Source organism: Sycon ciliatum, chromosome 1 (assembly GCF_964019385.1).
Source record: "Sycon ciliatum chromosome 1, ocSycCili1.1, whole genome shotgun sequence".
NCBI classification, from domain to species: Eukaryota; Metazoa; Porifera; class Calcarea; order Leucosolenida; family Sycettidae; genus Sycon; species Sycon ciliatum.
The window spans coordinates 24,446,466-24,587,063 of record NC_088643.1 but is presented as its reverse complement, the minus strand read 5'-3'; the positions used below and the strand labels follow the sequence as shown (position 1 = coordinate 24,587,063).

Sequence of the window (140,598 nt, the reverse complement as noted above, 5' to 3'; positions counted from 1 at the left end):
CATGTACATGTACAGTGTAGGCTGTAGTGTAGGCTGTAGTGTAGCCTGTAGTGTAGGCTGTAGTGTAGTGTAGGCCATACCATGTACCAATGCATTGTTACATGTAGGTACTCTTGTTATTATTCAGTCTCTATCAATATCACTTTATTAGCTACGAGCACTGTCTTTACCTGCTGAATTAACTCTTGTTGCAGGGCCTGGTGAAAGATTCCAGTGCATGACTCATTGAGAGATTTCGATCACTATGGAATATGGATCAGGCACTGCGACTCATACTCTATTTTTGTCAGCCATGATTCATGGTGAGTGAGTGACTTCAGTCTTCACGTTCAGTCATGCACAATGATTAAATTTAAATGCGTAGTCATTGTACATATTAAAGTCAGGTTACACTGAAAGGAGTATTAATGGTACACGTACACCTGCATCACGTCACACATGACCTGTCGCCATGCACCATGCTACCATGGGTACATGCAGTGTAGGCCATAACATAATGCATTGTTAGTACTGTATGTTACATGTACATGTAGGTACATGTACGTATAAATTGCATGTAGGGAATTGCATGTACAAGTAGGTGCGTGTACTTTACTCTTGATTCAGCCTCTACTCAGGCTCTAGGCACTCTATCAGATCAGCTGCTGCCAGAATGACATACAACAAAAGTTTTAAAAGTACAGTGCTGGCAACTGAAATCCGACCCCTGAGCGGTGGGTTCACATTCTTTGCGATGTGAGCGCACAGCTCAGGGGGTCGGATTTCAGTTGCCAGCACTGTAATACACGTACAGGCACGTCGTTGCAACAATTTTAAATAAATAATATTTACATTACGGGACCGCAAGCTCACATTCATAATCACATCATACTTCTAGTACATGTCATCACGCAACCTTTTCTGGCATCACGGTAATAATCATTATGAGGAACGGTGGTTCAGCTTGTGAGCGACAGATCTCCCCTCTGATCCCCATGCGATGGTCTCTGGCTCGCCTTTGCAAAACGATGAGAAACAGTGCAGTGATGTCAGTGTGTAAGGACTCTAAAGAGGAATACATGTGCTAAGGAGTATTGGCGACACTGACCATGATGATTGCTACAATAACAAGCCTTTCAAGGAACAGTATGAACATGTACATTGTAGATGGGCACGAAGGTATCAAGAGTCAAATATCTCCATTTTTATTCATTACATGTACCAGGAAGCGAAAACATTCGAATACTAGCATAATTTATACAAAAGTTGCAACCATACTCAATCTTCTATTCACAACCAATCCCTTCGCCTTTTGTGGACGTGCTTTTATTTTTTATTTTCATTTTCTTTTTCTCTTCATGTGCCGTTCATCCACCGTCCGTAGAGGGCTCAATTTTCTCTTCTTCTGTGTTTGGTCTCACCCTCTCCTCAATTCAATTGCCTGTCTTGACATGCCACGAGGTGTAGAAGTAAACAAATAAATACAATGTAAAAAATCTACCAGGGTGCCAAAACACTGTGGATTGGCCCAAAAAAGAGTGGGGCTTGGTTTTACATGTAGCTCACTGCATGTTTGCCCGGTGAAAGGTGGGATCAACGTACTCCTGGTACATGTACTGGTACAAAGTCATGTTCAGTTGATTTAGTCCTAGTCCTACGAGGCTAAACCCGACGAAAGTGAAAAGTTTACCGTTAAACCCGACCGTTGTTGTGTTACAGAAATACACGACAACAGTACAGACACAAACAGACAACGCGCGAGTTTTTGGAAGATGACTTCGGGAATTTCTCCGTTCGCAAAGCAAAGCAGTGGAGGGGAGAGACAAACGCCAACAACAACGTCAACAATAGAGGCCCGCCTAGGCCAAATAGTAATGGCGCAAAGAGATCCATAGCCTGGACCACTGGCAGAGTCCAGTTAAAATTAATAATACGTGTAACTAACTGGCTACTGCTGCTGCGTGGTCCGACTCCTTTCGGCACGACGTAGTCCACACGTAAATATACATGTACTGCTGTCTGATGATCGGTTAAAACCGTGAAACTCAGAGTTACAGTAGAAACGCTTTTCATCCCTCTCAAGTGTGTCATGTACATGTACGTAGATAAGTAAAGACCTGACCAAGTACATGTACATGCACATCCACTGAGGCCAACCAAATAGGAACATCAAGTATTAGTTCATCAACACTGCAGAACGTCCATACAAAATATTTAACGACGTTACTAGTGCCGTACTCTGTATGGCCCGGCACACATCCTGAAACAGTGAAATTAAGTGAAAAGGAAGCAGCATGTGGATTCTGAAGTGACATCACAGGTCTTGAAACAAGACTCTACGATCACCACACAACATTATGATTCTTGTGTTGTACCATACTTCAAGTACAAGCAGTCCCGGGATTGTCAAAGTGCGCTGAGTTCTCTAGTAGTGTATTGTATTGTAATGTATTGTATTTATTTATCTAAGGATTCCCCTATATATAGTCTATTGAACATACTGTAACACATTCTTACTTACAGACTTACAAGTACTCGCTATCGTGTACATTCACACACGGCACAATCATGTACATGTACATGTAGCTACTTCAAAAGAATTATAATTATTGAAAGGGGAGTAGTACTCTTGCCAGTGCGAATTTTGCAGTTTACTCTTGCCAGAACTTCGACTTCCTGATCCCCTCGATGGCCTCTACATTATAGGGTACGACGAGCATACTCAACGTTACATGTTTGTCTGTGGCATCACACATTTAATATTGTATTGTATTGTAGAATATTAATATTGTGCCCCCACTTGGCACGTGCACACATGTACAATGCATGTGATTAGAAAGTTGTTGCGACCACGCTCTTTGGCCACTCACTCAGGACTGCTTACTAGTACCAGCACACTATTAAAGTAACTAAAGTATACTGTGTGTCCGTCCCGGTGTCAGCTACATGCCCCCATGACGTACTACTACGAGTACTTGTACATGGTTCTAAAGTAATTATTATTAGTTGCTGCTTGCTGCTTCCTCGTGTGCCCTGTCGCCCCTTGCCCTTGGCAATGCCAATGCCAATGGTGCTCTTGGCAGTCTTGCACCTGTCGTGATCGGAAGTCATGATGCAGATATACATGTACATGTACCTCACAGTCACAGTCACACTTACTATGATTACTGATTGTATGTACTGTATTGCAACACTCCGAAGAAGAAACAAAATGAAGTCCGCATCTAATGGTGCATCCGACATGAACATATTTAATGTACTTCACTCGAAGTACATGTACATGTATGTGCCAGTTCTTGGTGCCGAATGATGAGATCTGTTATCATGGTTATGGCGCAGCCGTGATGGTTACCCCTTTGGACCGCGGGTATACCGGGTAGGGGTTGGCTCTCTGGGAGACATGCACAGCTGATGCAGTGATGGTGGGTGTGGGTGGGGTGCATGCATGCTGGAGTACCAGCATCAACATCCGCCATCATACTATCCATGTACATGTACATGTACATGTATGTACATGTACATGTCTGCTGCTGCTGTTGCACCCTAGGCCTAGTCTCCAAGGTCTCAGGGAGTCAGGAGCCTTGGTACCCATTGCACAGTCTTATCTCAAGCTGTGCTACTGCCCTACTGCCCTACTGCCCTACTGCCGTACTGCCCTACTGCCGTACTGGCATCGAGGAAGACTGCATCCAACATTCAATCATGTAGCAGGTGTGGAGTTCCAATCATGGAGTCACGTAGCCTATAAGTAGTAACAACAGCCAATAACCAAAATCATGTGCAGTCTTCAACGTAATTGTTCAGATGTCGCTCACTTCGGATTCATAATAAATTTCAGCCACGCAAACAATACAAAGAAGATTATCGCTTTTAATTCCTTGGGATCGAGTGGAAGCAAGTTAATGTCGACATCGAGGCGTGTCCGCGCCGAATATGGTCTATGAACCCAGTGCATGCCTGGAAACTAATGCAAGGAAGCGCGATCGGAATGCACGGACTGGTGTTTCGCTTCATGACGTCCAGAAGAGATGCTTCCACTGCGGGATGTTTATGATCAGCTGGGGTAAGGTAAGAGTCAGACTTCGCCACACACCAGTCTAATAGCTGAGCGGATCTCTACATGACTGCATTGTTCTTCAATCAGTATGACAAACAATTTCTGGCAGTCAGTTGGCATACAGAAGACATGATGGTACTAAGGCACCCAGCGGCAGACAACAGATCTTCAATCAATACACTGACACTGAGCAGTGGCACTGCACATGCACTATCGACCATCTATAATTATATCGTCAATCATAATCAGAGACGCACACGGCACAGGGTGCATGCATAAATCATAGACTGCTATTGTGCACTTGTACTGCTAGTGAGTGAGTTGATTGTGTCCCAGGAAGAGTGGCACGTCACACGGGGCCGTTTGTCCCTCCATTGAGGCGAAGGTGTGTGCGGTCTCCACTATCCTCCGTGGCTCGTGTCCACCTTGCATGGTCAACACTAGCTAGAGTTCAGTCAGCTGCAGGGCTAGGGGGAGTTCCGAGGGCGTCGACCGACCACCTGTTTTCCGGATGACGTGCTAGTTGCTGCTACAGTGCTATCCCCAGCTCCTGCGACACATACACACATACACACAGCGTACGCGATGCTGTTTGGATAGTCACGCACCAGTGCCAGTGCTGATTGCTGGCACATCTCAGGGTTTGTTTTTCCCACTTCAAGTTTTCCCTGAGTCTGACTTCCACGGATTCCTCAGGTGCCAAAGAGAGAGAAACGCGACACCTACTATACTAGCGTACCGGAGACGCCTAATGGGGTCAAACCAAGAACACATGAAATGAAGAGGAACTTCCTATTGTCGTATTGAACTCGGTTCCCAATCTTGCATTGTCGTTTCACATTCTAAAGGCGAACCGTTTGTGTTTTTCTTCAATTCCAATTGTCAATTGTACCTGTAGCTGTCGATCGACGCCATACGAAATTGCAAAGAGCTCTGTCTGCCAATGGCCTGGAGGGTTGTTTGCAGTTGTTTGTGCCTAAGATCGTGTTTCATCCCGCACCATTGTGCAGGCACAGTGAATGAATGCCATCTTCAGGTTTGCGTTCCAGGATCCCCTACAGTCCGGCTGAGGTATTGCCTCGGCGGATCACAGTACAGTAAAACCTGGTGTAAGCGACCTCTGGGTTTAGCGACCACCTGCTCTTAACGACCGTTTTTCCATGCACAGACAGTTCTATACAGACACTGTGGGACCTTGTTCTAAAGACCATCTGGCTTTAACGACCGATTTTGCTTGCACCGTGGGGTGGTCGCTTAAACCAGGTGTTTACTGTATTACAGTATACCCCACACCACGGTCAGGTAGTCTGTTGATGTCCTGTTCCACACTCTTGCTGTGTCGAAAGCTAACATCCTGTAGAGCCTAATCATCAAGCCCTCCCCCCCCCCCCCCCCCCCTGCTGAGCGTGTGTTGAATTATAGAATGTAGTGTTGTTGTTGTTGTTGTTGTTGTTGTTTCTTTATTTTACTTCACCATCATTGTTTGTTTTGTGTTTGTACATGTATGTCGAGCTAGTTCATTGTATTTGCATTGTATTTCCTTTTGTACTGGAGAACACAGCCCCATGCTACGAAGTACGAACATTCGTGTTGAATCTGTGTGTTGATGGTGACACCGGACCAAACGCATAACCCGAATACCAGTTACATTGTACATGTATGTGTTGTAGTTATAAGTAGGATTCATCATGTGTCTGCACTGGGAACTGATTGGAAGTATTCAAAAAGGCTGGTGAAGACGTTCAGGAAATTGACATAATGTCTGCACGACGTCACTGGTACAATTATCAGTTATTTAGAGTCATCTATCCGAGTTTGTTTGCCTCTGTACTCTCCAGCTGTTACCAGCTACCAAGCCCACGTATCAAGTACAAAGCTCAGCTCACTCCTTATGTTCACGTGCCACGTCTTGCCCTCACAGGATACAAAACCGTGATACAGTATGCGGATTGACTTGTCGCAATCATCATCCACTTCAGTTTAGGTCCACTTATAAGTTCTAACAGGGCCACCCCTACCCCTCATCAGTCACCAGTCTTGAAGTTGAACTACAGCTAGCTGATATACATGTACAATGTCATGTACTTCTATACTACTTCTAGTATTATGGTACAAGTAGAAGTAGCAAAATCAGTACATCAGTAGATCAGGTGCATGCCTCAGAGTACATGACCAATTGCTCAAATAGTGAAATACAACAAAGGTCGGTCTTCCGTTATTTATTAGACGTGTAATAAATCTCGTGTGTTCCTCGCAAACGTAGCCTCTTTCTCTCTCTCTGATCTCTCTCTGATCTCTCTCTCTCTCTCCCTCTTCAACGTTATCTATCTCTATCTCTCTATATCTCTGAGTCTCTCTATCTATATCTCTCTCTCTCCCTCTTCAACGTTATCTATCTCTATCTCTCTATATCTCTGAGTCTCTCTATCTATATCTCTCTCTCTATCTATCTATCTCTATCTCTCTCACACTCTCTCTCTCCATCTATCTATCTATCTCTCTCACTCTCTCTCACTCTCTCTCTCTCACTCTCACTCTCTCTCTCTCTCTCATTCTCTCTCTCTCTCACTCTCTCTCACTCTCTCTCTCTCTCTCTCTCTATCTATCTATCTATCTATCTATCTCTCTCACGCACTCTCTCTCTCTCTCTCTCTCCATCTATCTATCTATCTATCTATCTCTCTCTCACTCTCTCTCTCTCTCACTCTCTCTCTCTCTTACTCTCTCTCTCTCATTCTCTCTCACTCACTCTCTCTCTCTCTCGATCTCTCTCTCTCTCTCTCTCTCTCTCTCTCTCTCTCTCTCTCTCTCTCTCTCTCTCTCTCTCTCTCTCTCTCTCTCTCTCTCTCTCTCTCTCTCTCTCTCTCTCTCTCTCTCTCTCTCTACGCATAGGCAGATGGCCACATGCTGGTACATGTTATTCAAGTTAGCTATCCTTAGACAAAAATAATTATGAAAAGTGGACGAGGAGACAAAAGTTTTAAAATTGCAAAGAATAAGACAAAGTGTGCGGTCATTCTATGTGATCATGCATCTACTTGCACACACATCGTCAAGGAACGATTGGTTGTCTCTAAGAATGTTTTCTTGTGATGGTCATCAGTTCGAGTACATCACTGAGTGGTAAACAAAGTATAAGTGCTGTACTGTATCAAGGTATTACACAAGGAGTTGATGTGTCAAGTGAATGTACAAAGTAAGAACAATGGTGGTGAGCAAAGTGACTAACATGTTACGAGTCAGTGTGATAAAGTGCGTGTGTAATAAAATAGAGAGAAAGAGTCAGGGTGAATAACACAAACGCTCATGACCGCCACAAGAAAAACAAGAAAACACTGATGACCATCGCATGTTCTTAGATACAACCAATCGTTCCTTGATGATATCTGTGCGAGTGGATGCTTGATAACATAGAATGGCTGCGCACTTCATCTTATTCATTGCAATAACAATAAGTACTGAAGTACTCAGAAGGTGAGGAAGAGGTTGGTGCGACTTCGGCGATACTTGGTGGTGAGCCAAGGAAAATAAAATTAAATGAAAACAAGGAAAACGGTGGGGCACAAGTTATGCGTTAGAGTTCACCAACTAAACCAGGTTTTGAACAGTCAGACCTTCCCCTCTTTGGAATTATCACCAATATCCATGAACCTTCTAAGTTGGAAGGTCGTTTGGTTAGCGCTATCGAGCAGTGCTCACGCTCACTTCTTTGCCATGGAATGTCTCAGTACTCCTTGCCAGTCGGGTGCTACCTTGTGCACGTCTGACTGTTCAAAACCTGGTTTAGTTGGTGGACTCTTACCGCGGCATAACTTGTGCCCGACCGTTCTCCTTGTTTTTATTTTAAAAGAATACTTATCACAGTATGTTCACTGAGACGTGTGTATTTGCCTCCCGAGAGACTGCGGCCGGCTACCAGTCCACAAGTACAGTACTTATTTGCTATATCGTGGGTGTTTGAAGAACGAGTTTTTAATTCTTGTTTCCGATAGTAAATTTTCTTGCCCATCTTTCTAGGCTATGAAAATGGACCAATGGCGTACAACATTTGTAGTTGTTTATTGTGCTGTAATAATAGGACGCGTTGATATACATGTACATGTATCATACTTTGTGATCAGAGAAAGGCGCCATGCTAGCTGAGGATACACAAGGTAAAATTAATGGTGTAATTATTGTAACTCATGCTCCTCTAAATATTTGAGTTGGATGTTGGCTTGGACTGCTTGTCCGGTGTATACAATGGACATACACATGACATGCCAGATAGCCAGAATTGACAGAAGTAGTGGATGCAGCGAATCCTCAGTACCTTGAACAATAGTCATTTAGAAGTAGTCAAGTGTCATAAACCCGTTTTGACCACCAGTCAAGCGACAATATGTTTTTATTACTTGTTCAAGGTTTTAAAACTATGCGCTGTGGAAGTGATAGACGTAAGACTGGACCAGGTTACTAATAATACTACAAGTAGTAGTAGCTCATGGACACGAAACGACATGATTGTATTCAGCACCTGCGTGCACAATGTTCGCAAACGCACACACACACACACACACAGCACACGTGTGATGCTAGGTCAGTGTGACTGTTCAGCACAAAGCGTGATCCACCGCTCAAGTACCACTCTTAGGCTCTTAGCTGGCGACTATTTTCGGTGTGGTCGTTCACACACCAAGCCCTACTGGAGACCTGGATGGTTTGGAGGTTCATGCTAAGTGTTATGAGTGTTCCGCTTGGTGTTAAGTGGTTCTGCTCTTGGTTAGAAAGGTGCGGGAGATATGTTGGGCAAAGATTCCCAAGTGCCCTGCTTGAGGTCGGATGTAAACAAACCTCTGCCTGTGGTGTTGTGAGTCTCTGCTACAATGTCCCGTATTCACTCGCTCCATTCATCACGACTATCAACATTCCAAAAATTACCGGTGTTTTAATTGGGACACTTAGCTTGCAAGCAAATGTTCCTCTGACTAACTTGTGAAAAGCAGCCGAAAACATATTGGAATGTGGAGCCAAAGCCTTCACTGCGGAAGAAGAGGTCGATAGTGGATACTCAGGCACCAAGTTAGTTCGTTTATCAGCTAAATTTACCCTGGAAGATTGTGGCCGCTAAGTGTGTTTTCCAGTCACCTCTGCCCCGTGTCGTCCAGGAATACACCAGAGTGTCTGCCACAAGGTAATACGCCAAGTCATTCATGGTTACTCATGCGCACAATCGTGCACGGCAACCAACTATACAGTGCATTGTATGTACCAATAGTTACTGGAGAAAACACAGGGCCACGTCGAAGCTACATGTACGTATGGAAACTGATGACATGTCATGCAAGTCCACGAAAAAGGGCACATATCATTGGTTAGCCTTCACAGCAGGAGGAAGATGCGTTTCTATTAGTATTACAACACGTCCTGTTAGGCAGTCGACATGTCCAGCAGAACCGCTAATGAATGTATACACTACTGTACCACACGGATTTACAGACAGACAGACAGACAGATAGACAGACAGACAGACAGATAGACAGATAGAAACACACAGGTGCACACGTGCATAGCGTCACGTCGTTGTGTGCGAACTAGCTCAAGCCAAATCCAACATGCATGTACAACATCGGTAATATTGAAATACAATCATGTTACTTGCACAGTCATGTACGTGTGCCTGTTGCTAGGGTCAGCGTAGAAAACATAACATTGTCCTCAGTCAAAACACCAATTCTCTCTGCATTCTCTCAATGTAGCCAGTGACAGGGCTAGGGCAGCATCAACACCATGACACTGTTTAGTGTCTACCCATCCTAGTTTGTTATGATCGTGTTCAGCCGGTTTTCATACTTGTACTTGCACATTGAGATACATGTACATTGTACATTGTAGATGTGCTTGCTGAGATGTAGTACATGTACAGTCATGTACTACATGTAGTAACTATTAACTACATTGTAATTACTTTCAGTTCATGAACACTTGACATGTACAGTATTATACAAGTACACATGTACAATCATGTACATGATCATGATGACATAAGTCCTCAATACGATGAAGACTAGGCATGGGCGGGTAATGTTAGCATTATGGCTCGCATTATAGTCCCTTTTTTCCAGGCACGGTGGCATAATGCTGGCATTATAACACCATTTCGCATGCAAAATTGGCATTACAAGCATAATTGCCGGTCGACAATGGTGTCATGCATGAAGCTGGCTAGGTCCAGTTCCAAAAATCGTGCATCTGAACCCGTCCGGCTTCGTCCGGAGACTTGACGTTGCAAATCAACCTTCTCAGAGGATTGTTTCAGACAACATGCGCTGCAGCCAAATATGCAGGATGCATGATTGATCACGTGCTGCCTACGTGCTGCACTTTTCCAACTTTCAAACTGGCATTATGGAGTAGTGTGCGCATTATACACTATTAAAAGTGGCATTGTATCCTCATATTATGAGCATTGCCTTTAGCATTATCGCAGCAAATAACTAGCATTACCCGCCCATGCCTAATGAAGACCGGAGTCATACGTTTACTGGCCTCTGATAATCTACAATTATGACGTGATGTGCTTCGCTTCGTTAAGCGTTGACGATACGACATTCTAGGGATGACATCATCTCGTGTGGTACTTCAAATCAAAAGTATGAGTCATACATGTACATGTACATTACTAGTATGTACAGTGTACACATGGAACTACTGCATATGTTACTGCGTTCAAGTGTGGTCACTTTGCATGTGGTGTTCCCCACAGGCAGTTACATGATGTCATAAAATGTTGAAGTATGGTAGTAGCAACTTTACGCCGCTACTTCAAGTCTTGACAATGGCAAACACGATCATTGCACTTCTTTGAAGAAGATTGCTACAAGTAGGTGTTTATCACTCTTCTGTTCCGACGCCCGGGAAACCTCCCCGGGTTCAGGTGTTGTGCTGCATTGAAGGCAAGATACACAATTACACATCACATCCATGGTACAGTGTACTCGGGTAGGATCAATCGCGAATCATAGTAGTAGTAACGCTACATAATTGACTTGTTGTACAGTACGACTCGGGGCGGTGGTCCTGACAGCAACGACAAGAATAGAAGTCGTCGTCAATACAAACACATCGCACTAGCAAGTGCGATACATGCTCTGTGATTTATCTCCAAGAGGTACAGAGATTAGGCCATAAAAAGCTGCTATTATTGTTACACCTTTCTGTACGGTCCACAAATACCTCAGTCCTGACTAGCATCGGATCATTTTGATTTCCTGGGCATCAATGCCTGCGAGAGAAACATGGATGCAGTAATGGGATTTTCGGTCTTTGACCACTTTGTGGTGGGTCTGATCAACTCACCTGCATCTGCACCTTGATCCAATAGGGCGGTGGCGTTCCTGCGGATGCGGAAAAAGAACTGTGATTTTTTTTAATTAATGCCGGCTGACTGGGACTGGGGAGGCCAGTGTGATCATGAAGACCATCATGCAAGGAATGCGTTTCGTCGTGGTACGGCAAGATGCACTCCCGCCTCCATGCACGCAGACTGCAAGTGCACGCCCGACGCAAGAGGCTAGGCGTGACTGTTGAGTGTGGTGGCAGTCACAATGTGTCCGTCTAGGCTCGCCCGATGGATTCAAAGACAAAGGTCTGGCAAACTGGCTTTCACACACGTACTTGAAAACTCCACAACGCACTGTATGGATAGCATCTATTCCCCACTCGCCTAGCAGGGTGTGGGCATCAGGAATGCACTCAGGAGAATGCAGTTATTGTGGGGCACTTGACTGATCAAGTTGAAGTAATTTCCTGGTCGAAAGGAAACAGCGCAGCCCAGTTGCCAAAAACTTTCAGCACATTCCTGAGGAGAGGAGACAATGCACAGTTGCCCTTCGAGTACACAGATGTACTCACACACCACAGCACAGTCCGAAATGGCCAACAGCACGGAAAAGAAAAGCAGCTTAGCTACAATGTAGCTTGCCTCCTTTACATTCTTGAGCGTTCTTGTGGCAGTGCTCTCGGCGATAAGCATGGTAAGAAAGAAAGTTGGTTGCTCTCAAGTCGCAACGCTGGAGCTAGCTCGCTATTTTCTCGCAAGATCGATTTGCCAACTGCCGTCGACTGTTACATGTACATGTATGTAATATCCAGAGTACTAGTCCACGAGAAGCCTATCGAACGGTTCAACCTTCGCCACTTTTGGAAGTCACTCCGTCTCCTCACAAGTTTGTAAGTAAGTTGCCCGGGCCTACATTGTATATAGAGAGACTTCCTGACTCTCAGAATCTCACTCTCAGTCCCTCTACCCGCATCCTGCCACTGATACTGCCCTACTAGTAGTAGGCTCAAATAACAGTAGCTAATGCTAATGATTGACAATGAATCCGTACTATTGATCACCAGCTGACTATCATTTCCAGCGCATACACACTTGTTGTCTCCCTTTTCTTTTCTTCCCTCTTCGCTACCTTGTTATTTGGAAGAAATTCCCGTTTGGAAAAGCGAAATAAAACAAAGTAAAAAACCTCCTTTTTTTCTTTTCTATAAGGGGCCATCCGTAATTATCGATCTTTTTCACGAAACGAAAAAGTTTCGTTTATGGGTGGGTGGGTAGCGACCGGTTTCGTTTTGAAAAAACATCGAAAGCGGAAAAATCAACGCTCACTGCATGCATTGATGCATGCATACACATTGTGTACATCGAAGTAGATCGACAGTAGAGTCTAGTCTACGTCGCGCGGCCAAGCAAGTGCTGCATGGAAGCAGTGATACCACTCTGTACTCAGTGCAGTGAGTTCCTTTCGTCCTCGGATGACTTCTCCGACGAGGATCTAGGCTAGCAGTCATCATGGCCATTCAATCTGGGACCGACGACAGATAGATAAATACTTCGTTCCAGCCGCCGATGCAAGAGAATTTCAAATTACGGAGCGGGGCGCACGCCAAGTAAATTCTCACGCAAATATGGGGAGCGCCAGCCGCTGAAGACGATGTCGTCGTAATGTACCTGGAAGAATCTGATCGTGCTTGTGGTGGGGAAGCCATGGAGAGTGATCCCCGTGTCGACAGTCTTCCAGAGACGGAAAATTAGGCCATCGACTTTCTACGTACCTGATTGACGGCAGCGCAGCGCGGCGTGCGTGCGACCTTAGGGAGCTTTCCGACAGCGATTCTGGGGCGATGCTGCTCTCATTTGCGAGCGAGGCACGACCACTGAAGTCTGTGATAGCTATGGCTTTTGTTTCCGCTCCGAAGTCGACTTGTTTTGGCAGTATCATGTCAATGTCGGAACTCTGACGATTTGCAAGTGTACAATTCCCGTGTTTAGACGTAGAGGTGCCAGCAGCGTATGTGTGTGGTAGGTGAAAATAAATGTTTCCATGGTCAAGAAGTAGTACCAGACTTCCAAGAAAACATAACTAACGTTGTTACTTACTTGCACAATCACACAACATGTGGCCTCGCTGTGTTGTAACAGCCAATCAAGATCATTTTCTGCACAAAGTCTCAAGTCAATTAATTTTTTCGTTTCAGGGGGGTGGGTGGGTGGGGGTGGGTCATAACTAAACTTTTTCGTTTCGTGAAAAAGATCGATAATTACGGATGGCCCCTAAAAAATCATCAATTTTTATTGTTCTCATGCTCAGTATTCGAGGAACTTCTTATCCCAACATACTTCAGTATGGGTCAAGGCACCCGTGCTCCGGACAATGTCCGTACTAGGCGAGAGTGTGTCTTATCAGAGTACATATTACACATGTACTACATGTACATGTACCGCGGGTCCCACTGCAGTAGAAATACCAAGAGTATCCTGGGGGGGGGGGGGGGGGGGGGGTTATACATGTATACAGTGTACTTTTGGAACTTGATACGTGTAGCAGTCTAGCAGATTGACAGGAAGTCTTACACGTGACGAGTGTCGATGACCAAAGAAGTAATAGTTGTTCCCCTGTCCCCAGATAGCACCCACGAATTTTACTAGTACTTGTTCGTCATGGGCAAAATCCAGTGATCTTACAGCAGTGGCGACTACAATGTACATTGTACAATACATTGTACATGTACATGTAGGTGTCCCTCTCACTGGGACACGGCTTTGTTTGTTTGTTTGTTTGTTTGTATACTTTATTTGAATTCGCTAATCCAAACGAGCACAAAATTAATGCTCAGTGACAAAGCAGCGAATATGTTATTATGTTACAGGGAAGGAGGGTTGGGGAGAAAAAAATGAGAAAAAAGAGGAAAACCTTCACTCGGGTATAACATTCCATCTTCAAAAGCAATATGAATGATGCAGTATTAAAAATGCCACTTCAAGTATACATGTAGCTACATGTACATGTATAGTGAATAAGTGCACTCCTGTCTCCTGCACCAGTTCACCATGCGCAAACCTAGCATATACTAGGGACAATGTAGGGACAATGACATTGTCATTAAGGATAGGAATGGTATGCGCTCCTGCTGTCTTTCGATTACCGACACAATAGCAAAGCAGGGAGTCGAAGGGTTTTATCAACTGCCATAACTCGCTTTGAACGCCTCTCTCGCCGTGTATTACCAGCGGCAGCAGCAGCAAGCTGTACTTGGGAGGCAAGGGAAGGATGGGAACAGCAGGGTTACAATACAGCCATTACATGTACCATGATTACAGGTGCTCTGAGAGCCTCAGACAGGTACATGTACATGTACCGGTACATTCCATTTTCATGATGGACTACAGTGGAATAGTATTTGCTCAAGTTGCTGGTGTTTTCGATCACATTCCTGATATGGTCCATGCATCCTAGACTAGTAGTACTAGTAGTAGTCAACGCCCAAGAGCCTCTTCTCTCAAAGCAAAATAGGTGTCAATCCATCGATCAAGCAAAGTCTCAAGGATGGGATGCTGCAATCCTCGGACTTAGTATAGGAGTCTGGACTATCCCTAAAATTTAAAATCGTCATTGGCGAGGAATGTCGTACGAAGCGTCTCTTGTCACCAACCAATGATGGCGTGCATTCTTTTCTCACTCACACGTCAGTACTGCACACATACTCACACACACACTCTCTCTCTCTCTCACATACACACACACACACACTCACACACACTCATCACAGAATAACAACTGCGGGGGGACAGCCACAGCAAGACCTTCATGTCCTCGAGCTTGAACTTAAAGTTTTGCAAATGCTTGTTTACATACCTCAAGTCCACAATGAGTCGTAGCTTCTTGCCGTTGTTCACAACGCCTAACGGACTGGTGACTACAACATCCTCCCTTTTTACTTCTTGAATGCAACCCTGGTTCAGCAGACTTTCCACCGAGTCACAAACAAACTCGGCATTCTCGCATGCACTGCGGTGGTTTGCAAATTCTCTTGCACGCGGGACCTCTATGAAGGGCAGTGCGTATCCATGCAGTACTATGGTTTGAATAAACCTAGATGCCCCCATCATGCGCCAAAATTGCATACATTTAGCTAGGCTACCTACTTGAACATCTTGAACACCAACTTCACGCACATCCCACCCACCATCAGCCTCCATCAAATAAGAATCAACATCTCTTTCTTCATCGGAATGAATTGGTGCAACAACAGCAGGCTTATTTTCTAGCAGCGGGGGCAGAGATGGTCTGGGTGCAGAATCTGACGAAGTGGTCAGCGCTGCCGCAGCGGTGGCACACAGGCCTGGGGGGTCTGGGGGGAACTGGTGGGGCAGGGGTTGCTGTGACGCCCGGCGTGAAGGGGATTGGGGAATTGCCCCAGCTCCTGGACGAGGTGGCTGGGGCACTGCCACGAAAGGGCTGCCTAACGTTAACAGTGGGGGCTCTTTGCTTCGTGCTTTGAATCGCAGCGATTAGCTTTTTTGACTTTTCGGAGGACGACAGGATGTCGACCAGCTCACCCCCCTCTTGAAACCTGCTGGCCGCCTCGTGGCCATGCACATCCGCCACCACCAACCATTCTTGTCTAGCAGACAGCAACGACTCACCTCTTCTGAGCCTCTTAGAGAGACTTCGGCCACCCTTCAGCTCCCGAAGGCCCCGCCTGGTCTTCTTGAGTTGGCGTTGCAGCTGCTCATTCAGGCCGTGCTGCACTTCATAAGACCTTGTCTTCCACTTTCGCGCTGACATCGAGGTGGAGGATCTTCGCGACTTCTTCGATTTTTTGAATTTTTTGGTTTTTCTTTTCCGGCGGGAGTCATCCGACGAGTCAGACGAATCTGATGACGAGGACGATGAAGAAGATGATGACGAAGAAGATGAAGACGACGACGACACAGAAACATTACGGCGTTTACGCTTGGACGAGGACGACTCATTTCCCCGTTCCAGCTGTCCCTCGAGGAGCCTGATTCTCAGGGCGCTCTCTTCCTTTTCCGCCTCAAACTTCTCCCTCATTGCATTGAGCTCCACGGTCAGCTGCGCTGCCGAGGGGGCCTTGGATTTTTTCCTTGGAGGTACCAGCTGCGCTGCCGAGGGGGCCTTGGATTTCCTTGGAGGCATAACGGAAAGGCAGGTAGATCTACGACTGACGAAATCAAGGGAGTCCAGAAAAAGGCAACCAGCTTGCAAAGCAAGAAAACAAAAGATGAGGGACTGCGGCGTACCAGTACGCCCAAAACTGTTGGACCTCGGTCCCAGACCTGTTCGTTCGAAAAGAACAACATTTCTTGTTTATTTCGTAAAACTCAGCCAACAAGAAATGAAAACGTCTCCTTGGCCATTCCACCACTAACACGGTGGTGGAATGCACTGACCTGTCTGTATTGTTCCGTGAATGAATGTTTTTTTCTCGCAAACTCTCTAAAGTACCTCCGGTAGTCTCTATGTACATGTATGTATCTGCTTTCGACGATTCATGCACATCTACAAACGTCCTTCCACTTTAGTTGACTGTTGAACGTCCTTCCACGAATACCATCTCCACTGTGGAGTAGACTGATTGCCAGATCGCCCAGTGAGGCAGTGAGGCAGTGAGGCCCAATGGCAATGCTGCTGCTAATCAAGTCATAGCCTGGGCTAGGCCAGGGTACTACATGTACATGTAGCTACTGTACAGTGTTGTTGTTGTTGTTGTTGTTGTTGTTGTTGTTGTTGTTGTTGTTGTTGTTGTTGTTGTTGTTGTTGTTGTTGTTGTTGTTGTTGTTGTTGTTGTTGTTGTTGTTGTTGTTGTTGTTGTTGTTGTTGTTTCTTTTATTTGAATTCGTTTAGAGCACAGGCAATTCTACCTTCTCACCAGAGGAAAACCGCCGGTTCCTGCTAAGAACGAATATAATATTATGAGAGAAGGAAATATTAAAAAGAATCATAATTCCAAAGCATAAAGTATGTATATAATTCAAATGGGTGTGTGTATGTGTAAGCATGCAGTGAAGAACACACAGAGAAAACATGCAGTAATGTGTAGGGATACCGAGCAAGGAAGGAGCGCGATTAATTAACACTGGTTACAAATTACAATAATTCTGTTCAGAGCCAGTTTAAAGGCAAAAGCCGCACTGTGGAGGCGAATATCACTGGGAAGGGAATTCCAAAGAGTGAGTGTAGGTGTCGATGGTCACCATGGTTACGCCACTGGACTGTGCATCTGCCATACACCAGCTGGCATAATTATCGCAATGACATGATCGCATAGGGTGGGGGGCCTGGGGGCAGGTACTTTTTTGTTTTTTTGCCTGCCTGTGTCAAGCATAAGAGTCTACACACCGAAAAGAGGGACACTGGACCGGCTGGTACTGTAGCTACATTGTCATGCTCCAGTAGGTGCAGACACTGTCACTTGTCTTAGGGTCATATTTCACCATCATCTATGATCCGCCCATCCGCCCTTCTCACCATGTGTTCTAGATGCTTTTACCTACCGCCAGCTGATACGTGTGTGTCTATGAGTATGAGGCCGTGATCACTGGTGATAAAGTGCCACTCGCTCGTGTCTCACCTACAATTCCACTAACATTGCATTCCAAGAGAGCGCTATCAGTTTATCTTCATTATTAGACACCGCCAGTCTCGATACCCCGCTATTCTAGCTGCAGCCTTCAATTCATAATCTAGACGTCCTGGACGTTGATTGCGTGTACATGTCCATGTCCATGTCTTTGAAGTAGTTAGTTGGTCCGATACTGAGGAGCTGGAACGGGAGAGAAGGTCCATGCGACAGGTGAAGCAGTGAAACTGATCTGCGGCAATGGGTGGGTTGAAATCTGAAACTGGATTCAGCCTTTCACCAGACACCAGTCCCTGTTGTTGTGTTGAGAGTTGTTACTACTGAGTACTGTCGTAGACGTGCCAAAACAAGACAGGGCATCAATGCCGGTGACCCTGTCATACAAAGGACCCACTTCACACCCTCTCGAAAAGTTCATCTGCCATGACAGGTACAGTACACTCATCCTTAGGATCCAGCAAGCCTTTTCTGAAAGTTATTTTTACCTACAATAGTAGGCTACATTGTAGATGTACATCTGGGTACTGAGTACATGTACATGATTGTACTGGCATATCCATCATCCATGGCAGGCCATCTTGCGACCATCATCCTTGGCAGGCCATCTTGCGACCATCATCCTTGGCCTTGAGAAGACTATTCTGCGGAGATGCTTATTAGGCTAAGTTAGGCCTATTCTAATATAGGCCTTAGTTAGGGCCAGGCGAGCTACAAAGGACTGTGCATTTGTCCAGGGCAAGAGCTGTGCATGCTCTGAACTTTACAGCCACGCACATTAGCATGACAGCATTTCATTGTCACACTTGAACTTGAAGTCACTAGTCGCAATTTTCACATTGAAGTCATTCATTAATTGCTATGGACAAGTCAGTTGAAGTGAGAATATCCTTCATACATGTACATGTAGATTGCTAGCGCTATACCCCTACAATTCGAAAGAAGAAGGAACAGCAACCCTTGTCTTGTGCTGTGACAGATTAGTGATATGAAGAGTCCATAACCCATAACCCGTGCACTCTTGTTAACATCGGGTGTAGAGCTGGAATGTCTCAAAAATAGCTTCAACGACCAAGTATCACGCTGGATTCCCTTCATCTCTTTCCTCACTTCCTCCTCACCCAAACACACGCGCGCACACACACACACACACACACACACACACACACACACACACACACACGCACACACACACACACACACACACACTTCAACGCTGCACCCCGGACGCGCCGGCACCGCCAGTCCCTCGGTGGCCACTCTTTTCAACTCACAACTCCTCTGCCAGCCTCCAGTCCAGAGTTCATCCGCCGCTCCTTCCCATACTTTGTCCTGGAGAGCTGGAACACACTGCCTGCCCCAATCCTCGCCGATCGTCCAACTCTCAAGAAATTACCGACATTCAAGACCAAGGCCTACCATCACCTCCGCCAGACGAATTGGCTATGGGCCACTGACGTCCACCAGCACTGAGAATAACCGGTTGTCTCTATTATTATCATTTTCCGTTTCTCTCTCTCTCTCTCTCTCTCTCTCTCTCTCTCTCTCTCTCTCTCTCTCTCTCTCTCTCTCTCTCTCTCTCTCTCTCTCTCTCTCTCTCTCACTCTCTCTCTCTCTCTCTCTCTCTCTCTCACTCTCTCTCTCTCTCTCTCTCTCTCTCTCTCTCACTCTCACTCTTCCTCTCCTGGGAAGCTCCTCATGCTCATTCTCCAGTTCTCTGTCCATTTCCCCTTCCTGATGCGTAGACCAACTGATGAACCCGAGACCACTAGGTCGGGGGAGGTTGACCTACCTCATCGGCACGCATGCCAGGCTCCTCTGTGTTGTCAATGTTCGCTTGTCCAATTTTGTCTACCTCCCCTTTTTATGTTGCTGGCCAGTGCTTTGTAGTAAAAACACACACACGCACGCACGCACGCACACACACACACACACACACACACACACATCTACTTTGTATTGTACAATACTGAGTACAAAATGTGCTTCTTCTAGAAACCGTCACGTCATCAATGACTTTTATGTACAAATCACCCTTTTCTGTTGATATGCACCATTCTGTTCTGAAAACTACTTCGCGGCTTCAAGATCGAGTTGTCAAGACAAGAGGCTCTACGCTGACTACTACTAGCATAGTCAGTGATAGTCAGTGATAACTGCCAGAACTCAGATAACTGCCAGAACTCCTTCCTCATTAGTCGTTGCACTCAGTAACACAGTGTAGGACGAGTGCGTTGTTAGAAACATAAGCATTGATTATTTTGATATACATGTACATGACTGATGTACTCAGACTCTTGCACTACCCACTGAACTAGCTAGCTGGAAGTGAATGGCTGTGTCAGACAGCATACAGTACTACACTGTACACTGTACTAGACTACTTGAGACAAACTCATCCTGAGCAACTAAACTAACTAATTGAGACAAATGCCACCGTGCAGAATGGTCCGCCCGCTGCTCTCAGCTGCCCTGAACCTGACCAAAACAGAGACCACCAAGTGTTGCATCCCACAGCTTTCTGAGGCCGGGTGTCCAAGTGAGGCCGTCTTCAGACTTCATTAGGCTAATTTATTTTGCCCGGTAAACAGTCTAATATGACTGCGATGCATGCCCGAGGCCATACAAAAGCCCATAAGTATCTTAGTTATCAGAAACAGGAAGGTAATGTGGAATCCAGAATACAAGTCGTATGATTGTGTAAGCCTGTGACTACCAAGAGGAGTACTCTCCCAGCGAGCTCGAGCACTCCTGATGTCTGATGATCGTACCACACACAGACCCACATTCAGTATACATGTAGGTGCACCAGTCGCAAGCAATGAACACAAACATGAAGAACGTGTTGATGATAGGAAGTGATCATGGCGGCAAGTAAGGATACGGAGCCAAAAATAGACGAGCGAAAGGGGACGTCATACGCTAATCCGGCAATCCACGTGTGGTTATCCAAGAATATCCTCTCCAACAATGATAATTACCGACTTACATGGCCTCAGCTAATAATGCCCCCCCCCCCCCCCCCCCTTATCTTTCATTGCCACATTGGCCAAAGCACACAAATCTGTACGGCAGCAATTAGACGGTTGAGCATACCACCGCACTGGTCCGTACAATCGTCCCTCAGCACTTTATCAATATCAACCGGCACCCGCTATAATTATAAAGTATAAACCAGCATAATGTTCACCAACGAAAATGTCCTCTTCATGCACATTGCAGCAGTGAGTCAGATGTTCTAATCCAGCACCGGCCTCCCTAATCCAGCAGAATTTCCTTAGCACAAATGCCTGGCGCCGGATTAAAAAGGGACCACTGCACAATGCTTGTCTCGCTCTTCAAACTGTGACGAAATGCAGCAAAGATGATGTTGATTACAGTTTTCAGCACCACGTACCATCAAATTATAGGACCGGGCATTGTGTGCACTCAACAAGGATTCTCAAATAGGCTCTACACACAACTTCATCGCATCAAAGGGACGCTGGAAAGACAGCAAAGACGAGTGTGACCTCCACCAAACCCTGCAATCCTACCAGTGTCTAATCTTCGACAGCCCAACAGAGGTGGGTAAGCCACACATGCCTCCTCGGGATTGTCAGAGTACCCGGTACATGTAGTACTTCTACCCGGTTTAGATTGTTTTTAAAGCAGAGAGATAGAAAGATGAAGAACACCATCACTGGACAGATCCCGATTTGCTTGGTCAGACCCGCGTACCGGTAATCACGACAGCACTTTACATTTACAACATGCCAACACTAGAAGGACATATCACACACACACACACACACACACACACACACACGCACACGCGCACATACACACACACACACACACACACACACACACACACACACACACACACACACACATGTTCTCTCGACAACCTGCCAATAGACGCACCACAGAACACCCAGTACATCTCCAGTGATGCAAGACTGTACCAGACAGCCCGCTCCACAATGCATGTTCCTAAGAAAGTAAGTAATAGGGTATGTATTAATAAAAGAGCTGGTAAAATCCACTTAAACTCAACAATCGACAGTGGTACAGGAATTGGGAAATACAGAAACTTTAAAAAATCGAAGTTCAAGCCGTTGGTCGGACAAACTCGGTGAGAACACGTCACAGTGAAGTGGCACACTTGCACATCGTACATGCCAGGGTGACGCCTAGCGATAGCGGCAAAACGGGTGAAGTTCCAATGTACACATTATGCAGCAAACAAATTGCATGGCTTACCCAGCAGCAGGGGCGGAAAGCAAAATCAGGCTCACACACGTAAGGGACTGGGTACTTTCGACAGCAAGGTACGCTAGGAGCGTTCAAATCGGATCAGACTCAAGTCGGTAAGGTCCCCACATCTACGTGCAACAGGTCAGGAGCGAGTGCATCAATTGAAAAACAAAATCTATGAATATACCCTCTCTTCTTCTTCTTCTTCTTCTTCTTCTTCTTCTTCTTCTTCTTCTTCTTCTACGTAAATGTATCCTCGGTATGTTGTGTGCTCGGGGCTGTTGTGTGCTCGGGGCTGTATAGCAAAATACACTACTGTGACACACATATGCCAGAGCAAGTTCTCCAGGTCTATCAACGAAGATTTCGAGACTATCAGTAGAGTCAGTTGAGGTAGGGTGTACCATACTTGAAGTAAATACAATTATTGTATGTTGTCAACATACACAACATGGTACCATTGTCTCCAGGCACCTCACGCTCTGACGCCGTGTTAAATTTACATCTTCCATTGGTCTTGGCGCAGTCTGAAAATACACGTCTGTGTCCATCACACCTTCAGCAGCAGTTCCTCGATTTCCACCTGGCTCGTCCGATCCTGTCAGCAACGGGCAGAAGCGAAGAGGCAAGAGACACGTGTCCAAGATCAGCCTAATCGAGGTAAGCAGGGTGAAGTGATCAGGCTGGACATGAAATGTGGTGGCTCCCCGTCACGAAAAACATGAAAAACTCTCTCGCAATTCCACAAGCACAACATCATGTTTAAACAGGCCATTTAGTCAACAAGCCTTCCTCCAAGCGGCGTGTTGTTTATGACTTAGCAGGCCCAAGCTCCCCAGGTTTAGGCACTCTCCTCACCTGTGTGCATGTGTAGGAGTAGGAAAACTGTGAACGGCAGCCGTGCAAGCCATGCAAGCCGTAATACCAACCCACAACTCACACCACCCACACAAGAACACTAATCGAGCAACACCCCGATGTATAGGGGGAGTGTTCTGCTGATGTCAAAGGGAAAGAGTCCGATGGGAAAGCAGGTGACACAACAAACACCCACTGCCATTCTTTAGTTCCACCAACACAACACCACTGCTCCACATTCCGAACAAGAGCGTAATACTGACAGCTCTGGGGTCTGGCCAACTGAATATGGATCGACCAGTACAGTGCAAAGGCATGCCTTTCGAATAATTGATACATGTCCACACCCTACTACGGCTTCCTTGCTACCACGACAGTCACACTGGCTGGTTGAGAGTGAAAAGCAGTCCTGGTACGGCATGATCAGCCAGCCTGGCATCTATGCCCCTGCTTCAGCATTCGGGAGTGAACACGAGATGGTCAAACCATACTAGGACCACTGGCATCATCATGAAAACCACTCACATAAACCAACTGTGGGCCCCAGAAGAGTATTTACGTGTATACTTATATCCGGGACGTTGGTTGCTCTCTGCTTTCTGCAATCCCTCTTCTCAGCAAAAGCCTCTGCGCCATGCGTATCTGTTCTTGGGTTTGTGGCTTCGAGTAAACAAAAAACAGTGAGCCATATGGCCAAGAAAGACGGATGATGAAAATTGTCCGCCATGAGTGGTCGTTGAGGTGCACACTCTTTGCTATGTGCCCCTGATACGCTGTATCATAATTGAATCATAACAATGTGCCCACTACCAAGTACAGAAGACCCACTTGCCTAACTGTAACATATCTTGGGGAAGTGTTTATCCATTATTGATTTCTCACCACATAGTAGAGCTCCCATGTTTCTTGCTGACTTCCCAATTGACAGAGCTCTCCCGCAGAAAGCAATCAACAGCTCTTCAAACATTGCCAAAGGCGCACCACTAGTTTGTAATGTTTACCAAAAGCACAAATCGATGGGCTAGCCTCAGCCGCACATCAACCAGTGCTTGAATACACAATGAGGGACGGGGAGACGGAGCCATTGATCTGCGAGTATGCTCTTGCTGTGTCTGTGTACGTTTTTAAACTGCAATATACACTGTCTACATTTATATGGTCTCAATCAGCCTGTCCAAGTAGTGACACGGCAATTTTGCACATGAAACAGATACAAAATGTTAAACGTCATGGAGATTTATGACCACTCGCCTTCATTGAGCACTCTTTCCGGTAATAGGCGATTTGCACAACGTGTAAAAGGCACAATAACACGTTTGTGTACAAGTGGATAAGCAGCCCATCGGATTCACACGAACACCAGAACCGTGCATGCGTCTGTGTACTCGAGCATACTCAAGTAACTCGAGTACCATACTCGAGTACTTTCACTGGTTTTTACACACGCGCAAAGCAGAAACGTGGGCACATGGCTCACACGCAAGAGAAAAAAGATTTTACTCGCGTTTTGGTCACACGAGTATATCTCTACGGATACAGCGCAGTACACGTGAGTTTGCGCGTCGTGTGAATCGCCTATTAGCATCAAAGGTAACTGCCCAAGTGCAAAGCTCGTTGTGTTTCTTGCAGTTAGAGGATTCTGACTTTTGGCGCTTTGAGCAGATTTAAAAATGCTTTGCTTTTTCACCAGACCTGATTGCGATCGGTTGGGCCAGTCATGAGGCCTAACAAGGTCATACCAGTGAGCTGTGCGGAGATGGAGAAAATCATCGTGATAATTATTATTTAACCCTTTACCATCTGTGCGTACTTGAATCGATCTCTAGAGATCGATGGACATGCATACACTAAAACATTTGCAACTCGATCCATTCGCGACGGAATTAAAACAACTAAGTATCTAGGAAGAAGCCGAAGGACTCAGCGTTCCATTGCATCAATCGGTGAAGGGCTGAGGTGTCGCATTCCAAAGATATTACGCTCGACATTTCAGCCACGGCAAAAGTCGAATTTCTTTCCGAGTGACTGACCTTGAGCGGGGAATTTCCCCTCTCCTGACATGCTGAGTCACTTTGGCATGCTTTGAGTGCATGGGCAGCATGAAAAGAAACTCAAGCAAACAATTTGGAATGTTTACGATGAAGGAGCGAGAAATGGCTTGCGAGGAAAGAATTTCCTCGTATATCCAGCGATGGGGTGTATTTGAAGCTCCCTTGCGCTGGATATGTGATCTCGGTAGTGTCCTGTTTGAGCTCAATGTACGCAGCTCTTGGAGAGCTTTCCAGAATGCCCAAGATTGTGAAAATTGGTTGATTAGAACCGAAGATATTCTCAGAATAAGGTGAGAATTATTGCATTTGGGACTGCTGGGGAATTTTGGTCGGATGGGAAAGGGTTAACTCGGATAATGAGCCAGTAAAACATGTAAAAAAGAAGAAGAAAACACAAGGATACGAGTTATGAAGCAACTATCCACGACTGTAACAAGATAATAAGCAGTCAGAAAGTGCGATAACAGGGCACAAAACTGACGGGCTACTGAGACATTCAACGATCTGAGACCTAGTAGCCTGTCAGTGTTGTGCCCTGCTATCGCACTTTCTGACTGCTTATTATCGTGTTACAGTCGTGGACAGTTGCTTCATAACTCGCTTCCTTGTGTTTTCTTCTTTGATAATTATTGTGTGACCTATAAGATCAACAGCCATAGTGAGGAACAGAACTGACCTCTTCAGTGACAATGGGTGTCTCCTTGGCTTCCTCTAGCCATTGGCGTGTCTCAGCATAATTACTCATGCCATAGAAACACTGGGAAAAAAAAGAGCACAACAGGAGCAGCAACAACACCATTATTACAAGAACAACAACAACATTACAAGAACAAGAACAAGAACAAGAACAAGAACAAGAACAAGAACAAGAACAAGAAGAACAACAACAACAACAACAACAACAACAACAACAACAACAACAACAACAACAACAACAAACAAGCAAACAAACAAACAGCAGATAGTGATACATATGGACCAAGCAGCTAGCCATTAGTGGGCAACTTCCTCTGCCAATTAAAAAAAGAAGAAAAAGAAAATACTCCTACAAGACAGCAAATTCTTTTGACTTTGTTACTACATTGACTACACTGTACTTGAAGTAGCACAACAAAACTATGAGAATGAGAAATGTGGACACACTAGTGGAATGTCGGCAACGTGGTAGCTATATGTTGGTAGAACTGTTCTGCATCTGAACACATGTACCAAACACCATGCTCATTTGTGGTTGCTTTCTGAGTCTGTCAAAGCCCAGAGTCCTAGGGATGGCAGACCCCAACGCAACCACGTCCTACTTATGCTACCTCGAGCTCAAATACAATGAAGCAGGCTGCTGCTGTCCTTTGACATTAATTTGGAGGCTCACGTACGTCTACACCTATCTACAAAACAGTGCACCTGTTCACACACAGTGCACCTGTTCACACACAGTGCACCTGTTCACACACAGTGCACCTGTTCACACACAGTGCACCTGTTCACACACAGTGCACCTGTTCACACACAGTGCACCTGTTCACACACAGTGCACCTGTTCACACACAGTGCACCTGTTCACACACAGTGCACCTGTTCACACACAGTGCACCTGTTCACACACAGTGCACCTGTTCACACACAGTGCACCTGTTCACACACAGTGCACCTGTTCACACACAGTGCACCTGTTCACACACAGTGCACCTGTTCACACACAGTGCACCTGTTCACACACAGTGCACCTGTTCACACACAGTGCACCTGTTCACACACAGTGCACCTGTTCACACACAGTGCACCTGTTCACACACAGTGCACCTGTTCGTGTAATAGCAAAGCAAGAAGAAAAGTAGGCAAAAGTATATATTCAGAGAGAAAATAGGAAAGGCAAAAGTAGTCTTACCTTTGCAATCATCAGTTTGTTGTTTTTCCATTTGCCTGTGTAAAGTCGCTCAGCCTAATTAGAGAAAGAGAGAGAGAGAGAGAGAGAGAGAGAGAGAGAGAGAGAGAGAGAGAGAGAGAGAGAGAGAGAGAGAGAGAGAGAGAGAGAGAGAGGGAGAGAGAGAGAGGGAGAGGGAGAGAGAGAGAGAGAGAGAGAGAGAGAAATTCAGATAACTGCAGTGACATCCATTCTTGGATTCCTAACGTACGTACACACACGCACGCACACACAGGTGATGACCAGGTATGGCGAGATCAACACCAGAAGACAAGCACAACAACTTTACTGCCTTGCCACAGCATACGAACGTAACTTATCACTTACTTCACGAAAGTTGGACAACGCTTCATCATAGCTTGACTTCGGCGGCTCGCCATACAACATCTTGGCTGCGTTGCGTTCGATCCACGTCAAGCCAGCCACCTGCAAGCCAAGAAAATGATGATAGCCACGCCGTCTTAAGACTAGGCCAAAAAGATGGGTGAAAAAGATGGCACTTGATGCTGTGATGCGGCAATATGCGGAACTCAGCTGTCAGCTCGAATTCATTTCGGAATGTTCCAAGACATTATCTGCATTTTCTGGCGAGGAGAAACGTATCTCCCTTTCCCAAATACATTCCAATAATGTGAACAAAAGCCAGTCATCAATAAAGACGAACTTTCTTTGCATAATGTGCAGTCTCTGGCCACAATGTTGAGTACAAATCATACATTTACAGAGAACTCAAGTACAGTGCTGCTAAATAAAATCCGAATAGCGGGAGTCAAGTTTGCGCCTTGCGCCATGCCGCAGGCCAGTGTTTTCAGGTCTAGGGCTGCGCAACGCCCGGCGTGTACTTGAGTGACTCGATCGGATTTCATTGAGCGGGAGTGTATAATCTACCCTGGACATAACAGACATAATTCATGAGTTGATATAACATACTGTATCAGGGATATAATGCAATGATGACCCTGCATTCTACTATATATGTAGCAATCACTAGGGAGGTTTAGTCCCACATAATCCGTCGGTACTTTACGTGTGTGTACCACGTGATAATCAGTGACCCGCGTACAGACGTTTTCTGATTCACGACATACCGTGTATGGAGGCTCACCCACGTTACGCCAGAACGTGGGTGAAAATCAGAATGGAGCGCATTGTGCGAGCTGTAAGGGTGCTCAGCTGAAGAAGTTTCCGAAGCACGAAATCAAAATATTCGATGAGCTTCTAAGCTTCGTCTTTGACCAGGTTTGGGCCTTTCGCTTCATGCTCTTGTTTGTTCCGTGTGACTAAACACAACATTGCAAACGTGGGTCCATTGCATGAACTTTACGTGTATCACCCACATTCCCGTTGTGCGAGATTGCGGTCTCTGTATTGATGTCACCATTGAACGCATGTGTTGCGCATAGGCCGAACCAAAGTCCTATGAATGTAGTACACCTCTCTGTCTAGCATAGCTCATATTTCATTGCCTTTGTTTTACGTATGCCATGCATGGTGGTGTTTTAGCAGTAGACTCCAGCACAGCACAGCGCTGAGCGTGCGTAGTGATCTGTAACATTTGCATTTGAGTCTTTTCGCTTCCTCTCTCTAGCTCTTGTTATCAGTCAAGCTAGTCCTAAGTTAGTGTTAGATTGCTTTGTAGAAGAAGTAACAGCTGTGATCATGGTGAGCAAAGAACGTAGTTCAAGTAATATTCTAACGATATGAACCGAACCTCTTGCTGATTATTGAAGTAAGAACATGGTCCTTCGAGCCGGATAGGTGAATCAGCCTATGTAACGAATTGAACCTTGAACTCTTGAAGAGCAAAATTCTGTCCGGCCGGCAGAGCGCTCTATTCTAGTTGACATCCCATTATGGATGATAGTACGAACGGTGGCCGGGACACCGGCGCTGTAGCCAACGATCTCCGAAAGGAGAAAAGAATACGTGGTGGGCAGAGAGGAGCCACCACGCGTCTGCTCAAACGAGGTGCAGAACTCCTCGCTGGTGACACCTTGGACTTTGTGGAGACACAGCACGTCAGGATGTCTTTGGAGGAGAAGGTAACCCGTTTGAGGGAGCTTGATGATGTGATTTTGAACGGAATGGGTGAGGAGGATGAGATTGAGAAGGAGATTGAAGATGCTGATAGCCTCCAGTCTGAGATTTTGTTGTGCATTGCGAAGTTGAGAGCTGTGGAGGTAGAAGAAGCGCATAATTCTAGTGGTAGTCGTAGTAGAGCAGCACCTGCTTCCGTTGTGATGAGTCCTGTGTTGGCGTCCACACCCAGCGCTAGCAGTACCACCACCAGGTCACGCACATTTGCACAAGCTGTAACTGCTAGTCCTGACTACGTTGCTGCACGTCAGCAAGAATCAGATAGCAGTCACAGATCAATGACAACGCCAGAGGGTTATGCCACTCCACAGCTAGAGGTACAGTTGCAGTTGCCAGCTGACAGGCATGAATCAAGACCAGGTCTTGATGCTAGTATTGTACTGCAACAACGTAGTGCCAGCCCTGCACAGGCACCTGAACCTGAACCGAATGTGGCTGCACTAAGTCCTGCACCAGCCACAGTGACTGATGAAGCCAGCACCAGCAGTAGTGAGCCAGTTGCCTTCAATCTGCAGCTGCCAAAGTTGCAACTGAAGACCTTCAGTGGGGACATAGCAGAGTGGACCACATTCTGGGACACATAATCAACATCGGTCCACAACAACCTGAAGATATCAGCCATCGACAAGTTTACCAACTTGAGATCGCTGGTGGAAGGTCCTGCAGCCAGAGCCATCGATATGCTGGCGACCTCTTCGGCGAACTACACCACCGCCATTGAGAAGCTTCAGCATCGCTTCGGCAATAAACAGCTGCTGATTAATCGCCACATGGATATTCTATCGAATCTGCGGTCAGTTAGAGACTGTGATGACCTGTGCAGTCTCCGCAGCTTGTACGACAACGTGGAGGGCCAGATAGGCAGCTTGAGGGACTTGGGTGTCTCACCTGACTCGTATGGCAGCCTCTTGTCGTCCGGCCTCATGGCCAAACTGCCGCAGGAGATGGCTCTGGCCATTAGCCGGGATGTCAAAGGTGAAGAGTGGAAGCTGGACAAGTTGCTAGATGTCTTCAGTGACGAGCTGGAAGCTCGGGAGAGAGCGGCTCATGCAACTGGCACAGGCAATGGCAACACGCCGAAGCGTGCGGTGATGAAACGAGAGATGCCAACGGAAACGGCATTGATGGCCAACACACAGCCGTCGTGCTCATATTGCGGTCAAGGCCATCCATCAACAGGGTGCACAGTCGTCACCGATGCGTCCGCGTGGCGTGCCATCCTAAGGAAGTCTGGACGGTGCTACGTCTGCCTACGAAAAGGGCACATGGTGCGGGATTGGCACTCAAGCGCCAAATGCTACCGATGCAACGGAAAGCACCACGCCAGCATCTGCAACGAGAGCAAGCCGGCGACGCCAGTGAAGAAGGCGGCCAATGTTTGCGTCACGGTTGCGGATGAACCGATCCTATTGCAAACTGCTACAGCGACAGCCGTGAATCCTGACAACCACACGACCACTAGTGTCCGCCTGATGTTCGACACGGGCAGTCAGCAGTCGTTCATCACCGAGAAGACGAGGAGCAGAATGAAACTGCAGACTGTCGGCACAACGGCTGCAACAATCTGTTCCTTTGGGGGCAAGGAAGTTATTGACCATGACATCAACATCGTGAAGGTCAATCTGAAGACGGATGATGGCGATGCGGTACCAGTCAATCTGATGGTGAGGCCAGTCGTCACCACACCATTGCAGCAGCAAGACACGAAGTCGCAAGTCACCGCACCGCACATCCGGGACTTGGAGCTTGCTGACCCCATGGCCGATGGTCGTGAACTAGAGGTGGACATACTGATTGGTCTCGACCTCTACTGGACATTCGTCACCAGCGAAGTGCGTCAGGGAGAAGTTGGCCCAACGGCGGTCAAGACCCGATTTGGCTGGATGCTGTCTGGTCCAATCGACAAGGACACCCGTCCGTATCCGTTACGTGGGACTAAACCTCCCTATTGAACCTCGGACACACAGTACGTCCTCGGCGACAAAGCACAGATAGGTATGTCCCCTGGAGGTCTGCTAGACCGTAGTTCCACCGTAATTGCATTCCTCTGCATGCCTATGTCTTCGTGCAGGGTAGCACAAAGACAAGCGTCTATCGAACACGCAGCCCATGACTTACAGCATAACACCACTGGGCCAACAGGTGGTACAGCGAGTAGTCACTAGAATTCAGCTCGATTGCTCTGTCCACGTGCTCCTGCACAACACAACCGTGATAACATACAACACAATGTGCAAAGGAGAACAATAACAACAGCTCACGCATTAGTCAGAGAGCAAACATGGCAAGTTCAGGTTCACATGATTCAAATCAGAACAGTGCTTACGATCACTCTGGAAGACGTACTTAGTATGTAAACTACACACAGGTAGACCCAGGTTTCAGTGCCCACCCCCAGGATCAGACGCATGTGGTCTATGACCGCAGCTGGTTTCTGAAACCATGGTGACTGATCCCTGCACATTCCACACCTTCGGCGGCAAAGAAATAGGGTCGCACACAGACCAGGCAGTCTGGGTCACTGAGAGCATTGGATATCTTTGCCTGGTTCTACATGTATGAGTACTTCTCAGGTTCAAGCAGCATGAGCACATCTCCTGGATATACAGGGACCGTACGTCCCCGATTGCAAGTCGCACTCGATTGTAAGTCACGTCCCCATTTTCAGGTCTGTCAAATCAGTTCAATATGATCCACTTCCGTAGTGAGTGATGCTCGGTTGTAAGTCGCACCCCCTTTGTTGGCCCTGCAGTTTAGTACAAAGAGGTTTGACATGTTCGGGGAAATACGGTATACTAGGTGAACAAGTGAACAAGAACACATACCTTGAAGATCTTGCCATTGGCTATTTTCGCCTGCGTGCTTTCAAAGGCGCTGGTGAGCCCCACCAGAATGGCATACCTGCACCGCAAACAGGCAACACAAGGGCATCACGCATGGCTGAGATGCTCCTCACACATGAAGGAGCATACATACGAAGTTACAAACCCTTCCCCACAATGAATAGTACAGTCATGCTTAGTCGGAACATAGGGCCACGCAGTAATGACGTGTACAGAGCATAGGGCCACGCAGTAATGACGTGTACAGAGCATAGGGCCACGCAGTAATGACGTGTACAGAGCATAGGGCTACGCAGTAATGACGTGTACAGAGCATAGGGCCACGCAGTAATGATGTGTACAGAGCATAGGGCCACGCAGTAATGACGTGTACAGAGCATAGGGCCGCGCAGTAATGACGTGTACAGAGCATAGGGCCACGCAGTAATGACGTGTACAGAGCATAGGGCCACGCAGTAATGACGTGTACAGAGCATAGGGCCACGCAGTAATGACATGTACAGAGCATAGGGCCACGCAGTAATGACGTGTACAGAGCATAGGGCCGCGCAGTAATGACGTGTACAGAGCATAGGGCCACGCAGTAATGACGTGTACAGAACATAGGGCCAAGCAGTAATGACGTGTACAGAGCATAGGGCCACGCAGTAATGACGTGTACAGAGCATAGGGCCACGCAGTAATGACGTGTACAGAACATAGGGCCACGCAGTAATGACGTGTACAGAGCATAGGGCCACGCAGTAATGACGTGTACAGAGCATAGGGCCACGCAGTAATGACGTGTACAGAGCATAGGGCCACGCAGTAAGGACGTGTACAGAGCATAGGGCTACGCAGTAATGACGTGTACAGAGCATAGGGCCACGCAGTAATGACGTGTACAGAGCATAGGGCCACGCAGTAATGACGTGTACAGAGCATAGGGCCACGCAGTAATGACGTCTACAGAGCATAGGGCTACGCAGTAATGACGTGTACAGAGCATAGGGCCACGCAGTAATGACGTGTACAGAGCATAGGGCCACGCAGTAATGACGTGTACAGAGCATAGGGCCACGCAGTAATGATGTGTACAGAGCATAGGGCCACGCAGTAATGATGTGTACAGAGCATAGGGCCACGCAGTAATGACGTGTACAGAGCATAGGGCCACGCAGTAATGACGTGTACAGAGCATAGGGCCACGCAGTAATGACGTGTACAGAGCATAGGGCCACGCAGTAATGACGTGTACACTAAAGCACTTGCAACACGCCTGAAGATGTGGTTCTGGTGACATGCAATCCTCTCTTCATTTCTTTGTTTACCGTATGCTCCAATCAGCTCCGTGATGTTTTGTGTGGCGAAAGGACAGCAGCTACAGCCGTTTCGGTTACCTTGCTATTGTTGCCTGCTTTTTTTTTTAACCCTTTAGGGCCCACAATTATTTCAAGAAATGCACTGCATACGCGAGCCCGGGTACTTATCTGGTCGTAACTTTGGTGTCCTTTGGCCGATTTTGGTGATCTTGGGCTTTCTGGAAAGCTCTTGGCCAGAGGAACACAGCGATAGCCAGCAATACATCACTCGATCCACAGAACCAGCGCCACAGCGAGATACGGCGCTCCAAAGCCAGCATTGCGAGCGCCCAACTCAAATTCTCTCAATTTTTTTTACTGGAGAGCTGAGAAACATGCCTTTTGGGATGATGTGAACTATCTGTAGCTGCGTGGGCCGCGAGTCAGGGAAAACCCATAAAAACGAGTTCAAAATGCACGCGCTCGAGTTGACTCTGCTGAGCGAATTTAGTTCGAGTCTCATATCCCCGCTCTCCGAACTCGGATCGCTTTCGGGTTTTTTCGAGCCGATAGCTGAGACAATTCTAATGTCGATAGCCCTTTCGATTGTCCGATTTGGTCAAGGGACGGCCGAGTTACGCCAGGTTGCGCTTTGAAAAGTATGCACTGTACACTGGTACGGATATATCCGTACTATGGGCCTCAAAGGATTAAAGGGGGTTCGTAATAAATGTGTTGTGCACCACATGCACCACATGCGCACACACACACACACACACACATACACACACAAACACACACACGGCTGCAAGGCCAGCGCCTTAGGCCATGTATTAGTAGTACACATTTCTTCCTAGATTTCAATGACTACAGCTGTACATTGGCGTGGTCAGGAGTATACGCACTACAAAGTAGTTCACATTCAGGATTATTACGGCAATATGACTTTTCTCATATAATACCGTGAGCAAAGGCAACAACAAAAAGAGGTTTGAAATAGCACCCACCATTGATGTGCCTGCCATCGCTTGTCGTCTACCGCCAGTGCACGCTTTCCAAGATCAACACCTGCATGAGATAATTCGAGAGTTTGCAAAATTAGACCAACATCAAACGAATACATCTGGGTTGCTATGCAGAGTTACCGACACCAAGTAATGAAGATTATGAGCATAACAACTCCTAAACCAATGGCACATTCGTCACAACACATCCCCGTAATGGAGACCGTAACAGTCACTCTCTCTCCCTGTCTGTCTGTCTGTCTCTCTCGCTCGCATGCACGCTCTCACCTGCATAGATTAGTCGCTTCTGCTCCTCTGTATCGCCTGCTGCCTTCGCAAGATCGCTGAGCGTCTTGTGGGCGCGTGCATAGCGCCACAATAGATGGCAATCCTCGGGAGACTGAGCAAGAAAAGCGAGCAGGAAGAAAGGCACAACACAATGTTCAATACAAACGCTAAAAAGGTAATATAAGAAACTATCTCAATCAACTAGAACAGGCCACATGTGTAGTGCACATAGCATAATTATGTACTTACTTGAAGTAAAAAATCTAGAACCGTTTTTTAAAGTATTGAAACGTGTGTATGCAAAGCTGTGAGATAGTGGCATTTGGGTAGTGTGACGTGCCATGGCAGGACAGAGCTTCAGGGAAGGTATTTGCACACAAGTCTACCTGGAGTGTTTATTCCAGCCTCAGCTTTACACCAGAGTCTTTGGAGAACCGGAAAAAAAACAATCCCAGAACAAGCACTGCAGCAAGATCACATCTTGTTCAGTTTCAATTGCCCACTCTTTCCCTCTAGTAACATTCCCTTCTGAGGCTTGAGAAAATGGACACCGGGTCCTCCAGCACAATGGGCAAAAAGGTCAACAAAGCAAATTGTGAAAACTACCAGTACTACTAGCAGTTTCCTCGCGACACATCTCTGGTAGGGGTGAAAAAGACCAAGAAGAGTGTGAAATAATTAGGGCCCATGGTGTGCAGTCACTAGAGAGGTTTTGCATTCCGAATTTCGGAATTATTTTCGGAATGTGGCGGCTGCAGTCGAAAAAGTAGTCGAACTTTCGGAAGTGTGGTGGCGAAAGTGCATGGCTTTCCGAAAATGGATTTTCGGCTCTTTCATGTTTGGGAGTGCATATTTGAATACAAAAAAGTGTATTTTTCATGTTTGTATTTTTGCTTTCTGCTGCTCTCGATTATTTGAAAATTTTCCACGTATGTAGTTTTGATTTTTGCTGGTTTTGCTGCTCTCGCTGATCTCGCCATGTTGACTAATCTTCTCACACTCCATCACACTCTATCTTTCTTTGCCATGGAGCCTACTGACAGTACAAGACAGTAGTTCGACAACCTCGTCTTCAGCTGCTGGATCACTTGGTCCACCATCAATCCGTCCTCGTCTTCGAACCGCACCCAAATTCAGTTTGACCTGCATGGATTTGATCCTGCTCAACCCCTTCGACGCTCTCCATTTTGTTTTGCATGGCAACCCTTCGAAACGAAGTCGAATCAGATTTTCGGAATGCAAAACACTGAAAATACCGTTTTTCGGAACGCCCTTTTTTCGGAAAAGCACAGTCGAAAATTATTCCGAAATTCGGAATGCAAAACCTCTCTACTTTGAAAACGGTTCTGAATGCCAATGGTTGCGCCCACAAATGTACAGAACAATCCTACACGGACAGCTATTAGTAGTACACGTAATACTAATATGTTGGCATAGCTATCCTCGTCACTTCACTTGTTTCTGCACCTTTGCACAGCAAACCTACCATGTACACGTGCAACTCAACGCTACGCAGGTCTAGCACCTGTGGTGGTATCGTGCACCATCATCTCTACTTGTAAGTTGTTTCAAATTGACACTCTGATGTCACCGTGTACAGGATGCTCTGCCTGCACCTGCTGCTTCAAAGCCTGGACATGCTGATGCAGTGGGCACACTGTGCACACTGTGCCTTACTTGCACTCTACAGGCGCGTAGCAGCGCCGTTGGAGCTGGTCCGCTGGGAGTGGGGTGCGGGGTCTCCCCGAGAAAATTTTGAAATCAGAGTGCAAAATCCTGCATTCTGGGCACTTTTGGCATTGTGTTAAAAAAAAAGCGGTCCGGCCAAAGCCGGACCGGCTGCTACGCCCCTGCCTTACCCTCACTGTTCATAGTCCTCAAGAGTCACAACTAGAATGATATCAACTCTTCACATCACTGTGTCAAGGATCATTTGGATAAAATACTCCGAAGCAAAAAGGACATAAAGTTGCTCATGAAATTTCTTTTGACTTTCAAGCAATCAGAAAGATTGCTCTACTCCTAGTATGTACAGGTCTTGATCATTTAGCCAGTGTACTGTACTGTACTGCCGGTATATGAACTTTGTGACGGAATGACCTCGACTATAACCATCTAGTGAAAGCTAAGAAGTACCACACCCGGACACACCAATACCAACACCAACACCGACACACACGCACACACACACGCACACGCACACCCACACCCACACACACACACACACACACACACACACACAGAGCCTACGTTTTCCACTCTGTCCGTAAGGAGCTGAAAGATCTCTTTCTGCGTCACCGACATGTTGTCCTTCTTGGCATGCAATGCATCGATACGATCCAAGAACGACTCGAGAGAATCAGGATCCTCTTCATCTGAACTGTGAATAAGCAAACAGGATCAAATTGAACAGTACCGCTATTAGGTATGAGTACACTATTCTAGGTGGGGTGAGCACAAGCTTCAATTTCCCTGTTGAACATCAGGTTCAATTTCCCTGTTGAACATCAGGGGACATACACATGAGTATTAGCAAGAGTACATAACCCCAAGAGTGTGCAACTCCAGCTATGGGGTCTGCGACGGCAGAACTTCACATCACGTGATGAACCCGTACACATTATTTGCACTCTGTGCATGATAGATACTGGGTTGTACGCAGCCCAGCTTGGGGTACAACTCTCTTCTGATCACTTTGCACTGTTTGCCAGCATTAGTCATGGCCCAAATTTGCTCTGCCCACATCGATATTTTGCCGCACAATTTTGCTGCAAGATTTTCGATATTCTGCTCGGCATTTCCTTTCTCTGTCGATATTTTGCTTTCATTTTGCTCGAGATAAAATGAGTTTCAAGGAAAAATCTACAATCACTGTCGCTGATGACTACGGAATTTTTGATTGGGCTCCTGCTGCTGCTCAACTTTCAACAAAAATGTAGCCACGAGTCTGTTTTGTCCTACTTTTATGCTCGTTTTCAACCTTGGTGACTGATTGTGTTGGGAAAGTCCCTAAGAAGCCTTGGATTTTCCGAAAAGCCCACCAAAACTCGATATTTTGCTCGAAACTTGCCGGCAACTTGCGCATCCGATATTTTGCTCAAAGAATTGCTAGCAAATTTGGGCTATGACTAGCCAGCATAACCTTTTGAACCATGTCACGTGATGTGAAGTTCTGCCGTCGCAGCACAGCATAGAGGTTGTGCAGGCAGTTGCACACTCTTGGGGTTATGTACTCTTGGTATTAGTACAGTTCCGCTCACTGAAATCCGACCTAAAGTGGAAAACTGGCGCCCTGGACCAGTTCCGATTACATTACTGTACTTGTACATGATTGTGTACATGTACGTCCAGCCGCATTCGTACCACTTCCAGGGTATCAAAGGGCCGTGCAAGTTGAGGGTGCCACGCATGCACTTTGAGTCGGATTTCACCGAGCACACCTGTACTTGGACACGGCTGTCTTGTAAGTGACAAGTGTGAGCAAACCATGTCGGGTTGGATCACGTGACACAGATTTCACTTATTACAATACTCTGTTTAGGATACTAGTAAACAGGGTTATAAGGAAGTAAATTATCGTGTCCGTTCCCGAAAGGAACTCACGACGGCCGCTAACACCCGGTAAACCCTAGCGCCAGATGCAGCGCCTAACGGTGGGGGTGAGTGGATAAGTCTCACAACCACTGGCTTAAGTGCCGGGAAACCCCATTGCTGCATCCACGTACCCCTTGTGCTTGGCCACAAGTTCCCAGTTGACTGTCGGTAGCAGCATGGCTGGAAAAACCGCTCCCAGGCAGGACTTGAACCAGGTACCTCTCGTATCTCAATCATGGTCTTCTCATCAGTGTTATAGCCAGAACAAAAGAGAAGAGGGGGGGGGGGGGGGATCATCGGATCTAAAATTTTGTGACTTTACTGCCATTGTGTGCTGCCATTTTGGCCGCTACTTTCACCGACACCAGTAAGCAATCAACCAACTATTGTACTTGCATTCCATGTATGTATTCACAGCGCAGCGCCCTGCTATGTTGCTTTGGCGAGAACCCTGGTAATGGCCACCAGTCCTGCTCAGGCCATGTAATGGGGTGCATACTGGTACCAGTAATTCACTGATCACTACCAACACGAGCACCATACTACCGGTAGTCCGCACTGTACTCAAACCAGTACTACCGTCAGTACAGAAACACCAAGAGAGCGCAGCTCCCGTGGCAAACATTGGATGCGGTCCACGAAGGCAAAACTCATAAACGCCCCGAGCATGACAATACCCCAGGAATGTTTGAAGATGACTATGACCCTTTGTGGCGTAAAGGCTGCTTTACACAATGGGACTGGCTGCCGGTGGGAAGCGAGGCACGTGATGCCAAGAGCATGCCAGTGGACAGGAAAAAATTATTCGTACAGTGAGCCCAGAATGACAGCACATCTCGTCGGAACGAAAACATTTCCGAATATCTTTCTTCTTTTTTCTTCTTTTCCTTTTTCCGCTTTCATGACCAGTTGTGTGTCTATTACTGACAAGTCTCCCACGCTCCATCATGGAAAAGCCAGTGCACAGTATTCTTCTTCGGTACCTCTCGGTAACGGTGTGCCATTCCTCCACCGCCTACCCGACATGTCACAGTCACAGGACAGTTCCAGTATAGCTCGTGGCGTACACTCTCGCCAGAACTTGATCTCACAGGACGGGATCGCTATGGCGGCATCACGCACAGGATGACTTTCGCGTCGTGTAAATCGCCTCTAAGCCACGATTATCAAAGTGATTTCAGAGTGTTTTCTCTCATCAACTGAAAATGCTCTGCCGCAGATTCCATTCCATCTCGGTCTTATAGTCAAGTCACTAGTACTCCATACACACACGTAATACGTGTAGAGTGGCACATATACAGGTATGTACTGCAGCCTGTTCGGGTATTTACCTGATAGTGTGGTCTTCCTCAGCTGTATCGAATGCATCACTCTGCATTGCACTGGCCAGAGAGTATTCACTACCCTTCCTCTGGGAATGGGACAAAGGCATTGACAAATGTGGGCCATCCGCACTGTCCTCCGACTCTTCAGCTCTGGCTGCAGCGCTACGCTCTTTCAGAGCCTGTTCGATGCTGCCAAGGCTTTCCTGAATGTTACTCAGCTGGCGAGAGAGGCCATCCACTGCAGTTGCAAGTCGAATCAAGTTGGACTCCTCCGGGACAGATGGACCAGCTTTACATGCTGATGCCTTGACGTAAACTAAGGCACCACCCAGTCCTACCGCCACTCCAGCAAACCCAGCAACGTACACAGATCTTGACCAATCCATGCCAATAAGTTGGTTTGCAAGCTCCTCAGGGCAAGTCTGTAAAGAAATTAACTATAGGAAAACTCAGTAAACAATTATCTCAGCAACTATAGAAGACCTTTGACACAAATCTGATCCTCTAGATCTCCTGGCCAGGATGAGCACCTGAGCTAGGGGAGGAAAGAGTGACACAAATTCAAACTGAAACACAATAAAAGTAACTGCAGATCATTTTGACTGCTTGACTTTTGAAATGAAAGTACGAAATACTTTCTTTTTTTTCATCTCGTGGTGTAGGACGTATGCACGTGATGTTGTGCATGTGCGCATAGTCTGCCATAGGGACGCCTAGCGCGCCTGTTGCCGTGTAGATCTACGTCAACCATTTGCTACAATCATGTCATCATACCGTTCGCTCGTTCGTTCGCTATTCAGTGGTAGCTTTGCTTTTGCCCATTTCAAGCATTTGCTGATTTGGTCTATTTTGGGTGGAAGTTTTGGTATGATTATGACATGTAGTGTGAGGTGAATGTTACTACTAGTAGTACTATTGTGCAGGGCGTGAAGTCGAGTACCAGAATTCTTGATCTCACCATCTCTAGCTCTGTCGTGACCCTGACTCTGCTCCAAGCTACATTATTTACACGTGCAACGCCTGTACCTTTTTTGATTTTTTTTCTTTTACAAGTTTCAGTCATTTCAAGAAGGGACAAAAAATATTAATTACTTTAGTGTCTCCTCTACTAGTATACTGCTGGTTCTATCCATCCAGTGTAGCGATTTCAGTCACTGGCTTGCAAGATGGCCGGTGCTCTACTACGATGGACTAGTCGCACGTTCGCTATCAGGACACCGAGGTATTTTCCCACCACTAGGCAATAGTGTTCTTCCTAATCATCAAAATATTGTTTTAATAGAAGAATTGATAGCTGTGGAAAGGAATCGTGTTACTGTACATGGACCAGCATTCTACTTTGACTTCAGTGTTACTGCATCTTGGATAACAGTCCATTCATTCGAAACTGGCACCCTAAATTGATTTTCATCTTAGTAAATGCGCTAAAAATCATGAGTTGTTTTCATTACAAGGCCCCATTGGAGGACTCATGCGATTCATCCTATTGACTTCCCCGGTGGAATATCCCATTAGCTTATTGCAAACCGGGACACGTTTGCGCTGGTTTTACTTCGCGATTTGCGAGCGCAGACCACTTTGCTCCTGGAATGTTCGTGATTCAGAAGTTAAATTACTGTTTTTTTTCTTTTGCTACAGTTCTACGGTTGCTTTTGGGATTTCACTCCCATCGCGAAAATCACGAACTTTTCCAGGTCGCATTTAAAGTCCTCTACTGACTCACGTAAAATTTAACGTGTGGTACATGAGTTGACTGTACCGCACGTAGTTTCGTGATGTGGGTGTTTTGGAAGTTTCGTTTCGTCATCCCGTTTGGTTTTGTGCGACTATCCATGGTTTTATCGAGTTTGTTGGAAGATTTGATATTTTGTGTGTTGAGAAAATTCTGCTGTTCGAACTAAACCCGAATCGTCGCGCTTTGAAAAAAGTCAAAAACGTGTATGGGATATTAGTATCCGTCTGATTTGCAATTTAAAATGAAAACAACAACAACAACAACAACAGACATCAGATCTCTCGGTGACGGACCACGAGCAGAGAATCTGCCACTGCCAGAGAGGTTGCAGTTGGGAGAACGGTATGAAACCGGAATGGCGAATTGTTTGAACAAGCGCATAGCACCGCCGTTGGAGGTGGTCCGGCTGGGGGGGGGGGGGGGGGGGTCCGTGGGGCCTCTCCCGGGAAAGTTTTGAAATTAGGGTGCAAAATCCTGCATTCTGGGCACTTTGGCATTGTGTTAAAAAAAAGTGGTCCGGGCGGACCGGCTGCTACGCCCCTGTTGAAGCATTGGTGACGCTATAACCTGGTGCTGGGCTATGGCTTCAGGGTCGCCACCAAGTATTGTTAATGTTTCAGCCAGGGCTGCAACGGGTAGGGGGTTTGGTCGGGTAAATGCCGGTGTTTCAGCTGAGATTGGAGGCGATCAGTGTGTCCGTATCTCACAAACCTCTATACAGTAATAGGCTGATGATATAGCGTACGCCGGTAGAATTTAGCTACTGCTAAGATAACACAATCCCCAACTACCGTATTTCCCCCAATAAACGTACACGTCTCCAATACTAGTACGTCTCCAATTGTAGTACATGTTGAGCGTGGATCAAAATATAAAAGGATACGTCTCTAATAATAGTACATGCCGGAATGATGTGATAGGCATTACTGCGGTACAGGTACCAGGGTCCATCTGACTCCGTTTTTCTTACCAGTGTTACATCTTTGTGTGATTCTACACTGTTTAGTGTGCATTGTACTCGTAGTGTATATGTATTTACGGCCTTGCACTGTAACAGTATCATTATCATGAGTTGTTTGCCACTGAACCCAGGCAATCAATCTTTCCAGAAACAAAAAAGTACACGTATCCAATACTAGTAGTAGTAGTACAGTCTCCTATTGAAGTACAGTTCTGACAACATTTGAAAAAATAAAAGTACTGTACATGTATTGAGGATGATGCGGTATGTGTAAGTTCAGCCTCTGCTCAGCTAAGCCGCGCTGGTCCTGTTTGTCATCACTTGAATGTGTACGTGTACATGACGTATTGAAGTGCCTGATGCTCAATGGGATAGTGTGTTTGCATGCGTACGTGTGTGCGTGCGTGTGTGTGTGCACGCGTGTGTGTGTGTGTGCACGCGCGCGTGTGTGTGTGTGTGTGTGTGGGTGTACATGCCTGTGCTGCTGTTCAGGCATACACGCACGATCGCCACGCCGAGCAACCCGTTCCTGGAGGGTAGCTCACGCACGGTGATCGAGACAGCGTCGTACGATGGAACCCACCCGCTGGTGCATGCGTACAGTCCAGTCGGCTTCACGATCAGCTCGCGGCGAGTATTCGGCCCGGTGTGCCTTCTACCGAACTGCTTCATGCAGTGGAAGGTAATCAGCACCACAGTGGAACCTCGCTTAGTAAACACCTCACAGTAAAGAACACATACACAGTCTGGACACACTGTCACACATCACATTCTTACTAGATCTCGGACCAAACAATCGACAACGCGCACTCGATGGCGAGCTTTGACTTAGAAGAGCCTCTTCACAAATGTACCGATGGGCAAAATAATGCAGATATTAGAGGAGAAACTAATCAATCAGGATCTGAGGAACAGAGAGAAACTGCTTTCAGTTGATAGCATTCACCAGTTTTGCGTCAAGAATGCCTGCCTCCAATATGGAAATGCATTTCACGGGCAGACAAGGGGAGCAGTGATGGGATTGCCACTTTCCCCGGTTCTGGCCGACCTCTTCATGGAATGGTTAGAGGACCAGCTCCTAACAACATGCGACAACGAAATCCAGACCTGGCTGCGGTACGTGGACAACACCTTCACCATCATCAAGAAAGGAGAACTAGGCCACGTACTCACAGCTGCCAACGCAATCTCACCAGACATCCAATTCACTGTGGAAGAAGAAAACAATAGAGGAATTGCATTCCTGGACGTCTGGGTGCAGAGATCTGATTCAAGTTTGACAACGCATGTTTACAGAAAACCGACACACACCGGCAAGTACATAAATTCCCAATCCCACCACCCTCAATCCACCAAACGTGCCACACTATCGTGTCTTGCACAGAGGATCGAATCCCATTGCAGCACAAACCTATGGTAAGACCAGGAGCGAGAGACACTGCGTACTGAGTTTGGCTCAAATGGGCACCCCCTGGAAATCATCGGAGGGGTAATCAGACAAGTTCACCGCCGACACCGCCAAAACCAGCAGCAGCAAGACCGACAACAACAACAACAACAACAACAACAACAACAACAACAACAACAACAACAACAGCAGCAGCCACAACAACAACAACAACTATCTCTTATTGGCGATGGTGCCATCGTGAGAATAAAGAATTCAAAAACAACAACAACAACAACAACAGCACAGACAGCAAAACCCCCATGGGCAGCATCAACCTGAACGAAGACCAAGACCACCGTCAAGCTACACCTACCAAACAGTATCCCTACCGTACGTCCGTGGGTTGTCCGAGGTGATAAACAGAAAACCAGGAACGCGCCATTTCGCATGGTCCACCGCCAATCTACTGGGCTCAAGAACCTGCTAATTAGGAAGAACCCCACAGCCCAACCTATCAGAGAACTAACTGTTACACTGGATAGTTGATTCCCTCTGCTGCTCCACTTGTGGGGCAGAGTACGCTGGCGAAACGGGGGAGAAGAATGAAAAAACACTGGAGGAGCACCAGAGAGATGTACACAACAAGAAAGTTGATAACGGTGTGGCAAAACATGTGTTGCACGCTGGACATACAATCGATTGGTCTAACCCCATCATTCAACACCGCATACTGTACCACAGCTAGTCTTACGTAAATACACGGAGTCGTTCTTAATCAGAGAGCGGCAGCCATCTATGAATCTGGACGACGGAGTGTCTTACATGATTATGTGAATGGGTATGACACTTGACGGATCCTTCAATTCTCAGATAACGACCAGACACACACTCTCACTGACACGTGCACTAACATTCCAGGCAACAATATTCTCTCCCTTCCAACGACAAGGACAGCACACAGACCTGCGCGCTCCGCATGCGAACAACACCGCACGGCACGCACGCACGACCTACGATAACGTACGGGATCGGCACCTGCACGACGCAAATCACGGTGAAAGCAAGGAGTTCCCGTCGTTCCCACCACACTCCACACTATCCCTCCCAGTACCTTTCTTCGGCGATGGCCGTTTAACTAGCTCCTCGGACAACCTGGAGAGATCGGACGGTAGGTCCCGAACCAGACGAGTCTCTCCGAGATCTGCCAATGAGACCTCTATCCTCCAAAGAACCACCAATAACCACCGTCCTCTCTCTGTGTTCTATACTCCGACCACCTGCCAGAATACACAGCCCGCGACCTAATGGGCCACGATAATCGATACCTACCACGATATTAATCTAGTAACGGCAGCAAAACTTAGATACTAATCCTGATCTTTTAACGGCATTGACTAATAAATACCGGAGTGCAACTCTGGGACGCACATTTGACTGCCAGTGAGCCCAACGCAACATCGGAGGTAAGCAATGTTGACAATACTCCGTCATTCTAAACCCCAACCCCAAAGGAGTTCCCCCAAATAATATTCCATGCACTGAAATCAACTCATGCTATCAAAATGTAGGAACAAAAAAACATGTAATGATGTTCCTAATAAAATGATGAAGGCACTGTGTTATTCGGACAACTTACGGTATATGGGACAAATATACCTGATCCCGTGGCTGCCCGTAGTACCAAGAATCCATAATCCACCGGGGGGTTATAGACTCTTGGTAGTACGCGTAGAAAAGGTCCCCGCTGTTGTTGTTTTCATCGGTGTGTTTCTTGCTACACAGGGCCAGGCATACAACCGTCATCTGTTTGGAACAGCAATCGTTTGGCTACTGTGATGCATGCAGGTAGTGTATTAACCGGCTGCATCATGAAGTTTTAGCACGGCCACCTTCTGTATTCTTGTGTGATTTCATGATCAGGTAATGAGAAAGGAGGACATCACACCCGAGTCTCTGGTCATCTATCCACTGCTATATCCAAAGATAGGTACGGCTTACGAAGGAAGCATAGACACTAAAATTCACTATGCCGGCGTGAGGGCTTCTGATTTGCTTTGGGGGTTTCCTCGTCAAGCCGGATGAGCTCTAAAAAGATGCACACATGCTCTCTGCCGCCAGTCCTTCAAGTCAAAAGGCTGTGCCTGTTAGACCTTATGTAGCACTCGTTGTGTTGTGAATTGAGTAGATAGTGGAAAGACAAGGAACTTATTGGCGGAGAACAGAGCAGCATGTGTTTGGTATTCCTGATAGCAACACCTGAATGGCCCGCTCATAGGTGTGCTTTACGCTCTACCCTCTTTCGGTCCATGCATACCCAGAAGTCTTGATCATCGGACTTGGTGACCGCGTCAGCCGTTTGGATCCAAGCATCAAGGAACGACTGCTTGCCGAGGGAATTGCTGTGGACGCTATGGACACGGTAAGTACATGTACTTCCTCCACGTCATCGAAATTGTCGCAGTTTGACTTTTGATATAAAACGGGGTATTTACTCACCAGCACTCGTACCAGAGGCAAGGAATCGGACATAGGCGATAGTCATCAGTATAGGGTGACGGCAAAGTTCTATTTTTTGTTATTGGAAGCTGACATTTTTGAACTAGACGCGATTTCTTCGTTGATGTCGCTGCGATGGTAATTTCGACTCGCTGAGATCAGTCAGGCGTTGCAGCCTGCACATTTCTCGTGCTTATGGCCATTCACTCAAGCCTCATCACTGTTTTACCTTAGCTGGGGTGAGAATGACTTCGTGGAACAAGTAGCAGCGCTTGGAGAAACATCGAGGGGTCAAACTAAATGCATGCAACAGCGATAAAAATTGTCGCTCTGGCTGAGACACTCAGTACATGATTGTACCTGCAAGAGCCGTGTAGACTCTACACATAGTGCTAGTGATGCACGCGCAGGTGCCGTACCAGTGATGCTGAAAAAGAGGGCGCGCTGGACGTGATAGTACACTTACCTGCATGAGCTGTGACCACACAACTAAAATAAATAGGCATGCCACGGCTAAAAAAAGTTCATTTCAAGATCGAGGTGATTCCGCCGACGGTAATCAACCGACCTCGCAACGATCGTGTATTCTTACTAGACTTCGTTGGTGGTGAAGTAGAAATCATCCAGAGCTAGCAGACGACAAGCATAGCAGCTCTTGTCCTGTGGAGAAAGTCAAAGCGTTTGAGATGAGGCGCGACCAACTTTCAACCTTCCTTGAAATGTTTCGGAACGATATTTTTGCGTCCATTGACATCAGCGACGACGAGGACTTCATCTCTGGATGAAAACTCTCAGTCCAACTGTCCTGGAACGTTACTCTAGTCTTCAGACTATCATACTGTGTAATAAGTTTTGAATGGTTTAGCTTATGGAGTTGTCAGTAACAAGTCACTAGTCAAACTGCGACAATTTCGATGACGCGGAGGAAGTATATGTATATAGCGGAGTCTAGTGACGTGAATAAAACTTAAAAGGCTCGCTCTACAAGTCGTGTCCCTTGCCACCTTCCCTGTGACTGTGCATATTCCTGTGCAGTGTACTTGCGTGCGCGCGCGCGTGTGTGCATGTGTGCATGTATGTGTGATTTTACGCATGCATGCCATTAGGGAATGTACAGTCGTTGCCAAAAACTTCCGGTCAATCCTGTACATGGTAGTCTAACACATGCACTGCCACTGCACATACCTATCACATACCTATCATGTACATACTTCGAAGTAGTATGTAGCTGCAGTCAGTGCAGTGCTGGTGGATCTACAGTAAACAGTTGTAGAAGCATGCATGCTACCATGTGGCACCGCCATGTCCGCATACCATACCACTGTGTCGGCATTGACCGGATTTTTGGTGACGACTGTACATATGGCTCACAAAGTCACAATTGCTCGTTGATGTAATGTTATTGCAAGTCACAGGCGTACAGTTGAATCTCTGTTGTCCTGCTGTGTGTGTATCTTTTTTCTCTCTTTTTCTTCTTTCTTTTCAATCTCACTAGCCTAACGCTTGCTCCACGTATAACTACATTGCCACGGAGGGACGCAAAGTCGGTGCTGCTCTCATCCCGGTGACCAAAGTCCTGTAGAAACGCGGTGAGAAAAGGAGTCATTCATGGCTACATCAAGCCGCGTGTTCTCAGTCAAGTGGATGGTCAAGTAACAACATGGCCTCCCCTGCTTGCCTTGCTCCCTGTGCAAACAATGACCTGGCACGACCAACATACTGGAGCCTGTATGAGCTGGCATGGTCACTTATTGGCACTTGCCCAGACTGGAACTTGAAGCGGGCCCAACAACTGAACGGAGCACGCACACCGTGACTGCAGTGATTTGCACCGGGCAGCTGCACACAGGGACCCCATCACGCCACATTGGAGATGCAGTACTTAGTACTATCCCACGACTGCGGTGCTCATCTATCTGATCTCATTCTCAAATAAACTTTGAGGAAAAAAGAAGAATCAGTAGGCTGTAGCACGAAGTCTGCCTCTACATTATAACCACCAGAGCAACTCAAGACTGAATTTCAATAGCATTGTGTATCTTCTATGAAGCACATTGTGAAATCCGTGTGACTTTGTCAAGAAGCAGATTTTGTTTGCATTTTTGATTTTGCATCTGGAGCAACAAACTTTAGTGTTGGAATTGAATATTGACAAGTTCATTTTTACCTTTAATACCACGTCTCATTCTGCATGCATAGGTCACTGGTCATGAGGGGTGATGCACACAGTCAGTCACAGTGACTCATTGCTTGTAGCAGTATCCATAATTGCTTTCACAGTTTGAAACTTTGATGGAGCAAACCAGATTATTCAGCTAAGCAAGCTTCTCACTCACCATGCTCACCAGATTTTTTAGTACTACAGACAGTACAGTTATAACGTTACAGTACTCCCTGATGCTCACTGTCTGTGGACAACAAGAAAGATCTGACTGACACCACCTGGACACACACGGTGGGTGCACTGGCTGTACTGAGTTTGTCGCTCTGCTCATGGCAGCTGACAATGGTTGATAGTCTTCACTGACACTGACAGACAGCATGCCACCAAGACTGCAAGCCAAGACTGCAAGAGAAGAGACCTTACTGTCCAGTGTCCAGTATCAGGTTAAATTTTATGGACTCGAGTCTTGTCTTGACTTGATGCCACTCGTCACCATGGTCACTCGAGTACTCATGTGGCAGGGAGTCGTAAAAACAGCACTCATTTTCGTGTTTACCCTGCCAACATATTCCCGCCAAATTTGAGCGTCCACATGTGTGTCACGGTACGGCCTACCTGCATGAAGCCTTGAAGGTTGAGAACGAACAAGTCAAGACAAGATTGAACTGAAATATCATTATGGAATGAATGGCCAACTCAGACACAGCGGTGGCGAAGATCCACGTTTTCGGCACATCCAGAAACAATAGTCAAGAGATAGAATTCACTGTTTGAAGTAAGACCTGGTACAAATATCGTATTCTCCCAGAGTGGAATACAGACAGACACAGCACACTGTAGTCTTAGTTTCTTGCCTCATCTCGTTGAGGATTTCCCTGTTCAGCCAAGGAATTTAGTTAAGTCAACAGGATGCCCGTGATACGAGTTTCCAAAGTCCTCAGGTGTTCATCTGAGGTGAGGCCGCGATTTACTTGTACTATCCTGTCTTGTCTTGTTGCTAGTTTTCGAAACCATGCACAGTATATAATTCTGATGCAAAATATGTGCTTACACAGAATATCTGATTGGCGAAGGATGCAGCCAAATACATGCAGCTGCAGTGCGCTTTATGTCCACAGCGAGGCAGAAGCCAAGTAGTACATACATGTAACATCTGTCGTAGCCTGAAGATGTTTGCATTCTCACGTCTCGCACTCCCGTACTGTGTCGCGGCCAGTCTTCTGGGGCTACACACCTTCCAGATTTCTGCGTTACAAGCTGAGTTTTAAATTCAGTACAATGGCCCTGGCTCTGGCATCCCATTCACCTTCCTTGTTATGCCCGGTGATGTATTATAATCACAAAATGCATCACTAGCCGAGAACATAATACCATGTCCATTGCCATATTCCTTCATTCTCCGTTTTCTTGTTTGTAGGACCCAGTGTTTTCTTCCAAGAACCTTCTCCTGACTGAGCGATATCGCAAGTTTGTTTGCCACCAATCGAATCAAGCTGACCGCATCGAGGTCGATCTGCAGCTTGCTAGTCCTTCTCAAATCACCAACATTGACTTAGGTTGGTACTTTCTCTCACACACACAGACACACACACATGCACACGCACACACACACACACACACACACACACACACACACACACACACACACACACACCTGCACATGCACATGCACACACACACACACACACACACATCACCTGGTCCTGGTATACTCTGCCATTACGGTCACGTGTCCCCTTGCGAGGCTGACAATATGGAACGACGAGCAACGGCAGTCCGCTGAGAGAGAGGTCGGGGACTCAGGGACCATGTTTGAGAGTGCCATCTCTGGCAGCTATGGATCTGGCTTATCATCGGAAACGATTCCTCTCACGGCTGCCGCTTGAACTGGTCCATCACTCTCCACAACAGAGCGAACATTCCATGAGCCAATGCTCAGTCGTTCCAAGTCGTCGTCTTCGTGCGGTAGTTTGCTCCACTCGCGGGCTTGCAAGGCCTCGCGAAGGGCTCCGAGGTGGGGGCGGCGAGGAGAGTGTCGGCATCGTAACTATCCGACCAAGTCTCCTGTCGATAAAGACCCCACCTCAGGCACTGTTGGCCTGGGCGGCTGCACGCCGAAAGCATTCCCAACTTTCAAAAACTGCACGTTTCAAGACAAGAGCACCATACACACATACATATACACACACACACGTACACACTCACACACATTCTCTCTTTCTCTCTCACACACTCACATACACACACCTTGGACCTTGGACGCCCATCACTAGTGCGATGATAGCATGCGAGCTGAGCAATATGGGGAGTGACTCTTCAAGTCACCCGCCTGCTCTGGCGGAGGAAGACGAGGATGGCGAGACAACTTCCTCCACTCTGCCCTGTCTGCACGTGCGTGCATGCACACACACACACACACACATACACACACACACACACACACTCAGACACACACACACACACACACACACCACACACACACCACACACACACACACACACACACACACACACACACACACACACACACCACACACCACACACACACTCAGACTCAGACATGCCCATCGCGGAAGCGATGATAGCGAAAAGCTATGTTAGACATAGCGACTTCACACACATGTGTACACACACACACACACACACAAACACACATTGCCTGTGACATCAATTTCTTTATCACTACCTCTGTGGTCTTTGGACAAGCACAATGAATTATTTACAGTAGAGATGTGATAGAAACAGCACAAAGAAAGGTGGCCAGAAATAACACGCTCAAAGGCATAACACCATACACGCAGAAGGGATGGCGAAAGGTGCAAGTGTGAAGTGACCACACAGACTTGCGATGTATTGCCACAATAATAAACAACCAATGGACAAGATAATGAGCTGCTGACAACCTACCAAACAGAAACTGTTTGATAGGTCGTCAGCAACTTATTATTTTTGTCCAGAGGCTATTGTTGTCGCAAAACACCGCATGCCTGTGTGGTCTCTTCACACTTGCGCCTTTTTGCCATCCCTTCTGTGTGTATGGTGTTGTGCCTTTGACCACGTCGTTTCTGGCTACTTTTCTTTGCGCAGTTTCTGTCACATATGTAGTCTTCCTCAGTTTTATAAATGAGCTGCGAGCATTTTATTCATATTTCCTCTCTTGATTGTTCCATCCAACTCCAGGTAACAATGGCTCTGCATTTATTAGTATGCTTGTTGGTCGCTCCGGCAGTGCCAATGAGAAGGAGTTTGTAGGACTGCTACCAGAGACAATGCTGCAAACACCGATAGATGCCAGGGCGGGCCGGCACAAAGCATCCGTCAGGCTCTTTCGCTGTGAGTTCGGTGACAGTGTGTGAGCATCTCGCTTCTCTCTCTCTCTCTCCCTCTCCCTCCCTCCCTCTCTCCCTCTTTCCTATGTCATTCTTTCTCTTCGCTTGGCTGCGTTTCGATTTTAAGCAAACTATTCTGGTGAACTTGTTGTCTACAACCTTTGTGCCGCGTACCTTGGCTGCTTTATCATGAGACCTGTTTTTTCCTTCAATTGTGACGTTTGTAGGCGACTCGCTATCACCATCATCCAGAGATCAATACTGGGATTTGGTGCGGATCATCCTGCGCCAGCCGTACAAGACCCGCGACCCGTTCGGGCTTTCATTTCTTAAATTCCAAGGAGTCGAGCAGGAGAGCACAGAAGAGACACGCATCACCAATCGGGGATCCGAAGTCACCAGTCGCAGCCATGAGGTTGGTAGCAGTAGATCGCCCGTGACGGCGGCATCAAGCACCCGCTCATCGACGGTTTCTATAAAAAAGGATGACCCTGACGCCGCTCCAGGTCACTTGCGATCAAGAAATGCCCCCGTGCTCAAACCCTCACTACCCGGGTCGGCAGCTTTGCAGCTGGCAACTTCGGCAGGAAGTACGTATGCCAAGGCACCACAGCGCCTTCTCATGAGCCGTGTTAGGCGCATGGACACGAGTGAAATGTCCGCCATCGAGTGCAAGAAACCGTTCTGCGATAGTGACGGTGTCACTCTCCGATCGGACCTCGTTAAAGCTGAGATGATGCTGAAGGGCCAGGCATTGTCTTCAGCGTCAACAGCCAAGACTCTTGGTGATAGTATCGATGTAGGCGCACAGAAACGAAAGCATTCACCTGGCATGCCCGACCCATCATCTAGTCCCCCTAGGAAGCTGGCAACTCCAAGCTGTTCGTCTGCAGTATCCCCTAGAATCGGCTCTTTGCGAGGTGAGCAGTGTGCACTGTGCTCTGTGCCATCACGGCTTGTTATCTTCTTCTTTCTGGCTTGAACTGAATAGTGAATACCGTACTACCGGCTTGCACGCTTTCGAATATCATGCACTTTTGGTTGTACAGTCACGTACCTAGCATTCAATTGCTCCATCTTCATTATAATTATTAACAGGTTTTTTTTTAACTTAAAAAGGATGTAGTTAGGTATTATCAGCACGGTTCAGAGTACCATCTCTCGAATCGATTACAATGAGGTCTCTCAATCGGCTCAGTGCATCAAGTCAAAAGGCTCTTAACTGCCAGAAATGACGCGTGCTTGTGCACCGCATTAGTATAAGAAGTTCCTCAGTGTCGTGTAGTGCATCTCTATTGATGGGTGAAGAAACGAGTAGCTTCTGTATGGCGATCTAGAGTCCATTTCCTTTTATCTCGAATATGTCACCCACCCTCAATCGGCGACAGTGTTTTGCTTCGTCTTTTTTACTCTTTATTTCCATCTCTTCCCCCCCCCCCCCCCCCCTCTCTCTCTCTCTCTCTCTCTCAGGTCCATCTGACTCAGGCAAGGATGACTTCATTGAGTTTGGTAAGTGATGTTTTGCTGGTGGACTGGTCTGCATCTGTGGAGCTCATTTGTATTTATAGCCAGGGATTTGTGTGCTTGTCTACTTAAATTGCGGTAGTTATTTAATTTTCCTAAGGCGAAAGGATGCGTATCATGGGAGTCTCTCACTATCTCTCTCTCTCTCTCTCTCTCTCTCTCTCTCTCTCTCTCTCTCTCTCTCTCTCTCTCTCTCTCTCTCTCTCTCTCTTCATTGCAAAAATTTTGCGCATTTTTCTCCATGGACTCAGATGGAGAGCCAAGGATAAATTTATAGAAGAGGAAAGGACCAAGGAACTACAAGCTACGCTATAATGTCCACTAACACCACCAGTTACTAAACAATCAGCTCATGCGATAACATGCATCTGTCAGTACCGTTGGTCAGTGTCGTGCGATGTTATCGCATGAGCTGATTGTTTAGTAGCTGGTGGTGTTAGTGGACATTATAGCGTAGCTCGTAGTTCCTTGGTCTTTTTCTTTTTTATAAATTTTTCTCCATCTGCATAAAATCTAGACTGACAACCTGCTTGTTTAATCATGCATCTGGCTGTAGAGGTCTCAGTCCTCATTTGTTAGACTTGCCTGTCTTTATAAATGTAAATTCCTTTCTCTCTCTCTCTCTCTCTCTCTCTCTCTCTCTCTCTCTCTCTCTCTCTCTCTCTCTCTATGTTATGTTATGGCCGATTCTGCGTGTACCCCTGCCAAGCAATGTCTGTGGGCTTGGTGGACTTTCTTAGCACAACCACTGCTCCTTGGTTTGGGTATTTACATACTGGTCAATGTTTGTTTGACAAGTAGCTCCTCTTTCCCGCTCTATACAAGGTGAACATGAGTGATGAACAACGTACTTGATGCAGACCACGGCACAAACCAAACAGTGTACAAAGTATGCAAACGCACACATAACAGCCAAATCAAAGTGAATCTTCCAAAGTGGAGGTGCCCGTAGTCAATCTGTGACCGTAGGAACGATACTGTTTGGTAAGCATTAATTTTGTTTCATTGTGTTCTACATAGTGAGTGTCGCACTCAGCTGCTCTCTCAGGTCACATTGCCTGCCTCGCTGCCAGCGCTAGTACCCAGTTACTGGAGCATCTGTAAGATGTGTAGATGACATGTGATGCCCAATCATGCACAGTCTCTCTTGTGTTGGTTTGGCAGAACCCGCACCCACCACCCCTCGCCGCACGCCCGCCTCTGCTGCACCCAAGCCGCGCCAATCGTCAGTACTGGATCGTATCGATGCTCAGCTACAGCAATTGGATAGCTCACGAACGCCGTCGGTTCCTGCTGACGAATCTGGTCAGTTCATGCTTCTTATCCATTGTGTGTTCAACTTCTATGTGTCTTGTTTAGCTCCTTTACTGTCGCTCTTTGGCAGGATTTAGCTGCTGGGGGAAAACTACACCGCCCCTTGATTTGAATTATCATCTGTAAAAATTAATTACCCCGCGCTCAAACTTTCATGCTAACATTTGTTTGAATTTTTTGTTGTGTGGAGGGGTGCACAAATGTACATGTATGTGTGGAGGGAGGTGGTGCACATATGTATGTGTGGAGGGGGGGGGGGGGGGGTATTTTTCTGGTGTGCGCAATTTAACTGGTTGCATACTTCCCCCCCCCCCCCCCCCCCCCCCCCCGCCATGTGTGTGTTCACAATTATGGTACGTTATAGTTTTGTCTGCACTCTTGTTACCTACAGATGGTATGACACCACGGCGGAGTTTCCTGGACGCACGCAACAAGGAGAGGACGCCCCGCAGCCAGTCGGGTGTGAACTTCATGAGTTCGTACACCAAGGACAAACCGAAACTGCCCAGTGATGTTGCACCTACTGTTCTGGGCTTAGGTAAAGCTACCAGTGCTACCGAGTTACTGCACTACATGTACTCTGAAGTGCATGTAGTGTTTGAATACTTAAAGATCAGTGCATGCACATTCTTCTTTGTTGGAAGTGGGCCACTGTTCTTCAGAGGTTATGTGATTACTAGTATGTCATCACTGGATTAGTTTTATACCGTATGTCCGCACCTTTAAAACCGTGGAGTTATATTCCATTATAAAGCCAGTCTCAGTTATAAAGCCATGGGCTTCATTAATGAATTGGCATTTGACGTATGTTTTGAAGTAAAAATGAAGGAGTAAGTACTATGCTAACAAACTTACAGCCCAGGAGGAAGGATACACAGGTGGATTTAGATTGAAATTTCTGTGTGGACTTTGACTTTTATGGCATGGCGTAGTGGGTGAGTCGTTTTGCAACTAAAATAGCTAGGAAAGCTGCGGTGTTTCGAATATAAGGTCGAGGCTTTAATGGCGCTGACATACGGTAGATATATAAAGAATGACATCATTGCATCTGCTTTGTATGAGGTGGCAAACCAGTGTTAGTTTATACTTTATAGTGAGTGGCAGTTCGGTGTTTGTTGTGTCACATAGCTTTGCCACTTCACACAAAGCATCTACAGTGCTGCTCAATGAAATCCAGTCACGTCACTCAAGCACGAGCCGGGCGTTGCCCAGCCCTAGACCTGCAAACACGGGGCTAACTTGAGTGACGCGTCTGGATTTCATTGAGCATCACTGCACTTCGCAAGAAGTACAGTGATGCTGTAACCGTATAACCTCCACATGCACATGGAGTGGCAGCAGAAGCGAAATTGAGGTTCTCAAAGAAAAAATTGAAAAGCACCGTACAACTTGCGTAGCTGTACTCCAGCCCGGGACCTCATGTCACTTTTTCACGAGCTTAAACAGCCGTGATCTTTGCTTCTTTTGCATAGTGCGGTACATGTGTTTGCAAGTATCTTGGCTGAGTGATTGAGTTTGAAGGTCACATGGTCTCTGTACTACCTTTGCTGTCTTAGGTGGAGCCGATGAAGAGGTGGACGATAAGGGGGTTCGGATCGAGCAGCGAGTCGACGATGACGGGCGTGTGACATTCAAGAAGATAGAACGACGACCAATGCCAAAGCCGGTCGTCACTCTAAAGACGCGCTTCAAGCCCAACAAGCAAATGAAGATAGGGTATGTCCTGAGCTGATCCTCTAGTTTCGAAATGCTTCACATAATGTTTTAATCTTTTGTTCCTGCACTGATTCCAGTGGTGAAAACTCCCAGGTTGATCAGGGCAGGCATTCTGGAGACTTTCACTAAACTCGCTGACATCACAACGCTGTGTGCCCAGAATAGGGTAGATCTGTGTTGTCACAGAGATAAACTTTGTATAGGAGTAGATGGGGAATAGTTGAATTGTTTATTGTTACTGTATTCGGATTAAAAATTCCCGACTGAGAACTGTGGAAAACCCTGAGTATCATGACTGTTATCAGAATGGCTTTGCAACACAACATGATAACAGCAGTGTCACTAAATCACAGGCATTCTTTCTCCTCCCTCCCTCTCCCCCCCCCCCCCCCCCCGTCTCCAATTTGAACCTCAACTGCAGCACATTGCTGAATCGCATGAAGGCATCAGCAGATGGCAGTGGGACGGGTACGGGCGCAAGCAATGGTAGTGGTAACCAAGGCAACACGTGTGGATGGATGCAGGCACACGATAGCAGTCGACCTCTGCCGAACACGGACATCATGATCATCGATGACGACGACATGGCCAACGCGGCACTCACGATGCCCGCGTACAGCATATCCGATCATGTAAGTGATGTAATGGCGGTGCTGGTGTAGTCACGCTCAATGAAATCCAGCCGCGTGGCTTAACTAGCATTGCACACTGCACGACCCTTCCATTGCTGTACGAGTATAGTCACACTCAATGAAATCCAGCCGCATGGTGTAACTAGCATTGCACACTGTCCAGCCCTGGCTCTGCCAACATTGGGATGTGCATTGCATCATGGCACTAGCTAGCAGGATGCAGGAGGCCTGATTTCACTCAGTATCACAAAATTCTAGAGATGTAACGAACCATGAATTTTATGAACGAATAATCTAGCGAATACCACTCAAGCGAACGAACAATCATTCTACTATTCCACAAAAAGTGTACATGTAGTAAACACACAACACAAGCGCTCAGACTCGGGTCAGAGTAGAGTCAACCGCGTGTAGTCTAGTCGTTGTTTGCAACACAGTACAAAGTTTATGCATTCAAGTCAAGAGATTGTAGAGTCGCGTGCGCGGTATGCAGCGGACGGACTTCGCCCGTCTGCGAATATTCGAATTTTCGAACCTTCGACCTAGATTTTATCCAATCGATTATTCATTGAGGTCCAAGAGATTGAGGAATTCGAATAGTCGATTATTCGTTACATCACTACAAAATTCACTTGAAGTAATATCTGTACAAATTTTCCGGCGGGTTTAGCATTGACAAAGGGGCAGATATTTAGCAACTTTAGGCTTGCGCCGCGAATCAAACCTTTTGCTGGTTACAACAGACACTACGCCAGTGAGCAGCAATGATTACGCTACTTCTTACTACGGGTTTGACCTCGACACGTTGCTTGTAGATGATTAATGAACTCTGCAACATTTGCCACTTGACGTTGTTCGCATAGGGTCAGGCGATCGGATGCAGTGCGGAGAGCGAACGTCGTGGCTTGTGATCTGTACACACGATGAACTCTTGACCCTGGAGGCAGTGGTGAAAGTGACGAATGGAGAGGTAGATCGCCAAGAGTTCTCGGCTGAATGTACTGCATGTATATCGGGTTTCTGACACTGGCTGCAAACTGGCTCCAGAGTTTTGCCAGCGATGCTCGATGGTAGACGTGTGAAATCCTAGGCATGGTTCATTTGATGCAGCTGGTGTGCTTTTTAAATTGCTTCAAAATGTTTACCCACTCCAACTGCTTCCTGTAAAGTGAGAAGCTTTCGCTAGAGATTAAATTTCGCTGTTTTCGCGACCATCAAACATTCGCGAATATAAATCGCCGCAAACTGCTCTGTAACTTACATTGATTGTAGGCAGTGCAAGATCTAACTGAAGAGATAAAATCGCGAAAGTTTCTCATCGTGAACCAGCCCAATGCATGAAATGCAAAATTTGCGTGCCTCGAACGTTTATCACTTTACAGTACTTCCTGTCAACTTTGTTTCCTTCTCGTGTTGCCCTTGCAGTCAGTGCCAGCAATCGAAAGTGACCAACTCGAAGCAGAAATCCACAAGTTTCTTGACGGAATCGACTTCGACACGATTGACTTGGAGACCGTCACGTTTCGAGGTACAGCCAACCTGCATATAGACTGTGTGTGCGTGTATGTGTGTGTGTGTGGGGGGAGGGGGGGGGGGGGGGGGGTGCAAATTAGTGGCGGTCAATTCATCAGCATTGCAAGCTGCCTTGCAAGCTGTTGAATCGTGTAATCCCAGCACAAGTTTGTTTGCTGTCATCGCTCCAGCGATGGGCATGTGGAAGTGTGTGGGTGTGCGTGTCCGTGGGTGTGGGTGCAGAGTCTGCAGGCTGTCGTTTTGATGTCATTCGTACACTCTTTGCTGGATGAAATGCATCTAACGTTATAGAGGGTATGAGAATGGTTTCACTGTGCCTGCTTTGTACTGAGTGGCAAACCAGTTGCTTGTGATGCTACTCCACACAGATAAGAACACCCCAGGTGATGATGTAATCACATTATACTCTATTTTCGATTTCGATAACCAGTATGAGAACCTGCCCGCATTCGAACGGTTTGCTCTCCGAAAGCCCTTCACACATATACATGTAGCATGGCTTGTGTTGCTTTCCGCATGTGGGATTCTATCATAGTGCAGCCGGTGTTTCAAGAAGAGACCGCCAGTCTTTTCTAGATCAGTGTCCTTGGACGCCACAACTTGTTTTTTACATACTACAGTCAACTTCGCTTATAACGACATTCGGCGGGGCATCAACAAAGGGTCCTTATTCGCGAAGTGTCGTTATACCCGAAGTCTCATTACAGGTGAAACCTGGTTTCAGCGACCACGCATGGTTCCAGCCCAAAGTGGTCTTATAAACAGGTGGTCTTTCAAAGCAGGTGATCTCCCTAGATGGTGATATTGGTATCAAATGAATCCTCGCACTGCATGCTGTGCATTGGTGAAGTGCATAACTTAAAGGGGGAGTGATATACTGAAGTACTGATACATGTACATCACTACACAGCACTGTACTACTTGAAGTGTACAGGTACATGTAAAACGATTTTCAGATCGAGTACTGAAGTCGTGAAGAGATCGTTGAACTGGCGATCGGTACCAGTTGTAAGCCGATCGCTGGTCGCGTCGAGCGAGTGATCGCTGAATGCGAGTCAGAATGTACGTGAAACGGACGGTGCCAGACAAATACGGTCGTCCACAGCAGGTGGTCGCTGAGTCCAGGTGGTCTTTGGAGCAGGTTTTACCTGTACAGCTCGTCCCCAGTTAATACGAGTCCGGTTAGTACATAAACCCCGTTAGTACATAAGAAATCTCAAGTCCCGGACGAAACGTGATCACTTCCATACAAAGTTTGTCGGTTAGTACATAATTCGTTAGTACATAAACCCCGTTAGTACATAACATTTCTCCGTACCTGCATGCCACCTACCTCAATAGTACATAACTTTGTTGGTCCTTTGGCCTTCCAATGGAGGCGCATCGTGTTCTAGTTTCTAGTTGTGGACGCAATTAACTCAGAAATCAGAGCGCACATCACAAACAGACAAAGCTCTGTTTTTTTCGAGTGACTGTACAGGCATGGCTGGGCATGTATCATGTAAACTGTAGAATCTTCGCTGACTGTGACCGTGATAACATAAATTTTTTGTTATATCGAGGGAATCAAGAATGTCTCGCTCCCTAGTCATGGTAGCAAGAAACACTCAGACAAGTAGAAAAAGTGAAAAATTCTGGTACACAAGCAAGTCATGTACACTTTCGTTTAGTACATAAACCCCGTTAATACATAACATTTGTCAAGTCCCAGAGGTTATGGGACGACCTGTATATGTATTACAGTTGGAAGGGGCTTTGCTCTGGGCATGGAAATTCTGTCGTTATTCGCTAATTGTCGTTATATCCGCAGTCATTATTAGCGAAGTTGACTGTACATGTATTAGGCCACACCGTTTTTTATCTGTGTTTCGCGTCCCCCGCGCGCATGTATTTTACAGCCGGAGTTTAAAAAAATTAAAAAAACGGAACAAATTCTTCTTCTTTTTTTGAAAATGCAATACAAATTTAATGCAAACCCGGAAAACCGGAAAATGTAACCCAAAAGGAAAAAAATGGAACATGATTGTTACACATAACTATTATGTTGGCATCAATTAAATATTTGTTCTATTTACTAGTATCGCATGATTGTACTCAGCTCACACACATGTACATCATTACATGTGTGTGTGGGCCGCAAGTCACACAATCATCATGCCGCCTGTGTTTGGACCAGGGAGTAGTACAATACCGGGAGGTGACACGGCCACACATTCAGGCGGGCGAGCTTTGCCTCAGGTCACTTTTCTGTGGAGCGCTGTGTCCCGGGAAACGTCACGAACTGTCGTACTACGCGTACCATTTATCGTAGCATTTCGTAGCATTTTTCAAAAAATTCATAGAACGACTTGAAGAGAGTGGCAGAATGCTCTCAAGAAGTTTTCGAGCAGTACTTTTTGAAGTTTGTTTTGACGATGTAGGGAACGAATCCATCAGTCTTTGCTGAGTGATGAGGATGAATCCTACGAAGGATATCAAGTAGCAGCTGGCCTTCGCACGGGTACCTTCAGTGTGTCCAGTATTTACGTGGGCGGCTTGTAAGAGTGAAATTTTCTTCCTAATTTAATTTGTATTACATTTAGTTATTCACGTCGTTTCTAGGGGAATAGATAATGTTGAGTCAAGTTTTAGTCACAATGAACAACATGTTTCAGGTATGGCTGACCCGTCTCAAGATAGTAAGGCTATTCCGAATCCAGATGCTATAGTCGTCAGAGAGAAACACAAAATAAAAATTAATAAATTTTATACTGCAGGGGCAGCTATTCGCAAATGTCACTATGACGCAAGTCTGTGTCAAGCAGGGAGTAGCACAATGGTACAATGGCACTGTGCTACTCCCTGCTACAAAGCCTGAGATGTTACGCGTTAACAGGAACTGGTGTTGATGATAAAGGCAGTGTGGAATTATGTACAATGTTACTGGTGCAAGTGACCATGCCGTGTAAGTCATGTATGCAGGTAATCAGACCAAGTGCAAAAGGATAAAGATAGCCTGCTTACGTACTATTCCTAGTACGTGTGCTTATTATAGATACTTTGTGTGACTACTAGTTGTATGTGTCTGCATATTACTATACGTATTAGTACGTAATTGCTTTTACTACAATTTGTACTTTGTGGGGAGCTGCGTGACGATGAACTAGATATCAGGGAGTAGTACAATACCGGTATTGTACTACTCCCTGCTATATTTGGCCACCAAGAGCATACGCAATCAGAATCGTACAATACCATTACTCCTTGATTATAACCAACTAGCAGCACCCCCGGCCAGCGTTGCCTGGCCGAATGTGGCATGCGGGTGAAGCAAGTACATGAACAGCACACGTGCTCAGCACGTGGTGGTGGCCAGACCGCTGAAGTCCTGGTGAGGGAGGTTCTTCATCGTTGGAAGGAGAAGGAGGGACGTCTGTTACGCCTTCGGGAGGCTGGTCAGGGTTGTCCATCACCTGGTGGCGGATGAAGCGGCTCAAAAAATTCATAAACTTACGAACAAAAGTGCGATGCGCTCTTCACTGCAGATCAGATGCAGAGTGCAGTCAGTGCAGATCTTTTGTATCCTTTTGTTGCAGATGTTTCTATTTGCAGAGAACGGTTCACGTGGTCTGCAGCACTTGTGCGGCTGCTAGTGCTACCTATGGCCTAGGCTAGGTGGCTACATGATTCGCACGCTTCGCGTGCTCAGTGCTTCTGCGCGCGGCTGCTACTGCTACTCGTACTGATCGTGTCTGCTACCTACACTGTTCGCACGCTTCGCGTGCTCAGCACGTGGTGGTGGCTACACGATTCGCACGCTTCGCGTGCTCAGTGCTTCTGTGGCTGCTTCCGCTAGCTACACGATTCGCACGCTTCGCGTGCTCAGTGCTTCTGCGGCCGCTAGCTACACTGTTTGCACGCTTCGCGTGCTCAGGGCAGCGCTGCTCCGCAGGATGGCCTGAGCGTAACACACACACACACACACACGTCACAGGTGCCTCTTCTTTATAAGTAAAGATGTTACTTTTATGGCACCAATGTTACTTTCATGGCACCGTGGAATCATGTCAAACACAAAAGGATAAAGATGAATAGTTGTATGTATGCGCACGTGCGCGCGCGTGTGTGGTGTACAAGTACACGAGGGTGTGTGTAGGTGTGTGGGTGTATATTTGTGTATACTTGTTGGTGAAGAGATTCTCATACACGATGCGCTGTTATTCGCAGCAGGCAGTGGCTTCTGATGACGTGTTCTGTGCAGTAGATGGCATACCAAAAAGAGATAAGCCATGTTATATCCGACGTCCACCTTACAAATATGGTAGAACTGTGCAACTAACCTTGTCAGATGAGAGTATTTATCATCGTCTATACAAGGATGATCTTCGTCAATGGGGTGCGCTGTAGAACACGCATGAAAACAAATACAACCCCAAAACGTAGTTTCAGTATTGCTTCAGTGTCATATTTATAATCAACAATGTTGTATTGCAGAATTATACCCTTCTCACGATTGGTATTGCTCAACACGCTAGGACTGCATAAGTACACACCAACATCCCAAAAACACAATGCATTGAAACCACTTGAAACCACTCCTGCTATATAATTTGTTTACTTTTTGGGTGAGGAGCAATTGGCGTTGGGCAGGCAGACTTCGCTGCCGCACCCAAGTCGTCGCTCTTCCTCTTCTGTCCACGGGTTCTGGGGGTTAAAAAGCAACAAAGCAAGCAGGCCTGGCCTCATTCAGTGCTGAAAACAAGTGATCTTGAACATTATGTTCAAGTCTATACAAATAAATAAGTTTCAAAATTTTTGGAATGAGTTTTCCAAAGAGTTACATTAGCTAACACGTTGAGATGAAGTAGAATGGTAGACAAATAGGTATAGTTTCGAAATATCCCAACTTGGTGAGGTGTCCGAGTGGGTCCAAATGAGAAATTCAGGTTCGTGTTACACCATGTCAAGATGAGAAAATTCCATCACGTTACTTACCTAGGATAGCGTCCTCCATATTCGTCACTTCCATCCATTTTGGGAAGTCGAGACTTGGCAGCAGTGTGGACGATGTACCAGAGTAGCTCCCAAAAAAGGCTCGAGCTGAAAAGAACAAGTAGCAGCTTGTCACGAAGGGATACGTCTGGTCTTCTCGTCACTATTCGAAGGTTTCTCAGCGCTGTCAAAAGAGCAAAAATTTGAATTTTCGCGCGGTTTGTATTTTTTTGTGAGGCAAAGCTCGTAATCCCGGATGTGTGCCCGTGTCACCTCCCGGTATTGTACTACTCCCTGGTTTGGACCACAAGCATGGCAGAGGGGATACACTCATGTATTCATGTACATTGTACATGTCAATGTACATGAACAGTGCTGCGTCCGTTCACTGTACACAAATGCAATGCACGTACACTGTTTTTTTGGATGGCTTTTTTATTTTTTTTCGCCCTCCCTCATTGATTTCATCGTATAAGGTGAAGCGAAACATAGAAAAAACGGTGTGGCCTTATGGGCCAAAGAAATGTGACACCCGGCATAGAAGAGGGGATATGTTTTGCACCTGTGCACATTTAACCTGCATTGAAAAACTTTTTTCTGTGCATCGTCTGCGTTGGTCCCTGAGGCCAGGTGCATTGTGACACTGGGCAGAGAATATTGGAATTCGCCATAGCTTCTTACAATGGCTGTGGGCACGGTTTAGTCTTGACCAGCACCGGTCGTCCCTCAGTGTGCCTGTGAATGTCTTTGCCTGACTCTACATTTGATTCTGCCTTCGTCCCTCATTGTGCCTGTGAATGTCTTTGCCTGACTCTACATTTGATTCTGCGGCAGATATGCGCCATCAGTTTGAGTACAGTCGAGGGCAGGAGCTGGACCGGGCTCAACATCGCACCTTTCTCACTCTGGCGCGGTCGGTTGTGGAGCGTGTCACCGACACTGCCGATGCTGAGGATGATGTACAGGTTGTAGATGTAAGTGAACATGCTGTGTGTGTGTGTGTGTGTGTGTGTGTGTGTGTGTGTGTCCATATGGTGCAGTGGTATGTGCAGTCGATTTCCAATCGAGAGGTTGCTGGTTCAATTCCCGACGATTATGGTCGCACACGTCTTTCTTCTCTTTCTCGGACTCTTCCTGACTTTTCTTTCATTCTCCTGGGTGGTTACCAACAGCCAGTGTATGCCGGAGTATGTGGTGTGGTGTGTGTGTGTGTGTGTAGAAAAGAAAAAAAGGAAAAAGGAAAAGTAAGGATTCACTGGCCAGAAAAAGTCACTTCAATCAGCTGTGTGGTAAAAGTAGTGGCGGTCAATTCATCAGCCTTGCAAGCTGTTGAATGGTGTAATCCCAGCACAGGTTGCTATGTCTAACATAGCTGTTGGCTATCATCGCTTCCGCGATGGGCAGGTGTGTGTGTGTGTGTGTGTGTGTGTGTGTGTGTGTGTGTGTGTGTGTGTGTGTGTGTGCAAGCAAGTACACGTGTGTTTCTGTTTGCGTCTGTCCCAGCACAAGTTCTATGGCTTCTGCTGTGACATGGCTATAGGGCTTGAAAGTGATGACGTCAAAAACGGCCTGGGAGTAGTAAATTGACATCAGATTTCTATTTTGGATCCACTAAGGTGTGACTTTGCTATTGCCTCAGTATGTGGGTGCATAGCAACCCACTCATGTCGTATGCAGGTGCAACTTTTACTTCGCCACCAGTTGTCACCCCGCCCCCACTAGCCAAATCAGTCAGTTGCACTGGCAACATCACCTTGCTGTGAGTGAGACCGCTTGAAATGTGCTTGGATCCATACAAAAACTGGATCCAGGTGGATCCAGTTTTCGAATTTTTCAAATTGTTGCTATGCCATTGCTATGGAGTGACGTAGCACTTTCAAGCCCTATTGCTGCCTCCAGCGATGGGCGGCATCTGAAGTCTATGGTGTGAATTTATGTACTAAGCTACTGTTGAATTGTGTGGCGATGACTCGATGTTTTTGTTTGTTTGTTTTTTTGTGCTTCCCTCGTGTGTGTGTTCAGCTGAGTCGTCAAATGCCGTCTGCGTATCAATCGACCAAGGCATGTGCATCTTTATCTTTGGCAGAATCTGTTCAATGTCCTCTGTGTCAGTCAAGGTATGATTGCCTGTGCTGGAACGTTAGTTTCTCTGTCGATTGGTTAGAGGGGCAATCCACGCAGAAAATCCGATAGGGACTCATCGGTGGCTAGCGTCAGTCACGCCTAGCCCAAACCCGAAAGGATCTTGGTTTCCGTTCCTACGGAACCTGCATTTCAAGGGTGTGTTTTCTTGTTATAGCGGCCTCGCTGATGACCCCGCCCCCTGCCCTCCTTTGGATAGAACCCTGGTGTCTGCTCAATGATGCCACCACCACGTCCATGACAATCATTCAACCAGAAAAATTAAAATGTATCGTGTTGCCGAGGATCTGGATTCTTTGTTCATACTCCTCACAACCTTTGTATAGGCACTGCACTAGTGACTTGTGAGTAGTGACATCATCATTTTCCATTTTAGTAAGAAAATAGTGCAAAATACAACACCAAGAATGCATTCTCTCCCAATACTGTCCAATATCCTGGATATGTAAGAAATACGAACTTAGAAGTTGCGACTTCGGCGGTATTAGTCATGAAGTTGATTGCTCCAACGAGGAGCACACGCTTCTTGCCGAACTTGACACTTGACTGACTCACGACTGCCATCCGGAGCACATGAGGAGCACGTCGCACCTTCCACTCGGCAAACCTGAAAGAGAGCACCACTCCCTGCTCAATACACAGTATTTCGGGGAATTCACCCCTCATCAGTTGAGCTTGAATAGGCTGAGGAAGATTGTGCCTGAAAAGCACCACTTATATACTGCTCTCCAGGCCAAACCATCACCAGGGATACAAACTTACAGAGACGCTTCGTTTCCAGCGCAACAAACACCTCGTGAAGCCCGACTCACACTGCTACCTGGGGCTTCACGAGGTGTTTGTCGCTCTGGAAACAAAGTGTCTCTGTAAGTTTGTATCCCTGGTGATGGTTTGGCCTGGAGAGCAGTATATAAGTGACGCTTTTCAGGCACAATTTTCCTCAGCCTACTAAAGCTCAACTGATGAGGGGTGAATTCCCCGAAACACTGTGTATAGGGCTTGAAAGTGCTACGTCACAGCATAGCAACAATTTCAAAAATTCAAAAACTGGATCCACTTGGATCCAGTTTTTGTATGGATCCAAGCACATTTCAAGCCGTCTTACTCGCAGCAAGGTGATGTAGCCAGTGAAACTGACTGATTTGGCTACTGGGGGCGGGGTTACAACTGGTGGCGAAGTAAAAGTCACCCCTGCATACGACATGAGTGGGTTGCTATGCACCCACATACTGAGGCAATAGCATAAGTCACACCTTAGTGGATCCAAAATAGAAATCTGATGTCAACTTACTACTCCCTGGCCGTTTTTGACGTCATCACTTTCAAGCCCTATTGAGCAGGGAGTGGTGCTGTCTTTCAGGTTTGCAGAGCGGAAGGTGCGGCGTGCTCCTCGTGTGTTCCGGATGGCAGTCGTGAGTCAGTCAAGTGTCAAGTTCGGCAAGAAGCGTGTGCTCCTCGTCGGAGCAATCAACTTCATATGTAAGAAATGTCAGTAAAAATCTTGACTCTGTGTTTTTGTGTTGTCCGTTGCTCTGTAGGTTTCCACAGTATGCAATTGAAGCCCATGCCGCCAGTTGTTGCTGAGTTTCATTGGTGTCGATAGCTTTTTTTCTTTACCAGTATCCTCATCTGGACACTTTATTCCGTCGACTTCTCAAGAAAATGTTATCCTCTTACGAAAGGTGTTTGCTCCCCCAATTCTCTTATGCTTAGTATAGTAGGCGACCACTAGTCACTTCACTTCAGTTTTCAGCAAATTATGGGTTTTTTAACACTGATATCGTGATATTCTTTTCATTCAAATAAGTTGTAAATTTCTGTTAGCAAGATTGTACAGGCAGTGTGCATGTGTACATACAGACAGCATGTAACTCACTGATCTAGTCCTTTCATATAAATTATTTTTTATTTTTTATTTGTGCCACTTGCAGTCGTGGTGCGTGCAAGCAAATAAACTCTTGAAGTACTGTAGAGGCAGAAAATTTCGTCCAACTCCAAACAAAGGGAGTTCGTCCGGTTGAAAATTTCGTCCATGGATCATACCTCTTGATCATACGAGTGTATAGAAAAGCTGGACAAATCTACATTAGACTTTTTTTCTTTTTAATAGTCCGGCATTTAATTTAGGGTGCGTTTGGTTGGTACGATCTAGAACAGGATCGAACAGCTGGTGCACATGGAGCAGCCTCATGCCAACCAAACGGTACTCCAGAAACAGAGCACATTTTTGTGGAAAAATGTGCCGAACTTGGTGCATTCTTCAAAATGTGTATGGGTCACCATGGTCACTTTGTACGGTACGAGTCCAACCCAAAAGCGTATGCACGTGATCATTTGGGACCAAAATCGATGTTTCCGCCAGGTTTCACTGTGAAAAAGTGAAACTGCTCGGTCTGCTCCGGCCTGGAGCAAGCAGAACATGTTCTGGCCAACCCAGAACAGGTGCAGTCCCAACCAAACGCGCTGTTCTGGTGAATCCTGTTCTAGTTCGTACCAACCAAACACGCCCCTAGTCCAAATAAATGAAAGAGACGAAATTAAATTCCAGACGAATATTTCTGCTATAATATACAGTATGTTGATGTTTTAAAAAAATATCTGCGCTTACTTGAATATCCTTTTGGTAAATAACATTCTGTACTTAATATTATATTCCTCATGCCTAGGCTCATGGTGGAATCGAGGTAGTTTTTCCCTGCAATAACAGAATGAAGAAGGTGTGTATGTCATGTGTTTCTCGTTTTCTCTAACTCTTTTGCCGACAGATGCGTTAGCCCCATGGGTGATCTCACCCATGGAGTACATGCGAGCTGTTATTATTATTATGTTGATGTTGCAAGACTTCGGGCATGAAATATCTGGCTTTCCAGTTTTCAAACAGAGTTTTAGGGTGCATGTGTGGCAGGATCCGTGAACATTATGATGCTGGGGAAACAAAGCACCCACACCAAAAAAATCTTCCGGTCTGCATGTCCGTTACAAGCAGTGGTTGTACCACAACTGCACAAGGCGGTTGCATCCACCACCAAAGTAGGTTTTGGTCTAACTGGAGAGCACCAGACACAAAACAACCATCAACTGGTATCATCATCACCAAGAATCTCTTCCGAGTCTGGCATAGAAAATTGTTTGTTGGCAACAGCTGTGTGTTCAAGTGGAGAGTGGATATATAGCTAATGTGCAGTGACATAGCAATATTAGAATAAAAAGCGGATATAAAATGCAAGATGCTGTTTTTGTAATCTTAAAAAAAGTCTCGCGGAGAAAACAAATCTCCACACGTAGTGTGCGATCCTATGGGGATCGAGTGGGTACTAGGAGTGGCCAAATGTTTTTTTGGTATTCAACTGATCAAAATATTTTATAGATCTGCATATATTGTTTTTGGAGGGTTTTTTGACAATGAAAGCACAGGTCTCTATGCTACACAAAATACACATACAGTAGATTAAAAATCAACGGGCTGGGTTTAGAACGATCGGTAAGACAAATATGGGAGGGGAAAATCCGATGAGTGGAAGGAATAGTTGGGGACGGTGCTCTGGTACGATACGATGAGAATAAAAAGTGATAATGTGAAGATGAGAGGGTGTTTAGGTGCACTATACAATATTGTAATTCACAGACAGATAAAAGGATGCAAGAGACTACACTGGAGGGTGATCACAGAGAGAAAAAAAGTCATATTTAGGCTACTTTGACTGGTGAGGACAACACGTGTGGCCGTTCTAGAGGCGCACAGCCAGTACTGAGAGCGCATGGGCTAGCGGCACTGGCGCATGAAGACAACAGGACACAAGCAGCTGCAGATAGAGACAGGTCAGATGGGATGGATGCAGCAAGCGGCTGCTGCTTTGGAGGTGCTACACGAGATACATCTTCATCTGAGCTTGATGAGTCCGCATCAGAGATTTCGTCGTCACTGCTGATGGCGCGACTAGAGGGTAGTGAATTGACAGGTGTTGCCGCTGGAACAGTCATAGCTGCAGAACCACCAGATAACGGGTGAACTGACTTACTCACAGACGGTGAAGATGAAAACAAAGCTCGGGGGACGAAGGCAGGACGGCTAAATGCCGGTTTCGGAGCAGCCTTGCGAGGGAGCTTGAACTGACTGGCCTGAACAGCCTCGTAGTAGACGCCCAATGTGCGCCCACTAACCTGCAGATGGCAAGACAAAAACGAAACCAGGAAAACAAGCGAAAAAAAATCTCAAACAAAACAATGACTCCTAAAAGCAGTGTCCGGAAACAAGCAACATTCAGTTCAAAAAAGTGGAAAAGTCTGGGCAGTCAGCACAACGGTAAAGAAACTCACCGAAGCTGAGGATTGAAGTTCCATGGTTGCATCTAGCCAATCACAATCTGACAGCTGGCGCAGCTCATTACTTAGAACGGCCAGGGCAAGAGCAGACGGCTGTGAAGACAAATAGCAAAGCAATGCAAGGTTATATAAGGCACTCAGAACCCACAAACACAACTACTAGGACAATACAAACACGACATATAGTCATTCCACCAGCCACATCAATAACAATCATTACCTTGAAGCAGGCAAACTTCGAATCCAGCATGCAAGTCTCCAGGGAGTTGGTCACCTTGCCGAGATGAACCAAAGGTGGTAACCCACAAGAGGACAAGTATCCCCAGGAGCTGGCTAAGGCATGAAGCTGAGCAAAACAGGAGAAACAGGAACACACAGGAAATGATTTTGGTAAAAGAAGACAGAGCTGCATACAGATGACAGTGCTCTTCCAAACACAGGAATTAGACCACAGCTGATGCAGTCTTGCAGATCATTGGTCAGGTGAGCACCGGTCAGCCCAATCGCAATCAGGTTACACGGGTAACTGTGGCTCTACTGAGTGTGTAGATCTATGAGGGACACACAGCACACCTGCAAGAGCATAAGTCCGTCTTGTGACTGTCACCCATCAGCTGAGATTGACGTGAAAAGGACACGGTTCAACGATCAATCGCACCACAGTTCAACAACCAGGCGATCAGCGACAACACCAGGCACTACCGCATAGTTCAAAGCCGGTCGAGCCAAAGCAGGATAGCTGCGAGCAGGTCCATCGCTCTGAGTAAGACTACAAGAGCAAAAGTACTGCGACACCTCACTGTGAACGGGAGTTTTTGCACTCCCACATTGTGACAACACGACCAACGGAGCACTTCACATCGCACAAGGAGGGAAGGATGCCCCCACCCGCACAGCAAGGTGATCCTGAGGAGCCATTTTGAGCAAGTCACACCCGAAACAATAGTATTCGATGAACACTGGCAATGGCTCCGGCGTAGTACAGAGCAACCACTTCAAATATTTGAAGTGGATGATGAGAGCATTCCACGGATACAGGAGCGAACGCTATGTAGATCTACAATATGTACGAAATCATTCTCACCTGCAGCACGTTACTTTCATACCCACCCAGAACATACCCAAGCTGAGCATCGCAGATCAAAAAGACAACAGGCACACTACGAGCGCCATAATCACTGCAAGTGCCCTCATTCATAGTCATACTCACTATGTTGAGGATGGTGAGAGGAGTTGACGCGTCCACATCCCAGTGCAGTTTGTCCAAGATGATGCGCTCCATGCGGGTGATATCGCCCTCCTTGAAGCCGCACTGGCCCAAGCTTACTATTTCCTTTGCTGACGGCTCGTTCTGCAAATGGGAGACACACCAGAACATACAGCTCGACCGAGAACAAAAATTGAAATAGCCACGAAGCCACAAATCGAAGTACCTCAGGCTCTTGGCAGATCTTGGCTGCGATGAGCAGGGATGCTGCGGCAATACATCGTAAATGCTTGCTTTGCACCTGAACATCAACAGGAAGTACAAAAGGCATCGAACATTGATTTTGAGCCATCATATTGGAAATTCAAAATACGCCACACAAGATCGAGGAATCTCATAAAATTAATGCTTCACCAAGAAGTCAAGAAGGAAAGTGACATCAGAAATCGAACATCCCACGGATCCTTCTCAGCATGTCAAAATTTCCAACATGTCCTGGACACCTGTACTCTGTAGCAAGGCCATGCAGAGGACATGAAAACAGCACACCCCGTTCAACAGTGCTTGAAATACGGAAAGCTGTGACGGCAAGCATACCGCCAGACGGCACAAAGATCCAGTTGGGCATGAACTGTCAAGAATTCCACGCGAGCAACAGCGCTCGGGACCACCAGTAAACTCCCCAAAAGCTGTCAACATCATAGCACAAACATACAAGTACCGAACAAGTAAACTGTCCACGCAGAAGGCATCCCAGTAAAGGACAGAAGGAACTGCAGAAACGCCGAGAGGTAGCAGGGAGCAACGCAACTGTCTAGCCATCTAAATCACTATCCCAAGACAAGAGCAACTGGACTCTGGCTCACTCACCTTCACGATGGATAGAAATCGGTCGAATACATTCACTGCCAGCGAGAATGTGTCTGGGCTAAACCCAAAGCCTGCGTAGGTCAGACGGCGGAGCCATTGTAGAGTCTCTGCGCGAGATTCCACTGGGTAGAAAGACGGGAACCCCTACGCAAAAAGAGTACAATGGAATGACAGCTGCTGACCAAACTCACACCGAGAACAGATTCAGCACACACCTACAACAGACAGCACATTCCCCTAATCGCCTACATTCACAAACAAGACGGCAGGCCAGAAACCTAAAGCACAGGCCACTTGGTGCTCATATAACAAGCATACCTGTTTTGGTGAGCTACTCGTATTCTGTTCCAATGTTCCAGGTATAAATCTCTCCTCCCTCTCCACTGCTCTTTTCAGCGAGCGTTCCAGGCGAGCGGAATCTAGTAGTTGCCGCAGCTTCATCTGCATGGACGACAACAAGAAGGCTATCTCCAGTTAGATTCCACAATCAACACACTACTGCATCTTTAGAGGTGTGTAAGGAACTTGCCTCCAATGCTGCAGCTTCTCTCGCCCAACACGAACGCCGAAAAGAGAGGGTAGACGGTTCTTCGCACACTGTCAGCCATAGCTTACAGCCGACCCTCCATGGTGAACTCGTTTGATATTATTATTTTATGTACTAGGGTTGTCTGGTCTACTGTATACCAGTTGAACAGTTAGCTCTCAAGTGGAAAGAACAAAACTGTCTCAATCAGGTGAAAGAAGAAGAAAGACACACAGGGTTGGAAAAAGGAAACCTTGACCCAAAGTTGAAGAAGTGACTTCTGACACTGAACGTTGGCTGACAGCACCCTTTTGGCGCAAACTCACACTTCGATGTGCAGCAGGCTTGATTGTTCAACGCAGCCAGTAACTGAAAGCCTTGCGCCATGTGCCAGGTTGCCCTGACGTAATGATCGCGCCAAATGGAGCTGAACTAGCCAATCAGCAGTCGCTTTCAAAAATGCAAACTGATTTCAATGCGAAAATGGGCGCTAGAGTACGAGAAATGTGCAAACCGTCTCGGATTAGCGGCGCCACCATCCGGCCATCGCGGCCCCAGTCCGCACCTGATCAGAATTTTCGTACGTAGATCTACGTATCGATAGCTAACAAAATGTTACATCATCCGTACCATGCACGACCGGTCATTATGATGTCACATCGATTTCAGTATCATAATGACGTTGTCACGTTGGTGATTTTGTACATGTCCAGCACATGTTTAGTTGTGATTATGAGTACCGTACTTACTTGTGTCATGACGTCTATACGATGTGCATTATTATTTTCATTCAAAAATGCTGTTTGTTCTGACATGATTATTATGATATGTCTCATTTTACCTACACATTTTGTACTTGGAAGTTGGAAAGAGGAGCTAGCTAGTTCAGAGTTAGAAGACCGCAGAAACAGCGGCAGTTGAACTGACAGGGGTCTTGATGGGCCTGGCCCGTGCCGCGTTATGATCAACCTGTATAGATTTGTGGCCAGGGTTGGGTCACTGTGCTCGAACATCCATGCGTACGCCGTCAACTTCTCCTTTTCGGCTCGAAACCTCAGGTTTGGCAGGAGTTTCTTGACTGCTTCGTTGGTGCAAGGCCGACCACGCAGTGGACAATACTGTGCACGGTATACAGCTGTCCTATCGGCTGCTGCATTGATTCCCTCCACAGTTGCCTTCGGTGACAATAGTAAAGGTCAGCAGAGAAAGAAGTAATCTCTGACTACATGTTGGGTGCCACAATAACACACACACACACACACACACACACACACACACACACACACACACACACACACACACACACCACACACACACACACACACACACACACACACACACACACACAACACACACACACACACACACACCATGCACATGCACACACATACACACACACACACACACACACTTAGTCTGAAGCCAATGGCGGCATCGATTCTCCAGTGACCACATACATGTAGGTAGAGATGCCGCTTAGAAGTGATTTTAATAAGTGCTAGTCTATTAAAGTACATGATTGTAGTATGTTCTTGATGTTCCAAATCAGACTTTAGTCCTGGCCTGTGGAAATATGAACGTTGTTCTAGTGCTACCGGTAATACTGTGTAGCAGGAAAATTTCGGACGGAATTTAATTTCGTACAATTTCGTACATGGCCTCTTTTGTACTAAAATAAATTCTGTACTGAAATTTGTTCGTGTGAAATTATGTACACTGTACAATAGTATACATGCGTACTGCTTGCGAACATGTGCATTTAGCATGCAGCACTGTGCGAAAATAAAATCCGTACGAAAGATCGAAATTCGGCTTTGTCCGAAAATATTTCCGTCCGAAAATTTCCTGCTATACAGTAATCTGCGTCCGCTTGCTACTTACAGTCCATTTCAAAACTATAGACGCGTACCTAGGCAAAAACCGTTATGCCAGCATCTATACCACATAAAATCTGTGATCACTTTGTGCATAATTTTTTCCAAATTGGGCGTCTGTTATCCAATCGTTTAGAAACTATATGAGAGTAATTGTGGAGCGATCCTGAGCAATATTCCGAAAACTATTCTCAAAAAGGTCCAGCCAAATTTGAAATATTTCAAAAACCCTACGTGTCTATAGTTTTGTAATGGGCTGTAGAACGTTTTTTTCAGCTGGAATCCAGATAATCGGCCAGATAATGTTTCACAGACCTCTTGCCCCGTTGCGACCCAACAGGCGTATTTGCGACACGATACACAGTCCCATGCCCTTTGGGCCCATAGGCCATACCGCCTCCAGGGGCATCAGAAGGTATTCGACATGGGTGCGGCCATGAAGAGGCGGGGATCTGGGAGCCCTCCCGTGGGAAAGAATTGGAAAATTGGGCCCAAATAGCCCATATTTTATTGCTTCAAAACTCTCAAGATGAAATTACACTCGAACGTCTCTTATTCGGGCACCTTGGGACCAGGCACTGCCCGTATATCAGATTTGTCTAGCTCAGGATAATCACATGTGCCATGTATCATATCACTTTTTGATGAATTTGGTTTGGCACGTATTGCACATGTACAAGACAAAAACAATCCACCTTTGAAAATGTGTAGATTACAGAGGTTGGCAGTGAAAAGAGTTTAAAAAATGAGGATGTGCGCGCACGCCATTGAAAAAACCCCTGAAAACGATGCACCTTTGCAATAGCAACTCAAGCTGAAGGTGCCCGGTAGAGAGATGTGCCCGTATCTGAGGCGTCCGGATAAGAGACGTTTGAGTGTATTGGTGCGTCTTTGGCGGCACCTGCCGGACCGGTTCCGACGCCCCTGCCCTAGCCCCACTGGCATGTGTTTTAGAAGGTCTGCCGTGATAATCTTTTTTTTTCTTTTTTTTGTGACCATGTGTCCATGTGATGTGCAGCCGAGCGACTATGGCTGTCCGCATGTCAGGCAATCCGGGACGACAACCCGCGCCTATTGCGCCGGTAAGTGGTGCGGTGCAGTGAATACGGGCAGAATTTATTTGGTGGATGAACCCCCAGTCCATGCAACCTGGGCAAAACTGGCTCATGTAGCTAAGAAGAGCCCCTGTTGTGCAGTAAAAACCTGTACTAAACGACTATTTTTTCACTATAAGACCACCTGTTTGTTTGGTTGGTTGTTTCTGGCATGTCATCAATCTGGCTCTCAAGCTCTCAAGATTGTAAACCTTAGCGCACAACCAACCAACATGTGTGCAGTTTCTGCCTTGCTCAACAGGACGTGTCCCGCGTGGGACTTTGGTTCAGGGTTGTTTTGAAAGACAGGTTTAGGTTGCTGTTGAACAAAAATAAACCATCCACTATGGAGTTGCAAACATCGGCTGCCCTCGTCCGTTTGTAGCAAACATTGTTCGGCCACTAAAAGTCTGATGCATTTTTGATGTTCTGCATGCCCGGTGTTCAGGATTCTCTCAGAGATGAAGCAAGACGGTCTTGGTGTCGATGAGCAACACCCGCTGGGATGGACACTGCTGCACGTTGCTGCAGCAGAGCAATCTACAAGGTACCTACTGTATAAGCAGAAATATACGTGGGGAATTTTATTTGGTCATTTCTCATTTTCGTCCAAAGAATTTTCGGACGAAATGTGGATTTGCGTAGCCTTTCACCACGTTTCAACATCTACGGCCGAAAATTTCCGCCAAACACCTTTTAAAAAGTAGCGAATATAATTCTCTTCAACGCCCATTTGGAGCGAACCTAGTCGAACGTTCTAAAATTCGTTTACCCCTACAAATTCCCTTAGCAGACACCTCTCATCAACGGACACCTCCTCGATCAGGACACGTTTTGTTCTGTTCAACTTGTTCCCAATCATCTGTCCCTTTGGAAAAACGCGGCGAAGAATTCAAAATTCCGCGGCAAATTCTGCGGGGAAAAGGGGGGGTTTTCTGCGGCATTTTCTGCGGTAAAATCAAAAATCTGCGGCATTTTCTGCACGTTTTTCACCCTCCTCGTAGAGGATATGACAACTAGTCGCATGAAGGAGTACTTTTCATACTATCCTTTGCGGTCACAAACTGAATAAGAGTGAAGAATCATGGAGAGACCTGCACTGGCAAGAGAAATGTGCTCAAACAGATTAATTTTAGTAATTTTCCCTAAAAAATTCAGATTCCGCGGGCAAAAGTGTGGATTCCGTGATTTCCGCGGATGATGGCAACTTCTGCGAAATTTGCCGCGGCCGCGGAATCGCGTTTTTCCAGGGGGACAGAATCATAAATAATTCATAATGCATTCAGTTTCTGTACTTAGAACACCTCTACGCACAGGCTGGATATGTCCGGTACAAGGGCGCCGCGCAATAGAGAGGTTCTTCTTTAGATTTTATTTATATAATGTTTATACTGGTACACTAGAATTCTGATAAGACGTACAGTGTACCTTCTTGGGTAGTGGAAGAAAGTCCTTTCTGTCCGGGGTACTTCTGATCCAAAGTTGAGTCCCGTGGACCGACCAATGTCCAATACATGAGTAGTATGTCGAAATGCTCCAAATCACTTATTGCGCTCAGAAATATACGTGACTAATATCCTCAAACCAGATTGCCTGCGCTGCGTACCGTCTCCTCCGCACTGTCAACATACTAATGTGCCTGCCAAGCGAAGCTGTCATTTTTGTAGGTGTACACAACCACCAAACTGTACCTAGTACGCATGGCCAGCTCTGTTGGGACACGCTCAAAAGTCTGTCATACACGAGTTGTACGTCCTATCTGAGTATGTCGTACCCATACACATTTGTATGTGCGTTTATGGTAGGGAAATCCGTGCAAGTACAAGTGCACAGCGAAAAAGGACCGTACTAACTGTGTGTACATCTTACCCGGGTACGTACTATACGTACTACGTGAGTTCCACTGCAGCTGGTGTCAAGACTCAAGAGTCCATCACCCTATAGAGCAGATGACTGTACAACTGGCGGTACTTTCTCTATCCCGTCGGAGTTGTGTACTCCTGTTGGTACCGTAAAGTACCGTTGACCCCCCCCCCCCCCCCCCCACACACACACACACGCGCCATGTTGCATGCTTCCCTGCTGGGTTTAGGGCAGGGGGCGAGAATTAGATCGAGGCTGTCCAGAGCAGTACTATGTACAACAACGTGGAAGTTCAAACAGGTTTGACTGTAGAATCGGTGATGCTAGTTTTGGCTGTAGAATCGGTGATGCTGAGGTTGCGTTTGGTTGGGCATTTTCATCAATGTGCTGGATTGTGCACATTTTCGTCCTGCACTGGCACGTATTGTGTACAGCAGTGCATGCGTCGGTTCAACATCGTATTTTTTGTATACGCTTAAGTCGCAGGCTGCTTGGCAAAACCACCCTATGCTTGTCATTAGACACCCTTAGCAAAAAACGTTATGTTGTAACGGTATTATCGTAAGGGGGAAAATACCGTGATTTGGGTTCGACCTTTAGCAAGATGCACGCTATTTTTAGTACGCTGTTGCCACGAGAATAGCTTTGATTTCGCGCGGTACAACCATTTTTGTCACCATATACACGATACCAAGAGTACATAACCCCCCAGAGTGTGCAACGCCTGATCCAGCTCTGCATAGGGTCTTGGTCGAGCGGAATCGGATCTTTGCGTCATAAGGGGTCGTCCGTATTTTTCGAAAAATTAAAAAATCCGTCCTCAGGCAGAAAGGGGGTGGGTGGTCAAGAGCGCTGGCGGAATTTAATTTTTTGATTTTTCGTATTTTTTTTTTTTTTTTTTTTTTCTTCAGTCACTTTCATACACTTGTTGCACTGTAGACGTAGTGTAGGATCGCAAACACCAGTATGATATACCGGTACATGACTCTTCATTTAGTTGTAGGACGTGCATGGCCGTCGGTAGACCTCCTACTCACTTTACTTAGCTACTAGTACTTGACATAATATATACATGTACGTCATGTACATGTAGGTGCAATCAGTGAACATGGGGTCAGGAGTTCTTATTTTCGAGCTGGTAAAAATCAAAAATGAATGGGAAAAGATGGGGGGTGGGTGGGTGGGTCAGAGACAATTTTGCACGAGGACGGATTTTTTATATTTTTCGATAATTACGGACGACCCCTAATACCGTACACATCTGAGGGGAACCCGGGGAGTCGCGGGTACTCTTGGATCAAAAACAATGGTGCCCTGCCTCGAGACCGGCCTTGCGCTGGTGTGAAGTGTACGCATGACATCAGTAGATCCGATTCCGCTCGACCAAGACCCTACACAGAGCTGGATCGGCGTTGCACACTCTGGGGGGTTATGTACTCTTGACGATACAAGGTAAAATGCGTACGGACTATGCGATATTTGGCCAAAATACGTGCCGTTGGTCACAACGATAAATCAGCCCCCATAACGTTTATACGCTGCAGCTTCAACGCTATTTGGGTGATCAAGGTACGAGTACCGTAAAAAAAAATAGCGTTATCGTTGTTTTGCTAAGGGTGTCTATTGTCGCCAGCGACCACTACATGTAGTACTTGCCAAAGTTGAATTGTAGATGACTATGTTTCCAGTGTGAACTCACACATTTGTGTACTGTTCTTCTACATTGTCTGTTGACATGTTGTTGCCGCACAGTTGTGTTCAAGTGCTAATCGATGCTGGAGCTGATGTGGACGCAGTGGACGAGTACTCCGGTTCCATCGACATGTCGGCGTACGCCAAGTATGGTGTCCTGCGTGAAGACCAGCACGGTATGGCGTGTGCCTATAGTCCATCTGCTGCTGTGCTGCTATCCTACCACTGCGCAGTGGACACCATCGCATGTGATAGCGAGTGGAGAAGAATTGTTGTATCATCCAGTAGTTTGTGTTGTCACCATTTGTCAGGAATTTTTTCCGGGCTCCACCTGGACATGTCCTATCCATATTCACTTGCCTCTTTTTGTACTACGTGTATACTCCTGTGGACTCTGTGGTTTGAGGTGGAGAATAGTGTACCTTTTGGTTTGAGGTGTTGAAGTCAGCTATTTAAACGATGCTTTTCCTCTTCGTGCAGCGGCCAAGGAGCGTGCAGAGCACTTCTGTCGGCGTATCGCGCCGCGGGTGGATGCACGCGGACTGACTGCGCTGCACTATGCCGTGATCATGGACAGCGAGCGAGTGGTCAGACTACTGCTGGATGCTGGTGCTGACCCGAACTCCGCCTCGCGACAAGGTCATCAGCCAATACACTTGGCCGAGAGCAAAGGCGTGCAGTCAGCTATTATAGAAGCACAAGGCATGGTTAGTTCTCCAGTGCTACGGCACTGGATAGTACTGAAGTACATGTACTTTAAGTCGACAAATTTTCGGTCCATTCAAATTTCGGCCTCTCCGGGCTAAAACCCATTTCGGCCGCATCAAACTTTCGGCCTGTAACTGCTGCCGCCTGTGTACACTGTCAACATGAACCTTGCAAAACAAAATTTCGGCCGCAACAAATTTTCGGCCAAACATGGCAGGGCTGAAATAGTCAAAAATAAATACACGCCAAATATTTGTTGACTTTACAATATCATGATTATCTCTTTGCTCTATCCTGGATCCTTCCAAGGTCGATCCATTGCTGTAAATATTCCTTCATAGGTGTATCTAACGAACCAGAACTTTTAGCAACAGCAGGTTTTTGGCGATGCAATTTACAGTTCTACTGACAAATACATGTAACTTTTCACGTCACGTCACAATAAGCAGTTCGTGGACTGTGCTATAGTTCCTTTGCTGGAATATGCGCTCACACTGTTGGCTTTGTACCTGTCTCTTTCCCCGCATGTGTTCTATTAGTATGGAAAGCGCCGACAAGCCAGGGAGAAAGAGCGCCGGCGGCTTCATCCGCTGGAGGAATTTCTTCATGAGCGTCTTGTCGGCCAAGATAATGCCATCAATGTCGTTAGTGCCGGTAAGAGTGCTGTTATAACTTATCTGTTGGATATGTGGGAATTGGACACACTTGGTGTGGCATAGACTGACGTTCACTGGATTCTTTGAACTTCTGTGCTAACTTCAAAGTACCAATTTTGAACCTCGGATATGGTGTTTTTGTTTATTTAAAAATGAACATGTCAACCTGCAATGACCTCTCAATCTCTCAGCCCACACATGTACAATGTCAGACGTATCACGGTAAAAGTGAGTTGTGGGCGTTGAAATCCGATGTGTATGCAGCCGGAGGCGCTGGTCTTGCAGCTGAGCGTACTCGCATGCATGTGGCACCATATACAAACGTTACAACTTACAAGTTCTAGTCAGGGTCTAGGAAATGTACTCCCATTTCCCCAGTGTGTAGTACCAAGAGTATAACCCCCCCCCCCCCCCCAAGAGTGTGCAACTCCTGATACCCTTTCTATGGGGTTCGCCGAGACGCCGACGGCGAAAACTCACATCACGTGGTGTTGTGTCGCAGTTGTACGTTTCCAGCCCTTTTTTAGCGAGCAGCGAAGTAATCAGAGAAGCACTCCCTGGCAGAAACTCACTGCGCGTATGCAACTCGCCAACATAATCGTGGCAGATTTTTGGGATTGCGTGCACGCTATCCTTAGTTGTACGTAGTACAAAGCGTACCTGAGACACGTGGTGTGAGTTTTCGCCTTCCGAGATCCCATATTCAGAGTTGCACACTCTTGGGTGGTCATTATATACTCTTGGTAGTACCAAGAGTACATAACCCCCCCCCCCCCCCAGAGTGTGCAACGCCTGATCCAGCTCTGCATAGGGTCTTGGTCGAGCGGAATTGGATCTTTGCGTCATAATACCGTACACATCTAAGGGGAACCCGGTGAGTCGCGGGTACTCTCGGATCAAAAACAATGGTGCCCTGCCTCGAGACCGGCCGGCCTTGCGCTGGTGTGGAGTGTACGCATGACATCAGAAGATCCGATTCCGCTCGACCAAGACCCTATGCAGAGCTGGATCGGCGTTGCACTCTCTGGGGGGTTATGTACTCTTGGTAGTACTTATCTCTTCAGCCAAAGCTTGAATATCTCGGCACAGCGTGTGTGTATATCTAGTACACATTCACCAGCTGAGTGTGTGTTTGTATGAACTTGTAGGGTCCTACACTGCTAGCCCTAGCACAACTCTAAAACGCACACAGATGGCGTAAATCAGTAGAGTTGTAATTTTTTATTGTAATATTGACACAGCAATGAAAGAGGGATAGAAAGGCAAACTACCTTAGATGAAAACCAAACTAGGACTAGCCTAAAGCTAAGGTGGAGAAGGAGTATGTGTTGGCCAGTAAGGAAAAGGGTGTACATGTGTAGTAATGACATAGTACAGTGACAGTGTGTAAATGCCATATACAGATACGCTACGGCGAAATACGAGGATGCATGGTGGGATATATGTGTACCATCTGGAATCGGAACCATAATGATAAGTAGCGTAGATCTACGCAGGAGCGTCACACACGGTACGACCACAAGTACTACGACCATAGTCGTACCACTTTTCGTCCAGGATGGTCCACCCATCCAAAAAAGCAATACAAAAATCATCAAGTCAAGGATCTTCGGACTTGTACAAAACATCACAACTAACGACGTTACGTGTTACATCAAGAGTACATGAAAACGGTTTTCATGTACTCTTGGTTACATGTACTTTCATTCCAAGGAGCATACTTTTGGTTCCGACTTGATGCCTAGCAGCTAGCACCCCAAGACTTCAGGCGGCTATCCATTGCGATAGGCGGTTGGAGTCACGGGTAGAGACAACCAGATGATGGATTCTTCACGGACGCATTCACTGCAAACTTGACGGAAACAGTGCTGGCGGCGCCGGCGATCACTGGGTCCGGAACTAAAATTTTCCAAGATCTATCATGTTACAATGGCGATCAGCACGGTCAAGAGACACTACAAGCATGTCACTTGTCAGCTACAACATAATAATTATATTCTTTCCACAATTACAACGACACCTACCTAGTACACCTCTGTCTCCTGACGATCTACTGCAAGCTGATGCGAAAATGCATTACATCTACACCCGCGAACGCCGCGCTTGTCGACGGAATAGGGAAGCGCTTCATTCTCCGAAGTTGAAAAGTGTTTGGACTGCTGTTCCACGGCGGCAGAACATTCTGCATCTGTTCACCGACACGACCCGCTTCACCAAACGACTTACGATCGTTTCGTTCTCCGAATTTTCTGGTAGCAACAACAAGAATTGCGTCCGCGACGAAAGTCTCTAGCTCTCGTAAACTAAAGTCCTGTTGCCACGAAGACAGAGAATATTCCGCAAGCCCTTTCTTCTGCTTCCAGTGTTGTAGCTCTCCGGTCCACTGGCAGATCTTTCAATCCCACCGAACAAAAAAAAGGATCTTCTCTCTCTAAAAACAACTACCGTAAAGTACCGTTGATCCGCCCCCTCTCTAATTCCCGCCCCCTGTCGATTTTCTCCTTGTGAAGCGACTTCGGCGTATACAACGAAATACGATGTTGAACCGACGCATACACTGCTGTACACAATACTTGCCAATCCAGGATCAAAATGTGCACAATCCAGCACATTGAGACTGATCCTCTACGTTGTTGTACATCGTACTGCACTTGACAGCCTTGATCTAATTCCCGCCCCCTGCCGAAAACCCAGCTGGGAAGCGACATGGCGTGGGGGGCGGATCAACGGTACTTTACGGTACATGACTGGTCTGTAACATCTTCGCGACTGTACGATAAGGGAGGTTCTGCTATACGTGAAACGTAGAGAAATCACGTAGAGAGCAGGTGTCTGGGGTAGAGTCTACGGTTTCGCATGTTTTGGCTCCAGATTTCTACGCGGAGATGAGGTTCTCTACGTAGTGGCACACGCAGAGAAAATGCGTACAGATCTGCCGGGTACGCGGGTACGGTATCGATCAACTGCAGGCAGAAAACTACCAAATATGGAAGGGGAAAGTCCCAGTACACATTTCACGTGATTTCTCTACGTGAACGTAGAGCAGAACGTTAACAGCTTTTCTTTACGTTACGGGAACGCGAAGAGAGTTCCCGGGCGCCGGGCCTACGTGATTTCTCTGCGTTTCACGTATAGCAGAACCTCTCTATTGACTAGTGCATGCGGCGTGGCGCACTTTCGCAGGACATGACTTACGTTTTTGCACAGCGGCTGGCGCTAGAACTGTACTTCGGATTTTGCCAGTTTTTCGAGGGCAATGGCTTCCTTTTTGCCTTGGCCACCTAGCTATGATGTACAGAAAATGCCCAAAAAATCCATGAGAAGCGTTTTTTTTTAGCTGGAGTGGGGTTGTCTAATAAGGGCTGGGGAACCCTCCTTGCGGCTGTAGAGTGCTAAAACGTGCCCTGTTGACCGAAAAATCCGAATTTTTTCTCCGGGGGATACCCCGGACTCCCGGTTGTACCACTCCCAACCGCCCTGTGACACCCCTGTAATTCCGGGAAATGGCCACAAAAATCAACGTCACCGTTTATGGAAAACCCAGGAGTGACAACGAGAAAGTTACAGGTAGGGGAGTTGCTGAAGTCACCACAAACTCTCTACACAGTGATACACGGTGATATGCATGCATTTAGGGCGCTGGCCCAGATCACTCCATGCCCTCAACTTTAGTAGTGGCTCATCCTGCTGTACTATTACTTCAGTAGTTGTTTGCACACCCGTCGTGTTTCCATTTCTTACAGCGGTGCGGCGAAAGCAAAGTGGCTGGCACGATCTTGATCATCCTCTGGTCTTTTTGTTCCTTGGCTCATCCGGCATCGGTAAGTTTTAAGTCACAATGTTGTTTCAAAGTCTGAAGAAAATGTTGAACGGTTGCCGCTTGGATGACGACTGCACCATAGCTAGTGGTAGAGCATCGCTGGCCATAAGCTAGAGAGCCCCTGGCTCGAGTCCTGGTGGCGACGGTCAAACTTTTCTTCAGACTTTTCCCGTTTTTCAACTCCATCAAACTAATGAGTATTACAATGACTGTAGTACTAGTACTTCAGAAGTAGCAATTATCCTGGTTACTGAAGTCAAGGTAATGACGTCACACAAGAACTCAGCGTTTGCAGGCCAGTCATGGGTGGTTGCAGTTGCCAAGTGCAATGTTGTTGGCACTGATCTGTTTTCTAAAATTTATTTATTTATTTATCCACAATCACGTGGCACTAGCCAATGAAAAGGTGATGTTGGCGATAGCCAGCCATAGCGACAATAGAGTTAGAGTTAGGCCTCTAGCCTTGCCCCTTGACATACATTCTGACCTGTCAAGAAAGGCCACCTGCCTGTAGTGGCCGGTGTCTGTGCACCATGGCATGGGTTAGTCGCTAAACGCAGGCTTCATTGTCCAGTGGAGGCTCCCGTAATGGACACCTCTCAACAAAGCTCTCCTCTACATTCAGGACACATTAGTTCACTTGTTCCAGCTGTACCTGCTCGAACTCTGGTGCACTGTGTTATAAGGACGCCTCCTGCCTCCTTACGCAGGCCAGATGTGTCCGGTGGGTCTGCCAGGGTGTTTGATAGTGAAAAGGTTCCACTGTGCACTGTACGAGTAACTTGCTGTCTGCAGTAGTACTGTTTGCAGTATTTGGTGTGATGATCTAATGATCAAGGCACAACGATGTACACTGCTCTGATAAGGATACTCTATGGTGCATAGTCTGGACAATGTTTCAGCTACATGTAGCTGTGGACTTCTAAAAGTGATACAATCGTCATTGTACTCGCGAAACTTTACAGTGCAGGTGCAGACTCGCAGGCAACCAGCGAATGTGTACATGTAGGGTACGTGCAGTGGCTTATATGGCAGGTCAGAGAGGGCAAATCTCGCACCAGTTTGATACATCACACTGCTTTTTGTAGTGTGTGCCTTTTTCATAATTGGAGTATAGTGCGCACCTGCACCATTGAGCTTGAAAATAATATTTGCTCCAGTTTAGTGCGCATATGATGCGCTATTTTATATTATAATTTAATAGCGCATCTATATGAGCACTTATCTGGAGCAATTATAGTGCCTTGTATTTGCACTGTGAATTGTGCTATTTGCCACACTTGCTTTGTTTCACCTGTATTGTTCAAGTCAGTTTAGGCGAGCAGGTAGCTGAGCACTTTTATGGAGATCTTCTTACAAGTAGGCGTGTTGCTTTAGTGTTCTGAAGCTTATCCCCAATCAACTTGCCCAGACACGCTTGTTTGCATTGTTGAATGGCGCCTGATGGACTTCTACTGTTCTAGTAACCAGTTAGTAGATATCATTAGCGGGCTGTGTATGTGTTGTCTGTCCATATCTGTTTGCGTATGTGTACGTACCTGTGTGTATGTTCTGTGTGTATCTATAATATTACTATGTGTGTCTGTGTATGCGTGCGTGCGTGTGTGTGTCAACATGTGCAGGAAAGACAGAGCTGGCAAAGCAAGTATCACAATACCTACACAAGGACAAGAAGGATGTAAGAACAGCGGGTCCACCCTAGGCTTTACTTTGCTCACTCACTCAATAGTCTTGTCGGTCTTTCTAGTTCAACGTTGAGCAGCACTGCTCTGTATTTGCTTGGTTCAGCCCTGCTCTGTATTTGCTTGGGGCAGCCCTGCTCTGTATTTGCTTGGAGCAGCCCTGCTCTGTATTTGCTTGGGGCAACCCTGCTCTGTATATGCTTGGGGCAGCCCTGCTCTGTATATGATTGGGGCAGCCCTGCTCTGTATTTGCTCAGCATCATCAGCTACCATACTCCGTAGTCCTGGAGGTTATGGGGCGACAGTGTTGTTTCTCCTGACTGAATACGTTCACTCTGACAATTGCATCATTCACCCGTGTATGCTTGTTTCATCTTCAAGTTCTCAAGCCAGCGGTACATGACGTACATGTATGTAGTTTGTTTGATTGGTCAAGCTTGGACACTTGCTGTGCTCTCTGTTCAGATTGTCTTTGCCTCTGTGTGCGCAGGCTTTCATCCGCTTTGACATGTCCGAGTACCAGCAGAAACATGAAGTAAGTGTTTGCCAGTCGTCAATAAACATGTTCTGCTGCCCCCGTTCTCTCGGAATCTGCTGATTTGTGCCGAGAACTACCTGCAGGGGGAAGTTTAAAAATGCTGGCATATGTAAACCTGTCTTGGGCGGTTATTTTGACAACATCGTTTGGCAACCTATTTTGATTGTCATTGTGGCCACCATTTTAGAGCATCATTAGGGCAACACACACACACACACACACACACACACACACACACACACACACACACACACACACACACACACACACACACACACACACACACGCACACACACACACACGTGCACGCATACACGCGTACACACACACACATGCATGCACACACACACACGCACAGTGAATCACAGTGTATCGGTTACTGTGCCTCTCGTTTTTAATTTACGTGCATGCACTTCCACCAAAATCGTAAAAAAATGCACCTTAAGCGGGATTCACAGAAGCTTTTTTGGGATGCGACACGCGATGCGACAGCCGCGAAACCGGGAAATCCCCAAATCGCAACCATCGCGGACCCCACGCAACTGCCGCAACAGGGCCATCGCAGGCCATCGCAGAAGTTGAGCTTGGCTCAACTTTTGCGATGCGATGCGACAAGCGATTTGGCGTACGATTTTGACCTTTTCTACAGCAAAGTTGTACAAAGGTTCAAGAGTTGCCTATAAATTTGTACAAGTTGTATCAAACCGCGCGAATATCATGGTGACGTAGCCAAATCAGCAAGATGTTGTCGCATCACTGACTTCTTCTGTGAATGGTATTTCGCGAGTTCGCATCGCACGCGTCCGTCGCAGATCGCGTCGCATCGCGTGTCGCATCGCCAAAAAGCTTCTGTGAATCCCGCTTTACTCATGTAGATAGATTTGTGCTGCAGCTGTTACTGGAAACATCACTGCGTTCTTATTGAAGCACGGACGAAGATGAAACGTTCAGAACATGTAGTCCTCTGGATCGAATGGTCTTGAATCCAAGGAGGCTGTGCTTTAGAGTTTGACCCTTATTCCCGATTGAACGCAGTCCCATACTTATGCGTATACCAGCCAGCGCACCAGTGTACATGTGCTCCTTGTATTGGCCTAGGAAAGTGTAATTCATCGTTTACAGCATATTGACGTCATGGCACTGTCACTGCTGATTGCACAGATCGCACTCATATATCATGTAATCATGTAGTGATCGTGTAGTGATCATGTAGTGCAGTATCAAATCTCCGCTTCATGTACTTTGCGCGTACATGGTCAGTTGTACACTGCTGAAGAATTGTGGGAGCAGAGTGGCGCAGCGGAAGCGTGCTGGGCCCATAACCCAGAGGTCGATGGATCGAAACCATCCTCTGCTACATGTTTTTCTTTTTTCTTTTCCCTTCTTGTTACTTTCTGTTGTGTTGCACTTCCCCAGGCTCATTGTGTTGTGTCCACGTGTACACTTGCATCTTTTCTTTCTTTTTCTTTTTTTTTCAATTGGATATCTCCTTTGTTTTGTTTGCAAGGTTGCGAAGTTCATTGGATCTCCTCCAGGCTATGTTGGTTACGATCAAGGCGGGCAGCTGACATCGCGTCTGCAAAAGTTCCCGGAAGCTGTTGTTCTGTTTGATGAGGTAAGTCTATTTTTTCGTGCTTCGCTTTTGTTCTGGAGAGTAAGCAACAGCCTTCGGTTCGTTCATCAATAGTATGTGCGCATGTGTGATGGTGGGAGTTTGGACTGAACTATCACTGTCGTTCTGATGTAATCACGCTACTACTGAGCCAGCTAATGGGTGGTGTTGTGGGTGCTACTGCTGCTGGTGGTGGCAGTGCGGGTGCTGGACCTGGTACATGTATTGTGGTTAAGGGATGATACAGGATTTTCACCACTCCAAATGAAGTGAATCGATCAAATCAATATTGTTATTGTGTGATGAGTGCGCTTGCATACAGTTTTGTGGTGGGCGCAAAGGTTGTTTCCCTGCCTATCTAAAAATCCCAAACGAAGTGCCCCAAATCGCTTTCTTGCAAAGAATTCGCGAAGCCACACATGCTCACGAATTGCGCTCATGTATGAATGTATGTTTGCATTTGTTGACTCTTGTTTTCCACTGTCAACTTTGGTCGGATCTCAAACTGGGCTTCCCCATCTGTATGTCAATGTCTGCCTGTGCACTGCTTCAGGTTGAGAAAGCCCATCCCGATGTATTGACAGCACTTCTTCAGCTGTTTGATGAGGTAACTTACATGCATGTGAAGTTCGGTGATGCCAATGCTGCAATAGGTCTACTGTATAAGTAGAAATGTTCGTCTGGATTTAGTTTTCGTCTTTTTCGTCCGAGGAGTTTTGAACTAAGTTACGTGCCAGACTGATGGTGATTCGTCCAACCATTCGATTTGTGTCATGATCTGGGACGAAATTTTCAATTGAACGAACTGCCCTTCCTTGGTGTTGGACGAAATTATTCGCTGAAATAAATGTTTTGCTTGTGCAGTATGTGTGCGAGCCCCGTTTCTCATGGATTTCTCATTGTACCAGTACGAACAATCTCTCCGGCTACCTGTCCCTTCTTTTCATTCCCAGGGGCGCTTGACGGACGGGCAGGGCAAGACGATTGACTGCAAGAATGCCATTTTCATCATGACCTCGAATTTGGCAGCGGACGAGATTCGCTCTCATGGTGTTGAGCTGCGCAAGGAAGCTGCTGGCCAGGAGCAGTTACAACAAACCCGGCAGAAAGGTAAGGTTACATGTACAGTCAGACCTTGCTTATCCGGTCCTCTTTTGTCCGGATCCCTCGCCATCTGGAAGAAAATCGCTGTTTACACCTTTGGATATGCCACATGCGTATGAAGACTGACTCGGGATGTGTGTTCGGTTATCCGGCTCCCTCGCCTATCCGGATATTTTTTTGGAAAATGGATATGTGCAGTTATGCGAGGTCTGACTGTACTAGCAGGAATATACAGATCTGATCTGTAAGCCATGGGTGTTCGTTCGCGACACGCTGCCTTCATTACACACTGAAATGATGTCGTGAATTTTTTTATTCAACCAGGTGTTGCTAGATCACCTTGAAGTACATCAGGTATATATGCCTTGGCGAAATGTGTGAAGTAACAGGTCCAAACCCGAAATCATTCGTAAGGCCATGGTAAAAAATACCTTTGATTCTCAAGTACGCGCGCATCGATTTTTGGCGGCGCACCAACGATTTTTTTTATTTCTATGCGTGCATGAAAACGGTCAATGCGAAAGGCATGAATCCGGGAGTAGTAAAATACCGGTATTTTTCTACTCCCTGGCCTGAATAATAAAATAATTATAAATTAATTATGAACCTGTGACGTACACATGTGTGACCCTATCTTTGGAAATAAAAAAATTGTGGGAATTAAAATAAAAAATCGCTCGCTCGCACCGATTTTCACAGGCTCATGACCTGAGAATCAACTTTATTTTTTACCATGGCCTAATGCTCAATTTTTCGCAGCCAACAGGACTATTTTGGACGAATTTGAATAAAAGAAACAAACAAGCAAGCATCAGGTACAGTATGCTACTGTAAACCGTGTGGCAATAGCAAACATTTCCAGCAGCTAATTGGTCTGTGCTTGCGAATAACGAAATAAGATCTACACAGATGTTTCCCGGTTTACAGGATATGATTGCATAGCAAGAGAACTACTGGTACCAGTACCAGTGCAATAGACCGTGTGGCTATTAATTAAACAAGGCTGTACAATCTGGATCGCTCATCGATTGAGTGCCGTTCTGTGCGCTTGCCCTTTTGTTCATGCTCAGCGAGAGAAGTAAAAGAAAGCGTATCGGTGTCTCGCGAATTTCAGGACAAGGTCGTTCGTCCGATTCTCAAGGTAAGTGTGCTTCACAGCCATCTTTGTCTGGCCATTGATAGTTTGCCAGCTCCTGTTTTCTCCGTGTATCCTCTTGCTTGATGATCAGCCCAGTTGCCATTGTCAATATCAGTAAAATTTGTTGCATTTCACTGAAACAATCGGTAACCTAGTGTGGCCAAAGTGTCCCTATGTTCACAGCATTGCAGAAACTGGCTATAGTTGCGCTCACGCCATGTTTCTGTCTGGTGTGCAATGCACGGATAGAGGGTTGTCCCATGATACTGCTGTCAGGCGTAGTGTTTCTGTCTGGTGTGCAATGCACGGATAGAGGATTGTCCCATGATATTGCTGTCAGGCGTAGTGTTTCTGTCTGGTGTGCAATGCACGGATAGAGGGTTGTCCCATGATACTGCTGTCAGGCGTAGTGTTTCTGTCTGGTGTGCAATGCACGGATAGAGGGTTGTCCCATGATACTGCTGCCAGGCGTAGTGTTACTGTGACTCATGTGAGTGCTGATAACGGTGGCTTGTGTCCTGCTTGTGTTTGACGACCGTATGATTGTGTGTGTGTGTGTGTGTGTTCTCTCTCTCTCTCTCTCTCTCTCTCTCTCTCTCTTTGTGTATGTGTTTACACAGCGCTTCTTTGGCCGTGACGAGTTCTTGGGACGTATCAACGAGACCGTCTACTTTCTACCGTTCAGCAACTCTGAGCTACTGCACCTGACAGAGAAGGAGTTGAAGACATGGGCCAAGCGTGTACGTCGTTGTGCTGCCTCTAGCACATCATAGCATAACTGTGTCAGTACCCAGATCATAGTCTGACCTGACCTGGTTGATTTGCAGAATGCTGGTGTGGTGGACGGTCATGAAACCGCCGCCCAGTGACAATGGCACATAGTGACATGCAGCACTAAGCCTGGGTCAGCACTTTAAAACATACTTCAGTGGGTCCTCCATCTATGACAGCTGTGCCTTGTGCAAGTCGTTCTCATGAAGAAGTTCAGACCAAGTGCTGTGTTGTCACAACACTGCCAACACTGAGGCCTGACATGTGTGCACTGCAGCGAAGGTCGAACTTCACACGCATAGCAAAGAACAGCCTTTGTCTCTTCTTTCAGCTGCTGTTTACTTGTAGTTGTCCACGTGTTGGTTGCATAGGTGGAAGAATGTGTTGCGTGTGTTCACTGTATCCTTGTGTGTTTTTCAGGCTAACGAAAGGCACAAGATCAGCTTGTCGTGGGACGAGAGCTTGCCTGCTGTGCTTGCAGACGGCTATGATTCTCACTATGGGGCTAGGTCTCTCAAGTACGAGGTACGTAACGTTGCTACCATGGCTGCTGGCAGGCTCTGCATGTGCCGTGTGTGTGTGTGTGTGTGTGTGTGTGTGTGTGTGTGTGTGTGTGTGTGTGTGTGTGTGTGTGTGTGTGTGTGCAGCACTTTCACTGGTCTTCCAGTAAAACCCTTGTGTTTTTCAAGCCTTCAATGTGCTGACCTATTGTTGTTCGCATTAGTTATCGGCATGTGCTGGTGATGCTCATGATGCTACTCTAGCTGGTAAATTGTCTCTTGGTTTGAATTGCTAATTTTCGCAATACAATGCCAGATTGCCACACAGCCCTGTGTGTTGCTGACGGAACTAGCCCAATGGCTAGAAACCATACCTTCATGTGACAATTGTTCTTCATGTTCTATCTTACAATGGCATGTGTCTCAAGAGCTCAACTCCTTGTGATGGTTCTCCCTCCATGCAGGTTGAAACTTGAAAGACGTGTTTTTACAATGGCATGTGTCTCGACTCATTGTAATGCTTCTCCCTCCGTGCAGGTGGAGAGGCGTGTGGTCAACTTACTTGCTGCCGCCGACGAACTCAACATGTTGAAGGAAGGTTGTTCAGTGCATGTTGAGGTGCAGGACCACCGTCCTTCTGACCAACAGACATCCCTTCTCCCCAGGTTTTCCATCATGGGCTCTCCGTCCCCGCCATCGTCGTCACCAAAGCAGGAGCCCGAGAGTTCGTTCCGCGGTAAACAGCTGAGACTGCGTATTCGAGACGGCAGCGGAGTATCCGACGGTGCTGAGCGCTACTTCAACGTATAGCTATCATGGTTATAGAGGCCTGGACTCATCTAGGGTCCACCAGGCTCTTTAGAACTTACTTGATCCTTGAAACCATTGTGTTTTCGCAACCGTAGCCTAGCGCTGGGGAAACATGGTCGGGTTCACGTGTTGTCTCTGCTCCCTCTCTCAGTGCAATCACGTTGCTCTTTGACGATTTATCGTTGACCCTGGACAGTGAGGCGACTCAGCACAATCTTGCGGGACTCGGTTTCTACCCGTGCCGGGTCGAAACGATTTCTGCACGTTGTGGACTTTGTGGTAACCCCGCGCACAGAACGTTCACACAAACGGTCACCGGTGCACCAGCATCAGATCATCAACCATCGCCGCCGTGATACTGACTGATCCCTGTGATAAAAAAAAAACAGCTGACAGACAGTGACATTGACAGTCACACACAGCAGACTGACAGGATCGCTTGAAATACATGATTGTGGTTGTGGCCAAACCCATCAGTTCTGCATCAGTTCTGCTCATGTGTAGATCTACAGGTGAAGCAAGGTGCTGCACTCTCTGTACAGTGGACTCCAGTCCGGTCCATCTCTCCGTGTCAGTGTACTACAAGAGTACATGAAAACCGTGTTTTCATGTACTCTTGACTACCGTACTGGCAATATATGTTGCCGCAGTGAGGCCATGAAGCGTTACATTGGCACATGTTTGCCGCACGCAGGGCGTTACATGCAAAGTCGCACAGGAGCCGTTACACAGGTTTCTATATTGCCGCAGTCCTTTTTTTGCTATTGCCGCATCACTTTTTTGCTATTGCTGCATCATTTTTTTGCTTTTGCCGCATCATTTTGAGTGAAAAGATCGCCGCACCCCGCCGGACGCGCGTTACGAACTCAACGAAAATTTGTCGCACTAGCCTGGTCGCGCGTTACGCCGCACCCCCCTGCGTTACGCGTTACGCGGCAACATATATTGCCAGTACGGTATACTGATAGTACTGTGTGGGGCCCGCTCCAGCTGGCTCTCCGTGTTGTAGGGACCGCTCCAGCAGCAAGGGAAGTGTGATGTCTCCGTGGCGCAATCGGTTAGCGCGTTCGGCTGTTAACCGAAAGGTTGGTGGTTCAAGCCCACCCGGGGACGCTCGTTCTTTTTTTTTCTTTCTTTCTTTTCCAATACCAGTACTTAGTACACAGGCCACGATATTTTCAGAAGCTGTTGTTGTTTTTGCATGTTCACAGATCTGTTTTGGCTTTTCTGGTCAGTTATGTTTGCTCTTGTTCTTTCTGCATTATGACATCCCTTCTTTCAGACCTGCTGAATGCTTATCAATTATCATGCTCTCGTTCATCTAGCTGTTGTACTAGCTGGCTAGTGCAAGACTACGTCCATTAGCGCTCACGGTAGATTATTAATTTTTGAATACACAGAAAGGGCTGGGCCCCTGGACGGTTGTTTTATTCATGAGGGCCATCCAATTTGTTTGCCACTGTTATAAGACTGGCTGGCCTGCTAGCCTCGAGACAACAAACAAATTATGGTGCTGTGAAACTAAAATAGGTATACTATATTGTAGAAGTTTACCAAAACAATATTGATCATAAAGCCCTAAAAATCCCTGGTGTCCGATATACATTGTACACACGGCTAAGTAGTAAATATATGTACCTCAAGGCTAACATGGTGGGAGAAAGTGTGGATGAGATGGCTGTAAATTTCTAGCATGCATAACGAAATTCTGTGAGGGGAAAACAATTGATTGTACCTTGCCTATAGATTTGCAAATTGAATAGTATAGTATGCTACCGATTGGGTAAAAGTTCGCAGAAATGTGATAATACCTATGCTTGAAACCTCAAGTTTTAAACTTGTCCAAAGTTCTCAATGGGACATTTTCCTAATGCTTTTACACCCTAAATTGTGCTAAAACGTTTGTCGTGACTCAACAAAGAGATGAATACAAGTCAACCTGAAATGAAAAACATGGTCACTGACATAGGCCCCATTCAAAGGAAGCTGGGGGTGAATAAAATATTAAATTTTAGACGGAATTCCTTCCTACATTTGTGAGAAGCATCTCTCCAGTTGGTTGTCAAGGTTGGGAACAATATCCACAAACTTTGGCCTCCTCTCCGCCCCCTCCATCCAGCATTCCTCGACCAGTGCACGGTAGTCCTTTGGCCAGCCGTTGGACTCCATCTCTGGACGTCCTCCTTCAAGGATGTAGCGCGAGAAGTCAAAACTGAATCTGTAGCCGGTGTGACTGTAAGGCTCCTTCCTGGTGTACAGTTCCCACAGCACTATGCTATAGCTGCACACGGAGAGCATTGTGCGTGCGCACATGCACACACACACACACACACACATGCACATGCATGCACACATACATGTACACACATATACATCCGAGGCATACAGGTATGCACACAAAAAAATCGTTTTGTTTTTCGGTCAAACACCACCCTACCACTGAATTATGAAGGGAAAGTAGCCGGAGACGGCAGTGACAACTACAGTAAAACCTGGTGTAAGCGACCTCTGGGTTTAGTGACCACCTGCTCGTAACGACCGTCTTTCCATGCACCGACAGTTCTACGCAGATACTGTGGGGCCTGGTTCTAAAGCCCACCTGGCTCTAACAACCGCTTTTGCTTGCACCGTGGGATGGTCGCTTAAACCAGGTGTTTACTGTACTTGTATTGCAGGGGCCACGTAAGCCTAAGGCCGCAGCTGTAGCAGTGGGGCAGATTAATAAGTTCAGGCGATAAATCGTCTCAGATTCATTGCCAGAACTACACACTGTAGAAGAGTGACAGACAGACAGACAGACAGAAAGACTGACAGACAGACAGAAAGAGACCAATACACCCGGCTGCGGACAAAAGTTTCAAAGTGGATAGTTGTGACACTGAACGTCTGTTAGAAAGAACAACAAAGCGCACATGATGTCGGTGTTGTTCTCAGATAACGTCAACAGACCGACACTATACGATTACACAAACGTCTGGCTAAGTTCCAGCACACATGGTACATGTGACACTGAGGTTACCCCACTACCCAGGGTTATGTCAGTGGATCTTTGCCTGGCCCTGCATGGTCTGAATGGTTCTCTGGGATAGGCAGTGGCCCCGATATCAGAATGTTCCCCATTGACAGACACTGCCATATTCACATGAACCATGTGTGTCTGTGTTGTAGTGTTAGCCTCCAAGACCAACCACATGCTCGCTCACTTCAGGTGCGTGCAGAAGTACGGATCCACGGTACCTACCTGAAAACGTCAGCCGCTGCGCCGTACGCACTCTGCGACAGAACCTCCGGTGCAGACCAAAGGAGGGTCCCGACATCGCTTGACATCAGTGCATCCGGCTGCAGAAGTGGCGCTCGCTCGGTGTCATACTCGCGGCTGCTGTTTGACCGAGACTTGGTCAGGAAGCGTGCATTGATCGGTGTTGATGTCGTCGAGTTTGCCATGCTGCGCGTCATGGAGCCCGTCGAGGAAACCTGCTGACACTCCTCTATGCTCTGTATCCAACGAGCCGAACCGAAATCAGACACCTGAGCAGGAGTGGTAACCATGCACATTACAGAGAGTCAGACTTTATTAGAGGGCTCGCAAGCTATACTGCTTGGCTGGAGAAACAAAGCTGAGTACTCTTCTTGAATTCAGTTGTTACCGAGGTGTACTAGAAGACAAGGAGAAACGTAGGGGCTTTTTATAGGACTTTTGTTAAGACAACAACTGTGTGGACCTTTTGACGACTCAGACAGACGCGAAAATCTCCACTCCTTTGGCCAGGAAAATGCACTGAGCACAGCACTTCATGCAGGGTACATGATTGCACTGCAAGTGAGAATGCACTGTGGCGCGAACAAAATTAATGTAAATACTAAAATATGACGGGTTTAAGTGTATCGAATAGCACGACTCCAAGGCATTGAGTCGACAGTGAACCATGGCAATGGAACTGATTGGTGCCCTGTCCCATAAACTCAGCAGACAAGCGTCACATAGCAAACACCTGGGGCACTGTGTGAAGGGAGTTGTCTCTTCACTTCACACTGTCTCTTTACTGCATCGATGTGGTACATGGACAGTATGAAGTAATCACGTTCGGACATGGTGTTCTTACGCCTGTCAGCTTCTTGCAGTTTGCTCCTTGTTGCAGATATGCACATGTCACACACACCGTCCTTTGTGATGATTAGCGGTTCACATCACACAATCCACCTTCTACAGATTGTGAAATATTGCATAATTGCGGTGTAGCGTTCAATGCAAACGCACTCACGGCTAGTGAGGACTGAAATGGTGATGACGCACCCACCCAACTGTGCAAGACTTTGCCTTGCAAGTATGTGTATAGAGGTTATGCGAATGACTCACCGTAGTACATGATTTGCCACTCAGAAGTCAGTAAAATATCACTTTTGCCACTCAGATGTCAATAAAATAATTATCACTTTTGCCACTCAGCTGGTTTCCAGGGCCGCAGTATCTGTACACATTTCCCCCAGAGTGCCACTCAACTGCATTCCTTTATCACGTGGCAGCTTAACCTGAAGTCTCATCAGTGCAGTGTAATCGTTTAGAAGTGCTCTCTGCTCACCTTGACTACAAAGTGATCGCTGACCAGTAGGTTGGCGCTCTTCAGGTCGCGATGCACGCGCGGTGGTGTCAGGCCGTGCAGAAAGCGCATGCCCTTGGCAATGTCCAGTGCCATGCGCAGACGCTGCTGGTGATCGATGTGCACTGTCTTGTCGTTGAGCACGGAGAGCAGTGTGCCGCGTGGCATGTACTCCACCACCAGGAACGGAATGCTGGCAGCTCCGATGCTGCTCGGCGGCATGACACCAGCGCCGATGAAGAGCACGATGTTCGGATGACGGATTGTGCGCATGAACTCGGCCTCGCGCTGGAACTCCATCAGGGCCTGTGCATCGGCCACCAACACCTGCGTCCGAAGCTGCTTGTAGGCGACCTGTATATTAGCAGTATATCACATACCAACAACAGTGCCACATTGCTGCACTTGAAAAGTACACAGCAGGGAGTTGTAAAATTGGTATTTTTAATACTCCCCGGTACACAGTTATCTAGGATGTACTAGGAACCATTTGAAACACACATCAGGATGCTGTTACCATAGTTATTGTACTACAGTCATGTATTTGTCCTTGTCCCTGTCATTGTGGATACCCAACTACTCTAGTATGCAAGTGATGGTGGTTGTGGTGGTTGTGTCATGGCCCTGGATATATAGTACTACTCATCAATACAACCGTATAGTAGTGCTGCACACATTCACTATCAGCAGCTTGTCACCTACCTCTACCGCAGGCCCTCATCAATGCCCATTAGTGTATTGCTCTTTCTTTTGGTTGCGATAAGCCAACCTCTCCTGTCGCCGGACCTAGACTACCCATTACCATGGAACTGTCATCTATTGTCTCTGTTGCCGGTCCGCTGGTCTGCTGTTCCGCTTTGTTACTCCAATTCATCATTAGCAATAGTTAGTTTAGCACAGCTCACAGCTCGTTCGCTGCTATCACTACCCTACCTCCCAATTCCCCGATCTCTATTCTTTCCTTTACTCCCTTTTACTATAATTATTAGAGCTTGCTTTCCCTTTTAGTCCTTTAGAGAGAGTTTGACCCAACTGAGTGAGCGCAACATCCTTCCTCACTATTGAACCTGGACTGAATCTACAACTAACTGCTTGTGCTTTGTGTTGTCCTCTACGCTTGGGTTTGGGACTAAGAAGTGCACATATATTTTGTGCCAACGGACTTTGGGTTACGGAGTTACGTAGAGACGACACTCAGCCTTAGGCCACGACAGTGTTGTTGTTGGTGGTAGTGCATCAGTGGTGGTGGTGGTGGTGGTGGTGGTGGTGATAGCCCGTGGTGTTGTGTTGGAGTGTGCACGTGTTATTTTTTTAATAGTATGTTCTTCAACTGCTCATTTACAAATGTTCTTTGCTGCATAAGGCCCAGTTACTGTAAATATACAAATTTTCGGCAGCTATTTAATTTCGGCTATATTCGGCACCGACCCAAAACGCCTAAATTAAAACGCCGATGAAATTTTTCACAGCATCTGTCGCACTATACCATGCCCTCTACCCCACGCCGAAAATAAATCGCCGCCGAAATGTCAAAAATCGTGAAGTGCCGAAATTTTGCAGCGCCGAAATTTTGTATATTTACAGTATTGAGAGCAATTCAAGACCACAAACATAAATGCATAGCATATCGAAAGGATTGCATTAGTACTAAAAAAAAAGAGGACCATAAGTTTACAAGTTATCCATTTTTTCAACACAAACGATTATAAGCAGGATAATGGTGACATAATGCAACAATCAGCACAAAACTGACACTGACATTCATAGTGACATACATGACATTTTTATGGTCCTCTTTTTTTAATTTTAGTCCTTGGCTCTCCATCCGAGTTTTATTGCATTAGTTTTTAGTATTTACCGCAAGTAACACGTCTTACCTGCATATCACGATAGACTGCCATCCACACTTCACCAAAACTGCCGGGTGTCTCTTCATCGATTCTTCTCGACAGCTTTAGCTCATCAGCCTCGATGCGCCACACAGAGTTGAGACTGGCGATTTCACGCTTGCACGTACGTAGCTGCCGCTCTTTCTCCTCATCCTGTCTGCGCTTGCTGCGGTACTTCTGTACCAGAAAGCAGGTCAAGACGAGCAGGAGAAGAATGAAGACAGCCGCACCGCCAATGCCCAGGTACACAGCCGGAACACGGCAGCGGTTCATACCATCGTAGCCAAAGTCACAGTTGCATTCCATCTCGTGGGTAGCACTGTTGACAGAGCAATCGCCGGCGTCGTTGCAGATATCACGGGGGCACTTAGAGCACTGCAGGGAGCTGGTTGAGCCGTTCTGCTGCGAGAAGGAGCCGAGTGGGCACGACTCACAGCCAATGCTACCGGCCGTCATTGAATAGTTCTCGGCAGGGCATGGCTGGCATGCTTGACTGTACACATGCTGCGAGTACCATCCAGCATTGCAGCCAGGCTGTATAACATAGGTCGGCAGGGCAAGGCTGCACAGCGTGTTGTCATCTTCACCACGACACAGGCCGCCGTGCACAAAGAACTTATCCTCCACGTTCGTCAACGAATGGCCAGCATGCCGTATGGGCGAGTGATGCGCCGAGGATGAATAGGACATCTTTAGCTCCATCCACAGATGGTCAGTTGTTGACAGCAGCCATACGCGAGGATGAATTTCTCCGGTCTTTTTCGAACAGCAGCGCTGTGCAATTGTATGCGAATTCAGCTCCACTGTTGTTGGTACGTCGCTTTTCGTGAGCATGCAGATAGGATCACAGCAATCACCAACAAACATTAGAATAGAACTGTCCTTGGCAGAAGCCGTTGTGAAGAAGCGTCCCGCAAGAAGCGGATGAAACAGTGACGGGTCGACCCAGTAGCACAGGTTCTCCCATTGCCGTGTCTTCAGGTTGAAACGCCAGAACATATCTTCCACGACCGAGACATTATAACCGTCAGCCGTGACGTCGATGCTTGCACCGCCCAAAACATACAGGCTGCCATCAATAAAGACCATTGAATGGCCAAACACACCTGGTGGAGGTGCGCCGACAGCTTTGATCTCACTCCACGTGCTCTCGGCTAGGTCGTACACCAGCAGGTCACCAAGAACCATGACCTTGTGCAAGGCATCCGAGTACAGACCGCCATACACGTACATCAAGCCCCGCTCTGGGTCTAGAGCCGCGGCATGGGCTTGCCGAGGTGGGAATGTGTACGTTGGCGATGAGGCATTGCTCCACGTCAGGCTGGCAATGTTGAACTTCCACAGGCCGGACTGAGACACTCCATCAGTGTCAAAGCCACCGAACAAGTATAGGGAGTTCCCCCAGGAGATCATGGTGTGCGCGGCCAAGCGTGCTATGCCAGGCCGCAGAACACTTGTCCACATAGATTCCTGCACGCTGTAGACATGCAGACGCTCGTCGGCAATGTTGATGCTACTCGGCGCCAGACCGGGCAAGGCCGGGGCGGTCGGGTACACACCACCATACACGTACAGCGCTCGCGTCTTCTCCAGGTACGAGGCCGAGTGCTGCGACACGATGGGCGGCAGGATGTCCGGAGCGGCGGCCTGGACGCATGTACTGTCTTTTGTGTTGTAGCGCAGCACCCACAAGCCAGTATACACGCGTGACTGACTGTCTATTCCACCGTAGATGTAAACCTGCTCGCTGTGCTCCTGGGCGATGGGCTGCACGAACGGCGGTGGCAGCGAATCGCCTTTCACATACCACACGCCATCCCACTTGTCAGTGCCTATAGTGTAAGACCATACTCTCATCTCCAAGTCACCTGTACACGACAGCAAGGCGATCAGCGTCGGCGTTACTCCCTGATCGGACGGCACGTAGCTGAGACCGGCGACGGAACACAAGTCGTACGGGTCCATGCTGACGTCGATGTCGCTCAGCCGCCTCCAGGTGTTGTTTGACATTGTCAACTGCCACAGGTCCAGCAGGTACATGATACGGCTGCCGTTGTCGTACTGCAGACCTCCGCACACGAACATTGCCGCCTGGCCCACCGCTGTTCGCGGGTATCCGCGTGCAGCAGGAAACCCGTGCACTGGGTCGGCGACGGGAGTGAGCTGCGACCAATGTGCCAAGCCGGCAGCTCTATCCGCGTCCAGCCTCCACAAATCATTCAGCATGGTCGGCGGTGATGATGATGTGGCAGCAGCAATGTTACCGGCCTCCGTTGGCGTGCTCAGGCCACCAAACAGATACACGCCGCTGTTGGCCGCACATCCATGCGACATAGTGCAGCCGACGAGGCCGCTGGCGTAACGCTCCGATGGACTCTTCGCACTGTTCTCCAGCGCCTGCCAGCAGAGATCATCTCCATTGTACAGCCAAGTGTCACTGTATAGTGATGCATCGCTGCTGCTGCTAGTACGACCACCGAACATTGCTATGCCTGTCTCATCCGGAAGGCTTGCTATTCCGTGATCCTGACGCCGGCTCGGGTCCGTGCCGTTGTCAAATATGGGCTCGCTGCGAAACCAGGTGTTGGGTCCTACCGAGTACAGCCACGTGGCTTGAGGCTCGTCGCCGGCAAAGCAGGAGCCGTGGAGCACGAAAAACGCATTCTGGCCTTTGTTGGAGGTGAAGTGAGCTGACGCACATCCCAGACTGCGAACAACGGGCTGAAACGGCTGAGTGGGATTGATCCCTGACAAGTAGTTGAACCTGGTCGCTGGCTGCTGCGTGAGGTCTGCTCCATACTGGCCATACTGGCCATAGTCGCTACTGCTGCTTGTATTGACCTGATTCAGGAGCAACACTGCTATTGCTGCCAGTACAGCTGCTCGTAGCACATGTACAGTCTTCATACTGTCCCAGAGATCAACTATGGAGCGCCTGCCGGTGAAGTCAATGATTATGTGAGTGAGGGCACTCCTCCGCCACCCGCTGGCAGCACTAGAATGGCCTTCCCCGAAGCACTTACCACCTCCACTCTACCCACCAAACTCGTAGCCTGCCGAAGCGACCACAACGGATAGAGAGCAATGGTAGTAATTGATACTGGATTATCCGGACACGAATTTCTATCGCTAATCAGTCTGTCACGAGCTTGCTGCAACGCGATAACAATAATATTATCGTTTGATTCCGCTTTACTCAGCTGATTTCACCCCTGACTCATTTTTTTCTCAAAATAAGACTCATTTTTCGGTGAGCTAGCTGCGCGATCTGGGAGTGGGTAACGAGACTATAACGACAAGATCCATTCAAGCTTTCCGAGTGAAGGTGATACATGACGTACTAAAATTGTAGAAGAAGTACTAGATTCTAGAAGAATCACTTGACTGTGGTCCAGTCAAGACACCGCTCGAGCGCTCGCGCTTCGGACCCGGCTCTCTACGACTCTAGCTCTCGCTCCTGTCATACGTTGCTGCAGAAAGAACACGCCTGTCATGTCACAGGCGCTAGGCGTTAGCAGCTGATAACAAAAGTAGAAAAATCCTTATTTTCAGGTTGACGTGCCAGAGCTAGCTAGCTAGACTAGGCTAGAGCGACCCCAACCAAGCACATGGTTCATGTAAATCAACGGGTTGATCATGACGTAACATTGTTGATGGTTCTCCGCTATGTCTCTGGGTCATGTGGTCCACAACAACATGTTGACGACTCATCCACTCTCACGGACAATCACGTGCATCTTCCTGGCAGTCTTTTATCACGAGTAAAGTCTACTAAAGTAAAAGATGGGAGCTCTTGCCTTGCACTACATTTGTAGCCTGCCTAGGTAACTGGTTGGTGTCATCTGGTCATGCAGAGGGAGAATGAGTACAACTTGTACTCATTCTCCCTACAAAGTACAAGACTTGTATTGATGTCAGTCATCATGGCATGCATTGTTGCCTGATGATCGTGTATAATACATGTATGTGGTAGCTTCTTTTATTTATTTCTCTCTACATGACTGTAGGAGTGTAGTACTTGACTGAATCGTCAACCGGTAGCACAGACTGGTTCTGTCTCGAATCGATACAGACTGTCAGTGTGACACTCCATCAGTATCTGGTGCCAGAACTAATACTTGCTTCAGAAGACGAATATAAAGATTAAGTCCCAACGATAATGATAACTACCCCAAGGCCAAGGCCGCAAGGGCCATCGGATCCAAGCCACCTCCCTGATCCAAGCTACAGCCAGTACAGTATACTGTAGCTGCCTCGATCGAGGAAGCTTCGAAGCCTCGGAATAAATTGTAATTGGGCTTGTAGCCCGTGTGTACTTGCGAATTCAAATAAAAATATACATACATACATGTACATACAAATCAGATCCGCTCCCGTGATCCAAATGACCGCTAGCGCTATGCCATGCTTTACGACTTCCGCGGCCGCGCGTTCGGCCGCACCGCGAGCACGTGCATGCGCGCTCATTTTGTTTTTTTTCACTTGTAAAATATTTTGTGGCCAAAAAGATAGAATCATAATAATATTTCTATTCTTTTGTAGCATGCAGTAGGTAACAATGTCTTCCTCTCCATCTGCATCTGAGGATGAAGCAATGTCTTCCTCTGGATCGGAATCTGAGGATGAAGCCATGGATGCTGGTGATGTCTATTTGCCAGGAAAACCAATTGAGGAGAACGAGGAACTGGTTTATGACAGTACTGCTTATCACCTATACCACGCTGCTCAGACGGAGGCACCGTGCCTGAGTTTTGATTTTGTCAAGGATGCTCTTGGGGACGCTCGTTCCGAATATCCCATGACTGCGTTCGTCGTGGCCGGTACTCAAGCAGAAGCATCCAAACAGAACCATTTGATGCTGATGAAACTGCATGGCATGGAACGAACCAAGCAGGCTAGTGAAGATGACGACGATGAGGATGATGATGAGGACAGCGATGATGAGAGTACAGCAGAGATGTGCATGGCGCGTGTAAAACACACCGGACCTGTGAACCGTGTGCGCTGTGCGTGCGTGGAGAACCGACAAGTTGTGGCGACGTTTGCCGAAACCGGCCACGTTCACCTGTGGGACACGACATCCATGCTACAGCGTGTGGACAATCCAATCGCATCCGGTGGCTCCAAGAAGAAGAAAGCCAATGTCCACGACCTGCCTGGCACTCCATTGTTCACCTTCCGTCATCAACGTGAAGGTTTTGCGCTCGATTGGTCTCCTGTTGTCGGCGGACGACTTGCATCCGGAGATTGCCACCATCACATTCACATCTGGGAACCCGATGAGGCTGGCAAATGGAATGTAAATCAGCATGCTCTCGCCAGCCACAAGTCATCCGTCGAAGACTTGCAGTGGAGTCCTGACCAGGCACATGTCCTGGCATCGTGCAGTTCCGATCAGAGCGTTCGTGTATGGGATGTGCGAGCCAAACCAAGCAAAGCATGCATGATCACAGTGGAGAACGCACACTCGGCGGACGTTAACGTGCTGTCTTGGAACCGCAAGGCGCCGTTCTTTGTGACGGGTGGTGACGACGGGGTGCTACGTACCTGGGATCTCCGGCAGCTAAGCGACGGGCAGCCGATAGCAGAATTCAAGCATCACACGGCTGCCATCACATCTGTGGAATGGCTGCCATCCGAGAGCAGTGTGTTTGCGTCCAGTGGTGCGGACGATCAGCTAGTCCAGTGGGACTTGTCCCTGGAGACCGATAAGGAAGCAGGCAAGCCCATGGCTGGTGGTGATGAGGTTCCCCCTGCATTGCTCTTCATTCATCAAGGCCAAAAGGACATAAAGGAATTACATTGGCATCCCCAGATCCCAGGCCTGATGGTCTCAACAGCACTCAGTGGTTTCAACGTCTTCAAAACAATCAGTGTTTAGCACCAGTAACTCTCTTTTTTAACACCATGCTGGCACTGGAATAGAAAACATTAAATTTTGGTCTCATGAAAGCTTCCAAATTAAAAAAAAAAAAAAGGAATGAAAGTTATATGGAACGAACAATCATGCAATTTCACAGTACGTCTGGGGTGTGTGTTGTGCTTGCGTGCGTCCCGACGTGCATGTGATAGTAGTCATAGGACAGTGAACCCACTGCAGAACAGCATCACATCCAGAATGACACTGCGGACAAAAAAATCACGGTTCGTGCTAGTTTTCCGCATCCGTAGGGAGACGCCACCACCCTCTGTGGATCACTGCACACAATGTGTAGAGGAAATCAAAAACGCTGTCTGCCTCTGTCTGATGATCGCCTCGTGCGTGAAACTCTGCGTGAAACTCTGAGTCACAACGAATTATTTATTCTGTTCTACTTGTCTTGTAGAGGAAATCAGGTATAGAATTACTTACAAATAAAAATAATGGGTAACAACCAAGTCTGAGGGAGGTAGCAGAGTATGCTGAAATTCTGAAATGAAACACACACCATCCAACACGTTATACGAGCACATTTAACTGGAGCAGAACAAGAGTTCATAAGTAGTGGCCTTGGGTGCTGCGTTCAAATCGGGTGTCGAGCTTTTTCGAGCTGGCAATCACCTTCTGTCTGGCGGATGCGCTCAGCGTAATTTCTGGCTTCATATCTCGCTCTGGGTCAAACGGTTGGAGGACAGTTTTCCCCGGACCAATGCCCATTTCAAGATCCTGGCAAAAGCAAAATAACCGACACAGGCACACACAGATGGTAGTCAATGGCAACAACACATAAGAAGCTGATCCATCAAGTCTGCACGTTATCACAGAAGTTCCAGGGATCTGCCATGATCCTCAGCATTTGGTTACACATGCAGTCAGTACATGAAAACAAGGGTCTGTGTGCTTGGCACACTGTTTTCTCGCTTCTGGTACAAGCACACGTCTGTCGCCAAACAGGAATGAGCTGAAGAGGTCATGTCACACTAGCGTCGAAAGTACATAGTCCCAAGAGCGTGCAACTCTGCATATGGGGTCTGGCACGGCGCACTTCCAACATTACATAGCATTGAACTGTGGGCCATTGCGTCATTGATCTGCTACGGTCTCCTGCTTCCACCTACTTGAAGTAGTCCCAAGCCAGCTTTCCTTGGAGACTTCGGATGGGTTTGTATGTGATGCGTCATGCACAGGCACTTCCTCTGATCTTACCATATAGCGCCTGAAATCGGTGCGGCTAAACCGCAGGAAAACTCAAATCCAGGCTGGTTGTTCGTCAGTTCATTACGTAATAAAGGCAGCGTGCCGCGCAGAGCATCCATACCTCGGGGATCAGAGTTGCACACTCTTGGAGTTAAGGACGCTTGCTGGCGTGTGTACACACTTCACCATGCACAGCACATAGCAAAACCCAACGGCATGACAAGCTAGACGGTCCCACACTTACGGCCTTGCGCTTCTTCTGGTGCATCGTGACTAGGCTTTGACCGCGATGAATGCTCTGCAGAAGCATAGGATACAGGTAAATGAACACAAGCATCGATGGAGAGTGCTGTGACGGTTTCCGCAAGACGAGTTGCAGCGTGAATACCGGTACATAGATAGATGGTCATACCATTGCACAAGGCATGCACCTGAGCGCGTGTGTGTGTGTATTTGTAGTTATGGATTCTCCACAGGCCATCGCCTAAATCGATGGAGTATCTGTGTGTGTGTGTGTGTGTGTGTGTGTGTGTGTGTGTGTGTGTGTGTGTGTGTGTGTAAACAAAGGGCAATTACTAGTTAAAAACCAGACCAGAGTGAACGTGGAAGCAGCGTTGCTGTACACATAAGTACATGGACTTACATTATACTCTTCCGTCTGCTTACGCAGCTCCTCATTCCGCTGACGAACTGACTCCGGAATGGCGTCTGGATTTGACTTCTTCTTCTTTTTCTCCTTCTCACTTTGTCCCTAGAACACGTGAACGACAAACATATGCATACGCAAGAAATTGACACCTCGGGAGAGCTGACCAGTGACCACTACAACTAACTCCCAGAAACAGGTTGTGACAACAGGGCAAAGGACAGAGGAAGAGCTATCCGGATTACAGCCTATCACAGGCATTCACTCAGCCTCACCTCCTGCGCCTTGCGCTCACGATCAGCCGGTGTATCCGTCCAAACGGACCTATCTTCGTTTTTGACGTACGATGACGAGCCTTTGAACTGCCGGTTGGTCAAACCTAATACAAGCGGAAGATAATTGAGATGTATTGGTCACTGATAGCAAAGAGACGGGTGACTCCCATATGCTAGTTCACGTTCCGCAATGTTAGTGGCTCGCAAGGTTACAGCGGTTTCATAGCACGTCCGACACAACATATCACAGGTTTGAGTCCATATTCAGTAGTGGCTCAGAATGCTAGAGAGGTTTGTACAGCATCAACACAACATGTCGGCGGATTGACTGGAGGCCACACAGCGAGCATGCAATTCCACTCTTTCAGGAGATGCAAAACAGTCACTATAATTATTCAGTCTGTCGCTAAATACTCGACTTTCAGAAAAGACTTCTACAGGACTTGGGCAACAGAAATAAGTGGTAAACCTCAATCTCTTGTTATACAAGGTTGCTATATTCAATCTCCATCTTAGTACATGTTGTCCATGTGTGGATGAAATGTGCACAACATGGAGTAGATTGATTGATGACCGTTGACGTCACCTGGATAGTCAGTATTAGTCACTGCGTCTACACACTGGTGGGATTCATAGGAGGATACACAACAACCGAGTCGAGGACTTACCTAGACCTAGCGACTTTTTGTTCGACGGAAGCGCCGTCATCCATTCTTCTCGTTGCAATTCCTCTTTCTACGAGCAGAAAACAGACCGTTTAACACAACATGCACCGAATGAGTCTTCCAGGCTGTACAGGAACTACAGGTGAAGGTACTTCGAAGTGCTACGTCATACCCATTTCATGACTTTTGTGGAACAGGCATGCCATACATGTCACCATCGGGAGCCCAGACCTTATGGGACACAAAAGTCTGGAACCTTGCGTACGGTTGAGTAAGGCATACCGTACTTTCCGGAGTATAAGCCGCACTTTAAAGGGGAAGTATACCCTAAAATCAAATTTTCACCAGTTGTAGTCTTCGGGGTGCTGAGTCGAATGGTCTTGGTCCGAGGAAGCTGAGACGCTCCCTTCCTACTTGAATCCCAATCGAACTCGCGCACTTCCACCGAAACTGGGTGACTGCGCCCTACTAGATGGGGATTTGTATGCAAAATGTCACTAAAAGCGCCATTTCGTTCTTATAAAAGCACGGATGACCGCGATTGGCCCATATGTTGTAGTCTTTTGGACGCTGAGTCGACTGGTTTTGGTCCGAAAAGGCTGCGATGCAGCGTTCCTCCTTTATTCCCAATCGAACATGGTTGAACAAGCGGTTACGTGCTCCTGCGTACACCAGTCACCTGGTCACCGTGCCTGCAGGGTACAACTTACTAGCCTGTTTGACCTTTTTTGGATGCAGTCCTGTCACTCGAGTTGAACTCGAGTTGAACCTTGGTGTGAAAGTTGTCGCCTGCTGGCGCGGTGACCAGGTGATTTGGGCACCCAGGAGCACGTGACCGCTTGTTCAACCATGTTCGATTGGGAATAAAGGAGGAACGCTGCATCGCAGCCTTTTCGGACCAAAACCAGTCGACTCAGCGTCCAAAAGACTACAACATATGGGACAATCGCGGTCATCCGTGCTTTTATAAGAACGAAATGGCGCTTTTAGTGACATTTTGCATACAAATCCCCATCTAGTAGGGCGCAGTCACCCAGTTTCGGTGGAAGTGCGCGAGTTCGATTGGGATTCAAGTAGGAAGGGAGCGTCTCAGCTTCCTCGGACCAAGACCATTCGACTCAGCACCCCGAAGACTACAACTGGTGAAAATTTGATTTTAGGGTATACTTCCCCTTTAAACACCAGCAATTCGCCCAAAAAAGTCGTTGCAGCTTATACTACGATGGCCAGATTTACGGTGGTAAATGGGATATATGTCTGTATTTCGTGACAAAAAAATCTAGAGAAAACTAATAACAGCAACTTGATACTTAATAGCTATTCAAGTGCAATGATAGTCGAGAGCGTTGTGCTTGATTGTGCACGACTAAACGTGTACCTTTGGAGCGAGCTTCTGGCGCATCTTTTCCGCGCGCGCTTCAACCCGCCGCTCCAAGCTGTAGTCTGCAGTTGCACCGCCCTGCAGCACACAGGGAAGAGGAGAAAAGGTGATATCAACAAATAGTTTGTTAACTCATGGTGAACGTCCACTGCCCATAGCATTACAGGAGAGTATTGATTATCAGAAGGAGTTCGGACAAGGGACATGTTTGTTTGGAGGAGAGAGTCACAGATGTGTGTGTAGTGTAGGGTTCATGCAAACATGTGATACTTCAAACCGTGTTTTATTCCTGAAGCTATGCAAAAGATGTTACGTAGCACCGTGGGTCCTAAACGCTTTGTAGGACGACCGTATTCACGAGACTGATCACGCAAATGACCACAATTTGTGGTACGAGCAGCGGTGAAAACATACAATATCTTGTACATGTGCCGCACCGTACCAGGGGTAAGCGGAGGGCCGGCATTCACCCACATACTAAAATAGGGATTGTGACAACAGGATCATCGTGTGAAACGACTTGGAAGAAAGTGATATGTATCGAAGGACTATATTAAATGCATCAGTGCAGGTTTGAATCCCAGTGAGCGCCTGCCTGGGATTGGACTCACCCCCGTGAGCCAGGTGGTGCTCAACTAGCCGCGCAAATTGAGTTGTTGGTATGATGACCTAGTTTCGTATCCATATCGCAGACATTTCTATCCATTCAAATAACACGTGGGATGGCCTAGGTAATGACCAAGCATAGCGGGGGCCCTGTTCAACTTGATTCCACGTTTAATTCTATTTCACCACAGCCATATTCGGTGCAATCGCAGGTCTAAACATGACGATCTTTTGAACCCGAAACTGGTCATGGGCCACAACGTATACACACTGGGTACGGGTACATGAGAGCGGAAAGCAAGCACAATGCAACACACACACACTCACGGCGATGGATGGCGGCAATGGACCAATGGCAATGTCTGCATCGTCCTCGCCATTGATATCTTCGCCAGCAGTGTTGTCACCGGCGTCGTCAGCAGTTGCATCTTCGGCATCTGCGTCACTTTCTTCTGTTGACAAAGAGAAACAATGTGAACAATAAGACAACCGATAAAGCTACATGTTCATGTACATACGCAGATTGAGTGTTCATGTTCATAGGAAAAGACCAATAGTTTTCCATGAGTCCAGATTTGTGTGACCACCGGTGGCAAGAATTCGTGCTATCGCTCCTGGAGTGGCTGAGGCAGGAGGCCGAGTACCAAGTGGCGGCTTTAGAGATGGTGCACGGCATCACAGAGAACAACAGCGGCAGGCAAACCCACGGCTGGAAAGTTGACAGCCACGTCAGCCAACAAGCCAGCGGACGGCCGCATCGCTCGTTCTGGGTGGAGAACCAAGGCACTGCTGATCGATGTCCATTGTGTTCCAGAAGTCACTCACTATGGAGTTGCGCGGACTTCAAAGCAACACCGCAACCGAAGCGATGGGCTTTGGTAAAGACAGCTGGTTTGTGCTTCCGGTGTCTTGCTGGGGAAAACCTCGGCGTGGAGTGCAGGCGCGGCTGGGCGTGCGGCATTGACGGCTGTGGTGATACGCCATCGGCTGCTGCATCCGGACATTTAAAAGCGTAATGTAGCTGGGTCTGAGCGTAACGCAGCTGGATCTGAGCAGTTAGCAAATAGTTCCAGAATCGCAAGTCGACCGACACTGTACCTATGACATGTACATGCATACGATTTTCGTCGTCCAGCATAGCAAGCTGTGTTCGTTCCAGAGGGAGGGGGGCCGGGGGGGGGGGGGGGGTCGAGTACGAAATGAACGATGTACGTTTCAGGGACGACAAAAAAAAACTTTTGCGACGACCCCTTACCCGCCGTTTCCCTTCAGTATAGCCATGGAGTTCGCTTCTCCTTTTCTTAGAGTAAGCTTGAGTAAGTTTGAGAAAATTTCAAGAGTTTTGAGTTCGTGTTCCTCATCTATCGGTTATATATCTCCGTTGCTGTTTTCCATGATGCTGTTATGAATTATTAGTAAAGCATTCGAACCACACGTGTGTTCAACACTATAAAAATAGTGGTAGTACACATACCGGATTCGGCATTTGCGTTGCTCTGCATCAGATGAGGTGGTAGCATAGGTCCAACAACATTGGGAGATGAGCCGCTGTTTCCAGCCAATCCTGGTGGTAGAGCTGGGCCATAGCTGTCGTCTTCACTTTCTTCATCTGAGACATACTCCTGACGTGTGCTCGCCCCAACAGTTTTCACAGCAGAAACGTTTTCGAATTTTTCCTCCTTTTCGTCCATACTAGCTGGCAACGCAGGGCCAAACGACGACATAACTTCTAGCTACAAGACTTTCTTTCCAACAAGTACCATTCGCAATGCTAAACTTACTTAGCTCATCGCAGCTTTGGCCTTGTAGCTTCTGGAAGCTGTGAACAAGAATTTTTAGTCGGCATTCAAAAGCACTTTGAAAAAATGTCAATCCGATTTGGGACTGCAGTACTGGCGCATGGCGCGCCCAGAATCGCGTCGGGGAAATCCCATCTTCTCGTATTTGCGCATGCGTACGGTGCCATACTCTACGCACCGTACGGAAACTTTGGACTGCCATACAAGTGCGCACCGCACTGTTATCGGAGATCTTGTGGAACTACTTTTCTTTCCCGTTTAGTTTGTTGTTGTTTGTTAGTTCTCTTTCACCTATTTCCATTTCTCGCAATCATGGGTGGAGTAGACGTTGAAGGTCTGTCCGCTGCTTACCAGGATGTCAGAAATGACGATTCCCAAACCTCATGGTAAGACGCCTAGCTGGAGATCGGCTGTTTGTTGCGGCCTCGTCTTACGAAATCTGCCTCCCTCTCCTTTGGCTTTGGACAGGGCTGCGTTCGAGTATAACAGCAGCAATACCATTGTTGTAAAAGAGACTGGAACGAATTATGATGATCTTCTTAAATTCTGCGATGGTGAGCTGTGGCTGTGTGCTTTTTTTCGTAACAGGCCGCAGTGGTCTTGTACATTCTGTATATTTCACTGCCCCGGATGTTGACATGGCGCGTGCAACATGATGGCTTGTGGCCAAACAGTTCAACCTACTCTCTCTGTCAATTGTTTGTTACCTTTTTGTTTGTAGAGTCAGTTCGTCTTTACATCTTCGCTCGCGTTCAGACTGGTGATGACTTGAGCGTCCGCTCCAAGTTCGTCTTCATTTGCTGGATCGGTGAGCGTGTCAGCCCCCTGAAGAAGGCCAAAATGAGCACCGACAAGGCTGAGGTCAAGAAAGTCATCCAGGTAGGCGGTGCACGGACGTCTTTTGGCGGCTTTGAGTTTTGTCGGGTTGTTACTATGCCTAGCCGTATTTCGTGCCTGGATCAGATGTATTGTGGTACATCTACTGTCCTTTCTGGATTCTCAGTGAAATTATACTGAATGCAAGTAGCGTGTAAATCGTGATCTAAGTACATCAACATACCGGAAAGCTAAGGGAAGGAACCTTGATGAAGGCTGTTTGTTTCTATTCGACATCCGGCTCGACTAGGATATTTTCATGCCACTTGCAATGACTTCGAGTAAGGCCACTTGTTTGGCCTAATCTGTTCGAATTTGCTGATTGTACGACGAATTGAGAAGACTCACCTTACTGCTCCGCAGCCAAGACCTTACTTTTTGTGTCGCAAGGAGCATATCCGGAGCAACGAAATCTTCAGATATCTCTTGAGTTTTGTCTGTTCAGTGCTTGATGCTCGTTCCTGAGTTTGGGTCCTGCACGATCCAGTTGCCTGTTCGTGTGACCAACCAGCTGAGCTTACCACAATGTCTAGTTGTACACTCATTTACTTCGAACTGTGCTATTCTTCGATGTCCTGTGTCGTGTCTCAGTGTTCACACCTTGTCTACACTCGCATGGGCAGTTTCAATTACAAACACACGAGATGGTGTCGGGGATTTTTTGTTGGGGGTTCAATTCTGCATGGTTACCAGGTGCGTGTTGCTTTTACAAACAAATACTTTCCCTCTGCTTTGTTATTGGGCAGAACTTCGCCAAGGAGATGCTTGCCTCCGAGAAGAGCGAGATTAACTATTCCTTCGTACAGTCCGAGGTCCGCAAGGCCGGTGGTGCCAACTATGGCTCAGCACGCTAAACCATCCGCCGCTCGGCACCAATTGTTGTACATGTGTGTAGTAGATCTATGCGCATGAGAGCCACCACCATTCCCACCATCTTGGCCAGTCTAATAATTACTAATATGATTATTGTCGCCTGGTTTTGGCCGCGACCGTCATTATCTTTCCTCTAGGCAACCTCATTGCGCATTTATGATATCTATTCACATTTTCTTTCTAGGTACAAGATTAGCAGCCTTGCTTATCTGACACTAAAGAACTTAGTTGTTTTTCCTACTTTCCAAATGAAAATAGGTGGTGATTGTTTCGACCAATGTCTTACGATGTCGTGATTTAACGATCTGTTGTTGTCGGCCAATTTTCATTGTTCGACATTGAAATCTTTTAGCTGAGACTGACACTGGTAGCTCCTGGTATGTGTGTGCGTGGCTGTGCATCTGTGTTGGTGCATGTACACCTAAACGTAGAACATGGGTTGTCAAAACGCCATTGGAACCGGGGACTATTGTGTTACTACTCCTTTTCTAAGCATGATCTAAAACTAAAATGCCTGCTTGACCACTGATGAGTTTGTATCAGATAATTATGGCAATTGACTTCTCCTGGATGTGTAATTTAGCATTTCCTTCTTCATGCATAGTACACACAGTAGAATCGTGCCCTGAAGAACGTCCAGCCTGAAATTCTAAGAACGGCGGTGTTGGTTTTCTGGCAGCTTGTGGAATACAATTCAATACATAATCCTGGTGGGTTATCCAGTACGTATTGTTTCTAAGAACGCAACCAGATTGCTGAAAAATAAGAACGTCCCAGGCTAACCTTGGAAACAACGTTCTTGGGCGCGCGACTCTACAGTAACTACTGTACATGCCCGTACAATTGTGGCCAAAAATGACCAGTAGAAAGAAGTGCCAAGGCCCTCGGATGGGTTTCAACTTTTTGCATCATGCATGATGTAACTCACGAGTCGGATTCCTTTGACACGGCCACACATACAAGTACAGTGAAACCTGTCTAAGGCGACCGCTCAACGGACCTTCCAAATGTGGTCTCCCGGACAGGTTTTACCAAGAGTACATACCCCCCACAGTGTGCAACGCCTGATCCACCTCTGCATACATGTAGGGTCTTGGTTGAGCATAATGCGGATCTTTGCATCATAATACCATACACATCTGAGGGGAACCTGGGGGCTCTCGAATCAATAACAACTGTGTCCTGCCTTGAGACCGGCCTTGCGGTGGTGTAGAGTGTACGCATGAATTCAGAAGATCCGACTACGCTCAACCAATACCTTATGCAGAGCTGGATCACGCGTTGCACACTCTGGGGGTCACGTACTCTTGGTTTTACTGTACTTGCTGTCAGGGTACGGATCAGCGAGCAAACCAGATATGTATATGGCTTCTGCTATCAGAATGAGCAAAATAGACTGGAAGATTCGTCCACACATTGCCAAGTTAGCATTTGCCACTGATCGGAACTTCAGAAGGGACATTCACTACAGAAAAGATACACAATCTACTATAACAGTTACTGTGTGTCTCAAATTGAATAAATACTACGTCAAGGTAAAAACGATGAGAATTCAGGGGCGACAGATCGCTGTGAAGTCCTATGAAGCAGAGTGACGAACAAGTATTTGAAGCACGATATGGACAAAGAGAACAGCATGGTAAGAATCAATGAAAAGATAAAGCCTGTGTGGTACAGCGATACGAACTATAGCTCATTCCGGCCGTTTAATGGGGAGATGAAAGCGTAACTCGATGATTCTGAGGAGCGACTGTGTTGCAGTTTGGGATATTTCTTTGAAGCGAGCAAGCATTATCAATCATCCCATTCGATTCCAAGAAATGCTAGAAGAGCTCCTCACACACATGCCGTGACGCAGGATTTGACAGCATTCCTGCAGTAGATAAACAAAGGACAGGAGTCTAAATGAAAAGGATGCTGAAAAATGGTAGGAAATGCCTGCAGACATGTGCACAGTGGAGTCGCATGCCGAAGAGCGTGGAGCCCAAGAACACTCAGCCTGAAACACTACAGTCAGAGTGCGACAGCCTAAAGTTAAGAACGGCGGTGTTTGTTTTCTGCTATACAGCTGTACTACTAGGACGAAGGTTTTTGTTCCTACATATGATTGTCACGATCTCTACTAGAACTCATTCATTCCATCGTCATCTTTGAATCATTTGTTCCCCGGAATTTTGCAGCTGACAACCTCCAAAGCTGATCACATGTTGCAGTTTCCGCACATTCACTGACAGTACTCAGCTCACATTTCCCACAACCTCTTGTGCATATTTCCAAAATTCCCCAGAATTTTCCATGAGAGCGCATATTCTTGATTTTCCCCAGAATTTTCCATGAGAAACCGTAACATGTGCAAGGGAATATAAATCGCAGTGTTTCTAAAGAAAGAAAGACAGACCAGGAGATGGAGATGAGCTGATAGTTTGTGCGATGGCATGAGTGGGACTTCTGTTCTTACCGTGCAAATGGGATATACGAGAGAGAATACCTGAACAAGGGAAACACACACACACACACACACACACACACACAAGCACGCGCGCACCCACACATACGCACACACACACACACACCCACACACACCCATAACACATTCTTGACCTTGATAACTAAAGACTGCAGGAGGACAACCATGATTACTGTATTGCTGTTACTGGCGCCATCAAGAGTATATACCCCCTCCCCCCCCTCCCCCCCAAGAGTGTGCAACTCTGCATATGGGGTCTCCGACGGCAAAAACTCACATCACGTGTCTCAGATACATTCGTACTACGTACACACGAAGGATAGCGTGCGCGCAATCCGATCTGCCATGATCATGCAGGGGATTTGCATACCCGCAGTGAGTTTCTGTCAGAGAGTGCTTTTTTTATTACTCCGCTGCTCGCAAAAAGCGGGCTGGAAACGTACAACTGCGACACTGCACCACGTGATGTGAGTTTTCGCCGTTGGCGTACCCCATAGAAAGGGTATCAGGACATTCAGGAGTTGCACACTCTTGGGGGGTTATATATTATACTCGTGGCGCCATAACACCACAAACTATGTACCAGTGCCAATAACGGGAGACCAACACTTTTGCTAACTGTTCACAAGGGCATACACATTAACACTTACCATGCCATGGCAAGGAACTGAAATATCGCGAAGATGATGCAAAGTCCGCCTTTCTTCCACTGCAGATAGACATGCATGAGCAGATATACACAAGTTCATCTTGGTTGACAATGATATGCTGGAAGATTCCAATTACATGTACAACAGGAACGTGAGTACGCCTGGTTTCTCAAAGGACCCATCAGTAATAGCTACTATGTAGCACTAAAATATAGGTATGACTCATACATATTTCAGTGTCGCGATGCCTGATGTGTTCAGGTGTAACTTGTGAAATAGTCCCTCCAGGGGGAGACAAGGAGGGTTGCTCACACACAGTGCATACTGCATAGTGCTTCCGGTGAAACTTACATATGGCTCCCGGTATTCATGGTATTTACACCTCCAAATTTTTTTAATGAAGCGTACGGTGATACGATCTAGGTGAATGCATTACTTTCCACACAATTTGAAATTCCACTCAGTGAGTAGCAATCATGTAGATGATGACGTGACATAGGCGTGCATTACTTGTGTGATATTGATTATACTGTTCCAACGTCTTACCCAGAGAGCAGAGCACAGCGTTAGCGCAATCATTACCTACAGGAGGAAGAGAGGAAGAGAGAGAGAGGGAGAGAGACGCACGCGCACGCACACACACACGCGCGCACACACACACGCGCGCACGCACACACACACGCACACACACATACACACACACACGCACACACACATGCGCACGCACACACACACAGAAGGTAAATATCTGAGCAATATAATAACAAAGGGTTTGCTCCCCACACCGGAGCTCGCGCTATTCCGCCGCCGGAGCAAACCCTTTCTTACAAATCATCGCCGAAGTGGCAACCACTACTTCGTAATATAATAACACCTTACAAACATGCTAGTTTTGGAAGGTAGGGCCACCCTTTCTTTTTTCGTTGTTTAACGTCCGCGCCCGCGTACCTTTTTGCCTCCGACCGGAAAAAAACAAGAAAGTAGTAGTACCAATAATATGCGAAGTTGTAAATACATGATTGTGTAGTTTCACAGTGTGCCGATCATGACCTTAAACTTATAATCTTGCCTCCCGGGCATGCCTTTGTCTTGTGTTCTTTTTCTTATTTTGTTGGCTTTTAAATATCGTACGGTGTGTGTCCTAGTAAAAATCCAGATGTAATGAATTCATGACATGCTAACTCCATGCTATGTACCTGTTTTGTTGGATTCATCAGGCATGTGCTCCAATGTACCATCAAAGAGTGTTGTTCTATGCCTGCAAGTGTCGTTAGACCCAGAAATATTGTATATATCACATGCTTTACTGGTCAAAATGTTTGATTGGGGTTTCCAGTTTTTGGAATGGGCTTTTTTTTTTCGCCCTCCCGCGTACCTTTTCGCGAAAAAAAGGACGTTAAACAATGAATTAACAAAGGGTGGCCTAGTCAAGATACCCATTCTTTTCATCAAAATGACTAATGTATTTCCAGGCCCGGTTGAACATTTCAACCACCTCTCGGCCCCGGGCTTACTAATTGTCGGACTGGCACTGATATTTGGAATAGGGAAAACTTCAGGAAATATGGTATGCGTTCCACAACTCGCAAAACCTTTCTACTTTCAAAGTCAGTCCTTGCACACACTCTGCACAAAAGCAGTCAAATCTGCTTGTGTGGCCAAACAGCCAATCGTTTGCACTGTGAAGACAAAGTACTGTGGCCACAGTGTACATGGTAGACCTGCCGTAGCGGGCAGGGCAGCTACTTTCTGAACCTGGCCATAAAAGAGATTGACTGCCACACAACGCCTTACGTTTTGTATTCTGCAAATTGTTACCAGTTACGACACGATTGTATCTGAACGCCGGTAATTGACACAGCCTCGGGAACACCCAAGTTAGTTATGGTTCTCTTTGTGTGAATGCCTGGTTGAACACACACCAAACTCACAAGCAACACAATCACGGCGATGAGTCTCTTCTCGGCAAACATGTTCTTTAGCTGCTTGGCTGGGCCGACTAGGAAGAAAGAGCTATTCACAAACAGTGCAAAGAGACAGAGACAGAGACAATACACAACAACATGTTACGAGTATTTTCTAGTTTACAACATGTCCACATTCCTACTCAAATTTCATGCAACGTGATCACCAAGCAGAATCATTCTTACACCGGCTAGAACTATTTTGCCCGGTGATTGTGTAGCGTGAAACTTGAGTTGCCAAATAAACTCGTTCCACCTTATTTGTACCGTCCGGAAACTTTACTGTCTGTGGCATTGAGCACTGTGTGAACAGGGGAGTAATTCAAATTCTACTAAAGCACTGTGTTCCCACATTCCTATCGAGCTTTGCCATTCCATTGCCAGAAGTAGGCCTAGCCAGAAGACAGGCACCTCTACAAGACTTAGTGTTGGATTGGATGAACTCATGGCAGTAGAGTTAAGTCTTCTTCATAATTCTTCCACCAGCTGCAATATAGGAGAATGAGCTGCAGTGGGATGACAGCTGAGTTGGGGGGGGGGGGGGGGGGGGGTCCGTGACAGGGTAGGGGCTCGCCCTCCAGTGGAGATTTGGAAATTTTCGGCAACATCAGACCCCGGTTCCTGAATTTTGAGCTTTTTTCAGCTACATGCAGCACTGTGCATGCATATTGTGGATTTCATGCTCGAGTGTACGGCTGCACAGGAAACTGAAAAGTTCTGGATCGATCTGGCAAAACTGGGGGTCCAGCTCCCTTTGCTCCATTCCACCACCAATATGCAGCGGCTGCAATGCAAGCAGAGCTGATTGATCTCGACGAAATCGTGAAAATGGTGTCTGGAAATGCACATTCACCGTATGATTAATAGCATGCACAAAGCCCAGCCCGGCCCGGCCCAGCCCATGGCCCGGCCCAGCCCATGGCCCAGCCCAGCCCAGCCTTACCTTGCGAGTGCAGTTACAGTACCAAACGAGTAGCAAAGGCCAAACGCAGTGTAGTTCTGTGTAAACACCATGACGTAAGCCTGAGGATAAGCAAAGTACAAGATAAAGCGACGAAAAGAACAGCTTGCCCTTCCAGTTCCGAGTCATGTCAGTCGGCATCATCGAATTACTAGTGATGTGTTCTTAGTTGACAAGTTGATCATCATGGTTCGAACCATTGGTATTCTGTATGTGTGTGTGTGTGTGTGTGTGTGTGTGTGTGTGTGTGTGTGTGTGTGTGCGCGCGTGCGTGCGTGTGTGGTGGTGGTGGTGGTGTGTGTGTGTGTGTGGTGTGTGTGTGTGTGTGTGGTGTGTGTGTGATTCCCTGAGCAGCACCATGGCAGGAGCACATCTCCAACACCACTCTCCTCGAGCGAGCCAAGCTGCAGCCAACTGAGGAGACACTGAAAACGAGTCGACTCGGCTGGTTAAGCCATGTTGCTCGAATGGATGCCTCGCGTATGCCAAAGTGTGTCCTCTTCGGCGAACTGGAAAAGACTCGGCCACGTCAAGGGCCTCGGAAGCGGTGGCAGGACAATGTTGTGTCCGACACAAAGGACGGCCAGATAGTGGAGTGGTAGGACCTCGCCCAGGATCGCAGAGAGCAGTATGCAGCACCATTCCTCCTACCGAGCTTGGCACCTTAGACTTTGTTTGCAGTTGTCGAAAGAGTTATGGGCGCCGCCAGGATTTGACTCGCCATGCCCGATTCTGCTCGTGACTTGAACACTGCTGGTCCCTTCGGGACCTGCTATCACCTCCGGATGCCGATGGGCATATTGTATTGTATTGCGTGTGTGTGCACATGGGCGTGCCGGTGTAGCCAGAGCTACAGCAATGCATGGTGAAAAGCTCGCACTGCACTGACACCCTATGTTGGTGACCTAGACATACATGTACCATTATGATATCACGAACAAACTGGAATACGGTATACTATGCATGCATATACTGTACATCTAGTGTACTCAACTTACGATGATGGAAAGGCACAGACCAGTGGCAAAGCAGCATGCAAAACCTTTGATACGGGTTTCCCAGCTCAGGCTAGCACAGCAGTTCATCTATATGCACGCCACACAATCCACAGCAGGTATACATTGCATACGATAAGAAAACCATAATTTAATAGTGGGGAGAAAGTCGACTCTTGAGCTCACATCATTTTTTAGTTCATCGACAATTCCGGTTGACTCCTTCGCATCAGGATTCACAGAATCCTTGAACTTTTTGAAGTTCACCATGACCGAAAGCCTACTTTGCTGGAACACTGGAGAAACTGTCGAAGTCAACAGATGCCTGTCCTAGATCCTGAACAAAATTGAAAACCTTCAAGTGAACATGGTTTGACAAGGAAATGCTCGAAGTGTCGAATGATGACACAGGGAACCGCGATGTGTGTGGGTGGCGCTGACCACTGAAACCACACACTGATATGATTGTTCTGCTCTGCATGTCAGGGTGTCTGCGCCGTTGGTGTAGTGGTATCATGCAAGATTCCCATTCTTGCGACTCGGGTTCGATTCCCGGACGGCGCATACTTTTGACCCTCGCTTCTTTTTTTCTTCTTTTCCTGTGCGACTACAGTTGGTATACTGGGTGGGTATGATTGTTTTTGGTATGAACTACATGTATGAAGCGAATCAATCAATGCCTCATCAGGCCATTCAGGGTTGATCTTCATGACCTGGGTGCTACTACAGCATAGGTAAGGTAGTAATTATACTCTTGGTAACTTGGTAATCTTTGTATATTGCGGGGTTGATTAAGTTGATTGAAAGGTGTTAATTCTGCCTCTATAATACAGTCAACTTCGCTTATAACGACACTCGGCGGGGCATCAGAAAAGTGTCCTTATTCGCGAAGTGTCGTAATACCCGAAGTCTCATTATATGTGTCACAATTGGGTGGATGGGACTTTGCTCAGGGCATGAAAATTCTGTCGTTATTCGCGAATTGTCGTTATTAGCGAAGTTGACTGTATACCAGTACTGTAACAGACACTTTTATCGTGTTTGACAAAAAGAAGATCAGACACGCCAAGGGATTTGTGAACTTTTATCAGACTCATTGACCAGGGCCAGGGTGTCATTGATCATGCAATATATCAATTATAAAAGGTGTCAATCATTGAATTGTGTAAAGAAAGGGTTTGTCATCGGCAAATGATGCCGGAGTGGAAAGCGACCTGGCTTGGTGTGCCTCAGCCATTGGCGATCAGGCCGCAGTATATCACTCAGCAGGCGTGTTGACCGTTTTACTAGTCAAACCGGACAACACACAGCAGCCACCCTCATATCCAGGAGCACACGCACACACATATGGCCAAAGCAACACACCACGGATTGGGGTTAACGAAGTTTTCGCATTTCAACTGCTCCAAACTGGGCAAATTTTAGCAATAAAGCAATAAAGCAACAATGACGACAATGAAAACAACGACGACGACGACAGCGACAACAAACTATCAAATCAGTATAGCACCGGGTGCAAGCATAACACACTGAGGCGAACAGGTGAAGGGCAACACACACACACAAACACACACGCACACACACACATATGCACGCATACACACACACACACGCACATACGCGTGCACACACACACACGCGTGCACACAAACACACACGCACCATACACACACACATACACACACACACCATACACACACACACCATACACACACACGCACACACACACCAAACACATCCGCAGCAATGCACACCAGCGAACGTGAGTGGCAACAGCAGGAACAAGGAGAAGAGCTACATGAGGAGGATGAAAACAGGGCAGACAGTCAAGGCCAGATGCAAAGGAGCGGAATAAAGAAATACGTGCGGTAGATGCGGACTACTGAAATGATGTGGTGAAGCAGAATGGGGCCTGTTGGCGATGGATCAATTATACATGTGTAGGTAAGCGTGGAGTCCATTTTAGGGTGAGCTTCTAAAAGCAATTTCTTGGGGATTGGAGGGACGGGAAGGGGAGCTAAGTCCTGGAAAGGGACTGTGCATAAATACTAAAAGAACCCGTTTCGCTGATTGGCAACGGTGTGGTATATCATGTGTGGGTGTGGCCCACTCTGATATCAACAACTAGAATGATGCGGTACTCCGCCCACGAGTGCATGCACGCACCAGGTGCGCACGCCGGGAGCGGAGCGAAAGAAGAAAGCGAGAGAGGATAAGTCAATGTGTTATGCAGCAAATTGACGCAGCGCACCAGTGATCAGCTACTAAACGTAATGTGCACATCCCCATAGGTGGTGGCACACCACACATTAGCAGGATAATTAAAAAAAAAAAACATAGCGCGGTTCAGTTGTGACAGAGAACCAATGCTCAATTCGAGTCAGTCAAAGTTCTACTCGACCTACATGTTCTCACTGGAGAGCTAAAGCTTGAATCCGCGTTGGGTGAGGCCTTCAAACCGCTTGAATGTATAATTGCTAAATACCCAATCACGGTCATCTCCTTTTTCTGCTTGGGGATCTACTACAGCAGGAATGAGAGTGGCACACACGTTTCACACACATTTCACACACGTTTCACACACACACAACAAAATTTCAAGGTGACAGTATTGTGGTGACATTCACATGTACGAGTTTAGTGTGTACTTCGAAGTAGTACTCGGTACATACCGAGCTCTGTGTCTTTCTCTTGTCTCCATAATATTATACTGCATGCATTCACATGACGCGCTTTAATTTATCAGTTTGACCAAGAGTACATAAACCAGAGAGTGCAACTGTGCAGATCAGCGCAGCTCGTGCACAACGTCACCCTGATGAGGTGAGCCAAGCTGCGACTGGCGTACAGCTCAGATTTTCGTGTTTCACAGTCCGGAATTCAGCCAAGTTTGCATGATTTAGACGTCCTGTTTTAGGATTTCGGTGTTTTTGTGACTGCGTACGCTGTGTACATCCGCTGGCAAGCAAATTCACCATGCTATCCGTACCAAAAACCGAAATCAGGGCAAACTCAGTGACCTTCACCACTGTGACTGGTTACGCAACTTTCCACCGTACCTGTGGCTTACCATGCCGTCAGAAATGACGTACTGCACGGATTACGCTCCCACAGGAACCATCCCGAGTTGCACACTCTGGTTTATGTACTCTCTGTTCCTTGAACGTGTTTTGAACGTGTTTCCCCCCGCTAAAGCGAATAAATGCCTGGTGACCCCCAAAAAGCCCGTGGTAAAGGTCTTCTATCGGCTAACCCTCTTCCGAATATTCAAATGAAACCTTGGGCAAAGTCTCCATCTTCGTGCCAAAAATATTTGAAGTTTCCAAAATGGCAGGAAATACTGTATCCATACACTGTACCCCGTATTCTTAGGCTGCATGTGCATGTAGCAACCTTTATTCCATCCAAGGTGTTTCATATCACCTATAGGGTATGTACTCCGTCTTCCCAAAGTTTTACGAGAATGTGATCACCCATTCCAAAGATATTCCATTTCTAACCAACATTGCCCGCTTTAGCCGCAAAAATCAACATAGTCATTGGCTATTCACCCTTCCTGAAGAGCGAGATGCCCAGTAGGCCTTATACAACTATAATTTCAGATCCCTTAGACCTTTGTGCTGTACTTACCGACAAAATACATCCATATGCCCAACTTAAAAATTTCAACCTAAGGAGCCATCCGTAAATACCGATATTTATTTAGAAACGAAAACTAGTCATTTTTCTTCAACCCCCCTCCCCGAGAAATGAACACATACAAATGGTACATGGTATCGATATTTTTTTCTTCCTTTTTTCTGGACATGCCCACACATATAAACTGTGCATCGATATTTTTCGAGAAACGAACAGGCGCTCAACCCCCTCCCCCCTAAATGATTAATTTTCGTTTCTAAATAAATATCTATATTAAATTTACGGATGGCCCCCTTAAACTGCCCAAACTACCTTTTAAACCATGGTCATGCAGTAGTAATGCTCAAAGTTCTACAAAACAGTCTGTCAATTCCCGAAGTCAGCGGTAGACGACGTGGCTGCGCAGATGGGACCGGCATGTCCCGTTGAGTTCTCCCTCAATCCGCCAGTGTCGGCCTTCACCCCACTGGCATCGAGAGCGCCACTGCCACACCGCCACAGTCACTGTTGAATCGGGATTGCCCCTCAGTGGCAACACCCACCCAGTCGGTGAGAGATCAATCGGCGCCAGTTGCAGCTATGCATCGATACGACTCTATGCCCGCACTGGGTCGAAACTGATCCGCCTCGTCAACCACGCCGTGAGTGAAGCGGCAGCGTATGCTGCACAAGCGGCAGTAAGTGCGTTAAGTGACACTCACCACAGTTCTCAGCCAAAGGCGCAGCTGCCGAAACTGAGCCTACCCAGCTCTAGTGGTGACGTGTTGGAATGGCCAGACTACTGGGACTCTTATCTCCATATACAGTATACTGCATGCATTCACGTTACGCGCTTATCAGTTTGACCCCGAGTTCATGTCTGCTATCCCGTGTCTCTATTTCTGTTTATTCCCGTAGCTATGCAGAAGACGTTACTTCAGTAACGTCTGGCGCTAGCCAGGGTCCACACAGCTTTAATCTGGTATTTGTTTGTGTGTTTGTGTCACGCCTGGCGCTATCCGTATCTGACGGCAAAAAAGCATAGGATGTTATAATTTTTTCAATTCTCCTATTTTTTTCAGGCATATCCTGGGATTCGAACCCGCACTATCGCCCTACATGCATTCCCCCATAGGGCCATACACTTCGCATTCATACCCATTCTTCCAAGTTGCTTCACGTTATTATCTTGCGTTTGAAAGCCCTATTCGAATATTGCGGGCAGCTGTATGTGGCCAGCTGTGTTTGATGGTACGGTACGGTAGGGAGACGGTGTCGTATTACCCTCGATCGTACCTGTCCCGTACCTATCCCCTACCGTACCGTGCCATCAAAGACGGCTGGCCACAATGCATATTCAAATAGGGCTTTCAAATGCAAGATCACAATGTGAAACAACTTGGAAGAATGGGTACGAATGCGAAGTGTATGGGGGAATGCATGTAGGGCGATAGTGCGGGTTCGAATCCCAGGATATGCCTGAAAAAAAAATAGGAGAATTGAAAAATTTATAACATCCTATGCTTTTTTTGCCGGTAGATACGGATAGCGCCAGGCGTGACACAAACAAACAAATGTATGCGAAGTGTATCGGGGGATGCATGCAGGGCGCGCGATAGTGCGGGTTCGAATCCCAGGTTATGTCTTTAAAAAAAAGGATTTTTTAAAAGAATTTATAACATCCCTATGCTTTTTTTTTGTCTAGGTCATCAAGGCAAAAAAAGCATAGCGTAGGGCCCTGAGCTTCCAAGCTCTCTCGTTTCCACGTGGTACACGGTTACGGTGTAGCGCTGCACTTGTTCCGTCACTTTGAACTTTAGCATAAATCGCAACTACTTGTACTTCAGTCATGCTCACACTTCCTTTTTGGTTGCATAGGTCACGTACCCCGCGTGCCGTTCTCCTGCACTCTACTGCACAGGACGGTAGTGTTCCACTTTTATTTCGCCGTGTCCTTTTCTGGCTGGCTCCTTTGGCTGTTTGGTCCTTGGGAGAAAAGGGCTTGCTTTTCCCTTGGTAGTGTGAAGTCAGTGGCTGTTTTAGGACTCCCTTAGATTATGTATTCGAAGTAAACACAACGTAGAATTATCACAATTGTCTCTTGTGTATCATATCCGTCCGATGTCACCAAATCGTCAAAAGTATGTTATCACAGCTTTGCAAATGTAAGCACACACCCCTGACCCGAGGGAGGAAGAGGGAGAGAGAGAAAGGGAGAGAGAGAGAGTGTGTGTGTGTGTGTGTGTGCGTAGCTGGTAGAGAGTGCAGCAGACACAAATGGAACAGCACAACACTACTGCAGCACAACACCAGAATTTGTTTACGGGTCCCGACTTTAAAATTTTTTTTTTTACGAGTGTTGTACTTTCCTAACTTTTTTACCTTGATTTTTACACCACAACAGGCCATTCGTCAATGGTGAAGCCAATGTATGCAGAATTTTGTTGTGCTGGGACACATCTGAGCCCTGCATATGAATTCCACACTTACCAACTGGCAGTTTGAGCTCATCATTTGGGAACTCATCAAAGTTGGACGTATCATCAATCGACTTGACCTCAACACCGAGAGCGGCTGGTCGATCACTGGGGAATAAGAAAAAGGAAGAGCATTTGCACACTACAGATTCCGCAGCCTTGCCCTTGTGGGCCTGTCAGTGCAAGCCAACAGCTAGAAAAGAACGAAGTTAGAATGAAACAGGGTGAAACTATAGTACATGACCTGTAGTTGCACTTCCCTACAGTACTGACGGGTGTCTAGCCTAGGCCGTTCTTATTTTCATGTACTACAGTCTATGCACAGTTGAGTCACCATGTATACATTGGTATGCTGTGCTTGGTGAAATTCTAGCCTGCTCTTTCTTCGGCTCTCCGTTCTTCGCCACCTGACAATACTGTACCCACTAACTGCTGACATCACACAAGCCAAAGACAGTGACTCTAGGATTTTGAGCTAGCAGTTACAAGTACATGTATATGTACATGTACCAGCATTGCAACTTCACAATCCACATGGACTGCTCTGTACCTGCTCCAGTTGTGAGTACAATGAGCACAACATGCAATGAGATAATACTGTCGTGGACATGGAAATCCGATCGGAATACCATGGCCGGCGCCCCTGCTGCTTTTAGCGTGCACATGTATCGGTACATGCACTGTAAAAATGAACCAGCAGTGCTCGTGGCTGCAAGGCCAGCGCCCCGTGGCTGCTTGACTTCTGAACGGATTTCAATGTCTGCTACAGTAGGTGGCAGAAAGCACTCACCGAATATGTTCCCAGTCGATGCCGTTGAAGAACGGGTGTGCCTGCAACTCGTGGAGGCCACCACGCCCAAGCCGATTATCAGCATCACAGATAAGTCTGCAGTTCAAACAAGCACAGATACACCACATACACGCACGCACGCACGCACACACACACACACACACACACACACACACACACACACACACACACACACACACACACACACACACACACACACACACACACACACAAGAGTGATGCAATCAAACTCCAAATGAAGCAGTCAAGTGGAAAATCAAGCAAAGTGCAAAACCTACCAGTCCACACAATTTCAACAGCTAGTTTTGTTTAAACAATGAACTTGACAGCATGCCCAATTCACTGGTTTATATTGTGCTACAGTAAGCAAAAGAAATACAAGAGAAGATAAGTATTATGTACATGTACTAGAGAGCACCCACTCAGCTTTACAGACACATGCACCACAGAAGACTTGTCAAAACTCCAAAGGCACGCTCACCCTCTTATTAGGCTCTCTGCGTCGGGGGAAATGGGTACTTCCACAGGGAAGACTAGAGTTGTCCTATGGTGCATCACCTTCCTGTAAGTTTCTGCAAACAGGAAGCAAGCCAGAGCAAACAGCAAAGATGGAGAGAGTTAACTGTCAGGGGCCATCCGGCATTACATGTATCAATAATTTTCAAGGAACAGAAAAGTTATGATCCTCCCCCTCCCGCGCCCTGAATGAAAAATATAATGAAGAGCCAGCTAGAATGGACTGATGTTTCAGCTATCAATATTTTTCAAAACGAAACCCACAATGTTGGGCAAGATGAAATATAAATTCCCCCAAAAATGCAGAATAACTAACACAGGCAGGACATCTAGCACGGCCACACTACAATCAAAATCAACTCAAGTGCATTTCTGACAACTTGTAAGTGGCATCCCATGGGGATACCAGCCCAGAGCTGTCTGGAAAAAAAACCACTTACCTTTCGCATCCTCTGAGCAGAAGGGAGGATACCCTGGACAAGAGGATGAGCACAAACACAAGCAACCCAAATCAGGTAAAAGGTACGAGCAATTGCAAAATACATACAAAATGTGAACACGAGCATTCAAAAACACATCCACCTACACACACACACACACACACACACACACACACGCGTTCGCATACTCACGAACGCAGCGCTTCACCGTACCAGTCTTACCGATTAACATTTCATACATGACAACGCCGAGAGACCACCAGTCACACGTCTTGCTATAGTCCTGCTGCATGAACACTTCCGGTGCAATGTAGTCCGGTGTGCCCACCGTGGAGTTGACCAGCGCACGCCGGTTCTTCTTCCAGCTCAAGGCACGGTGCTTGGAGTCCTGCTGCGAGGAGGTGAACGCCGTCGGTGTGCTCAGGTCGCGATAGAACTCCGTGCGATGCGCCTTCTTGAGTCCGGTGCACAGGCCAAAGTCGGAGAGCTTGAGGTGACCGCGGCTGTCCAGCAGCAGGTTATCCGGCTTAATGTCACGATGTATTACGCCGAGCCGGTGAATAGAGTCGATCGCCAGTGCCGCCTCCGCTGCGTAGAAGCGCGTAACCGGCTCCGATAGCGTGTCCTGCTTTATCAACAGTGTCATCATGTCACCTGCGTGTTAAGAGCAGGAGAATGCAACATGACAGCACGGCTCAGCACACTAAAGAATGTACAGTGCTGCTCAATGAAATCCAGTCGTGTCACTCAAGTTTGCGCCTTGCACCATTTTGCAGCCCAGTGTTCACAGGTCTAGGGCTGCGCAACGCCTGGCGCATACTTGAGCGACGCGACTGGATTTCATTGAACAGTACTGTACATGTGAATTGACTACAGACTGAGAAAAAGCTGCTCCACAAGTCTGTTCTACAGCACATATCACTACACAGCAATTCCTTGACGCACAACAGGGCTGCTCACTCACTGCTGCTGCTGCTGCTAGATCAGAGTGTCCAGAAAATTAACACATGCAGCGCCGTATGCCTAGCTACTATTCCCCAGCACACAACAGGCACTCGAGAAAGCCGACTCACCGCCGGGTAGAAACTCCATGATTAGATAGAGATTCACTTGATCCTGGAACGAGAAGTAAAGCTTAACGACCCACGGGTTGTCAGCCTCGACGAGAACATCACGTTCTGCACGCACATGGGCAACCTACAAACACGCAGCAAACACAAACTCCATTGATAGAGCAACAGGCTACCATCTTGCCAGTGGACTCGGTAGTGCCTTTAAAAGCAGACACCACCATCAAAGAGGCATGGGACCAAGGTGTTGAAACTCAACGACTGCCATAATTCCATCACACAACGAAACTTGACGAGGTAGGTAAAGGGGCGACATTTATTGGGGTAGACGAGAGACGAAACGATAAACTACAAGGTGACAACAAGAGAGAGAGAGAGAGAGAGAGAGAGAGAGAGAGAGAGAGAGAGAGAGAGAGAGTGAGTGTGTGTGTGTGAGAGAGAGAGAGAGAGAGAGAGAGAGAGAGAGAGAGAGAGAGAGAGAGAGAGCGAGCGAGAGAGAGAGAGAGACAGTGAGAGAGAGAGAAAGAGAGCTAGATAAAGGACCTGGGTAGCTATGGCAAATATGAGCGCACAAGTAGCTACCCAGGCCAACGAACAAACAGGGAGCATGGGAAGGTAAGTACGGGGTGCATGCAGGCCAGCGGGAAAAGGATGTGGAAGGAGGCAATATACGGGAGAAGGTAGCAACATCAGTGCCTTGCAGCACACAAAACCGACTATGGGCCTTCTCTCTCTCTCTCTCTCTCTCTCTCTCTCTCTCTCTCTCTCTCTCTCTCTCTCACTCATTCACTCTCACTCACACTCTCTCTCTTCTACCACAGCACCTACCTGCTCCTTCGCCAACATGTCCGACTTCCGAAGGGTTTTCATTGCGTAGACATGCCCCGTGTCATTCTTCTGAACGAGGCGAACCTAAAGCACAACGGAGTGATGTAGACAACATCAAAACTAAAAACCAATAGCAGTGCTACAGACTGAATTTGATGGCTCTGTGAGAACTAGTGTCATTGCCACCACAAACATGCGCTTTGCCAGTGACATAAACGTGATAGGAACAGCCATGCAAGAGCTCGTGGAGCGACGGAGTGCGTTGATCATTCTGTATGGTGCTATGGAATGAAGCCAAATGCCAGTAGAGCTAATAAACACCAACAGCTTCGAAGCAGGCGTGCATACCTCTCCAAAGGCACCACGGCCGATGACTTTTAGGGACTCAAAATCGTTAGGTCCGAGGCGGGCTCGTTTGAGACGCAGGAACTCAGTTTCTCTGACCGCTTGCTGGAGACGCCGTGATGTTCTCTAAACAATACAACAAGAGAACTTCATTAGTACAGACATAGCTAGCGCCATTAAAATAACTCTGTCAAACAACAACTCATCGCTAGGAAATCTAATAATTATTAGCACACTGACTAAAACACCCTACAATTCAACACACGGGGAATCAACTTCCAAACACCCACAGAACAATGTGGAAATTCACCCAAAGCTGGCAGTTTAATGGGCTCAGGTGATGAAAATCTCAGGGTCTACGGGCCCAGAGCCTGGGCGTCATCTAGAACCGCGTGATAGTACTGTACAGGCTCAGCAGTGAATGGGTTATCAGGGTTGCACCCTGACCACATCGTCACCTGTGATGCGGAGGGAAGAGCAAACTCAGCAGTGAATGGGTTATCAGGGTTGCACCCTGACCACATCGTGACCTGTGATGCGGAGGGAAGAGCAAACTCAGCAGTTCGCTAACCTCATCTTCGGTTATTGCCTTTCCAGCTTCAGCCAGTTGACGATCCAAATTTCTTAGCCTAAAAGCAGGCAAACGAGAAAGTACACACAAATGGGAGATATACAGAATTTCCAACAACAGTTTACAAACGTTCTGTGTTGCAAGTAGATCAAAGGCACTTTGGAATTACGCAGACTAACATGTAGCTGCCTGCCCTGCGTGAGCAGGTGCAGCTTCAATTTTGCCAATGGCCAAAGGATCAAACTTCGGCACCACGGGCAAATGAAACACAACCATTGAGCCGCCATCTTCAACGGCAAATTGCAAGCATTGCCATCAGGGTTTTCTGCTTTGCTCCAAAGCCGAATCAAGATGATTATATCTACTGCACAAGCTCACACGCCATGAGAAAGCGTGCGACAAGCATAGCACTGACCAATGCAGCTAACAGGCACAGGCACAGGCACATGGCTGGCAGCTTAATGACCTACACTCTAGAACTACTGAACATGTTTTACTACTTGAACGCCTAACAGTATTGCAGGGTCATTTGACATACAGTCAACTTCGCTAATAACGACTGCGGATATAACGACAATTCGCGAATAACGACAGAATTTCCATGCCCAGAGCAAAGTCCCATTCAACTGTAATACATAATGAGACTTCGGATATAAGGACGCTTCGCGAATAAGGACACTTTTCTGATGCCCCGCCGAGTGTCGTCATAAGCGAAGTTGACTACTCTAATTCCAGAAATTTTAGGTGCTCAATATTTTTGGTATGAGGGCAAAAGGCCAGGTTAGGCGAACAACATTTTCGGTACAGAGAACCAGTTTCCTATTGGGTTATGTGTGTTTGTTCTGTTTACAGAAATTTTACGTATGAAACAGATGCACCGAAAGCACCAAAAATAAAAGTACACTGAAATTTGTGAAATTTAATACAGTACTTTAAAAATACACGATCCGAAAAGTGAATTTTTCTTTGTGTTGAATCAAGAGTACATAAACAAAAGCATGCAACTCTGCTTGGTTTGGCCCTTGAATTTTAGTGCATTCTCCCAAAGCTGCATAATATCCCTCCATTCACTCCGTGTGTCGCGCATTCAAGCGAGACGTTTAAAAGAAGTTGTGAAACGAGCATGTCACGAGTGGACTATACCGATATGCCCCAGGTCTGGCCTGAATGATTAGGGAGCCTTGTGATAATCCACAAGTATAGCCAGTCTCACTCGAGGTGACTCGCAACGTACTCGCTCTGCAACTCACTAAACCTTTCCAATGACCAACTTGTCATGTGCTAGCTGGTGGGGAGCGTATTTGTCACAAGAGACCATTCGTCTTACACTGGAGTGAATAGTGGCATCAATGAAGACGTGTGGAATTTATATTCTGTGAAACACACTAACCCTACTTTTATCTTAGAAAAGGCTTTCTTTACGCTATACATGTAGTACTAAATGAGCCCGCAGGCCAATACAGTACTTTAAAATAGGAGTCAAAGTTTTGAAAGAAAAATGAGAATACTTCAAGTGGGAAACTAACGCCGTTACAGCAGATGGGGAAGCCAGAAGTACAAAACCTTGCACTCGGATTTTACTAGTGGGCTGCTGAAAATATGGATTGCATCTGGGGAAAAAGGCCGGAAAGATCTTGCACTCATACAAACCCCACACCGCAACATACAACACACCAAAAATACGAAACAAGAAATGAATTCTTGAAATGTAAAACTCACCGAGCCTGCCTTTCTTCGTGCTGGTTGATTAAATTGTCATAGTAATGCTCAATGCCGACCTTCGCTTTCGCAGCGTTGTCGATAACATGTTGTCTAATTTCGGGTGGATTTGAAGCCATTAGGTTGAAAACGTATTCCCTCTGTCAATTCAGCATTCCAACACGGGAGCAATCAGTCACTACAAAAAAAGAAATTTCTACGCCAACGCAGGGCCGCACACAACAGTAGCTTAGCAGATGGGCAACGTAAGCTGCACAGATGAAGAGAAAGAGATAACTGCAAAGGCAAGTTGAGAATCTTCCTGGTTTCCAGCTGGAATGAAGCTTCTTTTGACCCAACAGTCAATACCAGGTTGGTCAGTCAGCCACATACATTCCCACCTGATTTGTGGTAAAGTGCAATGCATTTATTGCACATCGATCTATGTTAGTATGTATAGGCATGCGGACGTCAACAGCACAGGTGAAGACAGTCAAGCATGCAAGTCGTTCAAAAAAGGGGGAGTAGTAAAATATTGACCCGACGGATACCGTCTTGCCATTCGAATATTTCAAACACGTCATCACATCTGCCTCTGGCCTGGCTGTGGCCTCTGTCTGGCTCTGGTTCCGACGGTTCAACTATTAGTATTACACTTGTAGTTCGCAGATCATATGTAATGATAAGCAAGCAAGCTTGGAGATTAAGAATCATTTCTCATCGCAGCTCAGTGACTCTGCAATTCAGCAATTTGGATCCTTCACTGGGGAACCTCGACCGCTGCAGCATCCCGTTTCAACGGAGGAAGTGAAAACAGCACTAGCAAGACTCAACAACGGTAGAGCTGCAGGACCCGACAACATCCCGGGTGAGCTGTTGAAGTACTCAGCCGATGCCACTGCTCCCGTCATAAACCGATGCATCAACAGCCTATTTCAGCAACACCGGGTAGAGCCATTCATCGGTCATGGCACACTAATACCTCTCCAGAAGCCCGGAAAGCCGGTGGGTGCTTTAACCAGTCTGCGACCGATCATCCTCCTGACAACTCTACGCAAAGTCATGTCGCTGGTAGTCCTCAAGCGCATCTCGCCAGCCGTAAACGATTTCCTATCACTGAACCAAAGTGGTTTTCGTGCAGGAAGGTCAACAGCTGATGTGGTCTGGTGCCATCGGTGGTTAGCAGCTACGACCCAGCGGTACCACTGGTCATTCAGCATACTGGGCATCGACATGTCACGTGCCTTTGACACGATCAGGCAAGGACAGTTGATGGACGTGGTTCAGCGATTCTTGGAAGAAGACGAGGTACGCTTGATCCGTTACCTGATCTCAGATACGAATTTGGCAGTCAGACTGGGCACGGAAACATCAAGCTCTTTCTCCACTAACATTGGTACCCCGCAAGGCGACTCCTTGTCGCCAATTCTATTCGTGATCTACCTGGAAGCTGCCCTGCAGGATGTGCGACAGCGAATGGCTGCACCTGTGGCCCGGCATCTTCCGTACGATGTGGAGTACGCCGATGATGTGGACTTCATCAGTATCTCTAGTGATTGGCTTCGGATGTTAGAGCCACAAGTTGCCACCATCTTGGGTACATGGTCCCTTACCGTCAACCAGACCAAGACAGAATTCACAGCCATCCAGCGAGAGGCCGATCGTGCTGATGAGCCATGGCGTATGGTCAAGAAACTCGGCTCTCTCCTTGGTGATGCAGAGGATGTCACCCGCAGAAAGCAGCTTGCGGCGATAGCGTTTAAGTCCCTCTGCCAGTTATGGAAGAGAAGAGACAAAGTGAGTCTGGAGGTGCGCGTCCGGCTGTATAACTGCTTCGTGTTACCTGTCTTGCTTTACAACTGCTCCACATGGGGCATCACTCGACAGACAATTGAAGCGCTGGAATCGTATCATCGGCGGCAACTTCGGCATATCTTGGGTATCAGGTGGCCCAACCGACTGTCGAACGATTTGGTTTACGAGCGCTGCAGTGCTGCTCCACTTGGCAACATTCTGGTGAATGCAAGATGGCGGTTGTTTGGCCACATCCTGCGATCAGATGAGCACACACCGGCTAGGGAGGCCATGAGTGGATTCTTTGGCTGCTCCGTGCCGGGATACCGTGGGCGGCCGCGGATCACGCTACCGGTCCTGCTGAATCAAGACGCGGAGCGAGTCGGCTGCCGTCTGAGGACTCCAAGGGACTTGCAGCTGATGGCTCAGCGAGCACTGGATCGCCGTGAATGGACATATCTGTGCAACGCAGTTACAGATGCGTACAAGGCAGAGTACTGGTGAAGGAAGTTGGCACTGCAATGGTTTGAGCTACATTCTTTGTTGTTGGTACTCTGATTATCCGTATTATCCGTATTCACATGGCCTTTGCCATTCATTCAGTATATTAATGTCATCAATAATGATATTCTTGTTTGTATTAGTTTATGTGACACCATTTTCTATTTTTCTTTGCCTGCCTGCCTGCTGGTGGCCTTTTTTCGCATGGTTCGGTGCAAGCGAATTTGGGCGAGCCCATTGACGCGGGAGCACAAATAATAATAATAATAATAATAATAGTTCGCAGTTCAGTTTTCTGCGGACTTGGAAGAGAGGCTGATGATTGCTGCGGGGTACGAGTCGAATGGTCTCGGTCCGAGGAAGCTGAGACGCTCCCTTCCTCCGGCCTTTAGTCCCAATCGAACTCGCACACTTCCACCGAAACTGGGTGACTGCGCCCTACTAGATGGGGATTTGTAAGGAAAAGTCACTAAAAGCGCCGTTTTCGTTCTTATAAAAGCACGGATGACCGCGATTGGTCCATTATGTTGTAGTCTTTTGGACGCTGAGTCGACTGATTTTGGTCCGAAAAGGTGGTGATGCAGCATTCGGCCCTTATTCCCAATCGAACACGGGTGACTCAGTAGTAAGCGGTCACGTCGCGGCTAATGTGTAGAGTAGAACCCGGGTTAGGGATCCACCTAACTCTGCGCGGCGGACATAGCTGGACTCAGTTGTACAGGGATGGGCAAAAAGGTGTGCAAAACGACTTTTTGTGAGTAGATGGACCCCGGAAAAATAGTTTGGAGCGAAAAAATTTACGGCTTCCTCGGAAACCGACGGGGGACCCCCCCCCCCCTTGGGCGGAAATTAAATCCCGGTATAAGGATCACCCGCACAATGTACATGCCAAGTGGACCCCCCCCCCCCCCCGGGCTCCGAAAGATCACCCGCACAATGTACGTGCCAAGTGCATATTTTGGGAAATCGTTATAATTATATGCACCTCGTTAGGATAATGGCATTTACAGTACTATGATTACGCAGTCACATATTCTGTACCCAGGTTTCGAATGAACAGAATGAACGGATCAAGTTGCGGCCATGTCAGTAAACGAACGACTGCACGTTACATCGTAAAAAGGGGATCACGTGGGATCCCATACACCCTCGCGAGCACGTGGACCTAGCATGGCGTGTACGTAGAGTGCATCAATTCTGGCGGGACCGGAATTAGCAATTCCGCCCTCTCTTCAGAATCGACGGAATTGGATTCCGTCGATTCTGATGACGGAATCTGTGTCGAATGATGCATCCACCATACCTAATCACTGATCAGTCTAGAATTGACCGAAATGTGTGTAATCAAACGTGCCCAATATCATGTACAATGTACATGTCCATGTACATAGTCATGTACATTCAGGGGCGTCGGTACCGGTGCGGCAGGTGCGGCCAAAGCCGCACCAATAAAAAGTTTCATCTAGTGATTTTTGAAGCAATGTAATATGAGCTAGTTGAGCCCAGTTTCCCTAACATTTTCCCAGGAAAAATTCGGGAATGCATTTTCATTGATTCACTGGGGCAAAAAAATAGAGCCCGGTACAGTCGATATCGTAGTGACCGTAGTGGTTCCGACACCCCTGCTTGAAGTTAAGACTCTTGTTGTCACACACCAAGACTCAAGAGACTACCCCCAGATGACTCAGTATAGCACCAGTGATCACGATGGTGCACACGGCAGCAATGCCTACTGGAATTACGATGATCAGCATATGCCGTCGACTGATACTCATAGCCTGTGCCTCGAACATCACCACAGGTCTCTTCCTCTAATTTATATATATATTTGCTCAACATCAAAGAGATGGAACCACTAGTCAACTTGAACATGATTACCCGGCTCTAGGCACTCAGCGTGCACTGATTTTTGCTACATTTCTCTTTGCCTGTCCTGCTCTGTTGAGGCTTTGCCCGGCCTGCCCTGTTCGCTGCATTATACTACTGCATTGTGTGATATCACAGGCCTGATCATCACTTGTTGTATCCGCTTGACATTGGTTCCACTGAGAGGCTACATTCCCCGGGAGTCACATAATAGGAGACTAAGGATATCCTACATTGGGAGCTTGCGGGAAAGGGAACTTCAAGTTTTTTTCCCCGGAATAAGGCAGGAGAAACTCGGCGTCTCCCGAGCACACTGAGCCAATGTATGATGGTAATCTGCTTCGTCCTTGCCTTCTCCGTCGAAACTACGAAGGTCTGTCACGTGTCTAACCTCTTTTACTGTTCACTGAGTACATATGCCCATCATCATGATCATTACAGGTCTACCCTCGTTACTAACGGTATGACATTTGTTGCAAGACACACCTCAATGGTAGACAAGGGTCCAAAATCCCCTGGCGCCTCGAACGCGTGTATGCAACTCCGGATAGTAGGTAATACTCGTTTATACAAATAAAAACAAGACAACATTTTTTTAAACCGGTCCCGGATTTGTCTACTAATGAGGGTAGACCTGCAGGCCCGTCGCACCGACTTTGGAGGTGGGGCGGCCATGGAGTGGGGGGTCCTCCCCCGAGGAAAAAATTCAAAAATTGAAGCCAATTGCAAGCATTTCCGGGCATTTGGTGCCATTTCAGTGTACGGTAACTACAATGAAAGTCTTTTTGATTCTGCAACAAACCAAGAAGACGCTACGATCGGGACAAACATTACCCTCCCCCAGGAAAAAAATTCAAAGATTGAAGCCAATTGCAAGCATTTCCAGGCATTTGGTGCCATTTCAGTGTACATGTACATGTAACTGCAATGAAAGACTTTCTGATTCTGCAACAAACCACGACAAGGATTTGTCATGTTTGCGCTAAGCTGCGATCATCGCGCCTTGTTGCAATGTGCTCCAAAAAAAAAAAAAAAAACGGCCGAAAAAGTGGGGCGGCCTCAGCCGCCCCAGCCGCCTCGGCTGTGACGGCTTCAAGGCTTGAGTCCATGAAGGCATGATTACAAACAGCCGTGACTCACCTTGGTGATACTTTGATAAATGCACTATTTGTAGTCGGTACTATCGGTGGTATCCATATATCGCGCCAGATCCAAGCAGCAGCCCACACGGTCGTTCATTTTCTTCCCCAGCTTTACGGTCGTCTCCGTGGTCAGCAAAACCCGCAGTCTCCTCGTAAGTCGTATCGCCAGTGCAGCCTCAGGCAGGGCCAGGGTGCAACATTACACCCAGCATTCGAGTTGGCACTACAAAATTAATGTACTATCGTTCGCTGTCGCTTCAAAGCCGAACAGTTAGTAAGCTGCAGACCAGCACCTGGCAGGAATGGCGGGTAGTAGGCTTTGCTTGCGAGCACACCACCAACTTCTACTACTAGTAAGACTTAGTAACGTTGAGCAGACTAGACTGCATCGAATAGCTGTCCCTGTTACGACGGACTAATTCCTTGTCGGATAACTGCAGTCCCAAATCAGGACTGACTGGTCCCGACGGCCGCAATACTACACGACAAGTTATTTCCGTCACAACCGTTGAAGGCGGCCGCCATGACGAAGCTCCTGACAGGAAACTCTCTTCAACAACCGCTAGTGCTGCCACTAACCAGAATCCTACTGCAATGTGCACTAGTACTGATGGCTGCTGGTCGTATTTCTGCTCACCCGTAAGAGAATATTGTCGATTCTAGAAGTAGAAGGCAATAGAGCTGCTATCTTTCCCTAGCCACCTGTCCTTCAAAGGCAATAGAGCTGCTATCTTTCCCTAGCCACCTGTCCTTCACTGTACTACCGGTACCATGTTACTGTACTGTAGATCTACAGTCAAACCTCTTGACTTTAGGACGAACACCAAGGCAAGGGGTCGATGGTATTTGTTCGCAATAAGGGGAGTTCTTCTTAGGCCAAAACAAAAATAGGCTTGTTTCCGGTCGGCAACCCCTCAAAAAGGAGACTCGGTCGGCCGGAATTAAACTTTTTTTGGATACTTTTTTTGGTTCCTCAATCGTTGTGGTATTGATGGACAAGAGGACCTACACATGTACATTATCATGGCAAGGGTCAATGTCAAAGTTGACTGACTCACTGTTCTTGTGCAGCATGTGGTGTATTCCTGTTTTCGTACATCCTGAGAAATCAAGTAAACAGTTTGAGTCCTTCCAGCTCCGTTATTCTAGCTCGTATCGACCCCGGAGGTTTTCGAGCCCACAGCTGAGAATCTCTGCTACCTTGTAGGTGTTTCGATTGTGGAATTCGGTTGAGATTTGACTGAGTTATGACTCGTTGAGTGCACTTGCGCACATGGCATTCCCACCGTTTGTATACATTTGGGACCAAAAAAAGTTTCAGAATTTGGGAAAAAGTGACCCGGTCGGGCGACCGGAAACAAGGTCATTCTTTGTTTTGGCCTTATCCATATTTCATGCCCCGGCAATGAATACAATAGTGATTTTTCCAATAGAGTTAGGAATATCAGTTCTTCTAAAGCGAAAGTTTGTCTTATCTGTGTGGTTTCACTGCAATAATGATGCCTGCACCGGGTTGCAGTGCTATTTTTGGTGCATGGTCCAGCGGTGTAGTGCCCGTTGTGGACGGGTTGTTTGGCCTTTGGGGCGTGCTCGATTACCCCTCCAGAATATAGACATTCGCTAGGTTGACTCGACAAGGCAAAGGGGGCGTTCGAATTATCCGTGACTCTTTGACTTTTCGAGGAGTTTCGTTTTTCTGAAGAGGTAGGTCATTGGCCTCTTCAGAAAATGAAAGTCTCCTCAAAACTCTTTGAAACTGCACGGTGTCATCCAAAGGGAGAGGTGGATTAGTTTAGAAGAGTTTGGAATACCCCCGTGAAAACTGTTTTGTGTGTGAATTTCCCGTGGTACCTACGACAAAACCTGCACATACCGTAAGGGATACCCATTTTGGTGAACGTGGAAGCACGCTTAGAAAATCTCATTGCTATGATGACTCCACTGAAAAGTGGTGAGGCTGACAGCAACCTTTTTATTGGGATACTTCAACTAATGAATTCTAACATGTTTCTCCAAAAGTTGATGAGGTGAACTCGAATGCCCCCTAAAATGGCTTAGAACGAGGTCTGTCTCGTTGTCCAGGAAATGATTGTCTTTGTTTTGGTTTTCTCATTGTTACCCAAATAAATAATTGTTGTCCTGTTAAAAAGAAAAGAAAAAAGGAAACGACCCATCAGCGACATTCCCGCCCAGGGCCTTATCAGATTTTAAAGCCCGCTCAGTCGTAATTTTACTACTTTGTCTAAACATGTGCGTACAACTTCCTGTACACATTATAGTACGGTGCGGATAATGAACTCTGCATAAAATGTACAGTGTACTACTAAAAGCTACGCATTTCAGAAGTGTGTACGGTTTTGCCTCCCGTACTTTTTATCTGTACGATTTTCCTTTGTCAACAGCTGGCAGAACCCTATAAAAACCGAAGATCAAAGTCATTATCGGTTTCGAAAAGGGGCTCTCGAAGCCCCTAAATAGCTCCACAAGCTATGAATAAGAATGAAGCTCGCAATAAGAGCCCAGCATTTCATTTGCTTCTATTCTACTTTTAGTAGGCCTCAGTGGTGCTGAGTTAAGCCTAGTTCACATTCGACGGGGCGCGACGGGACGCGACGTAAGGATCGACGGGAAGCGACGGGACCGTCTGACGGCGTCCAATGTGAACACCAGGAACGGGAACGCAACCGTACTACCGTACAGATCGGGAAGCGACGGGAAGAGTTGGATTGATCCAACTTTTCATACTGTAGACGGGCGTAGACGGGGACGCAAGCATACAAAGCGGCTGCAATGAACAGGAGACGGCATCGTGCGCCGACTACTCCCGATTCGTACTTGGATTTTTTTGCATTTCGAACACTGCGCTTCCCATGATAACTCACAGAATGGCTAGCACGACTTTAGTTGAATTTTAGCAACATAAGATCTCATGTCACTTATTGCATTTAGGGATAGTTCAGAAGCGTGACAGACGAACTATTCTATCATTTCATGGGGCTATTATGTGAA

At 47.0% G+C, this 140,598-nt stretch overlaps 12 protein-coding genes, 1 long non-coding RNA gene and 3 other non-coding genes across 18 annotated transcripts in view; 9 read left to right on the top strand and 7 right to left on the bottom strand.

The window, feature by feature from the left end:
• Positions 1-21,882: 21,882 nt before the first annotated feature.
• Positions 21,883-40,069, bottom strand: LOC135819692 (regulator of microtubule dynamics protein 1-like). Its single transcript, XM_065332945.1, has 10 exons — positions 39,463-40,069; positions 36,788-36,917; positions 34,538-34,649; positions 34,253-34,313; positions 31,948-32,023; positions 31,241-31,318; positions 27,353-27,451; positions 26,990-27,043; positions 25,781-25,861; positions 21,883-22,793 (listed from the first exon to the last, which is right to left on the bottom strand). The coding sequence occupies exons 1-10, from the start codon at positions 39,840-39,842 to the stop codon at positions 22,746-22,748; spliced, it is 1,119 nt and encodes a 372-aa protein (XP_065189017.1). The 5' UTR covers positions 39,843-40,069; the 3' UTR covers positions 21,883-22,745.
• A 199-nt stretch (positions 40,070-40,268) lies between these two features.
• LOC135819682 (NADH dehydrogenase [ubiquinone] 1 alpha subcomplex assembly factor 3-like) lies at positions 40,269-48,442 on the top strand. The gene is made up of 5 exons (XM_065332937.1): positions 40,269-40,678; positions 42,645-42,834; positions 45,463-45,529; positions 45,861-45,961; positions 47,534-48,442. Exons 1-5 carry the CDS (start codon positions 40,623-40,625, stop codon positions 47,618-47,620), a joined length of 501 nt encoding a protein of 166 aa, XP_065189009.1. The 5' UTR covers positions 40,269-40,622; the 3' UTR covers positions 47,621-48,442.
• Positions 48,443-48,828: 386 nt separating this feature from the next.
• Positions 48,829-67,345, top strand: LOC135806909 (uncharacterized). Its single transcript, XM_065321068.1, has 13 exons — positions 48,829-49,156; positions 49,620-49,758; positions 51,382-51,534; positions 51,758-52,450; positions 53,001-53,039; positions 54,219-54,359; positions 54,760-54,906; positions 55,925-56,084; positions 56,506-56,716; positions 58,142-58,244; positions 64,055-64,194; positions 65,243-65,337; positions 66,901-67,345. The coding sequence occupies exons 1-13, from the start codon at positions 49,112-49,114 to the stop codon at positions 66,944-66,946; spliced, it is 2,112 nt and encodes a 703-aa protein (XP_065177140.1). The 5' UTR covers positions 48,829-49,111; the 3' UTR covers positions 66,947-67,345.
• Positions 62,476-63,512, bottom strand: LOC135806908 (uncharacterized). Its single transcript, XR_010551338.1, has 3 exons — positions 63,224-63,512; positions 62,847-62,932; positions 62,476-62,629 (listed from the first exon to the last, which is right to left on the bottom strand). It is a non-coding gene; the product is annotated as an uncharacterized LOC135806908 (long non-coding RNA).
• Positions 67,346-68,446: 1,101 nt separating the features above from the next.
• LOC135819673 (cyclin-I-like) lies at positions 68,447-72,592 on the bottom strand. Its single transcript, XM_065332928.1, has 8 exons — positions 72,292-72,592; positions 72,081-72,203; positions 71,763-71,906; positions 71,119-71,193; positions 70,896-71,036; positions 69,906-70,031; positions 69,680-69,778; positions 68,447-69,523 (listed from the first exon to the last, which is right to left on the bottom strand). Exons 2-8 carry the CDS (start codon positions 72,201-72,203, stop codon positions 69,050-69,052), a joined length of 1,182 nt encoding a protein of 393 aa, XP_065189000.1. The 5' UTR covers positions 72,292-72,592; the 3' UTR covers positions 68,447-69,049.
• Positions 72,593-73,226: 634 nt separating this feature from the next.
• LOC135819665 (mitochondrial disaggregase-like) lies at positions 73,227-93,553 on the top strand. The gene is made up of 16 exons (XM_065332917.1): positions 73,227-73,483; positions 75,181-75,244; positions 75,705-75,803; positions 78,872-78,987; positions 79,292-79,518; positions 80,059-80,173; positions 83,919-83,996; positions 85,618-85,673; positions 86,168-86,212; positions 87,723-87,830; positions 88,381-88,434; positions 88,781-88,937; positions 90,002-90,072; positions 90,690-90,809; positions 91,261-91,365; positions 91,878-93,553. Exons 1-16 carry the CDS (start codon positions 73,249-73,251, stop codon positions 92,148-92,150), a joined length of 1,923 nt encoding a protein of 640 aa, XP_065188989.1. The 5' UTR covers positions 73,227-73,248; the 3' UTR covers positions 92,151-93,553.
• Trnam-cau (transfer RNA methionine (anticodon CAU)) lies at positions 87,501-87,572 on the top strand. Its single transcript has one exon. It is a non-coding gene; the product is annotated as a tRNA-Met (tRNA).
• On the top strand, positions 93,190-93,263 carry Trnan-guu (transfer RNA asparagine (anticodon GUU)). Its single transcript has one exon. It is a non-coding gene; the product is annotated as a tRNA-Asn (tRNA).
• Positions 93,554-93,672: 119 nt separating the features above from the next.
• Positions 93,673-102,136, bottom strand: LOC135819654 (uncharacterized). Its single transcript, XM_065332907.1, has 4 exons — positions 98,626-102,136; positions 96,731-97,102; positions 95,392-95,678; positions 93,673-94,431 (listed from the first exon to the last, which is right to left on the bottom strand). The coding sequence occupies exons 1-4, from the start codon at positions 101,542-101,544 to the stop codon at positions 94,179-94,181; spliced, it is 3,831 nt and encodes a 1,276-aa protein (XP_065188979.1). The 5' UTR covers positions 101,545-102,136; the 3' UTR covers positions 93,673-94,178.
• A 1,024-nt stretch (positions 102,137-103,160) lies between these two features.
• LOC135819629 (glutamate-rich WD repeat-containing protein 1-like) lies at positions 103,161-104,654 on the top strand. The gene has a single exon (XM_065332875.1). It carries the CDS (start codon positions 103,196-103,198, stop codon positions 104,516-104,518), a length of 1,323 nt encoding a protein of 440 aa, XP_065188947.1. The 5' UTR covers positions 103,161-103,195; the 3' UTR covers positions 104,519-104,654.
• Positions 104,508-111,185, bottom strand: LOC135819640 (GPALPP motifs-containing protein 1-like). Of its 2 annotated transcripts, none has more exons than XM_065332887.1 (8): positions 110,802-111,185; positions 109,655-109,779; positions 108,719-108,799; positions 107,344-107,410; positions 106,676-106,779; positions 106,398-106,505; positions 105,999-106,052; positions 104,508-105,283 (listed from the first exon to the last, which is right to left on the bottom strand). In XM_065332887.1, the coding sequence occupies exons 1-8, from the start codon at positions 111,049-111,051 to the stop codon at positions 105,113-105,115; spliced, it is 960 nt and encodes a 319-aa protein (XP_065188959.1). In that variant the 5' UTR covers positions 111,052-111,185; the 3' UTR covers positions 104,508-105,112. The 2 variants fall into 2 exon arrangements, with proteins under 2 accessions (XP_065188959.1, XP_065188967.1); XM_065332895.1 differs by having other exon boundaries at positions 109,655-109,776.
• A 168-nt stretch (positions 111,186-111,353) lies between these two features.
• On the top strand, positions 111,354-113,237 carry LOC135806907 (coactosin-like protein). Its single transcript, XM_065321067.1, has 4 exons — positions 111,354-111,512; positions 111,595-111,680; positions 111,848-112,005; positions 112,749-113,237. The coding sequence occupies exons 1-4, from the start codon at positions 111,439-111,441 to the stop codon at positions 112,854-112,856; spliced, it is 426 nt and encodes a 141-aa protein (XP_065177139.1). The 5' UTR covers positions 111,354-111,438; the 3' UTR covers positions 112,857-113,237.
• A 995-nt stretch (positions 113,238-114,232) lies between these two features.
• Positions 114,233-120,289, bottom strand: LOC135806906 (vesicle transport protein SFT2B-like). The gene is made up of 8 exons (XM_065321066.1): positions 120,099-120,289; positions 119,916-120,002; positions 118,900-118,979; positions 117,924-118,005; positions 116,539-116,574; positions 115,993-116,051; positions 115,334-115,363; positions 114,233-114,748 (listed from the first exon to the last, which is right to left on the bottom strand). Exons 1-8 carry the CDS (start codon positions 120,180-120,182, stop codon positions 114,712-114,714), a joined length of 495 nt encoding a protein of 164 aa, XP_065177138.1. The 5' UTR covers positions 120,183-120,289; the 3' UTR covers positions 114,233-114,711.
• Positions 120,290-120,405: 116 nt separating this feature from the next.
• Positions 120,406-120,476, top strand: Trnag-ccc (transfer RNA glycine (anticodon CCC)). The gene has a single exon. It is a non-coding gene; the product is annotated as a tRNA-Gly (tRNA).
• Positions 120,477-121,283: 807 nt separating this feature from the next.
• Positions 121,284-132,698, bottom strand: LOC135819616 (serine/threonine-protein kinase tricornered-like). Of its 2 annotated transcripts, none has more exons than XM_065332857.1 (11): positions 132,308-132,698; positions 130,589-130,646; positions 130,021-130,143; positions 129,673-129,756; positions 128,848-128,971; positions 127,997-128,428; positions 127,775-127,807; positions 127,300-127,390; positions 126,798-126,893; positions 126,021-126,115; positions 121,284-122,435 (listed from the first exon to the last, which is right to left on the bottom strand). In XM_065332857.1, the coding sequence occupies exons 1-11, from the start codon at positions 132,424-132,426 to the stop codon at positions 122,335-122,337; spliced, it is 1,356 nt and encodes a 451-aa protein (XP_065188929.1). In that variant the 5' UTR covers positions 132,427-132,698; the 3' UTR covers positions 121,284-122,334. The 2 variants fall into 2 exon arrangements, with proteins under 2 accessions (XP_065188929.1, XP_065188938.1); XM_065332866.1 differs by having other exon boundaries at positions 121,284-122,432; positions 132,308-132,697.
• A 4,914-nt stretch (positions 132,699-137,612) lies between these two features.
• Positions 137,613-140,598, top strand: part of LOC135819606 (uncharacterized) — a 7,168-nt gene continuing 4,182 nt past the window's right edge. Inside the window, exon 1 of the mRNA XM_065332845.1 lies at positions 137,613-138,228. Within this exon, the coding sequence (XP_065188917.1) occupies positions 138,113-138,228 (116 nt within the window). The 5' untranslated portion in view covers positions 137,613-138,112. The remainder of the gene's footprint in view (positions 138,229-140,598) is intronic.

What these genes read in the sequence shown, in the direction of transcription:
- LOC135819682 (XM_065332937.1), top strand. Translation starts at nt 40,623, where the DNA reads ATGGCCGGTGCTCTACTACGATGGACTAGTCGCACGTTCGCTATCAGG. An exon ending in TTCGCTATCAGGACACCGAG is followed by an intron (nt 40,679 to 42,644) that starts GTATTTTCCCAC and finishes GCTGCTGTTCAG; the next exon opens with GCATACACGCACGATCGCCA. An exon ending in CTGTGGACGCTATGGACACG is followed by an intron (nt 45,962 to 47,533) that starts GTAAGTACATGT and finishes CAATCTCACTAG; the next exon opens with CCTAACGCTTGCTCCACGTA.
- LOC135806906 (XM_065321066.1), bottom strand. Translation starts at nt 120,182, where the DNA reads ATGGTGAACTTCAAAAAGTTCAAGGATTCTGTGAATCCTGATGCGAAG. An exon ending in ACTGTAACTGCACTCGCAAG is followed by an intron (nt 118,006 to 118,899) that starts GTAAGGCTGGGC and finishes GTTTGTGAATAG; the next exon opens with CTCTTTCTTCCTAGTCGGCC. An exon ending in CAGTTCCTTGCCATGGCATG is followed by an intron (nt 115,364 to 115,992) that starts GTAAGTGTTAAT and finishes TCCCTTGTTCAG; the next exon opens with GTATTCTCTCTCGTATATCC.
- LOC135819673 (XM_065332928.1), bottom strand. Translation starts at nt 72,203, where the DNA reads ATGAAGCTGCGGCAACTACTAGATTCCGCTCGCCTGGAACGCTCGCTG. An exon ending in AGATCTGCCAAGAGCCTGAG is followed by an intron (nt 71,037 to 71,118) that starts GTACTTCGATTT and finishes TCCCATTTGCAG; the next exon opens with AACGAGCCGTCAGCAAAGGA. An exon ending in CTCTCACCATCCTCAACATA is followed by an intron (nt 70,032 to 70,895) that starts GTGAGTATGACT and finishes TGTTTTGCTCAG; the next exon opens with CTTCATGCCTTAGCCAGCTC.
- LOC135819616 (XM_065332857.1), bottom strand. Translation starts at nt 132,426, where the DNA reads ATGGCTTCAAATCCACCCGAAATTAGACAACATGTTATCGACAACGCT. An exon ending in ATCGACTGGGAACATATTCG is followed by an intron (nt 126,116 to 126,797) that starts GTGAGTGCTTTC and finishes CTTATTCCCCAG; the next exon opens with TGATCGACCAGCCGCTCTCG. An exon ending in TGAGCTCAAACTGCCAGTTG is followed by an intron (nt 122,436 to 126,020) that starts GTAAGTGTGGAA and finishes TTCCTGCTGTAG; the next exon opens with TAGATCCCCAAGCAGAAAAA.
- LOC135806909 (XM_065321068.1), top strand. Translation starts at nt 49,112, where the DNA reads ATGCCCGTGATACGAGTTTCCAAAGTCCTCAGGTGTTCATCTGAG. An exon ending in ATCCGTCAGGCTCTTTCGCT is followed by an intron (nt 51,535 to 51,757) that starts GTGAGTTCGGTG and finishes TGACGTTTGTAG; the next exon opens with GCGACTCGCTATCACCATCA. An exon ending in GGAGACCGTCACGTTTCGAG is followed by an intron (nt 58,245 to 64,054) that starts GTACAGCCAACC and finishes ATTCTGCGGCAG; the next exon opens with ATATGCGCCATCAGTTTGAG.
- LOC135819665 (XM_065332917.1), top strand. Translation starts at nt 73,249, where the DNA reads ATGATCAACCTGTATAGATTTGTGGCCAGGGTTGGGTCACTGTGCTCG. An exon ending in TTATAGAAGCACAAGGCATG is followed by an intron (nt 79,519 to 80,058) that starts GTTAGTTCTCCA and finishes GTGTTCTATTAG; the next exon opens with TATGGAAAGCGCCGACAAGC. An exon ending in CTAGGTCTCTCAAGTACGAG is followed by an intron (nt 91,366 to 91,877) that starts GTACGTAACGTT and finishes CCCTCCGTGCAG; the next exon opens with GTGGAGAGGCGTGTGGTCAA.
- LOC135819640 (XM_065332887.1), bottom strand. Translation starts at nt 111,051, where the DNA reads ATGTCGTCGTTTGGCCCTGCGTTGCCAGCTAGTATGGACGAAAAGGAG. An exon ending in CATTGCCGCCATCCATCGCC is followed by an intron (nt 108,800 to 109,654) that starts GTGAGTGTGTGT and finishes TGTGTGCTGCAG; the next exon opens with GGCGGTGCAACTGCAGACTA. An exon ending in GTGAGCGCAAGGCGCAGGAG is followed by an intron (nt 106,506 to 106,675) that starts GTGAGGCTGAGT and finishes CACGTGTTCTAG; the next exon opens with GGACAAAGTGAGAAGGAGAA.
- LOC135819654 (XM_065332907.1), bottom strand. Translation starts at nt 101,544, where the DNA reads ATGAAGACTGTACATGTGCTACGAGCAGCTGTACTGGCAGCAATAGCA. An exon ending in GCGATCACTTTGTAGTCAAG is followed by an intron (nt 95,679 to 96,730) that starts GTGAGCAGAGAG and finishes ACTCCTGCTCAG; the next exon opens with GTGTCTGATTTCGGTTCGGC. An exon ending in GCAGCGGCTGACGTTTTCAG is followed by an intron (nt 94,432 to 95,391) that starts GTAGGTACCGTG and finishes CTCCGTGTGCAG; the next exon opens with CTATAGCATAGTGCTGTGGG.
- LOC135819692 (XM_065332945.1), bottom strand. Translation starts at nt 39,842, where the DNA reads ATGGATTGGTCAAGATCTGTGTACGTTGCTGGGTTTGCTGGAGTGGCG. An exon ending in GAAGCGACTAATCTATGCAG is followed by an intron (nt 34,314 to 34,537) that starts GTGAGAGCGTGC and finishes TATCTCATGCAG; the next exon opens with GTGTTGATCTTGGAAAGCGT. An exon ending in TGGCCCAGTGGTGTTATGCT is followed by an intron (nt 27,452 to 31,240) that starts GTAAGTCATGGG and finishes CTTGGCTTGCAG; the next exon opens with GTGGCTGGCTTGACGTGGAT.
- LOC135819629 (XM_065332875.1), top strand. Translation starts at nt 103,196, where the DNA reads ATGTCTTCCTCTCCATCTGCATCTGAGGATGAAGCAATGTCTTCCTCT.
- LOC135806907 (XM_065321067.1), top strand. Translation starts at nt 111,439, where the DNA reads ATGGGTGGAGTAGACGTTGAAGGTCTGTCCGCTGCTTACCAGGATGTC. An exon ending in TCTTCTTAAATTCTGCGATG is followed by an intron (nt 111,681 to 111,847) that starts GTGAGCTGTGGC and finishes TTTTGTTTGTAG; the next exon opens with AGTCAGTTCGTCTTTACATC. An exon ending in AGGTCAAGAAAGTCATCCAG is followed by an intron (nt 112,006 to 112,748) that starts GTAGGCGGTGCA and finishes GTTATTGGGCAG; the next exon opens with AACTTCGCCAAGGAGATGCT.